Source organism: Pseudorca crassidens, chromosome 15 (genome assembly GCF_039906515.1).
Source record: "Pseudorca crassidens isolate mPseCra1 chromosome 15, mPseCra1.hap1, whole genome shotgun sequence".
NCBI classification, from domain to species: Eukaryota; Metazoa; Chordata; class Mammalia; order Artiodactyla; family Delphinidae; genus Pseudorca; species Pseudorca crassidens.
In genome coordinates, this window is record NC_090310.1 from 22292174 (window position 1) to 22435850 (window position 143677).

The following is a 143677-nucleotide window of genomic DNA, read 5'->3' on the forward strand; positions in this document are numbered from 1 at the left end:
CTCTAGGTCCATCCACCTCACTACAAATAACTCAATTTTGTTTCTTTTTATGGTGGAGTAATATTCCTTTGTATATATGTGCCACATCTTCTTTATCCATTCATCTGTCAATGGACACTTAGGTTGCTTCCATGTCTTGGCTATTGTAAATAGAGCTGCAATGAACATTGTGGTACATGACTCTTTCTGAATTATGGTTTTCTCAGGGTATATGCCCAGTAGTGGGATACCACTTACTGGGTCATATGGTAATTCTATTTTTCACTTTTTAAGGAACCTCCATACTGTTCTCCATAGTGGCTGTATCAATTTACATTTCCACCAACAGTGCAGGAGGGTTCCCTTTTCACCACACCCTCTCCAGCATTTATTGTTGCTAGATTTTTTGATAATGGCCATTCTGATCAGTGGGATACCTCACTGTAGTTTTGATTTACATTTCTCTAATAATTAGTGATGCTGAGCGTCTTTTCATGTGCCTCTTGGCCATCTGTATGTCTTCTTTAATTTTGAATTAATAGTCTAGGGTGAGAGGAGCATCAGTATTGCCTTAAAATCTCCCCAGAGAATTTTAATGTGAATCCAAGTTAAAGAAGTACTAATAAAGCACAAGTTCCTTATGAATCCTCACAACTACTCTGGGATACAGGACACTCACCCATCCTGCAGAGGGAGGTGCTGTGCTTTGATAGTGGACTTTGCAAATCTGAGCATCTGTGACCACTTCCAAAGTCCAGAATATGAGGTACGGGCATGAGGGCAGTGTGCTATTGTGCTTTAGACCTGAGGGTAGCAAACTTTTCCTGCAGAGGGCCAGATAATAAATATTTTTGGCTTTGCTGGCCACACAGGGTCTCTGTTGCAACTACTTCACCCAGCGGTTGCGGTAAATGCAGCCATAGACGATAGTGACGGAACGGGCGTGGCTGTGATCCTCTAACACTGTGTTTATAAGAAGAGGCAGCAGGCCATAGTTTGCGACCCCTGGTTTAGACCCATAGGCATGGGGCTCAGATACACCTGAGCTCAAGTCTCGCTCCTTCTTCTTGGATGGGTCCCCAACTTGTAAGGTGGGCATCAGAATTTGACCTACCTCACAGACGTGCTGTGAGGGTTAATGAGAGGATGAGTGTAAAGCTCAAATACCAGCTCACTACGTAGTGACTGATTTATTACTGTGGGCGGGCATGGGACTGGGGACTGGGTCTGCAGTGGTGCGCAAAAACAGACAGGGCTGGGGTTTCAGCACAGAGAAGGGACAGAAGGTAGGACCCCTTTCTCAGGACCCCAGAAGCATCAAAGCTCTTGCCACTCCTTCCCATTCTCCTCCCTCCTGTCAGGAAGGCACACTTTTATCTCCTTTGGGGAAGGTAACTGTTCCTTCTGTCAACATGTTCTTCCAAACCTAGAGTTTATAGCATAAACCTTTGAGTAGTCAAAAACCCTTTTCTTTCTGAAAAGCCCAGTTCTTGCAATTGGAGCTCTGGCTTGCAAGTGTCTTGTCCCTGCTGAGTTTCAAAGGCCTGTTTTGCAGCCCTAAACCAAAATCCGATTCTGTTCTCTCTTGCCAGCCTCGGTCCTCCCCTCTGAGACAGGATGTGATTGAATGGCGGATACCAGGGGTGGTGGTTGGGCGGAAGCCTCAGTTAGTGTCTCAAAACACTGTTCACTACATCAGTTTTGCAGGGGGACACTAGAGAGGCAGTACGTTATTGTGGTTAAGGGCATGGATTCTGTAGCTAGATTGCCTTGTTTAAAATCCTGACTCTGTCACTTATTAGCTGTGTGGCCTTGGGCAAGTCACTTAACCTCTATGTGCCTCATTTTATACTCACTAAATGGGGATTACAATATTACCATACTTACCTTGTAGAGTTGTCATAAGAGAGGTGATGACATGGAATGCATTAAAACAGCACCTGGTACATGACAAGTATGTTTAGCTACAGGTATTTATAAAATTTAGCACTTAAGAATTGATCACAATTCTTTATATATTAGACCAAAAATTACATTAGAAGATCTACTTTTAAAAAATCCTCAGATAGTGTGCCAAACATATTTCCCAGGGAAATGTCAAGTATCTATTCATTCATGTTCATTTTCCTATCATAAATGCCAGGTGCTAGGAATACAGCACTCAACGAAGGAATTCAGGTCCTTATACGTTTAATCTGAACTTGCTATATGTCTTCTTATTTAAAACACTTGGGTAGTCTGTATGCTACACAGGAAAATGGCTCTATGCTTGTGGAGAACATGCAAAGATCTGTGACAGTGATCCTATGCTTTAAATTATTAGGGAAAACCTATGTTATCAGGGAGAGTGGAACTTACAGAGAGGCAGCTGCTGACCCAAACCATTCTAACAGATAAGAATTGTAAAAAAAGATAAATAAATAAAAAGAAAAGAATGAGAAAAAAAGAGGAAAGGAAATCATGTTATAGATCTAATATGTACTCTTATCAGAAGGTGTCTGGGGTATATTTCATCTCATTGAGTAAGACAATCGGAACAATGAACAGTACACATACCTAATTCCACTTATGTTTACATATGTACATTCAAATATACATTCATACGGGCATTTTCAACATCAGTAAAGATTCATTCCAAACTGTTAAGAGTCACTTTCTCAGGGGTGGTGTTATGGGAGAAATTTTTATTTTTTACTTAACATTTTTTTATTATATTGCTTGGAATTTTTACAAGTGTGAATTATGGTGATTACTTTTTTTTTTTTTTTTTTTTGGTGGTACGCGGGCCTCTCATTGTTGTGGCCTCTCCCGTTGCGGAGCACAGGTTCCGGATGCACAGGCTCAGCGGCCATGGCTCACGGGCCCAGCCCCTCCGCGGCATGTGGGATCTTCCCGGACCGGGGCACGAACCCGCATCCCTTGCCTTGGCAGGCGGACTCTCAACCACTGCGCCACCAGGGAAGCCCCTATGGTGATTACTTTTAAAAGAAATATTTACACTTGAGAAAATTTGCTCAAAAATCCAATGGGGTACACTGTCAAGTAGTGAGCTGCCCATCAAAAGAGGTATTCAAGCAGGAGCTGGAGGAGCATGAAGCAGAGGCGGTGATAGGGATTGGACCAGTCATCTCTGAGACCCAGAGGCTCACCCTGGGATTCTGGACTGGGTTTCATATCAGAAAAATTCTCACCTAGTGTCCGGGGAGCCAGTGGGCTTGAGTGGCTGGCATGTGATTTGGCTTTCTGCTGCTGCAAGTGGGACCGTGCTCCTCTGAACTAACCCTGCGCCGTTTCCGTGGGCCCTGAGGTTAACCTAACGCTTTGCCTCTCCTTTGCCAGCTTGCTTTGCTGAGCTGTGGGCACTGCTAGGTGGGGCAGTGGGACATGCTCAGGCTATGTTCTCCACATCAGGACTGACCTGGCAGGGAAGGAGATGGGGAGAGAGTGATGACATGGGGCCCCACCACCTGTGTTGATAAGGGTTCTTGTTCTTGTTCCTGCCCCTGCAGGACAGCAATGGAGCTGCTCTGGATGTCTCTGCTGCTGGTGGCCTCTTGTGTCAGCACTGTCCAGGGCTCACCAGAGGTGGACGTCAAGGAAGCCAGCATCAACATGTCCCAGCCCTTGCACATTCTGGTGGAGAAAAACCTGATGGTGCTAACACCTGCCGGCCTGACCCAGATGCTGAATGAGACCCGCTTCTTGATGGTGCTCTTCCGTGAGTGTCCCTCACTCCTGGGCAGTGGGTGATGGGTGGGCTGAGACCTGCCCCCTTTCTCCTGGCAGCAAGAGGAGTTTTATTTATTTATTTATTTATTTTTGGCTGCACTAGGTCTTCGTTGCTGTGCGCGGACTTTAGTTGCGGCAAGCAGGGGTTACTCTTCGTTGTGGTGCGCGGGCTTCTCGTTGTGGTGGCTTCTCTTGTTGCAGAGCACGGGCTCTAGGCGCGTGGGCTTCAGTCATTGTGGCACGTGGACTCAGTAGTAGTGGCTCGGGGGCTCTAGAGCACAGTCTCAGTAGTTGTGGCTCATGGGCTTAGTTGCTCCATGGCAGGTGGGATCTTCCCGGACCAGGGCTTGATTCTGGACACGGGCACGTGTCCCGGACACGGGACACGGGCTTGATCTCGTGTCCCCTGCACTGGCAGGCAGATTCTTAACCACTGTGCCACCAGGGAAGTCCCCAGAGGAGTTTTAAATATTGCTAAACACATGAGAACACGTTTTAATAATAATTTTAAAGATAACATATATAATGTCATCCTCAATTTACAGATGAGAATACTGAGGTCCAGGGAAATTAAGCAATTTGCAAGATACTATGTTGCCACTCTTGTCTTGATTTGTATCTGGCTCCTCTGTCCCACTGAAGGCAAGAAGCCAGGATTTACCCTCAGGTGTCTTTACTATTCTGAACCTCAGTTTTCTCCTCTGTAAAATGGGCGTGAACATAAGGGCCACACTGGATGATTGTGAAGACTAAATAAGATCGCGTGTTAAGTTGCTGGGACACAGTTATGGGCACGCTCTTGAGAAAGACTTTTAGATCATCACCTCTACTGTCTGAAGTTTGCATGCCCACGCTTATTCTTTAGGCTTTGCATCAGCCCGCATTTTGATAGAGAGAGCAGACTTCTTTTTCCTGAGACATTGGCACAGACCTGTCTGTGCCTTGGGACAGGGTAGAAGGGGTTTTCCTAACAGTCACATAGTGAGCACTTACTGTGGGCCAGGCACTGTCCTTATAGCCCAGTAAATGTCATATACTCCTTACAATGACCCAGTGTGGCGCCACTATTTGTCTCCCTATTTTGGGACATTTCACAATTGAAATTGAATTTACATCTGCTCTTGAAAAAACAAAAGTTCTGGAAGCACTGGCTTACATTCCTGCAATGTGACAGTTGGCTGGAGCTGAATAACGATTTCCCGTTTTGATCAGAAAACATACTTGTCAGTTTACCACATCTTGGCTGGATAAGCCAATTCCACACAGTCACACCCCTGCCTCACTCCTCTGGTATCTGAGTTTGTGTCCCCTGCCTGAAATTCAGGCCTCTCAGCTCCTTCCTTAATCTTTGTCTCTTCTCATTTGATACATTCTCTCTGAGTGACGCCCCTTCAGTGGGGGAGTCGGGTAAGTGACAGTATCAGCAGCTCAGTTACCAGGGATCCCAGTGCTTCCTCAGCTGGCTTGTGCAACTACTTCATAGCAACATAGAACAAAAACATTCTTGTTGTGCCCTTAACCTTGGTAGTTCACAGAAGGGAAAATCTAATTGGGTCATTTTGCCTCCATCCAATGTGGAGCATGGCTGTTGTGTAAAGTTCCATCAAAATAGTTCCAAGCCTCTGACTTCCATCCAGCTCAGGCTGTTAATGGTTTGTTTCCTTCAAAGTGTCAGGATGCATGCCTAATTTTACTTCAAGCCCATGGAGCAAGACCTAGGAGAGATCCAGTTTGGGCCATTTTCTTTACATGAGCCTGTGAGCAGGACATGATTTCCACTTTGCTGAACTACTCCTCCAGCTGGTTCCCTGCATCCCTCATCCACACCAAGACTTGGGCCACTACTTGAACATTTGTTTTACGGTTGCTTTCTCAGAAGAATTGAGAACTCTGCAGCTGCTCTACCTGCTGTGGATTATGAGTTAATGGTTTGCACAGGTCAGACATCTAAGCCATCTTCTCTTTTTTGCTGCAGCCTTAAACCCTGAATCCTAGATCCTCAGACCCTCAGAAGGATTTAGAGCCACATACTTTGCACGACACAACACACATCGCGACACTCATTTACCCTTCCAGAATGGCACAGCAGGTCGCCAAGCCTGGATAACATATCCTGTCCGTGTGAGAATGCAAGCTTGCCCGTGACTACTCTGTTTATTTTTAATGAACTTATTTATTTGTTTTTATTTTTGGCTGTGTTGGGTTTTCATTGCTGCACGTGGGCTTTTTCTAGTTGCGGTGAGTGGGGGCTACTCTTCATTGCAGGGCGCGGGCTTCTCTTGTTGCGGAGCACGGGCTCTAGGTGAGGGGCTTCGGTAGTTGTGGCTCGCAGGCTCTAGAGCGCAGGCTCAGTAGCTGTGGCACATGGGCTTAGCTGTTCCGTGGCATGTGGGATCTTCCCGGACCAGGGATCGAACCCATGTCTGCTGCACTGGCAGGCAGATTCTTAACCACTGTGCCACCAGGGAAGTCCTGACTACCGTGTTTTAATCAGGGCAGCAGGGCAAGTTCATGGCTCTTTGGGGCGTTAACTGTTGTCTTGTAACTTAGGGATTGGATTGACATCGAACCTGGGGCTACAAAGAAGCTAATCCATTTTATATACTTTAATTGCACTTGATCACAACCAATTTGAATAGTTTAAATTTAAAGCCTTCCCACCAGCAGGTATTTCAAAGCGGTGAACACCAGCAGAGATGCTATCTAAAAGACACTCCAACTCATTTCATTTGAGTATTTGATGGCTTCAAACACACAGTTTAAATCAAAATGAATTCTCAAAAGCTGGCAGACCCTTTCAAGTCACCTCTGGAAAAACGAATGACTTGGGGCAAGCATTATAAAAGCTTTTTTTCCAGGAGTAAATGGCTTTTTACAAATAGGTCTTTCCAATATTGTCTCCAGGGAAATACTGCCCTGGTAACTCTCAAATCCTTAGCTGCTGCCCACTTTCTCATCTCTCCAAGGACCCCAGGCTCAAGAGCCAACACCCAGGCTGATCTTTGCTCTTGGATATCCCTCGCACATCTCAATGCCACGTGTGTCCAAAATAGACCTCAGCATCTTTGATTTGCTCCAACGACAAGCTTCTGCTCACGTCCTGTCTTGACTGACAGCACTGTTATCCACATGATGTCAAAGTCAGAAATCCAAGATCATTCTTAACTCCTTTCTACTCTCGTCTCTAATCGTCACCAAATCCTGTTGAAACCACTTCCTGAAGCCCTCTGCAATCACTATTTCTTCCCATCCCCCTGCCGTGGCCTTAGTTCTGGCCTCACCATTCCCCGCCACGAACCACTGCAACATCTTCTAGATGGTCTCCCTTCCCCCTCCAGTGCCGTCTCTACAGTGTACCCAGAGAAATTTTGTTTTCTAAAATGCAAATCTGATTGGGTCACTCCCTGATTAAAAACCCCCAAAGATTCTCTAAGTCCCCAAACTCCTTAACACGGCTAAAATGTCCTCTGCTTGACCTAACCAGGCCTCCTTCTCCACTCCACTTGAACTCTGTGCTCTGCACTCTGAGTGTGGCCACCAGGTAGGTCACACTGGCATTGGCCTCCTGGCCTTTACACTTGCAGTTCCCTCCACCTGTAGTGTTCTTCCTGAACTTCTTCACCTGGATTGTGAGGTTTAAGTTCATGGAATTGCTCTGTCAAGCGGCTGTGTCCACCTTACTCCCACCTAGGCCCTCCCACGCTCACTCAGCCCTCTGCACACTCCTTTTCATAGCATTTGCCACACTGTATTGAAAATGCTTTTTTTTTTTTTTGCGGTACGCAGGCCTCTCATTGCCGTGGCCTCTCCCGTTGTGGAGCACAGGCTCCGGGCACTCAGGCTCAGCGGCCATGGCTCACGGGCCCAGCCGCTTCGTGGCATGCAGGATCCTCCCAGACCGGGGCACGAACCCGTGTCCCCTGCATCGGCAGGCGGATTCTCAACCACTGCGCCACCAGGGAAGCCCTGAAAATGCTTTTAAACTTGTGAGCTCCACCAGGCACAGGGGTCAAATCTTATTCATCTCTTTTTTTTTTTTGCGGTACGCGGGCCTCTCACTGCTGTGGCCTCTCCCGTTGCGGAGCACAGGCTCCGGACGCGCAGGCTCAGCGGCCATGGCTCACAGGCCCAGCCGCTCCGCGGCATGCAGGATCCTCCCAGACCGGGGCACGAACCCGTGTCCCCTGCATCGGCAGGCGGACTCTCAACCACTGCGCCACCAGGGAAGCCCTTATTCATCTCTTGATTGCTAACATCTGGGATTGTGCTTCGAGCATGGCAGGCCTGAGGAGATGCTGAATGAATAAATGAGCTTTCCTTTGGCCCACAATGTTCCCCATGAATGAGACAGGAGAAAAGGGAAGGCTACGTTTAGCAGAGAGAGGTCAAAGTGAGACTTAACAAGAGCTGTTTCTGGGTTCATTAATTAGTAATTAGTAATCATCCCTAAAGCAGAGGTGGCAAGATTGTGCCCTGGGAGCAGGTTAGTTGATGATGTAGATGGTGAATGAGAATGATAATGAGGACCACAGTGGTGATGATGGGGACGACCATTTACTGAGACCTGTATTCCAGGCACAGGGCTTGGTCTCATTGTCCCTGTCTTACATTTCAGAGCAGGTCTAACACTCAATCCATCTTAAACTGTGCTGATAATTGAGACATTCATTCATTCACTCAACATTTATTGAATACTTATTACATACCAGATATATTCTAGGCACTGAGTGGTGAACAAAGCAGGCAGACATCCTTGCTTTATGGAACTTTTATCCCAGAGAGGGGAGACTCAAGATAAACTGGTAAAGAAGTAAAAAAGGTAGCATATCTTCAGGGTAAAAGTACTATGGAGAAAAAGCAGAACTCTTAGGGAGTGCAAGGAGTGGGTGGAGGTACGGCTGTTGTTGTGGCCAGGGTGGCCAGGGAAGGCTTTCCTGAGAAGGTGACAACTGAACAAAGACCTGAACGCAGTAAAGCAGCAACCTCCAGGAGAGCATTTCAGGCAGAGGGAGTAGCAAGTGCAAAGGCCCTGAGGTGGGAATCTGCAGGGTGGCTAAGCTGAGTTGTTGAAAAGTAGTGGGAAATAAGATCAGAAGAGTGAGGAGCAGAGTCTTTAGGGGCTTGTAGGTCACTGCAATGGTCAGAGAAATTTGTTGGCTGGCCATTGAGGAGCTAGAAGGGGTTGGAGACCACCCTGAAGTCCTTATCACTTGTGAGCACATCTGTACACTATAAATCACCCTATGGAATGGAGAGAGGGTTATTCTCAGAATCCTTTTCCATGCTTGATCTTGAACTTGTTCTAAAGTGGGGTTTCTCGTCCTCAGCACTATTGATATTTTGGCTGGCTAATGCCCCCCCTTTTTTTAAACATCTTTATTGATGTATAATTGCTTTACAATGTTGGGTTAGTTTCTGCTGTATAACAAAGTGAATCAGCTATACGTATACATATGTCCTCATATCCCCTGCCTCTTGCACCTCCCTCCCACCCTCCCTATCCCACCCCTCTAGGTGGTCACAAAACACCTATCTGATCTCCCTATGCTATGCAGCTGCTTCCCACTAGCTATCTGTTTTACATTTGGTAGTGCATATATGTCAATGCTACCCTCTCACTTCGACCCAGCTTACCCTTCCCCCTCCCTGTGTCCTCAAGTCCATTCTCTACATCTGTGTCTTTATTCCTTTCCTGCCCCTAGGTTCATCAGAACCATTTTTTTTTTTTTTAGATTCCATATGTATGTGTTAGCATACCGTATTTGTTTTTCTCTTTCTGACTTACTTCACTCAGTATGACGGACTCTAGGTCCATCCACCTCACTACAGGTAACTCACTTCCGTTTCTTTTTATGGCTGAGTAATATTCCATTGTATATATGTGCCACATCTCCTTTATCCATTCATCTGTTGATGGACACTTAGGTTGCTTCCAGGTCTACTGTAAATAGTGCTGCAATAAACATTGTGGTACATGTCTCTTTTTGACTTATGGTTTTCTCAGGGTATATGCCCAGTAGTGGATTGCTGGGTCGTATGGTAGTTCTATTTTTAGTTTTTTTAAGGAACCTCCATACTGTTCTCCATAGTGGCTGTATCAATTTACATTCCCATCAACAGTGCAAGAGGGTTCCCTTTTCTCCACACCCTCTCTAGCATTTATTGTTTGTAGATTTTTTGAAGATGGCTATTCTGACCAGGGTGAGGTGATACCTCATTGTGGTTTTGATTTGCATTTCTCTAATGATTAATGATGTTGAGCAGCCTTTCATGTGTTTGTTGGCAATCTGTATATCTTCTTTGGAGAAATGTCTATTTAGGTTGTCCGCCCATTTTTGGATTGGGTTTTTTTTTTTTTTTTTATATTGAGCTGCATGAGCTGCTTGTATATTTTAGAGATTAATCCTTTGTCAGTTGCTTCATTTGCAAATATTTTCTCCCACTGTGAGGGTTGTCTTTTCGTCTTGTTTATGGTTTCCTTTGCTGTGCAAAAGCTTTTAAGTTTTATTAGGTCCCATTTGTTTATTTTGGTTTTTATTTCCATTTCTCTAGGAGGTGGGTTAAAAAGGATCTTGCTGTGATTTATGTCATAGAGTGTTCTGCCTATGTTTTCCTCTAAGAGTTTTATAGTGTCTGGCCTTACATTTAGGCCTTTAATCCATTTTGAGTTTATTTCTGTGTATGGTGTTAGGGAGTGTTCTAATTTCATTCTTTTATATGTAGCTGTCCTGTTTTCCCAGCACCACTTATTGAAGAGGCTGTCTTTTCTCCGTTGTATATTCTTGCCTCCTGTCAAAGATAAGGTGACCATATGTGCGTGGGTTTATCTGTATAGGAATGCAAGAGATTTCTGAGTATTAATTTTGTATCCTGCTACTTTACCTAATTCATTGATTAGCTCTAGTAGTTTTCTGTAATCCTAAAGTGGCATCTTTAGGATTCTCTATGTATAGTATCATGTCATCTGCAAACAGTGACAGTTTTACTTCTTCTTTTCTGATTTGGATTCCTTTTACTTCTTTTTCTTCTCTGATTGCCGTGGCTAGAACTTCCAAAACTATGTTGAATAATAGTGGTGAGGGTGGGCAACCTTGTCTTGTTCCCCATCTTACAGGAAATGGTTTCAGTTTTTCACCATTGAGAACCGATGTTCGCTGTAGGTTTGTCATGTATGACCTTTATCATGTTGAGGTAGGTTCCCTCTGTGCCTACTTTCTGGAGAGTTTTTATCATAAATGGGTGTTGAATTTTGTTGAAAGCTTTTTTTGCATGTATTGAGATGATCATAGGTTTTTTTTTTTAATTTTTATTTATTTATTTTTATATTTATTTTAGGCTGTGTTGGGTCTTTGTTTCTGTGCGAGGGCTTTCTCTAGTTGCAGCAAGCGGGGGCCGCTCTTCATCGCGGTGCACGGGCCTCTCACTCTAGCGACCTCTCTTGTTGTGGAGCACAGGCTCCAGACGCGCAGGCTCAGTAGTTGTGGCTCACGGGCCTAGTTGCTCTGTGGAATGTGGGATCTTCCCAGACCAGGGCTCGAACCCGTGTCCCCTGCATTGGCAGGCGGATTCTTAACCACTCTGCCACCAGGGAAGCCCCTGATCATAGGTTTTTATCCTTCAGTTTGTTAATATGGTGTATCTCACTGATTGATTTGCATATATCGAAGAATTCTTGCATTCATCACAGTTTCACTTTCAGTGCTTGTGACTGGTCTGTTCATATATTCTATTTCTTCCTGGTTCAGTCTTGGAAGGTTGTACTCTTCTAAGAATTTGTCCATTTCTTCCAAGTTGTCCATTTTATTGGCATATAGTTGCTTGTTGTAATCTCTTATGATCCTTTGTATTTCTGCAGTGTCAGTTGTTACTTCTCCTTTTTCATTTCTAATTCTGTTGATCTGAGTCTTCTCCCTTTTTTTCTGGCTAATGGTTTATCAATTTTGTTTATCTTCTCAAAGAACCAGCTTTTAGTTTTATTGATCTCTACTATTATTTTCTTCATTTCTTTTTCATTTCTTTCTGATCTGATCTTTATGATTTCTGTCCTTCTGCTAACTTTGGGGATTTTTTGTTCTTCTTTCTCTAATTGCTTTAGGTGTAAGGTTAGGCTGTTTATTTGAGATTTTTCTTGTTTCTTGAGGTAGGATTTTATTGCTATAAACTTCCCTCTTAGAACTGCTTTTGCTACATCCCATAGGTTTTGGGATGTTGTGTTTTCATTGTCATTTATTTATAGGTATTCTAAAATTTCTTCTTTGATTTCTTCAGTGATCTCTTGGTTATTTACTAGCATATTGTTTAGCCTCTAAGTCTTTCTATCTTTTACAGTTTTTTCCCTGTAATTGATATCTAGTCTCACAGTGTTGTTGGAAAAGATACTTGATACGATTTAAATTTTCTTAAATTTACCGAGGCTTGATTTGTGACCCAAGATATGATCTATCCTGGAGAATGTTCCATGAGCACTTGAGAAGAAAGTGTATTCTGTTGTTTTTGGATGGAATGTCCTATAAATATCAATGAAGTCCATCTTGTTTAATGTATCATTTAAAGCTTGTGTTTCCTTATTTATTTTCATTTTGGATGATCTGTCCATTGGTGAAGGTGGGGTGTTAAAGACCCCTATGATTACTGTGTTACTGTCGATTTCCCCTTTTATGGCTCTTAGCATTTGCCTTATGTATTGAGGTGCTCCTATGTTGGGTGCATAAATATTTACAATTGTTATATCTTCTTCTTGGATTGATCCCTTGATCATTATGTAGTGTCCTTCTTTGTCTCTTGTAATAGTCTTTATTTTAAAGTCTATTTTGTCTGATATGAGTATCACTACTCCAGCTTTCTTTTGATTTCCATTTGCATGGAATATCTTTTTCCATCCCCTCACTTTCAGTCTGTATGTGTCCCTGGGTCTGAAGTGGGTCTCTTCCAGACAGCATGTATATGGGTCTTGTTTTTGTATCCATTCAGCTAGTCTGTGTCTTTTGGTTGGAGCATTTAATCCATTTACATTTAAGGTAATTATTGATATGTATGTTCCTTTCACCATTTTCTTAATTATTTTTGGGTTTTTTTTTGTAGGTCTTTTCTTTCTCTTGTGTTTCCTGCCTAGAGAAGTTTCTTTAGCATTTGTTGTAAAGCTGGTTTGGTGGTGCTGAATTCTCTTAACTTTTGATGTCTGTAAAGGTTTTAATTTCTCCGTTGAATCTGAATGAGATCCTTGCTGGGTAGAGTAATCTTGGTTGTAGGTCTTTCCCTTTCATCACTTTAAATATGTCCTGCCACTCCCTTTTGGCTTGAAGAGTTTCTGCTGAAAGATCAGCTGTTAACCTTATGGTGATTCCCTTGTATGTTATTTGTTACTTTTCCCTTGCTTCTTTTAATATTTTTTCTTTGTATTTAATTTTTGATAGTTTGATTATTATGTGTCTTTGTGTGTTTCTCCTTGGATTTATCCTGTATGGGACTCTCTGCTTCCTGGACTTGATTGACTATTTCCTTTCCCATGTTAGGGAATTTTTCAACTATAATGTCTTCAAATATTTTCTCAGACCCTTTCTTTTTCTCTTCTTCTTCTGGGACCCCTATTATATGAATGTTGGTGCGTTTAATGTTGTCCCAGATGTCCCTGAGACTGTCCTCAATTCTTTTCATTATTTTTTCTTTATTCTGCTCTGTGGTAGTTATTTCCACTATTTTATCTTCCAGATCACTTATCCATTCTTCTGCCTCAGTTTTTCTGCTATTGATTCCTTCTAGTGAATTTTAAATTTCATTTATTGTGTTGTTCATCATTGTTCGTTTGCTCTTTAGTTCTTCTAGGTCCTTGTTAAACGTTTCTTGTATTTTCTCCATTCTATTTCCAGGATTTTGGATCATCTTTACTATCATTATTCTGAATTCTTTTTCAGGTAGACTGTCTATTTCCTCTTCATTTGTCTGGTCTGGTGGGGTTTTACCTTGCTCCTTCATCTGCTGCATGTTTCTCTGTCTTCTCATTTTGTTTAACTTACTGTGTTTAGGGTCTCCTTTTCACAGGCTGCAGGTTCGTAGTTCCCATTGTTTTTGGTGTTGGTTCAGTGGCTTGTGTAGGCTTCCTGGTAGAGGGGACTTGTGCCTGTGTTCTGGTGGCTGGGGCTAGATCTTGTCCTTCTGGTGGGCAGGGCGACACCTGGGGCTGTGTTTTGGGGTGTCTGTGAACTTAGTATGACTTTAGGCAGCTCTCTGCTAATGGGTGGGGTTGTGTTCCTGTCTTGCTAGTTGTTTGTCATGGGGCGTCCAGCACTGGAGCTTGCTGGCCGTTGGGTGGAGCTGGGTCTTAGTGTTAAGACAGAGATCTCTGGCAGAGCTCTCGCCGATTGATATTACATGAGGCTGTGAGGTCTCTGGTGGCCCAATGTCCTGGACTCGGCTCTCCCACCTCAGAGGCTCAGGCTTGACACCCGGCCGGAGCACCAAGACCCTGCCTGGCTGGCTAATTCTTTGGGGTGTGTGTGTGTGTGTGTGTGTGTGTGTGTGATGTGAGGAGGGTGTCCCTGCAGTGTAGGGTATTTAGTAGCATCCCTTGCCTTTACTCACTAGATGCCAGTAGAATTCCAGATGTGACAACAAGTAATGTCTCCAGATATGGCCAAATGTGCCCTGTTGAGAACCACAGTCTAAAGACATGCAGACTCCAGCTCCCTGTGCTGGGAGCTAATCTCCAGTCCCTACACTCACAGCTCCCCCATCCATCAGTCCCTACCGTGACCCACATTGGCTGCTCAGAAAAGGGAGACTGGGGTTATCTACTAAAGACCCAGGCAAACATTGATCTAGGTCCATTAGCCATTAACACATTTACACACCAAGCAGACAGTCAGAGAGCCACTGACAACGCTAATGTGACCCTGGGTCCCATTTGTGTACCCGAAAACCCACGGGAGAGCCACACAATAGGCCTCAGCCTTGTGTTGGATGACTTGGTGCTGGTCACCATTGTCTTCCTTCCCCCAGAACCAGAAGATCTGCTGAAGATCCTGATATCTCCATAGGACTCTCCCTCCCCAGAGAGCATCTGGTCAGAGCAAGACCAAGGATCCCCCCCACGTCATCATAATAGTTAATGTTTACCGGGCACTTCTGTGCCAGAGCTTTGCTTACCCTGTCTTACTACGTAGGCTCATTCTAAGGTATGGGAGCTCTTACTACCCCCATTCTATAGATGAGGAAACTGAAGTGCAGAGATGTTTCAAAAGCACCTTGCCTGGACCACCGGTGCTGTAAGCCACCATAACTGTCTCTGTTTTATGAGACAACCTAAGGAATTCATGTTAATTGAGTACCCACTATATGCCAGAAGATGAACCTTAGGTGGAGTTAGAACCTGAGGAGAGCTATACCTATAGGAGCTCTCAGCCTCCCAGTGAAAGGCTCCCTGCCTGTCCACTGTCCACTGGGCACTGCTTTGCCCAGGTTCCAATGAATGTACAGCTGAATTGCGTCTCCATGCCTCATGAGACAGGCACCAAGACCTGAGGGGTGTATGCATCCATTTCACCTTTACACACTCAGGATTCAAGGCTCCAAAGCCCTAAAGGCAAATTTTATAAAGACAGAAACTAGTAAATAGGACTGTAAATTGTAAAGAGTGGATTTGGCTCTCCAGAGTCTATCTGCTTTGATGAGAACCACTCAGAGCAGGGGAGATGGGAAACCCACCCCTCCAGGAAAAAAGGAACATTTTTTCAGACCAGCTTACCTATGAGGTCAGTTAGAGCATGGATCTCGGAGTCAGTCAGCCATGGAGCTGCACTCAGCCTAATGCTTACTAGCTGTGAGACCTCTGGGCTTCCGTTTCCTTGTCTAACATTCCTCACCTGTAACAGCAGATGACTCATAGGGTTGTTCTGAGGATTCACCAAGATAATGCGTGTAACACTTAGCAAAGCACTTGGCATAGTAAGTTTCAATAAACGTTGTTATCTTGTTGTCATTACTACTATCATCATCACCATCATCATCCTTCTGGTTGCTCAGGTCAAAAGGTCAGAGTCATCCTTGATTTCTTTCATTTACACTCCACCTCCAATCCGTCAGTAAATCCTGTCAACTCTTCCAAGATCCCTCTAGGCTCTGACCATTTCTCACCGCTCGCCTGGTTCAAGCCATTACTATGTCTCACCTGGATTATTACAGTGGCTCCAGCTAGACTCCTTTTTTCTCTTTGGTCTAATCTCCATATAACATTCAGAACAATCCAGTAAAAGAGTAAGTCATCACATCTAACTCGGCTCCAGACCCTCCAGTAATTTCCACAACCCTTGGAGGAAAGGCCAAAGTTTATTTGGTGGTCTACACGGCCTGTGTCACCTGACCTCACCCCAGCTCACTCTGTTCCAGACCCAATGGATTTCTTGTCATCCCTCAAACATGTTGCACGTGCTCCCACCTCAGGGCCTTTGCACGTATGGCTCCTTTGTCTGGAACTCTCTCCCTCCTGTAAGCAAGCGCACAGCTTGCTCCCTTATCTTCTTCAGTCTTTATTAAAACGTTCCTTCTCAGTGAGGCCTCCTTTCGCCTCTCTACTTAAACTCCATTCCCCTGACACTCCCAACTTCCACCTCTGCTTCTTTTTTCTCCATAGCACTTAGCATCTAACATAGAATATAGTCTGCTTTTTTATTTTGTTTATTTTCTTCCTTCTCCAATGAGAGCAGTGATTTTTATCAATCTGTTTGTTGTTAAGTCCCCAATACCTAAAACATTTCCTGGCACATGGAAGATTCTAAAAAAGATTTGTCAGATGAATGAGTGAATGAATCCCATTACTGTGACTGTTAGGTCCCATCCATCCAGCTCTCAGATCCCAGCTGTCACAACTTCTATCTCTCACTTCCATTTTGGACACTGAAGACCACTGGGCTGTGTGTGGAACCTCAAAAACTCCACTGTTTAGACAAGTGTTTCCCTTGCCCCAAGCTCGTACCCTTAGAAACTCTGATTTGGATGCTATGCCCTGAGCCAGGCACTGCCGACTCCACGAGGGAGGCAGAGGAGAAGCCTGCAGGCCGGAGTGGCTGGCAACAGGCCAGCACCTGCTGGTGGTGATGGATGGGGGTATCAAAGGCGACGATGGTGACAAAGCAGGCAGTGGAAAGGCATGGATCTACAAGAGAGGCAAAAATTCCCACTTCCTGTCCATTGATTGGGAGTTTAATGAAAACGATCTTTCACTTTTGGGTTCCATCACTGGAGCAGGTGTGCTGACTGGCAGTAGGGCGTTTGCCAGCTGTCCCAGGCCTAGCCTTCTGGGTTTTGCTTTACAAAAGCCCTCTCTGTGGGACTTGGAACTTGCCCATAGCATTGGAAGTGATTTGCACTTTTTCCAAATGCTCCAGATGGACAAGGGAGTTTGAAAAAGATAAACTGTTCTGGCTTGAAAGGGAATTAATGACCCCCTGCCCTGGCTCGGCCCACCTGCTGCAGACACCAGTCGGTGAGGGACCAGCGAGGGGCCTGCAGTTTCACAATCCTCTCAGGAGGAAGGGAGGCAAAACTGCCTGCCTTTTAGCCCCCACCCCACCCCCCCATTTAGGCCAGGAAGACCTCTCCTGCTGCTGGGATCACATGTCAGGCCCCTGAGGCTCTTTCCAGAAAAGGGCTCCTCACTCCAAATGCTACCCCGCTGCCCAGCAATATGATAGTGTCAGGTCTCTTCAACACCCCAGACCAAGGGGATGGGCTGAGTGCGTAGGAGGTCATCATAACCTCCCTCCATCCTTACCCTTCCCACATCTGGCCTTCTTTCCACGAGAGAATCCCCTGCTGTATTACATGCAGATACAGGGCAACTGGAGGGGCCCAAACTGTCCTGTTAGGTCCAGGAATTTCCACTAGATGGCATTCTCTCTCTCTCTCTCTCTCTCTCTCTCTCTCTCTCTCTCCCCCTTCCTCCTTCCCTCCCTCCCCCTTCCTCCTTCCCTCCCTCCCTCTCCCTCCCTCCCTCTCTCTCCCTCTCCCCCTTCTCTCTCTCCCCTCTTCTCCCTCCCTCCCTCCCTCATTCCCTCCCTCTCTCTCTCTTTCTCTCCCCCTCACTATAAATTCTGATAGAAATTTTACAATAATAATGGTGCTAGTAAGAATGCATTATGTACTGACCAAGTTCTAGGCATTGTGCTAAGGGTTGGACATGCCCAGTGGAGGTTAGAGAGCAAGCACTCCGGAGCCAGAGCGAGTGGGTCCCATCCTGCTATACCTCCTGCTGCCATGGGCCCTTGGGCAAGTAGGTGTCATTTCAATTGTGCAACAGTTTCCTCATCTATAACACTGAGATAATAATAGCAGTACCTATCCCATAAGGTACTAGGAGGATTAAATGGCTTAATCCATGTAAAACTCTTAGAAAGTAATAAGCACAATACAACTGATTGTAAAATAAATCTTTTGACAACTTCACAAGGTAGTCACTATTTCCCCACTTTATCTATGAGGAAATTGGAGCTTCAATAGATTAAGTTGCCCAAGGTTGTATTGTTTCCAGTGTTACCGAACCCAAAGAAACCTGATGTGTGTCTCCCAAACTGACCAATTTCCTGAACTGTGTGTCTCACATCTTGTCACATTTCTGAATCTACCCACTAGCAGTGGGGCACCAGAAAAGCCCCGGAGCTAAGCAGGCCAGACAAAACCTCCTCCTTGGGAGACAGGGATGCAGGAAAAGCTCTAGTGAGTTCTGTCTTCATACTGCCTCTTTCAGACAACCCATCCTCAGAGCAATCCAGGGACTTAGCTGAGGAGCTGGGCAAAGCCGTGGAGATCATGGGCAAAGGCAAGAACGGGATTGGCTTTGGCAAAGTGGACATCACGGTTGAGAAGGAACTTTGGAAGGAGTTTGATGTCAAGAAGACCCCAGAGTTGAAGCTGTTTTTTGAGGGCAATAGATCGGAGCCCATCAGCTGCAAAGGTAATGGTACTTCCGTGTCAATCAAGGTAACGCTAACTATGGAAACACAAACATCTGCATTTCAGTGGCTTAGCAGAATTACAAGTTTATTTCTTGCTTGCACGGAGCCCAGTTAGCAGCCAGAGGGTGGAGATGAGGGAACTCTGTTCCCCACAGTCTTTCAAGGACCCAGCTCCCTTCCAGCCTGTGACGTTGTCCTCCGCTAGGACCCCCGAGCTTCCTGTCCTTCCCTCTGTATCTGGCCAGCTATTGGTGCCGAGAGGCAAAGGGGCGCCACCAGTGGTGTCCGTGGCCCAGGCCTGGAGATGGCGAATATCGCTCCACCCAACAGAAAGGCTGGGAAATACGGCCCTGCTCTATGTCTAAAGGAAGTAAAAGATTTCGGTGCACGTGTAGCCGCCTCCACCACAGCTTGCATCTCAGCTGGTGGGCTCTGGAGGCACCATGAGGTGGGATAGGGATGCACATGGCTTATAAACTATAGAGACCAGAGAGTGAGGTCCCCACTCACCTATCTCCCCACTCCCACCGCACTCTTCCACTTTAGAATGATTTTGACAGGGTCCCAGGCCGAGGAAGCACTGGTTCCTCGAAATGGAGACTGAGAGTTGCTAGAACAAGACGGGCTTGAGACAGGGTGACTACCAAACCCTTCCGCTCTGTCATCCTCCATTTAGTTAACTCATTCATCTACTTATTCCACACCCTTTTATTTAGAACCTACCGTGTGTCATATCCTGATGTTGTGGAAATTTGAAGAATTTTGTGCTTCCGTGTGACACATAGCAGGTCCTAAGTTTAAAGAGTGTTAAATATATGGTTGCATGAACGTATGCACAATGGATGGATAGATGGATGGAGAGAATAAAACTAATGAACACAGAAGTGCCCAGCACAGCCCTTACTATGTTAGTAGAATGTTCCCGTTGTGTATGTTGCATGATTGAATCTCAGAACACTGAGTTTGTATTTTTCAGGGCCTGGCGTTTAGCAGGTTTGCAATAAGCCTGTTGGAGAGTTGTTACAAGAACCAAAGGGACAGGGGGGAGAGGGCCACCATGTACAGGGGCTGCAGGATGCCTTGCAGTTCTCAGAATGGACACAAAGGGGGTGTGAGACACACAGGCCAGACTCGCTGAAGAGCCAGCCTCAGGGCAGGTTGCATAAAAGACTTGGAGCCTTGAGGCTCCCAGCTGGTTTGTATGAGGCTGGTGTGTGCAAGGGGAAGAGAAAGAGATGGGGAGAGAGGGCAGGAGTGAGAGAAGGGACAAAAACTGCTGCTTCCTATGCACCGAGTGACAACCCTCAATGGCCACCCACTGACCCTAAGCGAGGAGCCCTTTGTGATGTGTTGGTTTGGGGGAGGGCTGTGAAGAAACCAGAAGCCCCAAGTTACTTTGTCAAAGTCCATATCTCCTCATGGAGTGGCTCAGGCTCTGGGATGCCTTCGCCTCCTGAAGGACAGGTGAGGTCCAACTCCACTTAGAGGTAAGAAGGTGACAGCATAGCGACTTCCAGACTGTCTGAGCTCCCTTTGTGCTGGGAGCCAGGCCTGGAACCTCCTCTGCCATTCAGGAAGCTTCACTATCACCTCCTCCAGGAAGTCTCCCCTGACTGCCTGGGTCGGGGTGCCTGCACCGTTTCTGTGGTCCCACGGCACCTGTGCTTCCCCCTCAAAGATCTCATCTCACAGAATTGTATCTCTTCCTCACTGTCTACTCAACTGACAGCACAGGGCAGAGGCCAATCTCACCTCATTTCCTGGGGTCTCCTAAAAGGCTGCCAGAGCTGGTGGACACCTCAGCTTCAAATCCTCACTACATACCTGAGGAACAATCACTTCCTCCTGTTGAATTCTGATTTTTCTCATCTGTAAAGTAGGGATGGTAAAGGCATCTACCTCCAAGCGTTCCTAGGAAGAAAGAATAAGTCTGCACATGTCTGAAGCATTTACTGTGTTCCAGGCACTGTTCTAGTCCCTTCTCAGATGTCATAACACAGTACAGGAGGTGCTTTTACGGATGGGGAAACTGAGGTGCAGAGAGTGGAATAACTCTCAAGGCTCCCCAGCTAAGTAGCAGTGGGATCCACAAATATTTTCTCTAAAGGACCAGAAAGTAAATATTTTAGGCCTGACAAACCAATCTCTGTTGAAACTATTTAACTCTGCTGATGCCGTGAGAAAGGAGCCATACACAAACAAATGGGCGAGGCTGTGTCCCTATAAAACTTTATTTATAAAATCAGTTGGCAGATCAGGTTTGGTCCATGGGCTACAGTTGACTGATCCCTGCTGTACACTGTGCTGTCCTCTAAGTAAACGGCAGATGTGGTTATTATTATCCTCAAACTATTAGTTTCCTGACCCTAGTCTAGTGCCTGGAACACTTAGGTTTTTAATGCATATGTTGAGTTTGAATGGGGTGGAATTGCAAGGGCCCCACAATTAAGGAGCCAGCCCATATTTGTACTGGGCTTGACCATCCCCTTCTTCCTCAGTATTACCCCCAAGCATGGAAAGAGGCAGTGGGATGCCGGGACGGAGCCAGAGCCCAGAGTTTAGGACGAGCGCTAGCTGTGAGAGCTTGAAGCAGCCTCTATTTCTCACTTCCTAAAAAGAATGACTAATGCCAGTTCTGCCACTTGACAGGACTTCCTGAGCTAAGGGAGCGGCAGTACTTTACTGGCCTCTTGCACTGTGACTTTTATGAAAACTTCCCTCAGAGGCAGGTGGGGTTTAGTCGTTGTTGTTTCAAGTCCAGGTTCTCCTCTGGTCTCCAAGGACTGATGGTGGGAGACTTGACCTTGGCCATCTCCCTGGAGGGAGGGGGACTCAGGCTGCCTCCAGGCCTTCAATTAATGCTGCATTCACAGCTTGTGCCTGGAAATATGCAGCGGAGCTCTGGCCTCTGGCCCCAGTCAATCATTGACACGGCATTCATACCTCGGTTGTCGCTGTGTCCTCAGGCTCAGAGCCGAGCACCAGGAGAGGGACCTGCCTAGTGGGGACAGTGCCCGATTGGCAGGAACTCAGAAACAAGCTGTTTGCCAAGTTTAGAGCTATCTCGGTCCTATGGGGTCCAGAAGGGCAAACGGAGCTCATCCATCCCAGAGAAGAGGGTCCAAGATCAAGTCCCCTCAAACCGAGTTATCTAATGATTCATTCCCCTCATCCATTCATCCCATAACTATTTCCTGAGCACCTACTGTGAGCCAGACACTACAGGATGTAGGGGAGGAAAATGTTTCCTTTCTTCCCTTCTAGGTTCTTTGGCTGGTCTAATAATTAAATTGACATAAGAAAGAGTAAAAGAAGAAAAACAAATTTAATTTGATAACGTACAGGAGTCCCAAAGATACGAGGCTCAAAAAAGTGACCAAAACAGGCAACTTTTAGACAAAGAAACAATAAAGTTGTGAAGAATTGACAAGGCAAAGGTGTTTGGGCTTGGGGTAGCAAATTAGTGAGGAAGTAACAAGGTTTTTTTATACAACCTTCTTGACCTTAAATCCCTATGTCTGGTGATAAGGATGTAGTCTACCGTCCTGGTATAGGGAGGGTACCTCTACATGGGAGATTTATTTCCTGCTTTCGAAGGGACAATGGAGGGTCAGACATCCTTCTTGCACAGGCTATTTCTCAAGTAACTTTAATTCAAAATAATATGCCAAAGTAGTAGAATTTGAGGTGGCATATTCTGTTCCCCCTCAGGAGCTACTGAGAAAGTTAGGAAAAAAATCATAGCTTCAGAAACAGACTCAGTGAAGAAAATACAACAGGTCATAAAATAGAGAATGATTGAGGGGAGAGTAAGAAAAGACCAAACTGAGAATTAAATAAGCAGGGTGAGATGCCCTTGAGAGCTGAGAGGAAAGGACAGCCCGGGCAGAGGGACTGGTGGATACCAAGCCCAGTGTGCTGGATGAAAAGGATATGGCTGGAGTGCGGACAGAGGGAGAGAGTAGCACAAAGGGAAATCAGAGCAGTGGTTCTGAGGACCTGTAATTCAAACCCATTTGGAAGGGTTTTATTCACCTTTTTTTGGTATTTTCAGAATTTCTAAACCAATTCCTTTCAGGTCATTTAAGACATAACTTTTTCAGGCAAAGCCTTTAAGAGAAAGTTTGTTTTCATGATATGTGTCTCTTTCTTCCTAAAAGATGGCTTGGACGACTGTGAAAATAGAAACTCAGCCTTGGGGCTGGTGTCCAGGAGGAGGGAGTGACTGCAGTGGGTGGAGAGCCATGGTCTGAGGGTGGCATGAAGCCTCCCCCACCCCCTCTGTGCCTTGAGACCACCACATCATCCTCTTACCAACTTTTAGAGGCCTGATTCACTGTGGCTTTTTAAATGGTCTAGTCTGTATCTACTAAAGCTGGACACAGCGTCCCCATGACTAGAAATTCTTCTCCTGGGCATGTACCCAACAGAAGTGCATACAATGTGCCCCTAGAGACATGCACAAGAATTAATTCTTAATAGCCCCGAACTATAAACAAACCAAATGCCCATTAACAGGGAATGGATAAATAAGTTGTGGAATATTCACACAATGGAATGCTACACAGCAGGGGGAACGAATCTACAGGTGCAACATGGAGGAATCTCACACGTATAGTGAAGCCCGATCCTAAACACATACTGTATGACTCAATAGAAAGTTCAAGAGCAGGTTAGAAGTTAGGATAATGGTTTCCTCTAGGTGAGGGTTGGGTAGTGGCTGGGAGGGGGCACCATGGAGATTTCCGAGGGGCTGATAACGTTCAATTTCTTTATCTGGGTGATATTTATACATGTGTGTTCATTTTATGAAAATTCATCAAACTATACATTATAATTTGTATACCTTTATGCATGTAAACATACTGCATTATAAATTTTTAAAAGGCCTAATGTTCTTAGGAAAAGTAAGCAAACATACTGAAAATAGTGTCCTTTCCAGTCGATTTAGCAACTCAGTGTGCATTCCTCAAGCCCCAGGCAGCAATTTGTCCTGCCACAGGGCCTTTGCACAGGATGTTTTCTCTGCCTTTCCTTTTCCAGTTGCTTCCTGTTAACTCCTATGTATCCTTCAGTTTTCAGCTCATAAGTGATTTCCTCCAGGAAGCTCTCCTTGACTTCACAGTCTAGGTCGTGTATCTTTTATATAGGTTCATAGAACTTTGCTTTTGAATACTTACTTTGGGTGTGATTTTACCCTTGTTTGTGCAGTTATTGGATAGTTGTCCTCCTCAACAGAACGAGAGCTGCATAGTCTTGTCTCTGCTCACCATTTTATCCCCAGGACCAAGCACAGCATTCAGTAACGTAATAGGCACCCAATGCATATTTATCAAATGAATGAACGAGTGAAAGAGTGAAGAATAAAGGCCTTTGTATTGGCCTTTTTGGCCAACCCAATATGTTGTCCAAAGCTACTCACAACAAACATTGCTTTAGCTCATAAACTCATTTTAAACAATCCATTATATTCTATAGCAGGCCTTGACAGAAAATAATATTTTACATTACCTGCCACCATATGAAACTGATGATCCTAGCAAACACAAGTCCATTTGTAGCCTTGAGTACACTCTGGCACACCATTATGTCTCCCCAGATATGGTAGATGTGTCCCGATTTTAGATGCCTTTTGTGTGCTTGGCACTTCCCATATGATAGCTGAGAAATGGAAGTCAGGGTGTATGATCTCATGGACATCTAGGTCTCAGCTAAGGAACTGGAGACACAAGGAGATAATGGAATTCTCCCAAGGGTGCAGAGCTAGCTGGCCTTTTTAATTACATTTTAAAACTTTATGTTTTAAAAAAATAAATCCATCCTCCTGTCACTTTGAAGGGTGAATAAGAAAACACAGCTGGGCACGCTTCCTCCGGGTTTGATTCCCAGCTTCACTAGCGGAGTGGCCAATGGCAAAGTTGAACCTCAATTTCCTCATCTGCAAGATTGGGAGAATATGTATCCCATAGGGTTATTGTGGGGATGTAAGACATGCAAAATGCTCAGCCCAGTGCCCGGTCCTTGGTAAGTGCTCAGTCAAGTTTAGCTGCTGTTGTTAATGTTCACGTTTTGGGGCTCAGGTGGGGAGGAGAGGAGAAACTGACCTTGGACTTCAAGGGGTGGGAATCCAAGACAAGAGGTTTCTAGTCATTTAACTTGGGGAAGACAGGACTTGCTCCAGTTCGAGAGGAAACTTCTGTGGGATCCATTTAATTGTATGTCTCTCTCCAGGAGTGGTTGAATCTACTGCCTTGGTTGTTTGGTTGAGAAGACAAATTAGCCAGAAAGCATTTTTGTTCTCTGACACCAGTGAGATAGCAGACTTTGTGAATTCCAGGCCCTTGGTCATCATCGGCTTCTTCCAGGTACTGCATTCAAGAGGTGGGAGGTGGCTTCTCAACTGATGGGGAATCCTGTGTCTGAGAGGGTGGGTAGGGTGAGGAGAGGTCTCCCATTTAGGTTAATTCCATGCCCATTCTTCCTTTTTCAATGAACTGGTTTTCTGGGGGAACTGCAGGATAAAAAATAAAAAAGAAACGGAAGCTGAAATGGTAAGAGAAGCTAACTACAAAGGTGGACAGTAATGGGAAGAGAGGAGAGGAGATTGACATATATTGAAGTGGTTTTGATAGTATAACTGATCTTTTTGAGGGTTCATTTAGAATATCACTGAATGATAAATGATTTGCAAATTGCTCTTGCTTTTGGAGAATGAGTTTCTTATACATCTTAACTCATTTCCTGTAACTTTGATGACTCTTCCCCTTCTCTGAGTAGAAGTCAGAACTTTGGGATTATATTTATACAAGGGGAGAGTTTGTACCTTTTTCTCTCCCATCCTACATTTTGACATCGTTTTTGGCCCCAATTTTCTTTCAAGCTAAAGAAGAAGGCTGAAACTACAACCGTACCGTGATATCAAGTTCATATTTGGTACCACATGTGGCCAAATCAATGGCCTCTTCTGAAAGCAATTAAGGAATAAATGTTAAAAAGTCTTAACACCTGTGTTAGAACAGCCTTCACTCTAATACTTGGGAAAGGTCAAGTTTATCGATTCTCTCCATTCATCTCTGTGGATTTGCCTATTTTGGGCTTAGTCATAGCCATAGAAGTATTCTGGGTATGAAACATCCATGAAAGTGGATTTAGGTGGCCCAACAAAACCACAGAACTTGGAAAGGTGAAGAGATGAATTAGTCACTATTTTCACCCTGTCCTTAAAAAATCCAGGCATTTTGCTTCCCACCAAAGCCTCATCAGACATCTCTCCCCAAACAGGATTTAGAGGAAGAAGTAGCAGAGTTGTTCTATGATGTGATCAAAGACTTCCCAGAACTAACGTTTGGAGTGATTTTGATTAGAAATGCCATTGGGCGTTTCCACGTCACCCTTGACAGTGTTCTGGTGTTCAGAAAGGTAGGACTTTGGTCTTATTGCTAGTGAGGGGGCTCTAGTTCAAAATAATGAACTATGTGTGTATGTATGGGCTTTGGGTATAAATTCTGGTTCTGCACTTGTGAACTAAGGGGCATTGGACTAGTCAGTTTCTGGGAAATCAGAGTCTCCTGTTGTCTCTCTGGCCTTTCTAGCCATTTTCCATTGGGAGTTCCTCCTTTCCTTAACCAGTAAATGACATTAATTAGGGCTCAATCTTCTGCCTCGAGTTTTCCTCTGGTCCATCTCCCTTTCCTCATCACCCATGACGTACAAATCTCCGTCTCCAGCCAGACTTCTCTAATCTCCAGACCTTTATATCCATCACTAGATGTCTCAACATGGCCATGCCTAAAGTCATAATCTCCCCTCCAGATCCTCTTCTAGTGTTTTTTCTCTCTTAATGAATGGTGTCACCATCTCTCCCAGCTCCTCTGTAAGCAAAGCCAGAACACCTAGGCATCATTCTAACACCTCCCTCAAAACCAATCCATCAGCCCAATCCCATTGATTTCTAAATCCAAAATATCCTGTGAATCTATCCATTTCTTTCTACTGCTACCATCCTAGATCAAGTGACCATTCATATTCCATAGCCTAATACAACGCACATCCAACTGGTCTACCACATTTTATCTTGTCCTCTAAAGAAAAATCTTTCCGAAATTAAAATCTGATGGTCGCTTTCCTCCTTCCAACTGAAAGCCCTTTAACTGATTCCTATAATTTTTAGGATAAAGATAAGTCCCTGATGAGGCCCACGAAGCCTTCCACAGTCTAACCTCTATTACAAACCTTCCTCCTCTTTCCCTCTGGGATCTAGATCTGAGCTGTCCAATATGGCAGCCACTACTCACATGTGACTGTTTACATTAAAATTAAATTAAAATTTTAGTTCTTCAATCAAGCTAGCTATTACCGGGTGGATTGTGGCTACTGTATTCAATAGCATTTCCAGATTTACAGAGCATTTCCATCATCACAGAAAATTCTATTGAACGGTGTTACTCTAGACACTGTGGTCTGGTTCCTGGAACATGCATTACTCCCTCGCCACGCAAAGCTAAATCCTTACAATAACCACATTGCTTATAGACATGGCTCAGAGAGGTTAGGTTACTTGCCTAAGGCCACACAGGAAGTAGGTGGAGTGATATCCAGATGCTGGTTGACTCTCAGAGAGGTCTTCTCATAGAGAAGACTGTGAGCCATTGTGTTTTACTTAGGCCCATGGAAGTCATTGAAAGATTCTAAGTTGGAGAATAAAATAAGCTGATTTGTGCTTTGAATGAACATAGAGTCCAGAAATAGATCCAAATGCACATGGAAATTTAGTATATGATAAAGATGATATTTTAGACCAGTAGGGAAAATAGTATACAATATGCTAGTCATGTTATTCAATGACTAGCATTGGGTAGCCATTTAAAAGAAGAAAACTAAAGCTAAATCTATATATCACTCCTTCCACCATATTAAATTCCAGATTGATCCCTGATTTAAAAATATAACAATAAAACTGTGGAAAGACCAGAAGATGCCATGGGAGAGACTGCTTTCTAACCTTGGAGGGAGGGGGAAAGCCCCTTTATAAAGCATGACAGAAACCCCAGAAAGTATGAAAAGAAATACTGATAACTTTGGATCATACAAAAATTTTAAAATTCTGCAGAATAAACCCAATCACAAAATCAAAAACCAAATAGCAAACTTGGAAATGCATTTAGGAGAGATTTGGTCTCTGTTAATGGTCAAGAACATGGGCACTAGATTCAGATTGCCTAGCTTGGAATCTCGGCTTCACCTCTTACTACCTTAGCAACCCTGGGCAAGTCACTTCACTTCTCTGTGCCTCAATTTCCTCAACTGTAAAATGGGCAAAATAATAGTATATAGCACAATGAGATGTTATGAAGATTAAATGAGTTAATACATATAACATATTTAGAACTGTGGCTGGTATAACATGAGCTCTCCATAAGTCTAATTAGGATTATTAAACTCTTGTTACGGCCAGGAAAGAGTATAGGCTTTATCCAGGGGACAATAGGGCCTATGAAGTGTTTAAGCAAGAGTTGCATTTTAACAACATCACTCTGGCTGAAGTGTAGGAGATAGATGGAAGGGAAGCAGGGGGAGAAATTGGAAGACCATTAGGAGACGTTTGCAGGAGTCCGAGGATTAGGTTTGGACTAGAGGGTGGGATTGGCATAGATGAAGAGAAGGAGATGGAGGAGAGAGAAATAAGGAGATAGCTGCTGCTTTCTCCTTCCCCCACAGACTTTGATCCTGGGCTACAGAGAATTATGTCATTTCCTGTGCTAATCCAGGTCCTTCTGAGAAGCAGTCATCAGGCAGGATTAATCATGCAAAAGACTAGGGGAAAGGCCTTTGAAGGAAAATAGAGAGGGAGCTGGGGGAAACTTATCAGACCATGAGGTACCAATAGATCTGACCCTTTGGAAGGAAGGAAGGTGGGATGGAAGAGTCCTTGACTGCAGCGTACTTCTAAGAAAGTTCATCAAAGTCCCCTATAAGAGAAGCCCTGTATCTCCCAGAAATGGGCTTGCCTTAGTATCCCTGACAAATTCATTGGTTAGGAGCAGCGTGTGAGAAACTGCTCAGCAACAGCACAAATACGTTGATGGATTTCAGAGCAAGACCGCTGGTGCCGTCCGTCAAGTATCCTCCCTGTGTCTGTAGGCTGGAGGATTTCATGGCTTCCACATACCCGTATTCCACCCTCAGGCTAATCTGCCCAGCCATCCATATTTATTAAGTATCTAGATTATGTATTACACCTGTTACCATGGTGTTTTCCTTTTATCCAAGGGGAAGATTGTGCTATTACTTTTGTTAAGTACCTACATCATGGATGCTACTGCCCTCTAATGGTTTTCTTCGTTTGTCCAAGGGAAAAATCGTGAACCGCCAGGAGCTTATCGATGACAGTACCAACAAACATATCCTCAATCAACTTATAAAACAGCACCTCACAGATTTTGTTATTGAATACAACACTGAGGTCAGTGAGCAAAGGGTCCCGGGAGAAGGGTAGCTGGGGCAGCTGTGTGCAAGGAATGACCTGTTTTCCTTTTAATTTCAGAATAAGGATCTGATTTATGAATTGCACATCCTGAATCACATGTTGCTCTTCGTCTCCAAAAGCTCCAAGTCATTTCGTATGACAATGCAGCATTATAAATTGGCATCGAAGGAATTCCAAAACAAGGTTTGCGGAAGTTGCCACTGCTCCTTGGGGCTCTTTATTTAGGAATCCAAGACCTATAGACCCTAATGCGATCCATCTGCCTTACCGATTATAAATTAATCCAGGGAGGATTGGTGTATCCATTTGCATACCAATCTCCTGATTTGCATTCTTCTTCCTGCCCAGTGTCTCTTTCTTTCTCACCAAACCTTTGCTCCTTCTTCCCTCATCATTTTGAGAAGTCTACTATGGGAACATGACTGGTCTGGCTGCTTTTTCAATGGACCATGCTCCACTAAGAGTAGGTGACTGCAGTGTGGCTAGCATTTGGCTTGGAGGTGAGGGGAAGGAAAGACCACTCCTGCCTGAGGTCAAGGAGTGTGAAAAGCCTGAAGGTGTAAAGCAGCACAGACAAGCAGTTGCTGAAGTTCAGGTTTCAGCATCAACAGACCTGGGTTCAAATTCTCTTCCTCTTACAAGTGATTTTGTCTTAGGTGAGTTTAACCTCTCAGTTTCAGTCACCTCCCGTGTAAAATGGGGAGTTATAGCAAGAATTAGAAGTGCTATATGTAAAGCAATGAGCAAATGTACAATAAACAGTGCTTATTTTTTTGGTTATTATTATCATTAGAAACATTTCAGGGGACTTCCCTGGCGGTCCAGTGGTTAAGACTTCGCCTTCCAGTGCAGGGGGTGCGGGTTTGATCCCTGGTCGGGGAGCTAAGATCCCACATGCCTCTGGGCCAAAAAACCAAAACAGAAAACAGAAGCAATATTGTAACAAATTCAATAAAGACTTTAAAAATGGTCCACATCAAAAAAAAATCTTCAAAAAAAAGAAACACATCAGTTTTTCCTAAGTATTATACCTATATTTATAGAGTTAGCACCATCTGAACTCTGGGGGCTATTTACTTCACTTTTCTCTTTATTTTTATAAGAAGTAAGGTAATGGTAGGTTCTCTTTCTCTTGAAGAAAATTATTCTGAAATTTAAGCAAAACAATTAAAAACTGTGAAACCCCAAATAAATACAGAATAAAGCCACTAGGCACGAGCATATTTAACGTCTGCTACATCCCACCTCATTTTTCTCCAGGAAAGTTATTCTAATTACAGAAACACCTCTTGTAAATACGTTTCCTGGTTTATTCAATTTTAAACTTTAAGAATTTTGATGTAATTAAATTGATTACAATCTGATTGCTTCCACGCTATTTCTATTATAATAGTCAATGCTTAGCCATAATTCTTCTAGATTATTTTTTTAAATTTAACTCTTTAATCTAGATGGAACTTATTTTGGCATATATCATGGGTTTAGGTTGTAGATTGCCTTTACCCCAGTTAGCAAACTTCTAGAATGCCATTTATTGATCGTGCTCCATTTTCGTGCCAAAGATAAACAGTTGGATGAATATTATTCCAACAGGTCATACCCCCATATCTTATCTTGTTCACCTCTAACAAATGTTTATTGAAAGTATACATGGTTGGTTTTAATATGTCTGCTTTGTTTTTCACAATCTCCCTAGCACCTGGAAGAGTGTCTGGCACATAGTAGGGCTCTTAATATTTTGATAGATGAATGACCTGAGAATATCCAAATCCAGGGTCTGCAGGAGACTCTGACTCGTCTCCTTCCATGCTTGTTTCTTCTTTACAACCAGAGTGGTCTTTTAAAAATTATCACCATGTCACACTCTGGCTTTTATCCTCAGTGACCTCCCGTCTCATTCAGATTAATGCCTGGCTCCTTACTGGAGCTCTGAGCTCATCTCTCACTATCTTCCATGACTCTCTCTGGCACTGCAGCCACACTGGCCTTGTCTCTCTATTCTATAACGTTCTATGTGTCCCCCCTCCCCACACCCAGGCCTTTTCAGTGGCAGTTTCCACTGCCTAAATAAATGTTCCCCTGACTTGTTACTCATCACCCAGGTCCCAGCTCAAATGTCACCTCCTCAGATACTCCTCCTGGCCTTCCTACCTAATACTGAGCCTCTATCTCACCCCATCTGTACAGCCACTCAGTCACAGTGCCCTGTTCCATCATCTGGTTGGCACTCACTCATTGCTATCTGATTGACTAATTTCTTTACTCATTTCTTGCCTGTCTTCTCCACTAGAACATGAGTTCCATGAGGGCATGGATTTTGTCTGCCTTATATCCCCAGTGCTTAGCAAAATGCCTAGTAGCCACTCCACAAATAGGTGTTGAATGCATGATTGAATGAGGTCGTGGGTTTCCTAGATAGAAGAATAATTTAGAATAATAATGAGGTGAAACGTTCCGAGCATTTTATACCGCCCAGTCACTGAACTAAGCCTTTTATACACAGCGTCCTGTTTCATTCTCACAGCAACCCTATAATGTGGGTACTATTATAATCACCACTTTACAGAAAATGCAACTGAGGCACAGAGAGGGGAAGTTACTGTTTTGCCCAAGGAACTGGGATGAAAGCTCAGGACCTCCTGACTTCCTGCGGTTGTGTGAATGGTGTCCTGCACAAGGATGGTGAAACCAGGACGACAGCTGATGCCTGTCTGTGCAGCGAGACACAGGGCTGCACCTGCCTGATGAAAAGGAGCTTTTGTCCTGGCTTTCAGAAGTGCTCCATAGACTGTGTGCTATTTGCTTTCCATTAGTGCCCCCACCCCCGCAACAGATTCCCAACACTTTCTCTCCCTCGGTAAGGGGGTCGTTATCTTTTTCATGCCTCCGATCCAGAGAGACACAGGTTTCATTTGGTTTGGCAGATCCTTTTCATCCTTGTGGATGCAGACGAGCCCAGAAATGGACGTGTCTTGGAATACTTCCGGATCGCAGAGGCGGAAATCCCATGTGTCCAAATCCTAAACTTAAGCTCTGATGCAAGGTACAAAATGCCTTTCGAGGAAATAACCTATGAAAACCTCAAGAAATTCGGCCAGAGCTTCCTGAATAGGAAGGCCAAGGTAAGCTCACCCTCGGACAAGGTTTATCCAGAGCCTCAAAATAATTCTTTTTCTGTAGTTCTGATGGCTTTAGTCATCTGAATGGGGAGGCAGAAGAAAGGTCAACCTCATGGTTCTTGTGAGGAAATACCCCCATCTCCCCACCTCGAATCAATTTAACCTTTGATCTGTCCTGACCTTATAATTCCACCATTAATTCTTTATTCTTAAAGTAAAGGCATTTTCTTTGTAGGAATCTCCGAATGAAATACGGGCACTCCCAGGGCTGGCATCCTCTGAAAGTAGGTTCTTCTCCTTCTTTCAGACTCTAATGTGAAAGATTTACTTGGCCCCAGGGTAGATGCTTGCTTGGGGGAGAAGATGGGGTGGAAGACTGCTTCATGTATGAAGCAGTCAGGATTTAACCTCAAAGGCTTTAGGGACCAGGGAGGAGCGGCTGCAAAAGGATGGCTACATAACACTATGTAGCCCCATGACATAACCACCTGCTGTTTATTTAGCTCTTGCTATATCCTCAACCACCCTGCTGAGTTATGTCCTTCTGAGCTAGGTGACCATATTATTTATTTTCCAAATGGGGACACTTTTGAGAGTAATGGAAGCGATTTTAAAAAGTGTTCTGAAATGGCAGGAATAAATTGGGACTCTCCAGGCAAACCAGAATGTATGGTCACCTTACCTTGGAGGGCTCCCACTACCTTCTGTCCATCCCCCCACAGACACTGCTTCCCCTCAGCCTTCTCTGATGAAAGCTGGTTTTTGTCTAACGGACAACATTATCACAGGCCAGTTGGTAAGGTTGGTGTCCTCCATGCCACTTCCAAACCACTTCTCCTCCTCTGCCTTCAGAAAGTCCAGATTCTTTGGATTCCACGCCTTTGGACTTTCGGCCACCTGCTCCTGATTCCCGTTGCTGTTCTGATCACTTCCCTTTCGCTCTCTGAGGACTTAAGCTCCTCGTCCCAGACCTGCCCTCGACCCCTACTCTGCCCTCATTTACAGAGATGTCAATATCCAAAGCCCTGGTCTTTTCTCCGGTAATGGTGTGTCCATGCCCTCTCAGCCACCTGCTCTTATGGCCATACTCTAGAGGTGGCAGCCCCTCTGCAAGCCTGATTTCACACTTCCCGTCCTCTTAGTTCCTTTCTCTAGTAGCCACATTGCTACAATCCCTAACCCTTTTCATGGCCTCCAGTCTCCTGATCCTGTTTCACCATCCCTTTATTGCCCTCCTTCATGAACTTGGATTCCACGGTTCACCGCTCTGATGATGATTCCCTTAACTCTTCGATCCCTTCCACCTTCCACCTCCTCTACACCCTGTAGTATTTACCAGGCAAAATCACCACTCCTGTTGAACCCAAACTTAACTTCCCTACTGCTTCCAGACCAATCCTGGAGAAAAAGGACCTCACCACGAGGCAGCCTGGCTTCCTGGAATCACAAACCAAATATCCTGTTGGCTCTTAGAAATGCCCTGACATTTCTATATAAATTTCTCTTTGTTCATTCTCTTAATCTCGGAGTCTGTTTCTCCTCCAACCCCATTCCTACTTGCAGTCTGAACTGAGTACTGTAATCATATATCATTAAGAAAACAGAAGGCTTCAGACAGGAGCCCCTCATTTTCTATCACCACATCTACAAACCTCCCTGGAGCTCTGCCTGTCCTCTTTCTCTCCCTCTGGTTATATCTCAGGAGGTGTCTATCTTCCTCTCAAGGGCCAGCACATCCTCTTGTGTTCTTGGAATGAGGATGGGCATCCTTCGCATGACCTATAATATGTCACGTGCCTGATCTGGCCCATTTCTAATTCTCCATTCCCCGTCTCCCATATCCAGTCCCCGCACTTTTTACGCTCCCTCACAAAGAATTTTCAGGTCCTTTCCAGAGATTGGGGTGGGGATGAGGGAAGCTATGGTGGGAGACAAGGCTGGTGAGCTGGGCAAAGGCCAGACAGCAAGGACTTGTAAGCATATTAAGGATTTGGTAGCCTAAGAGCAGTGGGAAGCCAGATTTGTCTGGTGAAGGTAGAATCCGCTTGTAGGAGAATAAAGGTGTGGTGAGGGTTAGGAGGAAATGCAGAGAGAACAGCAGGAGGCTATCACAGTGACCTAGACGAGAGATGCAAGCTACCTGGCCAAGGGTAGCAGCAGTGCAGGCAGAGATGAGGGTGTGAATTCAAGAGATATTCAGAAAATAATGGTTGCAGAGAAATATATATGTTCTGAGATTTTCACCACTTTCTTCAAAGAGAAGCAAGAGCTGGGTTCATTCTTTCATTCGTTCACAGAACATTGACTGAGGTCTCATGATGTGCTGGTACTCAATTGTACTTAATGATGGGGGAGGAAAAAGTCCCTTGTGACTTTCCATTCATTGAGATAGTGATACATTAATCAAATAACCAGAAAAATAAATGTAAATGATAAATAAGTGATGCAGGAAAAGTACCAAGTATTATGAGAATTTATGAAAGCAGGGCCTGACCTTGTCTGGGGTAGAGTCAGGGAAGTCCTCCTCGGAGATCATTCTGCAAGATAAATCTGAGTTAGAGATAAATCTGATAGAGAAGGGAGTGTGGGTATGAGGAAGTGGGTGGAAGGCTAGCCCTTTGGGTGAACAAACCAGCATGGCTGAAGAAAGCAAGCAAGGGAAGAATGGCGATGAGCTTGGAGAAGGTGTCAAGAAACGAAGTGTGACAAATATTTTATAGGTCACATAAAATGATCTTAGTGTGATTCTTGGGGTAGCTGGGGGTGGCTATATTTTTGGGAGAAGGGACACAAACTAGTTTAGTTGTTAATGATGTGAAACGCACCCTCATCTAAGAATTCTAACAATCATGTATTTGAAATGCTAGAATCCACCCCGGTTTGGAGCCCTGCCGCCTCATCAGCCCTCTGATTCCAGTGCCCCGGACAATCTAGGCTGCACATCTAGCTCATGATCTATCTCAGCATTTCCAACTCTTTCCCAAGGCAGTTGTAAGAACAGGAGAAAGTCTTCCATTGTTTCCAGTCAGGGTGGGGAGCCCCAAATGCCAATCCCTTTCTGGAGACCGTTAAAATCTCTCAAATTTGCTTTCTAGAAACATCAAGCCAGTGAAGAAATTCCAAAATATTGGGACCAGGGGCCGGTTAAGCAGCTTGTTGGGAAGAACTTCAACGTCATTGTCTTTGACAAGGAAAGGGACGTATTTGTGATGTTCTGTAAGTATCTCTGCAGAGGCCATTGGAGGCAGTGGCTTCAACATTACTTTTCAGTGTAGCTCCTGAATTCTTGGGTACCAGAATCTCCAAAACCTATCAAAGCACCATGCCAAGAATGGTCTTCAGACATCCAAAGAGTTTGGATCAAGATGCTATCAGTGTCTTTATTCCTGTCCTGCCCCTAGGTTCTTCAGAACCATTTTTTTTTTTTTAAATTCCATGGGAAGCAGCTACGTAGCACAGGGAGATCAGCTCGGTGCTTTGGGTCCCCCTAGAGTGCTGGGATAGGGAGGGTGGGAGGGAGACCCAAGAGGGAGGAGATATGGGGATATATGTGTATGTATAGCTGATTCACTGTGTTATACAGCAGAAACTAACACACCATTGTAAAGCAATTATACTCCAATAGAGATGTTAAAAAAAAAAACGATGCTATCAGCTACAAAGCAACTCTCCCCCCAAATCAAATTCTTGGAATGTGTGGAATACCTTCTCAGAATCAGGCCTGCTACCATTTGTAACAACAGTAATGCTGATGGCTGATTGAATGCTAGATAAACCAGGCCTGTGCATCTCATTTAACCCTCACACCTTACTTTTGAAAGTGGCTGCTTTATTGCTCCCACCTTACAGATGAGTAAACAGAGTCCCAGGGAAGTAAAGAAACTTTACTAGAGTCAGGCAGCTAGTATGTGAACTTCATTAAGTAAGGGATTGGAACCTAGTCAGCCTGAATCCAGTGCCTACTCTAGTAACTGCTGTACCAGTGACCAGTGTAAGTTAAGTAACTTCTCAGATGGCCCACACTTAACATACCTGAGTTGGTGCAGCCAAACTGAAGACCCACATCATGCATGTAAAAGACTTGCAACAGTGTCTGGCATCTTGTATGCATTTGATAAAGGACAGGTATTATTGCTATTATTTTCCCTGTTGTTATAATTATTTCCAGTGCTCAGCCAGGAACTACTGCCCTTCCCTCACTGTTTCTGATCTGCATGTGAGAGCCAAAGCCAGGGACCTTCTCTTCCACCCTGAGACACAGAGAAGGGTGGCAATGCAGTGACTTCAGACATCTCTTTTACTGAACAGGAGGAGTTACTATCTATTGTGCACTTATGAGTTTGCAGTTTATACACCTGCTCTCATTTCCTCCTCTAAACAAGCCTCTTAGGAAGGTCCAGTGGATTTCCCCATGATACAGATCAGGGAACCAAGCCTCAGAGAAGTTAATTACCTTACCCCAGGTCACATAGCAAGTAAATGGCAAGGCAAAAAGTTCAAATCCGGCTCCGATGCCATCATTGCCTGGAGGGTGAAACAAGGGCTGGATTACATCACGCAGGCCTTTCAAAATCTCATTAAAATGGACGTTCATCCACAGAGCCAGGTGTTTAAAGTCTGCATGGCTGAATTACCATGACCTGCTGCCTTTAAGTGAGAGGCTAGGGAGGACTCTCTGTACTCACGGACACTGGGAGTCGTGAGAATGCCCACTTAGTTCTGGTAAAAAGCAAAAGCAGCTTCATTTTCTTGGAAGCAGGGCTGTCAGATTGGCTCCCTGGGACCGCCGCCATTAGGCCCCCTCGTGTTCCAACCTAGGGCCCATTGGGCTCCCAGGGAGATTCGGGGATTCAGCTGGGAGAGCAGATGGTCACAGAAGCCCTTGGTGTGTAAATGGGCTGAGCATCCAAATGTAATAACCGGGGCCTTTGACGCCACGCCTCCCACAGAGCCAGCAATTTTAATGGAACAGGCAGGCAAGGTTGTTTCCCTTCCACGTTGGAGCTGGTCCCAGATTTTTCTCCATAGGTCCCCGTGACTGGGCCACACACAAGAGCTCAAGGGGGAAGTCCAGTGTCCCCTTCCCGGGGGTAGTTGTACCTGTCACAACCTCATGTTCACTTCCTGGGTGCGTTCTCCTCCACGGGACTGAAAGGCAGTGTGATACCATGGTCACAGCTCAAAACAACCTGTCTGCAAACCCCACTTCCTCTGCTTAATTAACTAAGTGACCTTGAGCTGTGAGCTTAACCTCTGTTGGAAAACTCTCATGCTATCTCTCTCACACACACACACACACACACACACACACACACCCCTTCTGGCAGAACATGAGGAATCATCTATCATAAATGTTTTTCTTGGTTTTCCTCTTCAGCTGGAGTGGAAAGGAAAATTTTCAGAGAACAGTAGAAAACGTCCCAACATGTGAAAAGTTTTAGTGTCTGAATGGAAGGGGGCTAGGTTATTATGTTTTTCTAATTTAGTTCATGATGATCAGGTACTATGGTTGAAATGTAAAGTAACCTAACATACTATTAGAAGAGAGGGGGCTGCAATTTGCATGGCAACAGACCATTAGTGGAACGCAGTGACCGTGTCTACGTGGGAGTGTGGCTTTCAGGGTCTTTATTAGTGTGAGCCTGAGTGACGGCCCTTCTCTTCCAGATGCACCCTGGTCCCCAAAGTGCAGAGCGCTGTTCCCAGTGTTAGAAGAGCTGGGTAGAAAGTATCAAAACCACTCCACAGTCACCATCGCCAAGATCGACATCACAGCAAATGACGTTCAGCTGACGCACCTGGACCGGTACCCCATCTTCAGGCTCTTCCCCGCTGACTCTCAACAAGTGAGGGGCTCTTGGGAGTCACGTAACTGGAACTGTTACATTATTGTCATGGACTCAGTCTCTCCCTGTCTCCAGCTCTGCCTTTTACCAAATCAGCTTCATTCTCAGCTCCAGCCCTTACTATCTTCTCATATTCAAGTTAGAGAGTGTTTTCCATTAGCTTTCACAAAAGTCCCAAGACTCAGTCTGATTGGGTCCCCCCTGACCCAGTCATTGTAGTCAAGGTGATGTGGGTGTTTTGATGGTCAGGCCTAGGTCAAGTGGTTCCCTCTGGTATTAGGACTGAGCCTGATTCAGACTATATGGAATAAGGTCGGGGGAGTCACCGTGTGAGTATTGGGGGCGGAGTGCTATCAGAAGAAGAAAGAATGCGTAATAGAGACAATTAAGTATTTTACACTTTGGTGTTAGAGTCATCGAACATCACCAGTGTTCATGCGACACATTCTTCATGCCACTTTGGCATGTGGGGAAGAATGTCAATCAAAGAATCACAAGCCAAAGTCCCTGCTCCTAAGAAGAGTATGACTGAGTGTGGAGGAAAAGTCAGGATAGGGGCTCCTCTCCAAATGCAACTGGAATTGGATAGGGCACATACTGGAGGACAGATGTGGCTGGAAGTCTTCATGCAGCCATGAGACTTTGAAGAATGGTGGGGATTTAAATCAGAAGGGTGTGAAGTATAGGTAGGAAGTATAACATGAACAAGGGCATAGGCAGAAGGCCGGCCGCAGAAAGGTAAACGAGATGTCATCCTCCTGGTGCAAAAGATGCATGTGCCCAGATTGAAAGGGTGGACCTGGCACAGATCTTCAGTTATCTGAAAAGGAGTTTGGACAGCCAGAGGGCAGTAAGCAGTTTCCTAATCTTCTTAAAGACTGCAAGAGGAAAGGAAGCTAGTGATGGCTAAGCAAGAACAGAGGCCAGACACTTTGTAAAATAACTATTCTCATTCTTTAGTAATAATAATAATAGCAAATATATATAGTGCAGACTACGAGTCGGGCATTGTTTTAAGGGCTTTTCGTATAGTAACTCATTAAATCCTTATAACAGCACCATGAGGTAGGGACTGTTATTATCTTCATATTACAGTTAAGGAAACTGAGTCATAGAGAGGTGAAGCCACCAGACTACACGGCTAAGTGATGAAGCCAGGGGTTGAGCCCCAATAGCGTGGCTCCGAAATTCTTGCTCTGAACCACTGCATCGCAGCCCTGTGATGGAGGACGTTTCATTATGCTTATGTTAGAACCACGGTCATGGAGGCTCAGAGCAGTTAAGGAACTTGCTTACTGCACTTAGGTTGTTAGGAATTTGAGTCTGGATTTCCCTGTGCAGGAATCCCTGAGTATTTTGCAAGAAGGGGCTACCATTTCGATCCTTCTCCATTTTCTTCCTAGGCTGTACTATATAAGGGCGAACATACCCTGAAGGGCTTTTCTGACTTCCTGGAAAGTCAAATCGAGATCCAGACAGAGGACGAAGATGAGGTAAGGCGAAACAGCAGTACCCTAGATTATTGTGTCCCACACAGAACCATCAGGAACTCAATGGACTAGGAAAGAGGGTACCAAGATTTCCATAATCTTGTGCACTTTGGAGAGAATGGAGGATGAATCCAGTTTGGATGACTTTATTTCAAGGACACCTACTACCAGAAAGGTGGAGTTGAGAAACACTGAGAAGGGCAAACGCTCTGAAGTCTCACACAGCTCCTAAGGCTGCTTCCCTGGGTCCACTGTTCCCGACTGGGTAACCTCATGTCTTGATGGGGTCTTGCCCTCCGGCATCATTCTACAATCTCCATTCTCTCCTAATTCTGTTCATGCCTCAGTGAGGCCATCTGCTGGAAGGTGTCATCTGTATTAGTTAGGACCCTTTCAGTTGCAGATGTCAGAAACCACAGTACTCTTTGGCGTAAGCAGCAATGGGAATTTATCCCCTGTAACTGGGAGAACGTCAGATGTGGGTGGACCCTGAAGCTCAGAGTTGTTTTCTGTCTCCCCATCTCTGTTTTCCTCTGTGTTGGCTTCATTCCCAAGTAGGCATTTCCCCACAGAGCGGCAATGACTGCTCCTCAGTTCTCAGCTAACACCCTCTCAGCTTGGAAAGAAAGTACCTACTCTTTAGTCCTAGCAAACGTCCGGGAATGGATCTCAGTAGCCAGGCCTGGGACAGCCGCCACTGTGGGCACAGAGCAGAGAAAGGCAGCTTGGCAATTACAATAATTATCATATAATTCTTGCCTCTTGTTTCTTTTTCCACCTTCTTCCCTCTGTCCCTCCCACTCTTCTTTTCTTGAATAGCTACTGTCTGTTGAGCAAAGTGAAGTGACAGAAAAGGAGGTATTAGTTGAGGAAAAGGAGATACCTTTTACGAAGAAAGAGCTACCAGAACAGAAGTTGCCTGAGCTGGAGAACTTGACCAAGCGGGAAGGGCCAGCTGGGCAGAAAGAAATGGCTGAGGAGGAGGAAAAGGTAGCTGAGCCAGAGGGACCTCCAGGACAGGAGAAGAAGCCAAGAGTGAAGGAAGAACTGTAGCCTCCCCAAAACCAGGAGAGAGCGTGCCCATTTTCCAGGTCCGGGCATCAATTTCTGAGTGGATCTACTCCAAATAAAATTATATATAATTGTGGTGGGTGGGTGGAGGCTGGATAATAAAAAGCCCCTCAATGTCTTTGGCCCTGTTTTATTCATTACCTCTTTTTCCTGGCTGGTGCTGCCTTAGAAGAGTTGCTTGGCCTGGAGTTCACATAGGGCTGCAAGGGAAGCCATGAGAGCAACATTTAATGAGTGTTTACAACATGGTGGGCATTTGCTTAGTTCTCACAACCTCACTGGGAGCTAGGTTTCATCATCCCCATTTTACGGATGAGGAAACCGAGGCAAAGACACGTTAAGCAACCAGGCAGGATCACACAGCTAGTAAGCCCTTGAAATACGACCCTAGGCAATTTCACTCCACAGATGGTGCATTTAACCACTATGCACACACCACCACCATCAGCTGGGGTCCCCAGAGGGTGGCTGATGCTTTCAAAGAGGTGGACTGATGTTTTTACGTTTCATTTTAGCACAGTAAGAAAGAGATTCAACTCCAGATCTGTCCCCAGTCTTTCACATCTCAAAAATGACCCACTCACTTAAACAGTCATATCCTGGGCCAACCCTCAAGGTCCCTCTTTCCTTTTATTACCATAAAGGTAACTCTACCTAAACACATGACTCCTCCCACTGCCCTCCATCTCCACCCACCAGTCTCAGCCACAGAAGTCTTCTAATTGGTCCCTCAACTGCCACTCTGCACCTCCATGCCCCACACACGTTACACAAAATCCATATTCCCTAAAGATGCTAAAGTGATCTTTTAAAAAGCCATAGCCGTGAGGGCTCGCAGTACTGCCTTGTTTTTCTAGCTTCTAGTGGCTGCCTGCATTCATGATTCCTTCTTCAAAGAACTCTGACCTTTTGCTTCCATCCTCACGTCTCCTACTTCCTCCAATTCTTCTTGCATCTCTCTCATAAGTGCCACTGAGATAGCACTGGGCTTGCCCAGGTAACCTCATCTCAAGATACTGAACTTAATCATGCCCAAAAGTCCTTTTTGCCACGTAAGGTAACATTCACAGGTTCTGGGGATTAGGACGTAGACATGTTAGGAGGTCATTCAGACTCATGCCGCTGGTGTGTAACATTCATTTCAGTCAGGTGATAATAAACCTTCTCTTGGGAAAAGGAGGGCATAATATTTTAGGGACCAAGGTCTGCACACGCCATCTGGGCCTCTCCACGCTCTACCCGTCATGTAACACAAAGGCTGATTGTGCCTCCGGAGCCGGTGTCCCTGTCTCTCTTCCCCCAAACCCAGCCTGTCCACAACCAGACCAAGCAGGGAACAGCCTGGGGCCCTGGAACTCACCTGAACCAGTTGCCCCGACAGGGGCAGGTATTAGTATTCAGGACACGATGCGAGGCTCACCTGCTTCAGTCTTAAAGCCACGTGGCTGCCAGTGGCTTTAAGCAGGAGGGGTCCACGGGGGCTGCTCGAACTAAATTACATGGAACAGAGCCCCTGACTGGCCACAAGCCAGAAAACGGGTGTGCTACCTGCAGGCTCCCCAGATGCAACTGGGACCTTAGGAAGTAGGGGCTCAGATTGGGGTAAACAGTATGGGTAGGTGGCGCAGGTGATGACCCTCTGTTGGGAGGTCATCAGAGCATACAGGGAGAGAAAGGCCTTTTGCAGAAAGATATTGTCTCCATCATGACAGGAGAGGGGATGTGGGAGATGAGTCCAGAGGCAGGTAGATGGAGAAGATGTAGGAGGCATGGCTTAGTTACTCCAATGAAGTATGCCATGATGTCATTAAGTGTGTGGGACTGGGGAGAGGGTAGGAAGAAGAAAGAGTGGAAAAATAGCCAATTAGATAAAACTCACAAGATGATCCAGCTGTGTTGAGTGAGGATGATGCTTATTGTTTTAAAATGTAGGTTTGATTATCATTCAGGTGTGGCAAGGCCAACAGATGAGATAACTGTCATCGAAAAGACAGTTTATTATACTCACAGATCCCAAGAGTAGGGTACACACCACGCCATGGGTGGGGCACACAGGGAAGTACCGGCTTGGTCAGGAGGCAGAGAAAGCAAGGGGAAATTTTAGCTATAATTTGAAACTGTAGCCTTCATTGTGGTTTCCATAGGAAGGAACAGAAGAGGCAAGGTAAGCAGGTTTAGGATTGGCTAGTTTGAATAGTTTCAGCAGCCTCTGGGACTTGGGAGTTGTCCCTAGTTGTCTGGCACCTGGCCCTGGGATGATTAGGGCAGGGAAAATGTGGCCCTGAGTGTGAGCCTGATAGAGGAGGGGTTGGGGGATGGGCTCTGGACTGGCAGTTGTGCACAGGAAAGTCATGCTCTCAGGGATATGATATTCCTAGAGATGGCAAGGGTACACATCGTGAGATATTCCTTGCTATCTCTAGGCGTTAGTTTGCCTTCCGTGGGGTAGTCCCTCCAAAGTCAGCAAAGTCTCAAGGTGTAAAAGCATCAAATACAGAAACTAGAATTATGTGGTTATTAGACTTATGAATAGTCTCCAGCCCAAACTCCCCATGTTCCTGTCCAGGATCTCTGCTCAAACAACTCCAAGAGCCACCTGGAGCGCCATCTTTAATCCTTGAGAGACACCCAAACTCGGATTTTGACAGAGCCTCATGTGCACCAACCAGAAATGCTATTCACCATCCAGGATGGAGAAAAAGAATATTAAGAACTTTTATTTTCTTCTTAAGCTATAGAAAAGAGAGGGAAAAAAAGACATATTCTTATGGGGGAAAAAAAGGAAAAGGATACAAACAGCCAGTTCAGAAAAGAATAATAGTAAACAAATGAAAAGATAATAACGTCCCTTTTCATCGAAGAACTGCCAAAGTAAATAACAATGAGATATTTCTCACTTTTCGACAAAGATGAAAGTTAGTGCTCAGGGTGGGTGAGTACTGTGGTGGGATTGTAAACTCATTTTTAAAGATCTCTCTGGGGTGTTTTTTGGGAAGAGGTATCAAAATTCTTAAAACTGTGCCACCTCTTTGACCCAGTAATGTCACACCTATGAAATTCCCCTGAGGAGGTGAGTGTGACGCTGCCGGTGGTCGCCCAACCACTAAACCAGGCGGAAGAAGAAAGCCCTGAAAAAGTAAGTGCTGTGGGCCATTGTCATATTTCCTGCGCAGCCTGAGTTCACACACATCTGATTTTTCTCAGTATGGGATTTCCGTCGGCATGGAATTAGGTCAGGAGACACGGGGTTGGACCCAGCCAGGCTCTGTCATTTTCTAGCCCGTGTCTGTACGTCAGCAAAGCAGCATCGGCAGTGACTTCCACAGATGGTATCATTGCTACATGCCTTTACTTGCATCATCTCCTTTAATCACCGTAACAACTCTAGGAGATGGGTATTGTCATTTTATAGATGACGAAAATGACCTCAGGAAGGAAAGAAATGAGCCTACTGGCACATAGCAATGGCTGATGAGGATTCAGATGGACTGACTCCAAAGTTAGTTTGTTCAATCACAAAGTTATCCACCTCCCAAGGGACCTTCCTTTGTGGGAATTCAGATTTCTTCATTCATAAAGTGAGTCTGGTCCAACGATGTCTGAGTTATCTTCTGGCTCTGACCTTCAGCCATTCTCAGCTCCTTTCCTGCTCCCATCTGGACCCCCGGGGAGCTGGCTTAGCCCATGAGGATGCAGTGTGCTTTGGAACCGGAGTGACCACAGGTACGTGTCCCAGTATGGGCAACGAACACTCTTTTCTCCTGGAGCAGCCTGGCTTCAGATTCTGACCTCTGCTGGCTCCACCTCGTCCTTTTGAGTGACCAAGAACAAGCCCAGTAACCTGGCACTGTTTTCCCAGTTAATTGCTAACTAAGGAATCTCTTGATTCCAAAAGGTGCAAAACAGAGGGCTTGTAACTGTGGGCACAAGTGTGACCCCCAATGTCAATCATTTGGGGTCTCTACCAATTAGGAAAAAGAATAACAACCACCTCACAGCCTAGGAAAGGAAAACACTGTGCCAAAGGGAGAAAGTATTCCACCCCCCAGGAAAACAATCAAGAAATAGAACCAGAGAATAACTGGAGGAGAGAGTGCCAGTGGCGGGCAGACGTGTGTATATATATATATACATATATATATAGAAGGCACACACTTGTAAACGGATTAATTCTACCTTTCTGGCTTCAGGTAAGGCTATCTGCAGCTCTCACTTCTCCTAGCCACCTCTCCCCATCTGGTCTTCTGCTGATTTCCATTCTGTTTGAGGGACGGGGGAGCAGAAATGAGGAGATTGGACACTTGGGTCAGACCTAGGTTGAGTCCTCACTCTGCTGACCATTGGCTTCGTGAGCTTTGGTAAGTCAATCCCCCTCTCTTTCAGCCTGTGCTTCCCTAATAACAATTTTTTCATTCATTCAATTCCTATTAGTGAAGTGGCTACTATGTGCCAGGCAGTGGGGTATACAGCAGTGAACAAGAGTATCTGCTCTGAGCCTGCTTTGCACATCTCATCTCAGTTAATCCCTGGACCACAATAGGCAGGCGGTTATTAGCCAAACTATAGGTCACAACCTATTAGTGGATCATGAAACCATTTGTGGATTACATTCAGAATTTTATTTTAACTAAATACAATAGAATATGTCATCAAGGAATGCACACCGTAATGGTAAGAATTGTTTTATAAAACATTCGTTTCACATGTGCATGTGCGTGTGTGTGTGTGTGTGTGTGTGTGTGTGTACAAGCAGCTGTACAGGGTCATGGCATCAACTAATTTCCTTATAGCAGATCATTGTCTCAAAGGCTTGCAAAACACTTTTCTAGGTCACAGGTTCTTTGACGACAGGGGACTTCTTCACAGTGAGCCCGATGCAGTGTCGTCACTCAATTTGTGCAAGCACTGATCTCTATTTCATAGATGAGGAAACTAAGTCTTAGCGAATTGGAATACATCGCCCAGTGTTACACTATGAGTTTACCAATCATAGTGATTGGTAAAATAGGGATTTGAATCCTGGTTGCAGGCTCCAGATCCCACATATTTAACCACCATGCTACGCTATTTTGCGGCTGTAAAAATTGGGGTAATAGTAGATTATTTTGCCAGGTGGGTGAAATAATAAGTGAGCACTCTGGAAACATTAAAATACATTACGAAGGTTAATCACCTCTCAAGTTGCTTATCTCAAGCCACTTCTTTACAATATGTGAGCTGCATGAAGTCAGGGACTTTGTCTGTCACCTTGGTGCATAGTTCCCTGTTTGGCACATAGTAACTACTCAATAAATGTTTGTTGAATGAATAAACGTATCTGGGCAAGTTCAAAGTTTCCCATCAGGGGATCAGGAGTTGGCTGTTAAGACCCAAAGCTGCCTCCAGGAAGATGGTGAGTCCAGAACACTCCCCCGTCTTGCTGGTTCCTGCTCCAGATGAGAGATTTGGTTCTTCCAAATGCGCTGAAACTGGGGAAGCTGATGCTGGGATGTGAGTGGGAGTTAAGAGTAGAGCCACAGAGAGGAAAACCCCGCCAAAGCAAGGGCCACAGCAATACACACTTTTTGTGGTTCACATAAATGGCATCTCCTGGACTTACGCAGTGCACAACCAAAGTACTCCTCCCAACTGTGGGGCTGGAAGTTAAATCATGTGTTTATCCCATCCGTCTCTGTTCACAGGACTTCAGGTGTCAAGGACAAGTTGGAAACCCCAAGAGGCCAACCTTTCCTTGCCTTTGGGAAAGTCTCCCCAGACCAGAAGTAGCTGAGAAGAGCAGAAAAGATGAAGTGGCTCTTCTCTTCGACCTTAATGTGGATGGTAGTGGTGGTGACCTCTTGGGTCGTCATAGCTGCAGTCTCTGACACCTCGGCAGCGAGTAAGTGCTGTGTGCGTACAGTGAGCAGTGCCCATGTTAGCAGAGGCGGTTTCGATCCCTCTCCTATTATGCTTGGGATCTGCACAGTCTTTATTCTAAATTCATTTCTTACTCTATAATGTACATAGGACTCACCCAGGAATTTTACTAAAATGCAGATTCTGATTCAGTAAGTCCAGAGTGGGGCCTGAGACTCTGCATTCTAACAAGCTCCCAGATAATGCTGCTGCTGTGGTCCTTGGATCACATATTGAGAGACTAAAGTCTAGAACATCACTAAGGCCCCCGGCACTTCACTGGAAGGTCAAGAACATATTCAACCACACAGGAGATTTGAACACACCCAGGTGGCTCCCAAGTACCTCCCGTTTAACACTTAAGTGACCCTTCCATTGGGTTGCACATTGCTCCAGCTTTTCCTTGGAGAAGGGAGCTGGCCACCACCCCACAACCCCCAGCTGGGGTACTTTGGGACAGAGAGTAAATACCATCGTGTTGTCGTGGTTAAGAGCACACACCCTATGGTCCTGCCACCTCGGTTTGTGTCCTAACTCTGCTGCTCACCAGTGGAGCAAGTGGCTTAAAACTTCTGAATCTTGTTTCCTCACCTTTAAAATAAGGGCAAATACAAAAGTCATTCCCCAGGGCCATTGGAGAGGATTCAATGAGCTAATGAATAGAAAGTGCCTATCCCAGCGTCTGGCATATACTAGGTGCTTAATAAACAACAGCTCACTATCTTTACTGTTATCGCGTTGGCCAGAAGGTTCGTTTGGATTTCTCCATACGATCTTATTATTATTGTCACAGAGGAACAAAGTGTGACTGCCACCACCAGATAGAGAGAGGAAACAGGGAAGGAGATCTGAGCAAAAGGCATAGAGTGTACCAAGTCGGGGAAGGGGTGACAGGGTCACCTAAGTGCTACCAAAGGTCAAGAACTCTGCATTATTCCTCTGGAGGTGGAAAGGTGGACATTTGAAAAGAAGACACAGCTTGAAGGCAATGCTTAGACACCATCAGGGGAGTTTGGTTTGTTTCTTTCGAAGGTGGTCGGCTATGAGCTAAGTCTTAAAGAACGTGGGTACCCTAAGGGACACGGGAAGAGTCTCTGGGTGACCAGTGGCCTAGCGGCCTCCACTCTGAGTCTGGTTTCTTCTGTCCGCAGGAAGCTGCTCTGAATGTCACAGCAATGCCACCTGCTTGGAGGATGGGGCTGCCACTACGTGCTCCTGCCAGGCGGGCTTCACTGGCGATGGCCTCGAGTGCGAGGACCTGGACGAATGCGCCACTCCTGGGACACACAACTGCTCCGCCCCCAGCAGCTGCGTGAACACCCCAGGTTCCTACACGTGCGTCTGCCCCGAAGGCTTCCGCCTGAGCTCCGAGCTCGGCTGCACGGACGTGGATGAGTGTGCAGAGCCAGGGCTCAGCCACTGCCACACCCTGGCCTCCTGCGTCAACAGCGAGGGCAACTACTCGTGCGTGTGCCCCGCGGGCTACTGGGGGGACGGGAGGCACTGTGAGTGCTCCCCGGGCTCCTGCGGGCCTGGCCTGGACTGCGTGCACGAGGGCGACACGCTCGTGTGCGCCGACCCGTGCCAGGCCCACCGTATCCTGGACGAGTACTGGCGCAGCGCCCAGTACGGCGCGGGCTACGCCTGTGACTCCGACGTGGCCGGCTGGTACCGCTTCGTGGGCCAGGGCGGCGTGCGCCTGGCCGAGACCTGCGTGCCCGTCCTGCGCTGCAACACGGCCGCCCCCATGTGGCTCAATGGCACGCACCCGTCGAGCAGCGAGGGCATCGTGAGCCGCAGGGCCTGCGCGCACTGGAGCGGCCACTGCTGCCTGTGGGACACGCTCGTCCAGGTGAAGGCCTGTGCCGGCGGCTACTATGTCTACAACCTGACGGCGCCCCCCGAGTGCCATCTGGCTTACTGCACAGGTGAGTGGGTGACTCCCTGCCACCGCCACCGGGCCGCGTGGGCGCCCCGAGGGACTGGAGCGCATCTTTGTTGATTGTCTGTCTATAACCCTGCAGACCCCGCTTCCGTGGAGGGGACGTGTGAGGAGTGCAGTGTAGACGAGGACTGCAAATCGGATAATGGCAGATGGCACTGCCAGTGCAAACAGGACCTCAGCATCACTGGTGAGGCCAGCGGGGAGGAGGGGAGGTGCTGAGAAATGTCAGCGACCAGGGGAGGGACACATTCCTGTGTGGGAACTGGGGGCCTGTGGGGATGATCCAGGGAATGCTTATTACCCAATCTGAGTGGAAAGCCGGTCCGGTAACATCCATTTAATCCAGCAAGAAGCTCTCTGGGCTCCCAGAGCTTGGGCAACAACCTCACCCCCAGCCTTCTTTCTGAGGCCCCCTGCACCACAGTGGATACGCAGGTGGCTGCCACCGGTTGGCCCGAGGCTACCTGAACCATATTCCTGCAGCACAAGAATGCAGGCGTGGCCCGCAGTCTGCAGTTTCTTGGGCCCGGCCCTCCACTGACCAGCTGAGGACCCTGAGCTGGGCCCTGGCCATCTCTAAACCTGTTTCCCCATATGTATAATGACTGAAGCAGGCTAGTATTTCCCAAATTCCCGTCCTGATTTTAGTCACATCCTTCTTTTAAGTAAACTTGGGACATCGAAGTTCACTGCTGTGTCTGTCTGTGGGAAGTAACACTTACCCTACGTAGACAGTAACAGTAAAAATGAATACAATGAAAGAAAGTTATTCAATTTCAGCAGCTGTGTAAATACTTCAATTTAAAAAGTCCAACCGTATTTTGTTATGTGCTGCAAATACTTAGCCAGAGGTCTGTGCTCTGTTGTTTCAAAGGAAAATTACCAAGTGTAGGGCACTGAAAACATTAGCAGCTATTGAGGACTGTCTCCTTGATGTAGAAAGGATGGAAAGAAATTGCAGTTAACTTATCAGCTTTTTTTGTTTGCTTGTTGTGTTGTTTTGTTTTCTTTTCCTGGGATTCAATGTTATTTAATGCCTGGGCAGTGAACGACCCAAAGATAATACTGTTCTTTGTATACAACCTACTCTTAGGGTAACATGGTCTGGTGGTTGGTCGCGTGGATCCATCCAGTGAGCTGGGAATCCAGTCTCATGTCTCCATGTCTCTCAGAAGGGAGACCACAGCGGCAGACCGAAGCGAGTCTGAGTACCCCCAGCTGGTGGCCAACCTGGCTAGCTGGGACTGGGCCCTGGGGATGTGCCGTACCCTGAATTGTGGTCCCAGACCTCCCTCCAATCCTGCCTTCTCAATCATTTCAGATCTCTCCCTCCTGGAGCGCAGGCTGGAATGTGGGGTCAATGACATTAAGCTGTCCCTGGGCAAGTGCCAGGTCCAGAGCCTGGGCTTTGAGAAGGTCTTCATGTACCTGCGGGACAGCCAGTGCTTGGGCTTCCCTGAGAGGGGCGACCGGGACTGGATGTCCGTGGTGACCCCAGCCAGAGATGGGCCCTGTGGGACGGTGATGACGGTACGTTCTGGCCAACGTGGGACAGGGTCAGAGCACTGCCTGGTTCAAGCCTAGCCCTACCACTTGCTAGCTGTGTGAGTTTGGGTGACTTAGTTAACCTAGCTGTGCCTCAGCTTCCTCAGCTGTAACATGGAGTAATAATAGTACCTTCTGCATAGGGTTAAGAGGGTTAAAGGAGTTAATGTGTGTGAAATGATTAGGACGGTGACTGGCACATAATAAGTGCTCGGTAAATGTTAGCTGCAAATAAGAGGATGATCCATAGTGATAGTTCCCCATTTTACAGATGGGAAAGGTGAGGCCCAGACAGTGCAATGACTGTTCTAAGCCAGTAGGTATCAGCGCTGAGTTCAGAAGCAGATCTGTTTGTCTCTGGCCATCCTGGGAGGCAGGGTCTGCATCACTGATGTTTGTAGACCCAGGACCTCAGCTATAGAAGCCTCCTCCAAAGGGACCCAGAGGTAAACACTTGTGTGAGTGGGCTCTGCTTCCTCCCATCTCCCTCATCCCCCAAAAGAAAAAGAAAGAGGACAAAAGAAACAAGGAAAAAATTGTCATTTGCCAGATACGGTTTTTTGAAGTTCCACCATTAATGATGACTCGGTACGTGGTTTTCAGTCTTTGTAGTGTTTGCGAGAGGAAGCATGGGGTGATGGGAAGAGTCCAGGCTTGTTAGAGCCCCCGGACCAGGGGCAAGTCACGCAGTTCCCATGAACTTCTGTCTCCTTTCAAGAGGCAGGGAGGTGCTTGCCTTGCCTCTTAGGGTCATTGCATGGTCAGTGCAATGATGCAATATGAGAGTTTAGCTGGGGTGAGGGAAGGGGGCTAGCACATGAGTCGTGCTCACGGAAACTGGGAGGGCAGTTTCAACACCTTTGGCTTTGAATCTTACTCAGATTCTATGCCCCTTTTCCCACCCTCCCTCCCCCCGCCTCCCCACCCTAACACAGAGGAATGAAACTCATGCCACATACAGCAACACTCTCTACCTGGCAGATGAGCTCATCATCCGTGACCGCAACATCAAAATCAACTTTGCGTGCTCCTATCCCCTGGACATGAAAGTCAGCCTGAAGACCTCCCTGCAGCCAATGGTCAGGTGCGGCCAGAGAGGGTCCCCAACGTCCCTGGCCGGCTCCACCCCACAACCCCTTAGGCACCAGGCCCTTAGCTTCCCTGTCAACTGCCGCCCATAAGAAGCTGGGTGGAGGGAGGTGGCAGGGAGGTAGTGTTGGACTCCATAAGGAGCCCCTAAGGAGCCCAGCTAGGAAGTCTGGGGGCTGCTTTCAAATCCTGGCTCCATCCCACAGCTGGCTTTGGGAAGTTGATGGCCCACTCCGAGTGTCAGTCTTCTCATACGTGAAAGGGGTGTGGCAATGCTCGACTGTCTTTCTTAGAAGCACAAAAGTGCTCTGCAGAGGTGAAACCCATGTTAGGGTCCCTGGCTTATCAGAGGGGTAGGGTGGTGGGACCAGAGGAAAGGAGGGAGAGGTCTCAGTTCAGACCTGCTATGGGACTGGGCAAACTGTACCCCATATCTGGACCTCAGTTTCTTTCTCTGTAAATGGAAGGAGTTTGAATAAAGAGGGGTTTACAATTTATGCTTCTTGGAGTGTGAGGGTCTTTAACGAGGTGATTTAGGGGTGGGAACCAGAAAACTTCCACCCACGTTGAGGGCCACATGAGGTTTTATTTTTTTCCTATTTTTTAAATTGAAGTATAGTTGATTTACAATGTTGTGTCCATTATGGTTTATCACAGGATATTGAATACAGTTCCCTGTGCTCTACAGTAGGACCTTGTTGTTTATCCATTCTGTATATAAAGCTTACATCTGCTAACCCCAACCTCCCACTCCATCCCTCCCCAACCCCCTCACAAGTCTGTTCTCTATGTCCGTGAGTCTTGGCAACCACAAGTCTGTTCTCTATGTCCGTGAGTCTGTTTCTGTTTCATAGATAGGTTCATTTGTGTCATATTTTAGATTCCACATATAAGTGATATCATATGGTATTTGTCTTTCTCCTTCTGACTTACTTCACTTAGTATGATAATCTCTAGTTGCATCCATATTGCTGCAAATGGCATTATTTCATCCTTTTTTATAGCTGAGTAGTATTCCTTTGTATATATATGTACCACATCTTTATCAGTTTTATTATTTAAAAAAATAAAAGGATCCTGTTGCTGAATAAACTTGAAAATCTCTGAATAGGATGAATCACAAGCCAATGAAGCTGATACTGGAAAAAAATAATAGTTGTAATAATAACAAGTGTTTACTGAGAGCTGACCATATGTCAGGCATTGTGCTAAGTGCGCTCCATGGAACATCTCACTGAAAGCTTAGCGCACCCCAGGAGGTGTAAGTATTATTATTATTCCCATTATACAGATATGGAAATTGAAGGTCAAAGAAGGTTTAGTAAATTGTCCAAAGTTGTAGAGGCTAGTAAATGACAGAGCTGGGATTCAAACCCAGGCCGTCAGGCATAGAGTCCCCACTCTACCATGACCTTTTCTTTGAAGCTTGCCCACGGTCACATGTTCCCTGGGCCAACCAGACTTGGGGAAGGACACTGGGCACTGATGAGGGTGCTTGGCTGACTTGAAGGAAGACAGTTACTCATTGTCTGCCTTTGTGTGGAGTATCACCTGGCCAAGCAGTGCCCTGGAGCAACGTGGCCATGTCCCAGGCCTGGTAGGTTGCAGGGAACAACACATCTGTATGCAGATCTCTCTCTGGCTTGAGCTAGAAATCTCATTCCAGTCTAACCAAGTCCAAACCAATAACCCCATTCTCACCTCTGAAATGGACTTCCACATGACTATTCCTCATGTACCCCATTTCCTCGGGCATCAGTCTTTCAGTGTCCTTTGTAGGATAATCCCATGGAGTCTACGTCAGTGTGGCTGTTTTTAATGTGATTTAAAATAACCCATTTTACAACCCCCAATCTTCTGCTGTAGGTGGAGCCAGAACTCTGACTAAGGCCTGTAGGACTCATAGCCCATCTTTTTAAACTGTTCTGGATTAAGACCAAAAACGGAATCTCGGTGATTCCCTAGAGAAAGTGCTCGCGGCCCTTCTTGAACGCAGGGGCCACACCTGAGGGGGTGGACATGTTACAGAAAATACGGTCTATGGATCAGAAGCGGCAGCATCACCCGGGAGCTCGTTAGAAAAGCAGAACCCTGAGCCCCACCCCAAACCTACAGAACCAGAACCTGCATTTCACCAAGATCCCTAAGTGACCTGTGTGTAGTTTACAGAGCAATGGTTGGTGGGTTCCAGTCCTATTGCTGGATAAAAATGCAAGTAACTGGCAGGACCTGCTTAGGAATGCAGACCAGAAGGGATGACCTGTCTGTTGTTGTTCTCAGCTCTGGTTCTCTCACCAGCCCCTCTCCTCCCGCAGCGCCCTAAACATCAGCATGGGTGGGACCGGAACGTTCACCGTGTGGATGGCGCTCTTCCAGAGCCCTGCCTACGTGCAGCCCTACCAAGGCTCCTCCGTGACCCTGTCCACCGAGGCGTTTCTCTATGTGGGCACCATGCTGGATGGGGGCGACTTGTCCCGGTTTGCACTGCTGATGACCAACTGCTATGCCACACCCAGCAGCAATGCCACAGACCCCTTGAAGTACTTCATCATCCAGGACAGGTAAGGCCCATGGATGGAATTTGGGAGCAGGGAGGGTCTTTGGACTTGGATGGGTACAAAGTACATTTTTATATTCATTCACCTCTAGCTGAAGTTTAGCATTGCCATTCCTTATGATATAGGCAAGAAACCACAGAAATATTAGCAGGACATATGAAAACATTTGCACACATCATGCTTTTTAGTTACTATAGTATTAGAACTTCTACTAGAAATTATTTGATGTAATATCAAATCCATGCACTTGTAAATATATATACATTTATATAATAGATATGTAAATATATAATGCATGTATCAAAAGTTTTAATATTTTAAGAGCTATGTTTAATTGGTTTTCTTTATAATCTTATGTAATTTAGTTTATGCATTTAAGGCATTATTTTTGAGGAGGGAAGCATGGGCTTCACCAGATGGTGGAGGGGGTCCAGGACTCAGAAAAGGATGAGAAACCTGATGGAGAGGCAGGCCCCAGGCAGGAGCAGGCTGGCACTTGGCTGGGAGGAGTGCAGTGAAGGTACGGTTAGCCAAGGGCCAACTGAAACAGGCAGGACACAGATGGGCTGCTTTTGGCTCAAGTGCATTAGAGAACCATGAACCACACTGTGAGAAAGTAGCTCACAGTTTCATTCATAAATTGAACAGATGTTTTTGGAAGTTTACGTGTGCCAGGCTGTGTGAATAACAGTGAATACAAGGGACAAAAATCTCTGCCCCCATATAGCTGATATTCTAAGCAGGGAGACCAACAATTAAACAAAAGTGACATCCATGGCAGATTAATGATGAAGGGGCTATGGAAAAAAAAACCTAAGCAGGAAAAGGGGAGGGCATTTGCCATTTTAATAGAACAATCAGAGAGAGCACTCCCAGGAGACCCTGACCTATTTCTGTTTCAGTTCTCTTAGAATCTGCATGGTCAAATCAAGGGGGGAAGTCTCAGCCGGGTGCTCATCTGAGGCTCACACTTCTGTTATTTGCTAATCTCCCTTTGCAACGAAAAGAAAGGAGAGTAGAAGTCTGTTTGGGGCCTTTTCCAGTCAACAGTGTCTAAGTAAAATGTAATAGCACTGTTTTACTTTATATTATTAGTATGGTCACGTTTTATATATGGCAACGAATACTGGTTTGCTATTTGTGGTTGTGATCTTCTAAAAAATAGATGTATTTCAGTAAAACGGTGTGTAGATTTAAAGAAAAATAGTAATAATACTATAATAATGTAAAATAATAATACAGATATTGGGAAACAGGAAAGCATTCATGGAGACGGTTTCTGGATAAGGCAAAAAAAGAACTGAAATTTGGAAAATGCTGGCATGACCTCGATTGGGGCATCATGGACACTTGGGGTTCATATCTTGATTTTGCTATTTCTTAGTTTGAGACACAAGTCAGCTCATCTCTCTGGATATTCATGTTCTCATATGTGAAATAGGCATAAATAAAACCTACCATGCAGGGATTTTTTAAGCTTTTTTTTTTTTGTCTGAGTATAAAGGTAGAGCATGTACATTGTGGGAAGCTTGGAAAGTTTTGAAAAAGAAGCATGAAGAAATGCTGGCTGTGGCCCTGTGTTTCTGCCGTGGCATGGGTGGGAGCTGGGCTGAGGACCGCCAGTCTGTGAGAGGCTCAGAATATCACGGGGTGTGTAAAGAGGAGACAAGTTGGGGAGACCATGGGCAGCTAGAGGAGACACGTAGGTGCCTTGCTTGGGTTGGGTGCCTGGGGCTGTCGAGGGCAGTGCTGGGTGCCACTCTCTCTGCCTTTCATGAGGTGGGTCCCCTTAACCTCAGGGCTTTTATTTTGCCAAGCGAAGTCGGATCTGAATTGTAGGGGACACAGAGCAGAGTGAACACCACCCCCAGAAGTTCCTTTCTCGCTTCTCCTATGCAATCATCCTTCAGCCCCTTTTCTAAATCCATTTTGAGCAGATCATGTGAAAGGGCAGACAGGGTACCTGATCTGCCTGCCGAGAGTACTGCTCCAGCCCAGCACCCGTGGGAGTCTCCGAACGTGCGGTTTTGAGTTTCTATCCATGTGTTCGGGTGCGTTGTGTATGTGTGTAGATGAGCACACACACTCCCATTTGGTCAGTGGCTCTCAGTGCTCAGACGTTTCCACTGTTAAAATTAACACCAGGCACCAGTGAACAGCCAATAAATGGTAGGTAATGATTCCTGCATGCCATTTCCTGGGAAATCAGGAAGTGCTGACTTTAGGATGGTTGCAGCTCTGTACCGATGACATTTTTACTTTAGAATCATATATATGTATCACCTATTGTACGTCACATGCTGTAATAAGTACTTTGTAATTTTAACTCGTTTAATCCTTGCAACTGTCTTATGGTGTGGGCTACAATTATTATTCCTCCTACGTAGATAGGGAAACAAGCTCAGAAAGGTTAAGTAAATGGCCCACGGTCACACAGCTAATAAGTGGTGGAGTGAGATTTAAATCCAGGAAGTCTGGCCCCAGAGTGTTTGCTTAACCAACCATGACGTAAACTTCCCAGATGTCCACTCACGGAGGACTCAACCATCCAAGTGGAGGAGAATGGGGAGTCCCCTCAGGGGCGCTTTTCTGTCCAGATGTTCCGTTTTGCTGGAAACTATGACCTGGTCTACCTGCACTGTGAAGTGTACCTCTGCGACACCGTGAATGAAAAGTGCAAACCTGTGAGTCACCTCCCCTCCCTCAGCCTGCTCGCCACGCCCTCCGCCACGCCCAGCTCCCATAACCGAAGACATTTGGCCACAGGTTCAAAGAAAACATATAGACATGTTTCTGTTTTAGTACAGGGGTAGACAGAGCAATAAGATGAGGCTGCTGTAGCCGGGCAGGAGACCTAGGCTGTGGGGAAGTCAGGTGGGGTCAGGGCAGTGCAACAGGACCTCTGGCTTACCTGCAAGCTTGTGTTCTAATAACAGAAACTGACATTTTTAAGCACTGAGTGCGACTTATGTGTGTAAACTTTTTAATACTTCACAGCGGCTCTGGGAAGGAGGTATTTTACCAGTCCCTTTTTCTATATGGGGAGAGAGGCGCAGAGGCTCAGTGACTTTCCTAAGATCATACATCTAACATATGGGAGAGCTGGGACATGAGCCCACGTATACCGATCTCCTAACAACCCCTGCCTCTACCATCCTCAAGTCCCGGCCTGAGGCAGGAGGTTGCTCCTGTGAAGGGTGTGGCCCACTCCCCCTGGCAGGGCCACATGCAGTCTCCCTTGTGGAAAGGTTTCTTTGTCACCCTCTCCCTGCAGACCTGCTCCGAGACCAGATTCCGCAGGGGGGGCTTCATAGACCAAACCCGTGTCCTAAACTTGGGTCCCATCACACGGAAAGGTAAGAGGGCCCCTCCCTTCCCCACATTCCTGGCAAGAAATGTTCTCTGGAGGTGAGGAGGGGTGACAGAACCTGGCACTTGGGGTCTTACTGGGGTCTGAAGAACTGGAGCAAGTAAATCCTGCGAGGCGAGGTAGACTATAAGCTGCCTTCCTCTTGCCGGTTCTCATTCATTCATTCATTGCACAGCTGGCTTCTCATGCCTGCCTTGTGCCAGGCCTTGTGCTAGTGGCTAGGGTCTCAGGATGAGCAGCAACAGGTACGAGGCTGGCTCATGTGGCACTTACGGACCAGGAGGGGAGACATCATTCAAATAATCATGTATCTCTGCAGTTGCGATAAGTGCAGTCACGAAAATGGATCAGGAACTCTGAGCTCTTACGGCAGGGGGAGCAGACCTAGTGAGGAGGGTTGGGGAAGAATGGAGCTGAGGTTTGGAAATTGAGAAGGGATTAACTAAGAGGGGTCAGGAGAAGCAGAGGAGAGGGAGGAATCCCAGGGAGAGAGTAGAGCATGGGCAAAGGGCCTGTGGCAGGAGGGAGCCTACCGTGCTAGAGTAACTGGGATAAAGCCAGGCAGGCTGGAAGGAGGAGGGTGAGCTGATACAGGTTGGGGACCAAACCATGTGAGTCCTTAAAGTACTTCTTCTCTTTCTTCTCCTCCTCCTTCCCCTCCCCTCCCCCTCCCCCTCCCCTCCCCTCCCCCCTCCTCCCCCTCCCCTCCCCCTCCCCCTCCTTTTAATTGAAATATAATAGACATGTGGTTCTTGCTAAGGTTTTGGGCCTTTCTCTTGAAAGTAGCTGGCAGCCCCTGAGGGGTCCAAAGCAGGGGAGTGACATGATCAGATTGGGGTTTCAAAAAGACCACTCTAGCTGGAAGGAAGAGCAGATGGAAGGGACTTTACCCAGGCTTCCCCATGCACTGATCCTTCTGTTTCCTCCCACAGGGAGCCAGGCCACAGTCTCAAGGGCTGCTCCCAGTAGCTCGGGTAAGTTCAGGTCCTCTTTGCACAGGGACTTGCACCAGAACCTTCCTCTGGGGCTTTTATCTGTGGGCCCAGGGTATGCTGGAGTACCTGGCCTGCTCGAGCTGAGCTCTGAAGAGGTGAGGGCACTTACGGAAAGTCTTGGACCTGGGGCTGCACACATAGCGATGCTGTCCCACAACAGTGTGCATGGACGCAGGCACGCACAGACAGGTGCCCAAGAACAGAAGTCACCCAGACGTTCACACACACACGAGGTCACGTGCACATATTCACATTCACACACAGAGGTGCGTGACAGCTGTAGCTGCATGTGTGCATATCTGTGTATACAGACACATACTCGCTTGTTACACACCTGTACACAGTGAACAAGCACACACTCTAGATCTGAACCTTGGGCACTTCCTGAAGCTTCAAGGCTCATCTCTGACACCTTTTTCAGGATGCTTAGTGCCGGGATGAACACAGCAGAAAAACAAGAAACGCTGTTTTTCTGCTTCTCTGCTCCTCTGACCACAAAGGCCGGGGACCGGTAGCATTTTCACGGCCCTTGATTTTTATGGCCACTGAATTGACTGAAAATCTGGACGAAAAGTGAATCCGTGTAACTCGTGTCCTGCTTGGCTCCTGGAACCTAGATCCGAGCAGGTTGTTACACCAACCTAGTATTTGACTTGAGCTAGTTCATCCCAGTATCAGTGAGCTCAGAGCTGGAGAGTCAAGGTATCCCCAAGAGGCTTACCCTTTGCGAATATCCCTCAAGGGCACCAAGGTTGAGTAAGTGCCCTTTTGAGGGGATACCAAGGCTAGTGCCTGCGGAAAGCCTGCCCTTTTCAGATTGGCCCACCTGGGAGGGCACCTTTTTCTAATTGGTTTTCAGGACAGATAAAGAGAAAGCTTCCTTTTTCTAACTGATCAGCCCAGAGAGGGTGTCCTTTCCTATTGGTCAGTTTAGAGGAAGCAGTTCATGTTAGTTTTGCACATAAACTGTGCACATCAGTGCTAGCAGCAGCCCTGTAATTACTTTCCTTTCAGGGCTCCTGAAGGTCTGGTTGCCTCTGCTTCTGTCGGCCACCTTGACCCAGATGTCTCAGTGATCCGTGGCTGGAAACCCTGTGCTCTGTGGCTACCAACTCGCTTCCTACTGACTGGTGAGGCGATGCAGGGTAGCACTCTACTCACAGAGAAAGGAGGCCACATTTCAGTCACTCTGCTCCTGTTTTCTCCCCTTTAATCCTTGCTACCAAAAAACAGCTTGTGTCTTTAAATGCTGCCTTCTCTCAAAATGGGACTTGTGATATGTCTGCACATGAGGCCCCTATCTCCTTAAATAGTGTTACAAAATAATAATTTTGAAAAGTTCAGTCTGTGAGTCATTTATTCACTCAATAAGTATTTATTGGGCACCTGCTCTATGTAGGCACTGTCCGTGGTGCTACGGATCCTATGATGAGAAAAACCAGACTCCATCCCTGCCGTCATGGACTTCATGGTCTGGTCACTGAGACTGGGTCCAACTCTAGTTCTGTGAGCTTAAATAAAGTACACAATGTCTCTGAGCTTCATCCATCTATCTATCCATTCAGTCAGTCAGTCAAGAAATATTTGCTGATCACTTACTATGCGCCAGGCACTGTGCTAGCTGCTGGGGATACAGCAGAGAACAAGCCCTGCCCTCCTGGAGCTTAAGGTTTGGCAGGGGAAAAAGAACTTGAACAAGGAATGATAAGTGTGTCAGGCACTGCAGAAATGGAGGGTGTAACAGGGGGCTGCTGCTTCTGCATAATGGGGATAATAGTGATACCCTCACAGGGTTCATTCAGTTTTCCAGAAAAATTTCTTTGAGCACCTAATATATGCCAGGCACTGTGCTAGGTGCTGGGGAAAGACAGACGTGAATAAGATAGACACAGCCCCTGCCTTCTGGAGTCTCACAATCCTTATAGGTGACGTACCTGGCACGTCGTCGGGACCCCTCCATCCTTTGCACTTCTCCCTCCCAATGTAGAAGATGTAGACCTGTTTACAGGGACTAGGCAGCAGAAGCAGAAGGCGGACCACTAACCCCATTGAGGGGGGATGCTTTGCAAGGGGGGCCTTCAGGAGGCTCCTTGCACACACAGCCAGAGGCTGCCCAGGAGACCTGGATATCCCAAGGGGCTCTGGACTTCTTTGACTAGTGGACCAAAGGAAGCTGATGCCGATGGGAAACGTCCACCTTGATGCCAGCTGCTTCCCTGGATGGACCCCAGCCATGGCATTCAGGAGAGACCAAGGCCCTGACCCATTATTAGAACCTCTGATCCCAGGGAAAACCACACGTGTGTATCAGCAAACTGGGGACTGTGGGGACAGCATATCTCAAGTTAAGGAACCTCTTATCACACGCAGACACGCACTGAATCCCCATGCCTGCTGCCTTTATGTAAGAGCTTTACGTGGGAGGACGTCCATGGTCAGATGGGCCTGGCTAGACATGTGCAGAATCATCTATACTTTGATTCAGGTACAAGAGAACATAAAGAAAAACAAAAACAAGGGCCAAAGGCAAGAGCCAGGAGGAAAAAGCACATCAGAATCTATCCTTTTGTCCCTCTGTTCCTTTCCTTTTCCTTTCCTTTATTTTTCTTTCTTTTTTTTTGCGGTACGCGAGCCTCTCACTGTTGTGGCCTCTCCCGTTGCGGAGCACAGGCTCCGGACGCGCAGGCTCAGCGGCCACGGCTGATGGGCCCAGCCGCTCCACGGCATCTGAGATCTTCCCGGACCGGGGCACGAACCCGTGTCCCCTGCATCGGCAGGCGGACTCTCAACCACTGTGCCACCAGGGAAGCCCTTTCTTTCCTTTTTTGCTTGCTATCAGATAGTTATTCAACTCAATATTCAACAGAGATTTTGAGCATAAATTCAAGGCCGGACGCTTTTATAGGCAGCAGGGAAACTGACAGTGATCAAAACAGAGCCCTTGCTGGTAAGGAGCTTATGTTTAAAAGGGGGATACATGTAAACAATAGCTGTGTGATATGTCAGGTGGTAACAAGCACTCAGAAGGGAGGGGGTGGGAAACGAGGGTAATAAGGCAATGAGGGTGTTATTTTACATAGGATGCTTGGGGAAGGTCTCTCTGATAAGCCGAAACTGAGAGAAGTAAGAAAATGAACCAGGGAGATATCTGAGGAAGAACATTACAGGCAGTGGGCCAGCAAGTGCAGAGGCCCTGAGGCGGGAACTTGTGTCTTTCCACCAAGCTCTCAGTAAGACTTGGGCACCATAAGTTTGAGGCATTACACACAGGAAAGGGTCTTGAGCATACATACCGTGATTTCTGTCCATTTGTTTACCCAACAAGTACTTACTAGGTGCTGATTAGAACTGCCAAGACAGGATCCAAGTCCACAAAGATCTTAGGGCCTTCAGAGGGAGACAGATACGTTAGTGGGTAATTGAGTGTGACCGTAATCAGCCCAGAGAGGCCTAGTAGCACAGAAGAGTAGCACAAGCCAGTCTGGGGAATTTAGGGAGGACTTCCTGGAAGAGGCAAACCTGAATGCTAAGCAGTAGGAGGCTGGGCACAGAGTAATCCAGGCAGAGGGAATAGCGCATGGAAAGGTGTGGAGGGGGAAGAGTTCAGAGAACCACAAATAGGCTGGAGCATAGAGCATGTGGGGAAAATCTGTACATGAGATGGGAGCTGTGAACAGGGGTCAGATCCCAGGAAGCCTAGTGTGTGTGGGATAGGGCATATTGCTGAGAGGTGACACTGTGGCCTCTGGCTGCAGGGAGATAACAGAATCAAAGGGGACAAGAACGAAAGCAGGGAGACCCATTAGGCAGCTGTTAAAATCACCCTCCTAAGAGATGATGGTGGCCTGAATTAAGGCTGATGACGTGGGGATGAGGAGGAAGGACAGGTTCAGGAATATTTGAAAGATTGATGATTATTGGAAACGTGAGGCTGAGGGAGACAGGAAGGAGCCAGATTTCCAGCTCGGGTGACCAGGTGAGCAGTGGTACCATTGGTTAAGATAGGTTATACAACGAGTAGGGTGAGATCTCTGGGAATTGATGAGTTAGGATTTGGACCTGCTAAGGTTCACGGTGCCTCGAGCATCTCAGTCCAAGTGGAGAAGTCCAGCAAGCATCTGGGTAGGTGGATCTGAAGTTCAAGGGAGTGGTCAGGGAGGGAGATAGAGATTTGGAACTCACCAGCCTGTGGATGGTACTTGAAACCATGAGATAACTTGACACCTCCCAGGGAAAGTCCGTGGAGTGACAAGAAAAATGGGACCTACCAGCATTTTCAAGGACAGCTGGAGGAAGAGAATAATTATGATGACAATGATAATGATAATGATAGAGCACGAGTAACCAGAGAGGTAGAGGAGAATCAAGAAAACAATGGCACAGGGGAGTCAAGGAAATACAGAGCGCCTGAAGAAAGCAGCGAAAAATCCATTGACAAGGGGCCAGAAAAAATGCCCAGTGGACTTGCTTAAGAGGTGACCTTAGCAGGGCAACCTTAGCCATATGCCTCAGATTGAAATGGAGAAGTCAGAGAGGGATGGAGGAACTGACTTTGAAAAGAAGAAAGATCACCTTATCAGAAGTTGGGGAGGGACTGGAAAATGGGGGTAGATATTTATATGTTTCTAGGGGAAGGAAACACAAAGTTGAGTGAGGTCAAGTGTGATGACTTAAATTTTCTTGAGGTAGAACGCAAGACACCTGCTGAGAATGGAGGAAGTGGGGAGAGTAGGTGGGTAGTGATGGCTGCAAAGACTGTTTAAAAGGATGGAGAAGGTTGAGAATGGCCATAGGGGAGACTAGGGTGGGTACCTGGCCAAAATGAGTGGATCAGCGGGCTATTTTGTGGGCTCAGATGAATTTCTGAATCCAGCATTTGTAGTTGTTATAAGTTTCACATTTAGGGGATTCTTCTCCAAATGCACTAGGAGTAGAGAAGGTGGCTTGTACCATCTCTTCCTTGTCCATGTTGAGGTTTTCCTGAAAGGTGTTACCAACGCCAAGACCCCCATGCTCCCCGACCCTGTAGCCTTGCCTCCTTAAAGAGGCCCAGAGTAACAGAAAAGGCAATGGCTATTTATTCTGCTAAAGCTGTGACTCTTTTGTTAATTCTGTAATATCTACCTTGCCACAAAAGCCAGGTCCAAGCCTGGAATTTAAAAGTCCAAGGTCTTCAGCTTCCTCTCAGTTTTCTACCTTCCAATCTCTAGGGTAACCCACATACCAAAAGGTTCTTCTGATGCTTATTTTGTCCGAGGGCATGGGCTATCCTTTGCTAGCCCGCGATTCACACATCTCCAGATTGGCCCTTCCCAGACTCCTCAGCATTGAGCATCTGAAGTTGGGTAGATTCTATGGGCCAAAAATCAGAAACACCCATCCCCCCCTTCCTTACTTACTCCCTTGCTCTAACTGACTTCAAGCTGAGTGGCATCCAGACAAAAGCAGAAGTGTTTTAAGGTGATTAGCTAGGAACACAAGGTACAATTGAAAATCCCTTGAGCAAACAAGTGTGTGTTTGATTTCTCTCCACTTCCCTTTGGATGTTAATCCTTTAATATCCAAATCCTTCCTTTTGATTAGCATTTGGTTTCTGGTGATAAATATGGTACCAGCTTCATTGGTTTATCGTGAGGATTAAATGTGAGAAGTAATGGGTGCAAGGCACTCGGCGGTGCCCAGTGTGTTCAGCCTTCAGTACGTGCTGCTCCTGTTTATAGAGAAGCATTTGCATGAAGGAGGGACTGCTGGGGGGATGGGGGGAGAACAAAGGAGCCTTCCTTCACCATCCTTTGTGGTAAATTGTTTATCTTACCTGCACCCAACCAGCCCAGTGTATGCCTGGTAGGCTAACTCCAGTCACACCTCTGTACCAATCGTGGAGAGCCACATGGGTGGGAAACTGCAATAAAAGGAAGGTCCACAGCAGGCTTGCGTTCCCATGGCCAGAGAAGGAGGAGGAACTCTCTGTGTTCTCACTTCCAGGTAAGTCCTTCTTCAAGCCCCAGCAGTCTTTCTCCTGATCCTGGGGGCCTCCCCCAACCCTTGACTCCCTGGAATTGCTAGGGCTGTTTGTTTCTGGAAGCTTTCAGAACCCAGCAAGGAGTTTGCACCCTGGCCCTTGTCAAGGGCTCCAGATATCACTCTATGTCCAGTTCAGCCATGACTCCAGGCACCTGCTGGCTGCTCCAGGGCTAAAGGTGCCCCTCACCCTTGTCCCTGGACACCCCACCGAGAAGACAGGCCTCTACTTGGGATTTTTTTTTTTTAATATTTATTTATTTGGTTGCACTGGGTCTTAGTTGCAGCAGGTGGGCTCCTTAGTTGCGTCTCATGGGCTCCTTTGTTGTGGCATGCGAACTCTTAGTTGCAGCATGCATGTGGGATCTAGTTCCCTGACGAGGGATCGAACCCAGGCCCTCTGCATTGGGGGCGTGGAGTCTCATCCACTGTACCACCTGGGAAGTCCCTCTACTTGGGATTTTATCTCTAAGAATTACCAGTCCCGGGCTCTCTCTCATAACAGATTCACGCTATCCCTTCCAGAAACAGACCTCTATCTTCAACTGAAGTCTTACAGAGGCTGTATGAAGTTATCCAAAGATTTTTCCATTTGAGGAGAGTTTCCCAGAAGAGGAAGTGTTATTTATTTGAGTGCTGACAGGCTCTTCACAGCTCTTTGTTTCTATCCACTCCCTCCCCATTTATTATTCATTCATCCCTCAAACCCCTATCGAGCAACTCTTGTGCGTCAGACAGTGTGCAAGGAGCGAGACTGGGCTCAGTCTGACATGGTCTCACAGACATCTACACACACAGAGGACACTTTGGGCTCTCTTAGCACAGTGCCTGATGCACAGAACTGAGAAAGGGAAGCCGTTACTTTTGTCGGTAGGTATTCATAGCACCGTCACCCACCCCCCTCCATCCAGTCTCCAAGAGCCACTACCTTGACCTGAGTAGGAACTACCCTGAGACCTTCTAGGACATTCTGCAGTCCTGGCTGGCTCTAAGCTTGCCTTTTGTTCTCTTGCTGTCAATCTCACCCACTTGGCAAGTCTCCTGTTCCTGTTATACTACCTCCTTTCTTCAAGTCATACCTGCTTTAAAGCAATACAGCCCTTCATGAAGGAAGCCATCGGTCCATTTCTAAGAATATGGGCCTGAGCAAGCTATTTCACTTCCAGCACAGTGCTTACACACAGGAGGGGCTCAATAAGTATTTCTGGGATTAACTTACTCTGAGTCTCAGCTTCTTCATCTGTAAAATGGGAGGAATAATAATACTTTCCCTGGAGGGTGGTTCGGTGCCTTAAATGAGCTAAGGTATGCAAGGGGCTTAGTACACGTGCTAACTGATGTGAGTTCCCTTCTTACCCTTGCATGCACCCAAGGGAACAACCTCTGTCTCCTTGATCGTATCTGGGTCTCTCCCTCCCGCAACGCCCCCCGCTGCATGGATAATCTGCGGGCCACTGAGTGACCGCATGTCTCAGTTCATGGGAAGGATGGCTCCTGTCCTGTGGCTGGCCCTGGCCTCCTGCATTCTGACCCTGGCATCTACAGAACAGCAAGGTGAGTGCTCTGCTCACCTGGCATCTCAGACGCCCTGCAATACCTGGAGAGTGAGCAGGGAAGTGCAGAGAAGGTGCTTCGGGGTCACTGAGGAGACAGGGGCATGACTAAAGCAAAGGTTCAGAAGCCGAAAGTCGAGGGAAACAAGATGAGAGAAGCTGGAATCAGTCACGGTCTCTCAGAGAGCCAAATCAGAAACTCTCCCTCAAGGACAGTGGAAGCCAGTTAACATAACTTCCCGTGCCCGGATATGGGGGCGATCAGAGAGCCCGGGGTTCACGAGGACACGAATCACCCAGGCACTCTGTGCCTTGTTTTGGCAAGTGCCTCTCCTTCGTCTGAGTCAGTTTGCTCATCTGTAAAATGAAAGGACTAGGCTTAGTGATCTCTCTGTGGTCCTTCCAAAGACCCATGGATTGGGCATCTTAGAAGCTTGTAGGAAGGGTTCTCAGGCTCAACACAAGGGTGAAAATTTCTGCCCGTGTCACCTGTGGAGGGGGCTAGAGGGACTCAGCTCATGGCCTCCCTTGGGAAAATACAGTGTGTGCAGGAAAGAATCCAAGAATAACAAGTGCAGTGACTCCTTTCCTTAAAACAAGCATGTGCATAAGCAAGGCTTGAAAATGTCTTTTCTAAAAATTCCCTCTAATATGATCCCAGCTTTGTGGGGATGGACAGAGCCTTAGCAATCAGCGCATCGGTGCTGGGCACACAGTCACCCATTAAGTAGCTTGTGCATCAGGGAAAAAAAAAAGGGATGTGATGTGACCCTGGTAGGATATACTTAATTCATCATTAAGGCACTCACACTGTTCAACATATCAGAACTAGAGGAGAGAATTAGCTTAAACTACTAGGCCCCAGGTGCTGTGCGTGGCATTTCGCACCTACTATCTCATTTAACCAGCCAACAATCCTTTAAAGCTTTATTTTCCCAAATGGGGCATGCCTATCCCGAAATGACTGTGAGGGTGCAGAACTTCTTAAAGAATTTTTGGGGACTTCCCTGGTGATCCAGTAATTAAAATTCTGAGCTTCCACTGCAGGGGCCACGGGTTGGATCCCCGGTCAGGGAACTAAGATCCTGCATGTCGAGGGGCACAGCCAAAAAAAAATTTTTTTGATAGCTATATATACTTTTCTTCATGGGTATTAAACAAAATAACTAGTACATCATACCTATGGTATCACAGCTATTATTCCTTAGGATGAAACGAATTTATAAAGAGAGTCATTGAAAGAAACACATGAAATAAGTAATAGGACAGGTGGACACACGTGTGGCAAACGTCATGACCTGAGGCATGGGAATGGATGAAGTTTGGGCACCATTAGCTCACAGGTGTTGTTTTGCAGAAGGGTCTCAGGGGAGTTAAACCATCTGCCAAGGTCACCCAGTCAGCAGGCACAGAGCTGGGTTTAAACCCAGACTGAGCAGCCTGTTGGCTTCCTCCGCCCCCCACCCCACCCCTGCTTTACTTGTCTGCCTCTTCATGCATCACAGTCCCTGAATCTGTTAAAAGCCATGAGATCAGCAATCAGAAATGGTCCTGTTAGACCAGTGGGGGGTAATTTTGCTTCTCAGGGGACAATTGACAATGTCTGGAGACAGCTTTGGGGAGGAGTACTCCTGGCATCTAGTAAGAAAAGCTCAGGGACGCTGCTAAACATCCTACAGTGCCCAGGACAGCCCCCAGCACAGAATTATCCAGCCCAAGCATCCACAGTGCTGAGGTTAAGAAACCTTGTGTTAGATCTTCCTCTACTGATAATGGACAAATGTCGATGATACATTAAGTAAAAAATGCAAGTGGAAATGGACATATATACACTACCAAATGTAAAACAGATAGCTAGTGGGAAGCAGCCGCATAGCACAGGGAGATCAGCTCGATGCTTTGTGACCACCTAGAGGGGTGGGATAGGGAGGGTGGGAGGGAGACGCAAGAGGGAGGAGATATGGGAACATATGTACATGTATAGCTGATTCACTTTGTTATACAGCAGAAACTAACACACCATTGTAAAGCAATTATACTCCAATAAAAATGTTGAAAGAAAGAAAGAAAGAAAGAAAGAAAGAAAGAAAGAAAGAAAGAAAGAAAGAAAGAAAGAAAGAGATGCAAGTGGAAAAAAATAAGCTCTACAACATTAAACCCATTTTTATTTAAAAAGAACTGTATTTTAAACATATGCATAGAAGGGGTCTAAAGACTGTACAACAAATTTGTGGTTACTTCTGGGAATGCAATGGACTCTGACAAGTTTCATTTCTACTTTATTCATTTTAATGACCCCGATGTTCTTAATGCCTGTAATGTACCACACAAAGGCCTCAGGATTATTCTGACCCCAAGGTGATGAGGGCTGGTGGTCAATGAATGGATCATGTTCTGCTTGTCCTCATTGGGGCCCCCAGCATTTCCAAAACAAAGTGTGTCGGGGATAAAAACGCTGTAGGCTCTGGGGTTTCTCTGTAAACCTAAGCATACTGTTACTCTCCAGGTTACAGAAACCCCACCAGTGCCAGTTCCTACGAGCAGGGCTTGGAGTGTGGAGCCCCTGGCACCCCAGAGGCGCAGCTCTGTTTTGACCCCTGCCAGAATTACACCCTACTGGATGAACCCTCCCGAAGCACAGAGAACACGGGAGAAGACGAGAAATGTGACAGTGACAAGCACGGCTGGTACCGATTTGTGGGAGACGGAGGAGTGAGGATGCCGGAGGACTGCGTCCCCGTGCACCACTGCCAGACGGCTGCTCCCGTGTGGCTGAATGGTACCCACCCCACCGTCGGGGAGGGCATCGTCCACCGTATCGCCTGTGCCCATTGGAGTGGCAACTGCTGCCTCTGGAAGATGGAGGTGCTGGTGAAGGCCTGCCCGGGCCAGTACCACGTGTACCGGTTGGAGGGCACCCCGCGGTGTACTCTGAGATATTGCACAGGTGAGGGGAGCAGGGCTACCCGGTGAAGTGCCCAGGGTCAGTAGAGAGAGTGGAGCGGGTCAGGAGGACCAGAACAGCAGAGCAGCCTCGACTCAGTGCCTGTCAGTTATTGCCCAATGGGAACGTTGCCCAAGGGCTGCCAGACCTTCCAGCGTTTCAAGTAAAGCCAGAAATTCGGATCCGAAGGGGAAATCTCCCGGTGCGTCTATCCACGTGTGTGGCATAATGTTAAGAACTCAGACTCATTGAGGTTTAGATTTCACTTGGGCAGTTTAATTTAACTCTCTGAGTTTGGGTTTTCTGATCTGAAAAAAACGGACAATGGCAAAAATAACAGCAACACAGCATGCATTACAGTGCCTCTGCTCCTGTTCCAAACACTTGAAACCATTCATTCCTTTAGTCCTCTCCTCAGCTTCATGAGACATGCACTATATAGTTAGTTCAGATGAGGGGTCTGGGGCACAGAGAGGTTCAGCAGTTCTCCCAACATCACAGAGCTGGAGTTGTGGCAGAGCCAGGTTTGAGCCTAGCACCCCAGCTGCACGATCCAAATGCTTAACTGCTGTGCTACCCCCACCCCCATGTGGTCACCGCGTGAAATGAACGAGCTAATGCGTGGAAAGTACTGGGAACAGCGTCTGCCTTGTAGTAAGAGCGCTAGGCTGCACCTCCGAGGTTCTCACCTCACTGGATCAGGAGTCAGGAAATTCGAGTTTGTGGCTTGACCCTTCCACCAAGCGTGGCACAAGTCTTCCGTGCCCTGTAGAATGACAAGGTTGGCCTTGGTGGCCTCAGGTCCACCCTGCTCTGCATCTTATCCTCTTCCTCTGCACCTTACCCCAGACCCCGCCACCACGCAGCACAACTGTGAGAGGACCTGCCGCTCCAAGGAGGAGTGTCGCTTCGTCAGCGGCACCTGGGACTGCTTCTGCAGACAGGACCTCAATATCTCTGGTGAGCGCTGGGATTGGGCTGGCCTAGTGGGCAGGGCAGGAGGGAGGGAACTTCAGAGGGTCTGGACAAGGTGTGGACCAGAGTCAGTAGGGATGGAACTGAGGTCAGGGGATGAGAGTGCATGAAGCCAGTGAGTTTGCAAGGATTGGGGGCAGGGATGGAGCACGTTTCCAGGTCAGCCACTGGACCGTGGCCTCAGGAATGAGTGGGCTTGACCCATGAGGGACAAAGGATGAGAACTCTGCAGGTGTGGAAGTTGTGTCCAAGTATCTGCAGAGTCTATACATGAGGAACAGGGGCAGACTCCTGTGCCAGGCCTGGATTGGCCAGGTGGGGCCTGGGGCCTGGGACAAGCCACCTACACTCTCTGAGCCTTAATGTCCTCATCTGTAAAATGGGGATGAGATAATAATAAAAAATACCCACAATGCAGGGATTTTATGAGACTTCAGTCAGAGCAGTCCAAATGGGCAGGCTCTGGAGGTGATGTTTTGTTCATCCCAGTAGGTAAGCAAACACAGTCAGGTGACCCACGGGTAGACATGCCACAGATGAGCCCTAAGCCCTGGGTGGGGATTGGATGAGCTTCCCGCTGAGATGATCTCCTTCCCTCCGAGACTCTAACAAGGGCCTCCGACGCTTGCTTTGGGCACAGGTCTGCTTTCCTGTGAGCACACTCCCAGTCGCTGCAGACGAGAGAGTGTTCTAAGCAGAGGGGCAAGAAGGAGCCCGAGTTCCTCATCTCTGGCGACAGGGGTGTCCTTCTACTCCAGATGCAGGGAGGGCACCTTTCACAGGGGAGACTTAGTTCCTGCCTTCAGGGAGACAGAGAGGAGGGTCACAGTGTCCCTCTTGCATCAGCTGTACCTTAAGTAACTTTAATTCAAAATAATCAATGTACCATTAAGCATATTTTGGGGCGACCTGCTCTGGGGCTCAACAGGAACCAGACACGAGAACCTTCATCAAGCCTGCACACAAAATGCTTGGAAAGCTTGGACCAGGGGCATCTCTGCCAACTTCGCCTACCACAAGCCTGGGTGTGAATCCCACGTGGGTCCCAGGCCCCCTCCAGTCTCCCCAGCCTCCCGTGGGCAAGGTGGCTTTGTCAAAGGGCAGAAAGTGTGAGCTCTGCCCGCTACTTCCAGGCTTCTGTCCACTCTACCTCCCTCCCTCTCCCAACTTTCCAGATGTGCACAGTTTGCAGCCCCAGCTGGACTGTCAGGCCAAGGAGATCAAAGTGTCCCTGGACAAGTGTCTGCTGGGAGGCCTGGGTTTCGGGGACGAGGTCCATGCCTACCTTCAGGACCAGAACTGGAACTGCAGCAGCATGATGCAAAGAGAGGAGAACAACTGGATATCGGTGACCAGCCCTGCCCAGGCTGGTGCCTGCGGAAACATTCTGGAGGTGAGTGGTGTTTATCCCACTGCTGCCAGAGTGCGGGAGCTGGGCTGGTGGGGCCTGTCTCAGTAACTGGGAGCCCTTGGACAAGTCACTTAGCCTCCATGGGCCTCTAGAGGTATGTGAGCTTACACATGTTTGTCCAGGAGAGAGCTGAGAATAGGTTTGATCTTAAGCTCAGCAAATGTAAGTTATGATTATGATTATTTCACTTAGGGATGAGGTGGGAAAGGTTCACAGAGGACCAGGCATGGTGGTTCCTGACTGTTCCCAAGGGTCAGCAATTTATTGTTGTAGTTTTTGATCTGGGGTCCTCAGTCCCCTTCCCGTAAAGTGTCAGTGCCACAGCGGGAGGAGGCCCATTGCCTCCTTGAGGTCAGAGGGCAGGGTGTCAGCTTGACTGACAGCATCAACTCTGGAGTCACACAGACCTGAATCCCAGATACACTTGTACCCTCATCCACATAAACATACGTGTGGTCTTGTTTTTATGCCAAAGAGAAACCAAACCCATGCCATCTACAAAAACACCCTCTTCTTGGTCAACGATTTCATCATCAGAGACACCATCCTCAGCATCAACTTCCAGTGTGCCTACCCGCTGGACATGAAAGTCAGCCTCCAAACTGCCCTGAAGCCTATCGTAAGGTATGGCACTGACCCTTACTTACCCTTTGACCCGTAACCCTGACTGACTTCACGACATCTTAGGACGTCCACAGGATGCGCCCGCCTCCTCCAGGAGCTTCCGTTCATTCGCTCGTCCACTCCACAAATATTTGTTGATTATGTATGGGGATGTTCGGCATGAACAAGGCAGGCATCGAATATTTTGTGGATATTAAAGATTATTACTATGAAACAATACAACAACATGAAACAGTGTTAATTAAATACGCTAAGGAAGGGCTTCCCTGGTGGCGCAGTGGTTGAGAGTCCGCCTGCCGATGCGGGGCACACGGGTTCGTGCCCCGGTCCGGGAAGATCCCACATGCCGCGGAGCGGCTGGGCCCGTGAGCCATGGCCGCTGAGCCTGCGCGTCCGGAGCCTGTGCTCCGCAACGGGAGACGCCACAACAGCAAGAGGCCCGCGTACCGCAAAAAAAAAAAAAAAACAAAAAAAAAACGCTAAGGAACAAAAATGCACAGCAATTTCATTTATCTTGAGGAAGAAAGGCATTAACAACTAACTATATCAAAAATTATTTACAAGTGAGATGCACGCAGTGTGGGGTAGGCTCGGAGTGCTGTGGGATCAGGGAGCAAGGGTCCCTGACCTAATCTTGGTTGGGGAGCACAGTTGGGGGCAGGAAGGCTTCCCTGCAAATGTGGGATTTAAGCCAGATCAGCTTTGATTGGATAAACAGCGCCTGTAACTCACCAGAAATAGAACCAAATAGCAATTTGGATGGAATTCAATTTGGGCAGGGGCTTTTGTCTTTTGTTTACTGCTGTATGGCTGTGCCTGGACTGGGCCCTGTTGAAGGAATTCCTCAGCATTCCTAGACTTGCTGGGGGTCCTTCTGGGGGTATCAGAAACCCAAGGTGCCCTTCCCATTCCCTTATTGCCTCCTGGGCTCACAGAATGGCAGGGTTAGGATTAGAAATCTTCTGGTTCAATTTCTAGATTTCAGTCTGTAATGTGTTGGGGCCCAAGGTTCATAAAAAATAAACATTAAAACCATTTTATTTATCTTGTTAAAATTGGTGTTTCATTGAAGATTATGGGGTGCAGGGAAGAGGTCTGCTGCTAGAAACTGTGAGCCCACAGAACTGGTTCCAAGCCCTATTCTACAGGTTAGAAGACGGAGGTGTTCTTTGAGTGAAGGAAGTATGTCTGCTCTCTGTTGCAGGGAGAATTTGTAGGAATCCTGGAGCCAGACTCATGTGTTTGTCAAGTTTAGAAGGTAGTAAATGCTTGATTTAAATAACTGATTGAATAGTTCATTTAGGAATCAAAGATGTGCCTCTGCCTTCATAACCCAACACAAGTGTGGGACTTGATTGATTTTGTTCTCACTGGTCAAAACCTGAAGTTTCCATTCTTGTGGTTTCTCTGTTTTCAGTTCCCTGAACATCAGTGTGGACGGGGAGGGAGAGTTCACTGTCAGGATGGCCCTCTTCCAAGACCAGAACTACACATCTCCTTATGAAGGGTCTGCAGTCGTGCTGTCTGTTGAATCCATGCTCTATGTGGGCGCCATCTTGGAGAGAGGGGACACGTCCCGATTTAACCTGGTGTTGAGGAACTGCTATGCCACGCCCACTGGAGACATGAATGACCCTGTGAGATATTTCATCATCAGAAACAGGTACCGCACAATCTGGGGTTATCTTTTGGCCTAAATGAGGTTTGGGGTGGAGAAGAATGATCACCTCATCCCTGTCTGGCAGTTGGGTAACTTGGCTTGCCTCTTTTGGAAAATAATTTGGTATTACATATGATGACCATACCCTGTGACCCAGAAATATCACTCCTGAGATTGTAGCCTTAAAGGATTAATACAAAATAGGTGGGCAGGGTAAAGAAATGCCAATTATTTTTCATTTCAGTACCTTTTATAACGTTGGCGATAGGTTCATAATTCAAAAACAGGGGACTTTTATACAGATGTTAACGCTAACTGAACAACATGAAAATAGTGTAACTGTTATGGGACAAAATATTATTGAATATTGTTAACTAGCAAAAACAAAGGGAAATGCATATCTATAGATCATGATTCAAACCGTGGTAATAATACTAGTTAACATTTACCATAGAGTTTAGCTGTATGCCAAGCACTGTACTAGGCAGAATATAAGGATTATCTCATTAAATGCTCACATCAACCCTAGGAAGTGCATATTCCTGTCCCTACTTTACAGATAAGAAAAGTGAGGTTCAGTAAAGTAATCGGCTCACGATCGCTTAACTAGAAAGTGGGTTGGGTTGGAATTTGAAATCAGTCTGTCTCGTTCCAGGGACTGTGCCCCCCCCCCCAACTTAAACCGTGTGGGCTTATGGGTAACATTGTGGAGGAAACCTGGAGGAATAAAAGTCTGTGTTGGAGAAAACACTTGGCGGGAGGTGGGGAGGCTCTTTAATTCTCTCTGATGCTATTTTTATACTGGGTACAAATTAAAGATGCAGCCAAGGGCCTCAGGCCCCCTGAGTTGCTCTAGAAGTTAAATCCCTGTGCCTGTCACCCTCCCAGCTGCCCAAATAAACGTGATTCCACTATCTACGTGGAAGAGAATGGGGTGTCATCGGAAAGCCGGTTCTCAGTTCAGATGTTCATGTTTGCTGGAAATTATGACCTAGTTTTCCTGCATTGTGAGATTTCTCTCTGCAATTCCCTTAAAGAGCAGTGCCAGCCGGTGAGTATCGCTTTGGACTGAACAGCTATTCAGTGCCTGACATGGGGCCTGGTACCTCCATATATATTTATTGGAATTATGGATGGATTGAAAGACGGGAGGGAGGAAAGGAGAGAGGAAGGGAGAAAGGGAAAGGAAGTTAGATGGATGAAGAGATGGAAAGATGGATGGATGGGTGGATGGATGGAAGGGAGGGAAGGAGAAAAAGAGGAAGAGAGGGACAAAAGAAGGATGAATGGATGTACTTTAAGCCTCCAAAAGCCCACAGGTAAGCAATCCTTGTGTCCCCAGGAAGTATATCAGATGAAAGAGCCTGTCCTCTAGGTTTCCTTGGCCCAGGACATTTTAAATGATTTTAATAATAGTTGACTTCTTTTAGTGCTTACTCTGTGTCAAGCACTGTACTAAAACTTTTATATGCCTTATCTAATTTAATTCTCACAGCAACCCTTTAAGTAGATTCTTTTAGCAACCCCATTGTACATATGAGGAAACTGAGCTCAGAGAGGTCCCTTGCCCAAGGGCCACACAGCTAGAAAGTATCAGAGCTGGGGTATGCCCTGGCTGAGGTGTAACTACAGTGCCCATGCTCTTAACCCAGATTTAGCACTGCCTGCTAAGAGGTGGCATTTCTTGAGTGCTTGCTATGTGCCTGTGTGCTGCAGACATACTTCCTTTTAACCTTCACAACCAGGAAGATATTATTTAATAATAGTAGACAGGTATAGTCATCTGTCCCAAATGAAACAGCTAAAAGAGGAGAAGAGATTCAAACCCAGGTTCATTTGACATGACAGTGAGAATTCTCTAGAGAAAACCAGACATCAGAATTAGGATCATAGAGGGGGTGGGGCTCCATGCTTGGGCCAGAGCTGCCCATTGCAGAAGCAGCCTGGAGAGGAACGTGCCTTTACATTTTGACATAATGAGAATTCTCCATCCCCACAGTCTTGCTCGAGAAATCAACTCCGCAGTGAAGGAGTGGCTATTGACCCAGCCCGTGTTTTAGATCTGGGACCCATCACTCGCAGAGGTAAGAAGGGGCCACGTCCTAGTGATAACACCAGCTGGCCAGGTGCTGACAGTTAACTGCAGATGCCTGGGGTCACCAACCTAACACCCCAGGGCTTTTTCTGCTTCCTCAGTGCCCCCCACTGGTGAATACATCTTTCCAGGAGATGCTTTGGGTAATGATAATCGCTTTTGCCACATGTGCTGTGCGCTAGAGATCAGGCTAAGCTCTCAGCATGCACTGACTCACTTAATCCTCCCCAGATGCTTCCATTTTACAGGTGAGAAACTGAAGCTCAGAGAGATTAAGTGACTCACCCAAGATCACCCACTCACGAGCAGCTGGAGTTAGCGCTGAACCCAGCTCGGTCTGATTCCAAAGCGTGTGTCCTTTGCCTTTTCCCTCCTGCCAGGTCCCCATAACTCAGTCTAAGTCCTAGACCAACTTTGTTTTCTGAGGAATGACTGTGTTTCTCAAAATCCAGTTACAGTGTTCTGGGGCATGACATAGGAGAAGCTTTCCAAGTGCTCCTCAAATTTTCATCCCTCCATCCCGTGGGTTAGCAGTACCTGTGGTAGTTAGTCATGTTTTTTATTCACACTGGAATGGCAGAATCAAGAAATCCAAGAAAGTGAAAACATTTCTTTTTGTCCTAGAGAAATTAGGATGCAGTAACATTAATAACAGTAATAATAGTAACGGTAATAATAATACTTTGTGCCTGGCACCATACCAAACACATTTATATGCCTTGTCACATGAGATGTTCACAACAGTCTAAGGACGTAAGCGCTATTACCACTTCCATTCTCCAGATGAGTAAACAGGCTGTCTCCTGAAGAAGGCTCTGCCTGGAATTGTCCTGTCCTTTTATTGCCTCATGTGTTGTCACAGGGTAGCTAGGGGAGGGGGGAGGAGGTGCTAGGAACTTCCACTTTGCAACCAGACAGACTGGGGTTCAAATCCAAGCTCTTCCGCTTACTGGCAGACATTGCTGAGCCTCAGTCTTCTCATCTGTCAAATGGGGATGAGAACAGTTTCCTCACAAATCTGTCAGGAGGATTAAGTTTCATATGCATGATAATAGATGCTTCCACAATGTGGATTGTCCGTGACTGTGATGGCCAGGTCCAGGAGGTCTTGGAGCAACTATGGCTACAGTGCCACAGTCAGTCAGTGGAGCATGACTATGGAAACCCTCACCTTCTGCTCTTGTCTCCAGGTGCCCAGTCTCTTGGTGTCATGAGTGGAACCACCAGCACTGCAGGTACATCATTTTCTCCTGCCTTTCCCACAGCCCTCCCTCCCAACTCTCCCTCTTTTTAATTCAGTGAATATTTAGTTATAGCCTCTTCTACGTGCCAGGCCCTGTGCCGAGAACTGTGGACCGTGATATAAATCAGACCCTAGACTGGCTCTAGAGATGAGCTCTCACAGTGCAGCAGGAGAGCCAGTCATTAGACAGGAACTGTTTGTTGAGCACCTACTGTGTGCTAGGCTTTGCTCTAGGCAGTGAAGTTATAATGGTGAATGATACAGGCCAGACGCCTGTCCTCATGGAGATTGTGTTCCAGTTGAGAAATAGATAACAGAAAGTTAACAATGTAGTTTAGAAATAGAGGAGAGTGATGTGATAGAAAATTACCAGCATGGGTTAGGGTTAAATGACCACCTTAGATAACACAGAAGTTCATTTCTCTCACACATAAATGAAGTCCACAAGGCAAGCAATCCAGGGCTAGCAGGGCAGCACCATGAGGTCGTCAAGAATCCAGACTCACTTCGTATGGATGAGGGAAGGCTAGCTCCTAATAAAGAGAGGTAGGCTCTGAGGGCACTGGCTCCGGGCTACCAGAAGAATCACAGTCCTTAGGAGCCTCTATCCAGATGATCTCATCCCATGTTCCTCAGTCCCCAGGTTTTTCCAGCCAGAGCTCTGACGTCATAGCAAAGCTGCCTAGACAGACCATTCAACCATCATTTAAGCTTGGCAACTATATTGAGTCCAAATTTGCTCTTCAGCTGTATCCACTCTCCTATTGGCTGTAGATAAGGGCTTCTTACAAGCTAACTAACTACCAAAGAGACCCTCTGGCTCCCTCACTTGGCCCTAACAATGAAAACTCCTCAGTTACTCATCCTTCTGCAGTAGGGCATTACTATAAAGCAGTAATAATTAACCAATGCCAGTTCCCCTGTACTTAAAGGCCTGAATCATTGTACTGGCCAGAGAATTCCCCCCTCAACAGGGACTTTCTCTTGAGTCACTAATTGGTGAACATTTTAGCAATTATTTTGCTACCTTATGATGGGAACTACTCATGCCACACACATTAGTTGGGATTGGGTTCTAAAAAAAAAAAAAAGAATCCAGCCTCCTTCCATCTCACCCCTCTACCATCTTTAGGGTGTGGCCATCACCTTCATGGTCCAAGATGGCAGCCAGAGCACCAATCTTTATATCTAGGCCAGGATTGAGGGAACTTGGAAGAAGTCAATGACTTGTAAGGAACAATCCTGGAAGCTGACACCTTATACCTCCACTTACATCTCATTGGCCAGTGCTTAGTCACATGGCCACACCTAGCTGCAAAGGAAGTTGGGAAATGTAGTCTTTATCCTGGGTGGCCAGGTGCCCAACCAATGTGTGATGGTTCTATTACCAAGATAGGAAGGAAAATGAATATCAGAATGGATAAATGGTCAGAAAATTTTTCAGAGGAGGTGATATTTGAACTAAATGAGAAAAAGGAGACAGGTGTGCAAATATTAGCAGAATAAGCCCTGTAGGCCAAATGAACGCCAGTTGCAAAAATGAGATAGGCATATAAGCAGATAAATCACAAGCAAGTAGGTAGTGCAGAAGGGGCACACAGAAGGGTAATTAACTGTATTGGATAAGGTCAGGAGAGAATTTCTGCATGTGTTAACATCGGAAAGGGCTTTTGATGGATGAATTGGAGCTCAATAGGAAGACAAATCTAAGAAATGTATTTTGGCCCAAAGGGAAAGCAATGCTATTAAGATTTCACTATCCCCCAAAATGGGCTATGCTGGTGAACCCAGACATGAAAAAGTTCTACCCATCCTCAAATCTCCAACTAGATAACAGTCTAAAAGTTTCCAGATAATCTCAAGTTGTCCTCTCCATGCTCAGTGCTAACATTCAGACAACACTCAGAAAAGCAGTGCTCATTGGAGAGGGGGGTTAGAGCTCAGAGCAAAAGCAGCTGGAGAGCAGGGACCTCAACCTCGTTCATTTCTTCCAGTCCTTCAGGTTAGCACAGTGCCGGGAGCAGCCTGGCTTCCCAGTAGCCTTTGCCAAATTGACTAATTTCTCGGTGGGTAGTGGATTCTGGAGCCTTCTGAAAATGGAGGGAGTTACTGTGACCTGGTAGCAGAGTACCACAAGAGGGCACCTATGGTTTCATTGCTTGCTATCTCCCACAAGCATTTTTGATGTTTTAGAATTCATTAAACATCAACCTATGTTTCATAATTATAAGCTGATTGTCATATACTAATATGTTTCTGAAAATTATGATATTCTTCTCCCCCTCCCTCCTAAGGACATCAGCAAGTTACTCTGAAATTTAGGGGACAGAGAGCCGTTATAATCTGGTATTGGGTGGAGGGGGCGGTGCATACCTCTCCCAGGTCCTCCAACATGAGGCAGCTATGATCCAGGATCCAAGCCCTTCTTTAACCCTGAGTATACAGTAATGTTTAGAAGAGATATGAATCCAACCTCCCAGATCTTAGAGTCTGATTTTCAAAATCAACACTTACATGGTGTTTACCATGTGCCCGGCACCGTTCTAAATGCTTGCTATGAGTTCACTCACTTGCCTTACAAAAATCTCACGCAGTAATAGCTGCTAGTAATGTTTCTATTTTGCATACAGGGAAATTCAGGTTTGGAGAGCTTCAATAACTTGCCTGGGTCTGCACAGCTAGTTGCAGAGCTAGGATTCTAAGCTAAGTAGTCAAGCAACAGAAGTAGTGCTTTTTAACCTCCCTGTCCTTCTGCCTCTTCAGTATTAGTCACAGTAAGTAATGCTAGCTGCTGTAACAAACAATCTCCATCTTTCTGTGCTTTTATACAACAGTTTATTTCCCATTAAATCACTGGAGGATGCAGTTCAGTGCCTTTGCAGTCATTAGGAACTCAGGTTCTTACCTTCTGGTAACTTCTGGCAACTCTACTGTCCCCCACAAGTCCTCTCCTGGATCCTCTGCTTCTGGTCCCTAGATGATGGATGAGGGAGCAGGGAGAATTATGTAGGAGGTTTTAAGGACCGGGCCTAGAAGCAGCTTCTACCCACATTCCACTGGCTAGATTCAGTCATATGGTCCCACCTACCTGCAAAGGAGGTGGGGAAAAGTGCCTTCCAGCATGCTCAGAGGAAAATGAAGTTTGTTTGGTGGTGGTGAGACAGCTTTGCCTCTACCACACGGCCCTGTGCCACCTCCCAGGGGCTATAACCCAAAATAAATATTAAGGATACTCTGTCTTTGTCATCCTTGTAAGACAGAAGATAGGGATGCCACCTCATTTTGGCTGCTGAATTCCAAAGCCCACCTGACAGTCCTCTCTTGCGTTTCAGTGTTCCTGGTGGCCTGGCCCATGCTTCTCCTGCCTGTCCTCCTGGCTGGGCTGTTCTGAGAGCTCAGCTGGCATCTGGCCTTGAAGCTCGTGTTCTTCCCTCTGGCGATGGCTTCCAGTCACCCTTCAGCTCTGCTGATTCTCTCACCAAATCACATAGACAGTCTCCAGGCCTGACTACGTTTTGAGAAAAAGAAGAGTTTCGCTTGTTTAACACTCGCAGTGCCTTTGTATTCCTTTTTTTCTCAGGTGGGTGCCCTGCCACCTGGCCTGGCCTGACTTCCTCATTCATTAGCAGGATCCTGAAAGCAAATTTGCGATGTGCTTCTGTGGCTACAAGTATAGCACACGTTCATAACTTCAGGGAAGAGGGGCTATGTCAATGGGGGGAAGGGGCGAGGGAATTGCTTGTAAAAAGATGCCTCCCACAGACTTCCCAGACACCCCCTGTTCTGACTGCCAGTAAATTGAACAGACCAATGTTTGCTTTCACCCCACTTCCTCTGGTGTACTTCCATCCCGGTTTCAACAATATGCATGGGAACATGTTGTAAAGGGGCCACTTTTGGAGACCTTGTTCTGGGGAAGACTGGTGCCCATTGCTCCCCTGTCCCCCACCACACTGCAGACATGCTTTGACATGCCTAAAACTACACAAACCCCTACCCCTGGGACCTGGATGCTAGAGGAAATGCTCAGTTTGGGTGCAGAGATGCTGTCACCCCAGAGCACACCTCTAGCTGTAAATAGTGATGCCCTTGCTCTGAAGGGTTAAGCAGGGAGTCCCAGTATAAAATGATGCATCAGTTCTGCCATGGGGATGTAGCAGCAGAGCCTGGGGGATGGGTGAAGTCCCTTTCTGGAAACCTTGAATGAACCCTCACAAAGACTCCATGAAGATGCCACAGATAGAGAATGCCATGCATGAGGGCTCTCCAAGCCAGCCTCAGGGAAAGTGACAGGATCAGGGCTAGGCGACCAGAGGCAGAGCCTATTCATCTGCCAGGAGGAGACTTTCCAAAGTGCCACGTTGTTCAGAGATGGTATGGTTGCAAGAAAGAGAAACCCACTCCAATGGACTCAGGCCAAAGGGGAATTAATTATAAGGATATAGGAGCACCAAGTCCAAGGACAGAAGATACAGCCGACTGCACAAGGAGAAGCACGAGAAACTGAAGTTTGTCTGTCTTTCCACCTGTCACTCTTCCTAGAACCTTGCAGCCCTTACATCTGCTTATCTTTGTGTGTTCCCTTCATTTCCCCCCTCTCTCTGTGAAACTAGCTTTACCCGTTCATTCATCATCCTTGATTAAATATGGACATTGCAGCTTCGTATCACTTCTTAATTCAGAGACCACAGAGACCAACTGGCATCTTGGTATTCCACATCCAAATTGCACCCGGGGAATCTGATTTCCCTGTGGGTATGAATGCTTCCCCTGGTCCAATCATCGAGGGCAGGCGAGCGGGCTCATCTAGCACAGAGCCAGTGGGGACGACCTGAGGGGGCAGGTCTCAGATAAATGGCGGTGTTCCTTGGACAGATATCCCAAAAGACCACTATGATAGTGGCTTCTTTGAAAGGGGGTTTCCCAGGAGGAATTGCTTTCTGTTTCCCGGTAAGTTAGAGGATTCACAACTACTGTATTCCAAGGGAGGTGTCATGCTAGGAGTGGACCTGAAAGGAGGTCAGAGGTCCTAATCTTTCCCCTCTCTGAGGCTCATCTTCTCCCTTCTGTAGAAAAAGGGGGCTTGGCTAGAGCCAGATTCACAACATTTATAGTGGAGCTATTTCTTTAAGTACAAGTCTACATGAACATCCAATATCTAGAGATTAAAAGCAAATAGACTCTTGTTGATGTCAGGTAGGGGGTTACCTCTTCCGTTCTGTGCTGCCCTCCTCAAACCCCCAAAGAAACTCCATGATAACCCACAGGGTTACCAAGGGCAAAATTTTGGAATTCCCTGGAACATACAACCTCTAATATCTCTTCCGGTGTGAAGCACATGGGATTCCACTTAACTAGACTGACGCCCTTTGTCTGTCTGTCTGTCTAACATCTATTTATATATCATCTATCTATCTAGCTAGCTATCCATCTAGCTCCTAGTCTCTCTTTCCCTCTCCATCTGTCTGCTATCATCAAGGTAGTTACAGCTTTTTGTCTTCTATGAATGGGCATCCCTCCAAGCAACAGCCACCGAATAGTCAGTCTACTTCGTTCATTCGATCAACACTAATCTGCGGAGCAGTTGTTACGTCCCCGGTCCAAGGGCCTGGGTAAAATAATGAAGGAAACACAGTCCCTGCCCCTAAGACGCTGACAATCTGGTGGAACACACACATGCACAGAGGCGTGCACGGGCAGATCACATCCACACACACTTTCCCACGGACCCTCAGGCCCAGAACTCACACCCATACCAACATACACTTGCAACAGATATACGTGTCAACTTCACGTGCTCAGAGATACATGTCACACACAGAGCTCCTCACCTGGGCCCTCAAGCTCAGTCACCTACATGTTTATTGCCATGAATAACTTAGTAACAGCTAACATTTTAACATGTCCTGTGCATCACTCTAGATGCACTGTGGACACTGTATCATTCCACCCTCACGTTAGGTACTGAAGATATGTACTTTTATGGCCCCCAGTTTAGAGATGAGTCAACCAAGGCTTAAAGAACTACTCGCCCAAGAGCTTATAGCTTTCAAATTCTGTATTCAGGGTTTAAACCCAGGTAGCCTGAACTTGGGGCATTTGCTCTTGATTGGACACTCTATGCTGCCTCTCTTTATATACAAAGCGCACACACACACACACACACACACACACAGAGGTACTCATATATTCACACATGTACCACTATATATACATGCATCCACTCGTGTGCATACAGGCACATGGGAACGTGTGGACACATTTGCCTACACAGAGACCCTCACACATACACAGACATGAACGTTAATGGACACACAGATGCTAATGCGCACACTGACTTGTGCGTGGTCATGTAGATGCAGACACACACACCTTAGTACAGAAAAAAATAAAACAAGAAACATATCCTATGCTATACACACACACAAGCACACATAGATACATGTGCATACAGGACCCGGATCCAACTCCCCAGGAGCCAGGACTCCAACCATGTCTCCTCTCTCATTAGTTTTCCTCTCCTCCATCCCCAGTCCTGCCCAGCTGGGCACTGAGACAAGAAGTCCAACCTGGGTCACAGTGAAAATAGGCTCTAGACTCAGCATCTGGAGTAGAAAGATGATGGAGACAGTGAGAAGGAACCTGACCCGTATCAGGAACACTGATGTCTCTGTCCTGGCGGGGCGTGGGGTACCTCCTCGTGGCAGTGGTGGAGGATGCAGAGAAGAACTGGGCAGCCCTGCCCTCTAGGACCTTAGAGTCGACTTGGGAAAGCAGGGCATACAGACTCCATGCAGCCAAAGCCAGGCAGTGGAAGACTGACACAGACACTGCTGCAAGATGGGGAGAAAGGAGAGCTCAACTCAGCCTGGGAGAAGAAGGAAGTATCCCAGCCCAGAGAGTTTAGTCCCTTCATTTTCCAGTTGGAAACTGAGGTTCCCAAAAGAGAAGTCACATGTCCATTCTTAACTCTATAAGGGACACTAGAAGACGTGTTGTGACCAGCTGGGCATGAGGGGCAGGGGGAAAGTGGTCCCCTGAAGGAAATTGGAATGAGGACCCTAAAGGATAAATTCCACCCAACCTAAGTCATTTCATAATCTCTCCAAACCCCCTCCTTCTTCTTCCACATCTTTCTCTTACAAAGGGCTGGAAATCACCCTCTTCTTTCCCTTCCTCATCACAGTAGATTCTCCCTTCTAAGGAGAGAATCTTAGAAGGCTCTGTGATCTTCTGTGACTTTTCTTCAATTCCATTGACGCTGATCTCTTCTAAGTCACCGTCCTCTCATACCTCTATAATAGCTTCCCAACTGGTCTGTCTCTAGCCTCACCCCTCCCAATCCACTCTCTACACTGCAGCTAGTCAGCATATAAAGCCATTCACTTCTCTCTTGAAACCCCTTCAGCAGCTCTTTACCTTCTATGGAATGAGGTCAGCGTCCTAGCTGGCAGACAAAGTCCCCACCGCCTGAGCCCTGGCGGTCTCTTCAGTCTCAGATCTTATACGTATCCCCTATATACCCCTGTTCTGGCTTCTCTGAATTTTCCACCTGTTCCATTTCACCTGTGCTGCTTTTTTCATGTGCTGGTCTTGCTGCCTGGAAGGCCCCTCCCATGCTGGGGATGTGGCCCTAATTAACTTCAGGGTCATTTCTCCTGGAAAGCCTTCCTGTCCCTGCTCCCCAGTCTAGAGCTGATGACACTCCGTTCTGTGAGCCCTTCTCTCCAGAACCTCATTCTCCTGTGCATAATCTGAATCTGAAGTGATCTGTTTATACTCATCCCACATCCTCCACCCTAGACTGTTGGTTCCTCAAGGACAGGGGTTTTGCCATAGTCACACATTACTGGCTATAAATGAAGACACAGGCTGCATCATGCTGTCATCTTCCAGGAGAGGAAGAAAGAGCTTAATATCAAAAATAAAGAAGAATTTCTCACTGGGATAATTATGAAAGCGCCAACTCAGAATGGGAACAGGAATTCTGGGCTCGACCCCAAACGTGTACTGCATCCCAGTGTCAGTCAATCCTAGCAAGGATTGCTTTTCTTTCCCTTTAGTTCCCATCTTCTGTGACTTCAGGGGAGGTTGCTTGGAAATCTGAGTATTTTTTTTTCTTTTTTTTCTCATTGAGGAGGGCTCTTAGGAAACTGATAGAGCGGTTATTAGTGGAGAACAAATTGAGAGAGCTGAAGAGTGATTATAACTTAACAGCAGGGGGGAAAAACACACACAAGAAAAACCCCATAAAAACCAAGCACGTAAGAGATTGGGAGACTAAGTCCAGAACTGAACACACATAGCAGCTGTAAGGGTGGAAAAATAATTTTCCCTCTATTCTTATAGGTAGAGGCTGAGACACCCCCCCACCCCCCGCACCAGATACACACACACACCCCATAATAAAAGATTAACAGGAGAAAAACAAACATAAGTTTGATAACATGTCTACCTCCTGTATACATGGGAGATGCCCAGGAAAACCGACGCGCAGAGTGCACCGGGCCAGGAATCAAGAAATTCAGATTTCAGACTGACTTCTGCTGATGTGAGTTCAAGGATGCCACTTAACTTCCCTTGGGCCATCTGTAAATTAAGAAAATAATACCTCTTCCACTGCACTTAATGATCTATGACTCTGCTTTCGACAGGCTGTGGCTGTCGCATGTTCTGGCCCCAGCATAGCCCTCTCTATCCAACCTGGGGCTGTCTCAAGACACATTCCCAGTGGTAAACTTGGCCTCAGAACCCTCTGGTTGGCTTGGAACCTGGGAGAGCACCTCTCTGGTCCTGAAATGCAAGGGGGGGAGGCAGTTCAGAACTCGGAGATTACGTGCGAGAAAATGCTCCCCCCCTTGATTCCTTCAAGTTCTTTCTGAAGAGACCAGTGGGCCAGCTCCTGTGCTGGTCTTTCTTCGCTCTCTGGGGACTCACTGGAACTGGTTTACCTTGTCAAGTGTCCCCTCCAGTTGGAACTTCTCAGGTGGAAAAGTGGCACATAGGGCCGCCTCAAAATACTCGTGGCTGTGTTGCATTGTGTGTGACAGTAATGCAGCTGTAATGAAAAGGTGATGTCACTTTATCGCCACAGAATGCTTTCACTATATTTTATTGGTGTATAATACACGTATCACGCACATTTCTCACTTATACACCTTGATAAATGTTAACAAAATGAGCCCTCCAATGTAAGTAGTACCCAGCTCAAGAAATAGTAGCCCCCTTCCTGCCCCTCCAGTTATTGCATCTCCCAAATGCAACACCTGTCCCAGCTTCCAGCACCACAGAGTAACTCTGTCTGAGTTTGAACTTTATCTAAGAGGAGTCACACAACGTCTATCTTTTGAGCCTGGCTTCTTCTGACCAGCACTGTCTTTGTGAACTTGATCCATGTTGTGTTTAATTATAGTTGGATCATCCTGCTTGCCGACGTGATTCTGTAGGAAGAATACAACCTAAATCATCCATCACTTCTACTATTGAGGACATGTGGATTGTTTCCAGGTATCGGCTGTTGCGAAGGGTGCTACTTTCTTGTCCCTGGCTTTGGGTGAGCACAGGTACCCGTCTCTGGTGAAGTGTGCATATTCAGCGATAGTAGCTACTACCAAGCACTTTTCCAAGGTGATTGCACTTATACCTGACATGCTTTTTGTTAACATCCCAAGATTCTTTATCTTCCAGTATCTAGTGACTATTGACTATTGACTCCACTTCCTTGAGCACCCCAAGACCTTTGCCTCCCTCAGGGCCTTTGCACATGCTATTCTCTTGGCCTGTTAGTCTTTCCAGGTGAAGGATGGACAAGTGCTCATCCTATACGCCCCTTTCAAGCAGGCTTGTGCCTGTTATGCTCACCACTTCATGCATAGCATCTAGCCCAGCCTGGTAAATAGCGAGCCCTAAACAAATGTTAGTTCATATTGCTGTTGTTGCAGTAAATAGTCTCCTTCCAAAAAGAAAAAACAACCACCACAAAAAGAGTTTCTCTTTCCCAAATTCTATGATTCCGGGAAGTCAGATTTCCTGGCTCATTCTGCTGTGTGCTGATCCGTATGTTACCCCCAAGGGGTCTAAATCTCCCCACAGGAGAGGGGCCGTTAGCAGGTGTGTGTGTGGGGGTCTCCCCAGGCCCCCAGGGGAGCAGCGATCTCCCTGGGGCTGCGCAGTCCCTGCTCTCTACAGAATGGCCAATAGAGGGCACTGTGGGAACATAACCAAAAGAAGGAGGGAGGCGGCGGTCAGAATGAGAAAGAGCCGGAAGGGACCTTCATTTTGCAGACCCAAACCTTCATTTTACAGATGAGCAAACAGATGCCCAGACAGGAGACGTGACTCGCCCAAGGTCACACTGGTACTGCTCGGCGAGCGAAGATGACTCTTCACCCCTTGGCGTCCTCCGCTCTGCGTGGGAGCTGCCAGCCCCGAAGGAGCCGGTTGCCCGCGGGCGCTGCAGCCTTGAGCCGCCAAGGCCGCCGTTTGCCAAGCCCCTCACTGCCCCGAGTTTTCTCCTTCTTTGCTCCTGTTCCATCGGAGAAAGGATCTAGATTTTGGAGGTAGGACAAAGCACACAATGCCCCTTTGATTCCACAATGATCTCTGAGGAAGTATTCTACTTTTCTTAATAACAGCTACCAATTATTGGGAACTTCCTGGTGCCAAATATCATGCATTACCAGACTTAATCCTCAAACCAGGAATGCTTTGAGGGTTCAATTTTTCCCTCCCTTCTGGGAGTCCTTTCCTGATGATCACCCGATTGAAAGAGACCTTCCCCCCCACCCATTGCCTCTCTATCACGGCACCTGGTTTATTCCTTCACATCTCTTATAATTATAACAATTTTGGTTATCTACCTGTCTGCGTACTTATCGCCTGCATCAACTCCTCTCCTCCTCCCAGTAGACTCTGAACTCAGTGAAAGAAAAATTCTGGAGCTAGACAGACCTGAGTTCAAGTCTCAGCTCATCCATTTACTAGCGTTATGACAACCTCGTGTTAGTCACTAAAACTGTCTGAGGCTGCATTTCCCTTTGTAAAAATAGGGATTCATGCTTGTATTTTACAGGTATATGGATGGCTGTGCCAGTCACTTGTTGATTAGATCTCCTCTCCAGTATCATCATTGTGGTCATCCACCCTATATTTGATTACCCTCCGTGATGGAGAACTCACTATAAGGCGGCCCAGATAAGGCAGCATATCTGGGCATTCCAAGGTCAGTCATAAGATATATGACTTTGGAAAACTCAGAAATCTTTTCTGAGCCTCAATTTCTTATTCTGTAAAGCGGGGATGGTGATGATAAAACCCATTTCCCAGGGATGCTATGAGGATGCAATGAGATTGTGTGTTGTGTATAAGGGTCTGGCATATGGTAGGTGCTTTACCGAATGTTAGTTTCCTCACCTCGTTTCTTAGAAAGGGGGAAATGACTCTAAAAAGCACATTTTATGATATCTGAAGTTGTTATAATTGATGGCGTGACATAGTTTGTAGGCACCATTCTTTTATTCTTGGTGATACATATAATGATGTGTTTTATAATCAAAGTCATCTTAGATTCAATGAGATGTGACAGTAGGTTCCAGGGACAATATTCAAGTTCAGGTTTGCCTGACTCCCAAGGCCCATTTCTGGGGAGGAGAGTCAGGTAACGGTGGACACAGTTGAGAAGAGAACAGACAGTAGAAGTGTGTTCCAACTAAGACTTATCTGAGCCTGGCTGTCCAGAACGCCACCACTGCTCAGCTGGTAATTGAATTTGGAAATGTTTTACCATGTAGGTCTGTCTGAATAAGACTCTTCATAACCACTGGTGAACTGGCTCCCCTGCAACTCCAGCCCCATCCCCAGCCAAGCCAAACAAAACTTAAAAACTGCTAGGGGGGGCTTCCCTGGTGGCGCAGTGGTTGAGAGTCCGCCTGTCGATGCAAGGGACGTGGGTTCGTGCCCCAGTCCGGGAAGATCCCACATGCCGCGGAGCGGCCAGGCCAACGAGTCATGGCCGCTGAGCCTGTGCATCCGGAGCCTGTGCTCTGCAACGGGAGAGGCCACAACAGTGAGAGGCCCACGTATTGCAAAAAACAAACAAACAAAGAAAACTGCTAAGGGTCATATTAATATGCTGCGCTTATGTGTGTGGGGCAAGGAGAATCTGGGGCAGAATTAAACAAAGATGTCCATCACCTGCTACTGTCAATGGATAAGTCTGGAGATCGTACCTGTGGCTGTTTGAAAGGACACAACATTTGCTGAGTTTCTACTGATTTCAAGACCTTGGGCTAGGCATTTTGACAAAGGCAAACAAATTAGCTCCTCACTACAACCTCATGAGGCAGGTATTATTTGTGTAGCTCATCTGCATACAAGGAAAATATAGACAAGGTTAAGAAACTTGTCCAAGATCAGGCAGCTAGAAAGAGGCAGAGCAGGGACTGGAATCCAGGTTACTTGGGCACAGAACGGCAAGGAAATTGTTGAAATTGCTAGTTATAAACCTTGAATGAGCCAGCTCTCATCCTGTTTCTTGGTTCACAGGGATCCCAAAATTCTGACTTTGTTATCTTTGCAACATGTACTCTGTATTCAAGAAAAATCAGACAAAGGGATGTGAACTCCAATATATAAGCATTCATCTACCTTGCACCCTTCCAAGAGTGGTCTCTTTGTTGGGTGGACTTTGTAGCAGAATGCACCGGCGTGGCCCAAGTTCCTTATTCCTTTGGGCCCCAGTTACCACATCTAAGGGAGGATGATAACCCTTCCTCTGTTGGAGACAAGAGCCTGATAAGATGCTCTGAAGGGCCAGGAGCAATGGTCAAAGGAGAACCGGTCGGCATTGCCCCAGCCGGGGAGCCAAAATTTGGGGCACGTGGATTTCCAGACTCAAATGGAACAGAAAAGAAGAGAAAATTGGAATATTTGAAGCCAAGGAGGTAATATTCCAGGGTCCACACTGTCAGTCATTACGTCATTTGCCTTTCTGACCCTCATTGCTTCTGTTCCCTCAGTTTCTCTGCTCCACTAACGATGGGCCAGTCACTGAACTTGGACTTCAACTACTTTATTCCAGCCTTTCTCAAGCTCAGCACTCTTTACCATTTTGAAGTTAAACCAACTGGGGTTCAGAGAGGTTAAATTACTTGCACAGAGCTGAGCAGTTTGAAACAAGTCTGACTCCCAAACCCAAGTTTTTCTACTACAGTATACTTTTCTATCCACTGGAGCATGGGGCAGGCAGATGGACGTCATGGGCATGAGTGACAAGCTGTTAGGAACAAGAAGTAAGGTCATTGGGACAACCGTTTCAAAGAGCCTTGGTTAATGGAACAAAGATTTCCCCCAGACACAACGCCTGATATCAGCACATTCCGTGGTTACTTCCTGGTGTGCAGTTCCCAGGTCTCAGCCCCTGGGAGGCAGAGGGCACATGGTCTAACCCTGAACTGAACAGAAGAACTAAGACAGGGACAATCCTGTTAACAACAGACACATAGTGTTTATCATGTTGCAGGCACCGCCCTAAGCACCATAGCATATTAAGTCTTTTAATCCTAGCGAGGAAAGTACAATTGCATTCTCCTGTAAGATGGGAAACCGAGTCACAGAGACGTTAAACAACTGCCGAGTCACACGGTTAGCAGACAGCAGAAGTAGGATTTGAATCCAGGCATTTGGGCGGTAGAGCCTGCATCATTTGACCATCGTGTGTGTCTGAGCCCATCTGCTTTTGGCCCCATGGCTTCTCTGCTCCCAGAGCCTCGGCTTCCTGGTTTGAAGCGTTTGTTTTGTGCCTGGAGCAGAGACAGCCAGTTCTGCTCTCACTGATAGCCACTGGAGTCCAGCCGATAGACTACCAGTGGGCTGTCAACAGGGAGGCTTTAAACTCATGCAGAAAAACCCTACAGGATAGATTCATGGGATGGCTCCCTACATTCTGGGTGGGTCTACTTCCTAGTAGCCTCTGGGATTTTTGTCTATCCCCCAAACTTCCCCTTGTCTTGCTGTTACCCTCAAATGTGTTTATTTCACTGTGACCTAGAAAAGTCCTCACCCTCTGCAGCCAGTGTGGTGAATCATATTGTGGCTTTTCGCCTCCCGTTGGCACTAGACAGACAGATCACCACTGATAAGAGCCTCTTCCTACACCTCTTGGAACTCACTACTATTATGGCCTGTTCCGAACTATGATGATTTATGTGTCTCTCTCTACTTCTCTAACTTGTGAACTTCTAGAGAGAATGAACCATCTTATTCGCCCGACGCACCTAGTGTAGACCCTGGCACTTAAAGATACTTTATAAACAGTTGTTGAAAGCATAGGTGGGTGGATGGGTGGTTGGATGGATGGATGGATAGATAGAGGGATGAATATACAAGGGAACTCTCAGTGAGACCACTTTTCATCACCACCCCCATCAGTTCCTATTCAGACAGATGTAATAGCTTCCTAAAGGGCTCTTCACCTCCACTTTGGCCCCCCTAAAATCTGTTATTCATACTGCAGCCAAAGGAATGCTGTAAAGATGCAGATGTGATCAGCCTTGACTCACCTCTGTCTAAAATAGGCCAATGACTTCCCACTGCCCTTAGAATAAAATCCAAATTCCTTCCCAGGGCCTGTGTCGACCAACAAGCTGTGGTGTCTGCTGACCACTCCATCCTCGTCCCGTGTCAGCCCCCTCCTCGCTGATGATGTTTGGACACTCAGCCATCTTTCATTTCCTAGAATGAGCCCAGCTCTTTCTTGCCTCAGGGCCTGTGTCTGAACTTGCTGTTCTCTGTGTCTGGAATGCACTTCCTCTGACTTTTTGCATAACTGGCCCCTTTTCTTTAAGGTCTCAGCTTCAAAATAAATTCTTGGGGAAATTTTCTCTGCCTCCCTCATCTAAGTTACACCCGCTATATCTTCTTTATGGCACTCATGTGGTATATCCACTTTCATTATAGTACTTTGTTGAACATTTTCAGCATTATTTATTAATGTCTATCTTCTTAGCTAAACTGTAAGCTCTAAGAGGGCAAGGAGAGCAGGGACCACACCTGTCTTATTCACTACTCTACCCTTAGTACTTAGCAGATTGTAGGTACCCAAAAAATATATATATATATATATTTTTTTCCTCAGTACGCGGGCCTCTCACTGCTGTGGCCTCTCCCGTTGCGGAGCACAGGCTCCAGACGCGCAGGCTCAGCGGCCATGGCTCCGTGGCATGTGGGATCTTCCCGGACAAGGGCACGAACCCGCGTCCCCCGCATCGGCAGGCGGACTCTCAACCACTGCGCCACCAGGGAAGCCCCCAAAATATTTTTAATAGGTGTTGTGGGTGAATGGATAGACAGGCACAGGATATGTTCTGACATTTCATCAGACTGAGGACACTTGGAGGACTGAATGAGGGTAACAACCAGGCCTCTTTCCTTTTTCCTGGACATAACTGATAAGCAAGTTTAGGTTCAGAATCATGAAATCTGATAACCTTGGAGCTGAATGGGACCTCTTCGATCATTGAGAATCAACAAGCTGATAAATGGAAAATCAACTTCATTTTAAATTTGCAGAGATGGAGCCCCAAAGTGAAAGTCACCTGCCGGAGGTTACTGTAGTTGGGTGGGACCGCTAGTTACCTGAGCAATAGCATTCTTTCTTCATCCTTATAAGCAGAACCCAGATTTTGTTGTTGGCGGTGATAAGCCCAGCTTAAAAATTAATAAATAAATAAAGAATAGATACTACATCTATCAGCCTCATTTTCAGGGAGGGATGGTCGTGTAACTGTTCTGGCCAATGATGTAAGCAGACATTGTTAGATGCGGTTTCTAGAAAATCTTCTTAAAAGAGGGCTTGACTTAGCAGGCATACCCTTTGCCTTCCCCCCCTTCCTTCTTCTGGAACACAAGCACGAAGGCCGGCGCTGAGGGGACTATTCTGTGCCCAGGAGGCAATCTCAATGACAGAAGCCACAAGTTAGAGGGAGTAGAACAGAAAGTTAGGAGTCTGGGATATTGATGACATCCAGAACCTACCACATTAGCCCCGGATCACTGACCTCTGTGTGTTTTATGTCACGAGACAAAAATAGACCCCTATTTTGTATGAGCCATTGTTATCTGGATTTTCCATTATATGCAGCCAACCTAATCCATAACTGATATGGTCACTGATAGAGCTAGTGGCACGGCCAGGATTTGAAACCAGGGATCCTGACTCCACGCCAAACGCCACTTACATAAGGATAGTAGGTAATCCAGTGCATCTAACCACATGGGCATGATAAGAAAATGCTGTCCTAGAGATACTGCTGTAATGCAGCCATTCTCAAACTGTGGCCCCTAGGCCAGCAGCATCACCTGGGAACTTGATTGAAATGCAAATTCTCAGGCCCCACCCCAGACCTACTGAATCAGAAACTCTGGGATGAGGCCCAGTGAGCTGCATTTTCACAAGCCTTCCAAATGCATTCTAATGCATGCTAAAGTTTGGGAACCACTACTGAGCTAATACTGTGTGTTACCTATGGGAAGCATGAATAAAGCAAGTCATTTGGTGCAGAGGTCACTCCTAGAGCAGAAAGAAGGGAGCTGTCTCCAAGTTCAGGGATACGTGGGCTCTCACAGATAGAGTAGGCAGTTATTCTTGTGTTTTTATCCACTTGCTACTCAGGGTGTGGTCTACAGATCAACAGCGCTAGCTTCTCCTGGGAGTTTGTTGGAACTGCAGAATCTCAGGCTCCACCAGACCGACTGAATCAAAATTTGCACTTTAATAAGATCCCACCTGTGGTGGAGCATACAGAGGTTACAATTTGAGTGCCCAACTCGCTCAGCGAGGTCTGGGGCTGGGGATGAGGTGGCCCAGGCCCTGACCCCTAGAAGCACATGCAGATGTTTGTGGGGAGATGGCAGCCACGCCTGGTGCCAAAGGAGATGGGGACACAACGCTGACAATCAGTGTAGCTGCCACACGGCGCCTATTGCCCACCCACCCACCTACCATCCTCTCTATCTTGCTATCTCTGCTTTCCCCTAACATTCCCCCAACATCTTCCTCTCCATCCCCAGCCTAATGCTTAAGAGAGTCCTAGAGTCAGATCTGCCTTGATTCAACTTTACAACTTTGAGCTGTTTAATCTCTCTGAGTTTTGGTACCAACTTCATGGAGCTGTCAGGGAGATTAAACGAGTTAATACTTCTAAAACACCTAGACCAGAGCTTCACAATCCTGGATCACCTGAGGAGCTTTAAAAACATGCTGACGATGGGCTTCCCTGGTGGCACAGTGGTTGAGAGTCCGCCTGCCGATGCAGGGGATGCGGGTTCGTGCCCCGGTCCGGGAAGATCCCACATGCCGCGGAGCGGCTGGGCCCGGGAGCCATGGCCGCTGAGCCTGCGCGTCCAGAGCCTGTGCTCCGCAGCGGGAGAGGCCACAGCAGTGAGAGGCCCGCATACCGCAAAATAAACAAAACAAAACAAATGAAAACATGCTGATGGCTGGGCACCCTAGACCAAGTCACTAAGAATCTTCAGGGAAAAGGGCCCATCATTCATATTAAAACAGATGAAGAACAAGCCTCTGCAGGTTTTTCTAACGTGCGGCCAGGAGGGAGAACCACTGACCTACAGCAGCACCAGGCCCACAGCAAATACTCCAGAAATGCCGCTGTTGCTATTCACACCCACCCCCAGACTGTCTTCACCCCAAGGTTTAATCCTTTGCCTCAAATGACCTGCCCCTCCTGGACTGCCTGACACACAGTGTTCCTTCAAGATGCTCCCAGCGTCTCACCACCTTCAGGAAGCCTTTCCTGATTCCTCCAAAGGGTACGGACCCCCTTCTCCCCCGGGCTGCAGTGTAAGCAAGTTGATAATAAAAATACTGACTTAACGCTTTTATAGGGTATTAATTTATCCTGGGCATTGTGCTGGGTCGTGTGTACATTCTCTTTGTCATTGCTCACAACTCTAGGAAGGTTCTGTTGAAAGCCCCAGTATGTGGACGAGGAGGCAAGGATCCAGAAGGGTACAGTCACGAGCCTAGGAGCGCCTGCTGGTACCTTGGGCAGGCGGTATTTGCACTCGGGTGTGGGCTCAAACCCCTGCACCGCACTGCCCGTGTCTGCCTGTGTCTCCTGTTACAGCCTCTTAAACTTTTCAAGGACAAGGATTGTGTGCAATTTATCATTGTATTTCTAACACCTGGGATATGTTAGGCACATAATAAATGATTTAATTAATGAACTGTCAGGGTAGGGTGTGATATATATCTGCCCCCTGCATGCTGCTTCACCAACATTGGGGACGAGAAAGTATAGAGCTTGAACCCAACAACCCTGGCTGTGGTCTCACTGGGATCAAAGACCGCCTACAGCTCTCCACCGTGATGGTGACCTTGGTGAGTCACCTCATCTCTCTAAGCACTAGCTCCTCGTCTGTTGCTGGAGACAGCGAATGTGGCCTCTTCACGTGACTGGGTTACACACGTGAGGCGCCTAGCACGATGCCTGGTATCCAGGGCTCAGTCGGTGTGAGCAGCTATTGGCGTCTCCTTTTATCCTCACAACAACTGGTTTAGGAGGATAGTGTTACCACTTCTTTAGCTGAGGAGGCTGCGTCTCAGAGAAGTTGCCACTTGCCAGGAGTTGCAAAGAAAGTGGCAGAGCAGGGGCTAGAGCCCAGATGGGCCTGACAGTACGTCTGAGCTCCTGTCTAGGCTCGCTCAGGCAGACAAAATGGCCTAGTGGCCTTGAGCTCTCCCCTGGAGGAGGCTGCAGGCTGGGAGCAGCAGGGAGAAGAGCTTGCACGAGCAAGAGGCTGCCTCAAGCATCGTGGCTCCGAGGTTTCATGCTCTCCTGTCCCTGCACCTCTGTATGTGCCCAGAAGAGAGGTGGCCCCAAGGCCTGCCGGGGTGACGGCTGGTGGGCAGAGAGCAGGGAGCGGCCAGTGGGGGTTGGGCCAAGTGCAGGGAGAGGACAGATGGCGAGGACAGGACGAGAGGAGGGGGAAGGGTGGGGGAGCACGGTGGAGGGGAGAGGGACGGTGGCAGCACAGGACGATTGTCAAGAGCAGATGGAAAGGTGACTAGGACAGTGTGGGGGGCGGGGAGCCATGGGGGCTGAGGAGAGGGAGGGGTGGCCTGGGAAGAAGAGGGGAGGAGGCTAAAGAAGGTCTCCTTGTGCTGGTGAGCTGATCTCTCCTGAGTGGAAGAACCGTTGCCATGACAACGCTGAGAGCCAGATCGATGCTCGGCGCTGGATGGAGCTCTCAGTCACTGCCAGCTCCCTCCCCCTCTTTCACCCCTGAAGTGGGGAGTGTGGGGAGAGGGTGGAGGATCATTCCTCACTCCCCAGAGCTTCCTGGAGTGATGACAGGGGTCCTCAGAGCCCCACAGCTGAGTACTGCACATCCTGCCCCAGAGATTGGGCCAAGGGCGGGATAGGAGGGGCTCCTTCTGCTTCCCTCCCAGCTCCTTTGATGATGGGGTGAGAAGGGAGCACAGGGTTCCCTGAGAGCTGGGGGAGCCTCCTGGCTGCTGTCATTAGGGATCAAGGGTACAGAAGCCAAGTGTCACCTCCTCCCCTCAATCTTGCCAAGGAACCTGCAGAGGGAATCCCGAGGCATGGGTTCAAATCCCTTTCCAGGACTCCTCTTCAAAATGTGGCAAATGGCAGCAGAGACTAGATTTTCTCTGAGGCTCCTTCCAGCTCTAAAAGCCAGGACTTTTTTCTTGTTGGCTTTCTGGGGTGGGGTCACCTTCTGGTATGACTGAAAAACCCCATGGGATCCCCTCCTGCCTCTCAATACAGGCCTTTCCACTGAGCAGGCAAGAAGGTCTGAAAGGCCATTAGAGGGTCCACTCCTTCGAACTGTTACAAAAATGCAAGTTCTCCGGGCAGGGCCATGTGCTAGCTTCTTACCAGGCTCAGGCCTGGAGCGCCCAGACCTCAGGTGAAACGCTCAGTCCCCACTCACTGGCTCTTTGAACCTGGCAAGTTACACAACTTCTCTGCGACTGTTTCCTCCTCCAAAAAGCACTGTTCGGGGAAATAATAATACAAGGGGGTATGGTGAGTATGGGTAAAGTGAGATGATAGAAATTAAAGTATATTTAAAAGTAGAAATCATTATGTAAGTATTTTAAATTATCATCAGTCATACCTGAGTGAGGCAGCCTGACAGAAAGAGGTTTTGGTGAGTGTGGTGACCTGGGAACAGCCTTGAGCAGTGCCAGGCCCTCTGCTATCCCATGTGATCTCAACAACTATGCTGGTCATGTTATTCCCATTTTTCAGTTAAAGAAACTGAGTCTCAGAGAGGTTAAGTATATTGCCAAGGTCACACCAAACGTCAAGGACCATTCTGGGATTTGAATTCAGGACTCTCTGACTCCAGAGTCCTCAGTGGAAGTACAGTTGTTGAGCTGAGTCTCCTGTCCAAGAAGGGCCAGGCTCGGGAGCTACCTTGGCGTAAAGACATAAGAGGTTTTGGCAAGAAAGGCAATGAAGCTGGTGAGAGACTGAAGATCGCTTCTACCCACGCCCCCTGTGGGGTCCTGGAAGGAGAATTCCTGAATGAGTACAAGTTCAGGGGGATGCGTCAGGGGTGAGCAGGTTGTCATTGATTTCAGCCAGGAAGGAAGATAGAAACCAAGGAGGGAAGGAGGGGGAAAGGAAGGGAACGAAGAAGGGAGGGAAGGAATGGTGAGCAAGAAATCCTGGCTCCAAAGTAATGAAGTTCTCCTTTCTCTAGTCCAGGGGTGACAGGATTTCACCAAAGGTCCCACGTGGACAGTCCAGAGAAGCCCCGCCCAGGCACTTCCAACTTCACCAAAGTCTGGCTTCCTGGGAGTGCAGGGGGCAGGGAGGGGGAACATTTTCGAGCAAAGCAAGAAGCTGACACAGAGCGCAGCTTTCCAGGAGAGAGGGACAGGGGAGGATGACATGAGCACAGGTGCCCTGCGCAGCTAGGAGATTTCAAGAAACTCCCAGACACCAGATGCCAGTGTGGCTCCCCAGCATCAGGACCAGAACCAGGGGCTGGGAGGCCGTGGGTGGGAGCCAGGCCTGCAGGGAGGGACGAGGGGCGTCAGGGAGAGGGCAGCAACTGAGGAGAAGGCGGCAAGCTCTGCTAACTAGCAACAGCCTACGGAGGCCAGCCTTCTGCTATCTGTTTTGGTTTGGAAACTGCTTTTTTTTGTTTGTTTGTTTTTTGCGGTACGCGTGCCTCTCACTGTTGTGGCCTCTCCCGTTGTGGAGCACAGGCTCCAGACGCGCAGGCTCAGTGGCCATGGCTCACGGGCCCAGCCACTCTGTGGCACGTGGGATCTTCCCAGACCGGGGCACGAACCCGCGTCCCCTGCATCGGCAGGTGGACTCTCAACCACTGCGCCACCAGAGAAGCCCTGCTTTTTTTAAAGGAGTAAGTTTTGCTTTTACTTGGAAAATGAGCAGATTTGTCTGCACACAGCAGTCAGTTGGTCATTTTGCCTCTTAACTGCATGGTCTCTGCTGTCAGGTTATCCTGGCTTCTGTTCCTGTCCAGCTCCCTGTGAGCTGTGCAACCTCCAAGTATCAGTGTCTTTTTCTGAAAACGGGGATGGGGATGACTAGCCCGGAGGGTGGCTGTAGAGATTAAATGAGATGATGTGTGAATGGGAGGTTAAAGGACTCCTGTCTTCTAATTCCCGATGTGCAAAGGGGCTAAGTGGGATTTCTCCTAGGAACTCAGGGTCCGGGGCAGGGAATGGAATGGGGTCTGGGGGCCTGAAGAGGACACATCACCGAGGGTGTGAGGAAGCGAGTGTGTGAGGCCACAGGGCCAACATGGGGTCCCGCAGGAGCAGAACATTTCGTTTCCACTGGGTGAGACACCATTAAACCCATTTTACAGATGAGGGGCGGAGGCTTACAGAGGGGTTGATACGTATCCAAGTTCACTTGGTCACTGAGTTCCACAAGTGGTAGAAACAGAAGGTAAGTCCAGGTGTTTCTTTCTGCTTTCAAAGCTCAGGCCTTTGTTATACTGTCCCCTGAGAGGGTAGCATCGAAGGCAGGCAGCCCTGGGGCCAGCTTCACCTTTGCTGCCGTAGGCAGGGGTCTTTGCCTCAGCTTCCTCATCTGTAAAGTGAGGGTTATCTGTGCTGATGTATTAAGAGAGCCCAGCAATTTCAGTACATGATGATGTGTTGGGAAGACTGTTCTGAGAGCCAGGAGTCCTGGGCTCTAGTCTTGCCTCTGCCTCACCTTGCTGTGTGACCTTGGGCAAATCCCAGCCTCTCTGGGCTTTAGAGCATTAGAATTCCCAGGGAAACTTTAAGCACACAAGCAACTCAGCCTCTCCTCTAGAGGTTCTGATTCAGTTCATCTGGTGGCCTACACAGCCAGAGCTGTGGCTATGCACCCAGGGTTAAGATGACAACAGTGGTTCTCAAATGTAGTCCCTGAACCAGCAACATCACTGGGGAAGTGCAAAATCTGGGCCCATGGGGACCGACTGAATCAGAGACTTCGGAGGTGGAGCCCAGCGATCTGTTTTTTGGGGTTTGTTTTTAACATCTTTATTGGGGTATAACTGCTTTCCCTTGGTGTGTTAGTTTCTGCTGTATATGAAAGTGAATATATGTATACATATATCCCCATATCCCCTCCCTCTTGAGCCTCCCTCCCACCCTCCCTATCCCACCCCTCTAGGTGGTCACAGAGCACCGAGCTGATCTCCCTGTGCCATGCGGCTGCTTCCCACTAGCTATCTGTTTTACGTTTGGGAGTGTATATATGTCCATGCCACTCTCTCACTTCATCCCAGCTTACCCTTCCCCCTCCCCTCGTCCTCAAGTCCATTCTCTACATCTATGTCTTTATTCCTGTCCTACCCCTAGGTTCTTACAAAGCCCTCAAGGTGATTCTGATGTGCTTTCAAGTTTGAGAACCTCGGGGCTATAGGATCCAGCCCTAAGATCCTCTTCTTTTTAGGTTGTGTGCATCAGAGGAACAAGATGAAGGAACTGGGTAAGAGCAGGAGAAAGCGTGGGTACGATAGGGGGGAAAAATGGAGGGATGGGAGAAGAGACCCAGAGAATCAAGAGGCGACCTCAGCCTCGTCCCTGGGTCTGTTGGCATCGCAGCCATGAAATCTGCTGAAAAATTTAAAAGCTCCAAGGACGTGCTTCTCAGAACAGAGTGTGCCGTGTGGGTGATAGAAGCCACAGGAGGAAGATGCTTGTCTTCCCGGAAAGTCAATTTACCGGAAGATGTTTTAGGGGGAAAAAAGTTAAATTATTTCATCAATGAGTAACTGAAAACATGGCTATTAGATTTAAGCAAACAGATATATTATGGTACAGAATACACTTCTAAGATAAAAGAAAAGCTCAAAAACATTTTGCGTTTGGGAGCTTCAGACCCCAGTCTCAGACCCTAGGAGGTCAGTTCTCCTTTCCTTGCCCTTTGGACAACTGCGGTAGAAAACAGCCATTAATGAATGAATTCATGGATTGACTGATTAGAAAAATGATTGAGTCCCTACCTTGTCCCAAGCACTCTACTAGGCACCAGGGGTGTCCCAGTAACAAAAATAGGCAGAGTTTCTCTCCTGGAAAAGCTTATGTGTAATGAGGGTGGGAGAGGTGGACAGACTCCAACAATAATCCAATTATCACACAAATAGATACATAATTACAAACTGTGATAAATGTTTTGAGCAAAATAAAAAAGAGGCAAAGGCAAAGGGAGCGTGTGACAAGGGAGCAAAGCTACAGGAAAGGCTTCTCCCAGGAAGTAACACTGGACCAGGGCCCTGGAACCAAGAGTGGGAAAGGAAACACCAAGAGGTGTTTCCAGGAGGTCTGGAAACAGCACACCAAGTCTTTGGCTTCTCCACCTGGAACTTTCTCCCTCATCTATTTAACCCCTAGATCAAGCCCGGCCCCCTCCAGGAAACATTTCCTGACCCTGACCAACTCTGACCACTCCGGCCATGCTCTGAATTTCTACGCCCCATTCTTCCAGCACCGACTGTGATCTTATTTCCTGTCATTCAGATCCCACTTTCATGACCTTCTCTATACCCAGGTAATACCCATCTAGAGTTGCCTTAAATAAAAGGTAAATAAAAGTAATCGCTATGACTCTTCCTTTGTGATAAAGGGAGACTGGCCAGTTTCAGAAGGATGTTAAAGACATATCAGCACTAACTGAGACATCCTTCCTGGCACATCAGAAAGACCAACGAAGACATGTGAGGGGAAATATGGTCACTCTGTGATTCACTAGTTGTCCACGTAGCTCCCGAGACAACTTGCTGTCCCATTAACGGTACAAACATTGCATATATGTTTTGTTTGTACTTTTCATGTTTTGTTTTCAGAAGGATATTAGGGATCTCTAACAAAACTGTGAAATCCTCAAGGATAAGGTCTCTCTTACATATCCAAAGCATCTGCAGTAAGTGTTCAAATGCTTCTTGATTCAGAGGAAACTTTTTTGACTTGCCATGACCCAAAAGGGCTGAGATTTGTCGTGTCCTTAATGTCCTCCGTGAACTGTGCAAAATGCTTTACATCTCTTGCCTCTTTTTATTCTCACAGTAACCCTGGGACAGAGGTCGTGCTGTCATCTCAGTTTTACAGAAGAAACTGAGGTTCAAGAGATGGAAGGAAATGACTTGATTGGCCTCATCCACGAAGAGGCAGAGCTCAGTCTGGACCCAGGTCTGGCCTGAAGTGCTCCGGGCCACGCCAGTCAGCTAGACCATGTGCACACAACAGGGTCGTTCAGGCCTGAATCACAGACACATGTTCTGATTAACAGTCTCACTTTTGCAGAGGGCCCCCTTCCCATAGGATTCTTATGAAAATACAATGAGAACACAGATGTGTAAAAGGGTGAAAGGAAAGACATGGTGCCAAGACTGCAGACAGCTGGTTAACATAGGAGATCCACGTGAAACTCTCCTTAGCTGCCTTGCTCTTCCCTGCTTCCCCATTGCCTGCACGCAGGTCTCAGACTCACGCCTTTCATGTACTGCCATGACAATCTTCATCATATAGATGACCTGCACTCATTAATATTAAATAATTGAACTTCACTTAGAATGCATTTATGTGGTTCATGCAGAAGTTATAAAAGGGTATACAGCAAAAACTCTCCCAACCACCCTGTCAATCAGGTCCCTTTCCCAGAGATGGCCACCATTGCTACAGTCTGTATGTTTGTGTCCTCCTAAAATTCATATGTTGGAATCCTAACCCCCATGTCATGGGTTAAAAGGGGGGGCCTTCAGGAGGTAATTAGGTCGTGAGGGCGGAGCCCCCATGGATGGGATTAGTGCCCTTATAAAACAGACCCCAGAGAGTTCTGTTTCCCCCTCCATCATATGAAGACACATGGAAAAGGCTTCAGCTGTGAACCATGAAGAGGGTTTTCTCCAGAATGTGGCCATGCCGGTACTTTGATCTTGGACTTCTCAACCTCCAGAACTGTGAGAAATAAATTTCTGTTGTTTGTAATCCATCCAGTCTATGGTATTTTGTTACAGCAGCCTGAGCAGACTAAGACAACCATTATTAGCTGCTTGTGTCCTTCCAGAGAAAGTGTACTCATATATAAGCAAATACACACACACACACACACACACACCCTTTTAAACACAAAGAAAACATATCAGACATAACGTTGTGCCACTTGCCTTTATAACTTAACAATACACCTTAGAGCTCGTTCTATATCAGAATATAAAATCTTCTTCATTTTTAAAGTCTGCTTTGTATTCACTTGCCCCATTCTTCAACCAATTGATGGACGTTTAGGTGGTTCCTATTCTTTTTATATTGCAAACAATACAGCATGAATAATCCTCCAGTTATGCTATTAGTGAAATAACATCTTTCTCTCAATCAACTGTTTCTTAAAACTTTGCTTCTGTACTAAGCGATATCTATGAAATCACAGGTTTGATGGACTAAATGTATATTTTTCAAATTGACATTAATATAAATAGATAAGTAATCCATAACTGTTGAAATGAAAATGCTTGCCTGTGTATCACCTATATTCATTTTGCTTAGCCCTTGTACCATGCATCTGCTATTTAGGGAAACACCGGCTTCCAGACATTCCAAACTTCTTGGCCAGGATGTACCTTCTGCCTCCCTCTCCACGTTCATTTCTCCGATATCCTACGCTCCAGGCTTTTGGACTCTTGTGCTCTTTTAGGCTTGTGCCTAGGTTGATCATGCCGCAGTGACTGTACGTGCTCCCCAGTACATGTACCGCTGCCTGGAATAATATCTGCACCCTGCCCCTGGAGAACTCCCATTCTTCCTTCAAGTCACAGTCCAAGTCTTCCCCCTCCAGGAAGCTCTCTCTGCCTTCTTCATCCAAAACTTGCATCCACACGTCTTGTGCATGCTTCTACTCTAGCACTCAGTGCACATAGCTAGCATGGCAGAGTGATTGAGGAAGTAGGGCCTGAATTGTGTAGCTCTGGGTTCAAATCCCAGCTCTACCACTTATTATCTCTTGGGGGGGGCTCAATTTTCCCATCTGCGAAATGGTGATAATCATAACATCTACCTCCTTGTTATAGTGAAGATTAAAAGATGTGTTTAGCGGGTTAGGTGTTCACTATAGCTCTTGCCTTTACAGCTGTTTCCCCCACTACATTACTAGCTCCATTGAGCTTCTGAGCTCTCTATTTGCAATCCTGTCAGGCTTAACCTTCAAAACAGATCTCATTTCCGAGCGCACTGCAACTCATCCACAGTGCCAGCTGAGCAACCATCCTCTCGCACCTGGGCATTAGCCTCCTGCCGGCCTCCGTGTTCTGTGCCCAATTCCTTCAGTTTGTGCTTTACAGCCGCCAGAGGGATCCTTCAAGACAGAAGTCAGATCGGCTCTTATCCTGCTCTCAACCGTCTAGTGGTTTCCAATCACTGTTAATGTAAAATCCACAGTACTTTACTAGGGCAAAAGTGGCCCACGTGAACTGGCCATGCCTTCCTCTTCCTCTCGCCCCCTTCTCTGGCCACACTGGCCTCCTTGCTCCTCTGGTTCACGGACCAAGAGCTTTGCACTGGCCAGTTGGGCCTGCGGTCTGCTCTTCCTGCAGGGAGCCGCATGGCTGGCTCCTTCCTGTCATTCAGGCTGCTGCCTTCCCGGCCCCCATCCAAAATGACCATCACCATCCCTCTCTAGTCCTCTGTTCAAAGCATCACGGCTTCCTAATGTGATGTCTAAATTTGTCAGTCTGTCTGTCCCACTGAATGCATGTTCTGTAAGGTCAGGGGATTGATTTTATTCACTGCTCTCTCCACAGTCCCCACGCCAGTGCCTGGCACATAGTAGACGCTCAATAAATATCTGCAGAATGAGTGGATGAATGAAGGACTGCAGTGCCTAGTACTGGGCCAGGGACATTTTTGAGCCAATGTTTAGGGAGGAACAGAGAGAGGGAGAGAGAGAAGAAAGCAAGGAATGAAGGAAGGACAGAAAGAAGTCCAGAGCATTCTTTTTAGTTGCCGTGTCTCTTTAGTGAGGTATAATTTACATCCCATAAAATTTACCCATTGCAAGTGTACAGTTCAGTGAGTTTTAGTAAATTTCCACAGTTAGGAAACCATCCCCACAATCCAGTTTTAGAATTCTTTTATCACTCTCCTTGCCCATTTGCTGCCAGGCCCTACTCACAGCTCCAGTCCCAAGCGACCACTGAACAGCTTCCTCACTCTCTAATTTTGCCTTTTCTAGAAATTTCATATAAATGGAATCATACATTATGTAGTCTTTTCTGTCTGGCTTTTTCCACAATGTTTCGTAATTATTTTTAGGTTCACCCATGTCAGGCACGCGTCAGTAGTTTTTTCCTTCTCATTCTGGAGTAGCATTCTAGTGCACGTTTGTGCCACATTTTATGTATCCATTTGCCAGTTGATGGACGTTTGTAGGGTTTCCAGTTTTAGGCTGTTTTGAAGAATGTGGTCATGATTTTCATGCGCAGGTTTTGGTGTGGACGTCTATTTCCAAATGTCTGGGGTAGACACCTAAAAGTGAAATTGCTGAGCCATACGATAAGCCTGTGAGTCCAAAGACACGGCTTCCTTTTGGAGTCTCCACCTAGGCTTGTAAGAAAATGCCCCAAACATGGTAGAGAAAAATGCATATAAAACTCAGTTTGAGCTGCAAGCTCAGCTCCAAGTCCTAAGTGCATGGCCAATTCATTGCGCCTGTGCTTGAGTCCCATTTGTAGCTGCCTTTGATGTATTGTCTGTGGGGAGATGGTGAAATGTGCCAGCCTTCAGACTAACAACTGAGCCTCATTTTTCACCCGGTGATTCTAAAGAGTTCTCTTCTTGGCAGAGGCTTGAGAGAAGAACAGTTGATGAAATTGATTGGGGCAGAATCATGTGGGAAGGAGTCACACTTTCTTTACCACTGAGAGGTCCAAGCAAGAGGTGAAGTGATCACAGACAACCACAGCTGTGCAGACGTATCTCTGGTCCCTGTGAGATTTTGGCCCCTTCCAAGTGTCCTGGACACCCTGTCACCATTCCCAGCTGTGGAGGCCTTGAAACCTGGGCTCCAGCACCGAGATCTCAGGTCCTGCCAGGTGCATCCTGCCACATCCTTGCTTCAGGTTTTAAACTTCATAACTACGATGACGAGGCTGCAGGTGGAATTTACAGAAAGCTTTGAGGCTTTCACCTCCTGCCTTGCCACCTGACGCTGTGCTTTGCTCTGCTGTGCTTCAGTTTCAAAGACTTCACCCAGTGAGGGAGTCAACCTTCAGGTGGAAACCTCACGGGCTGGACCATGTCAGCTTCCATCCCACCCATGAGAAAATGAAAAGCTCCCGGCTCCTCTCCTTAGAGATCTTTTGTAGCATGAAATCAGAGTTCATCCTAGGATACAATTTTGGCTTCAAAAGTTAATTTCTGATGTTCCTGATTGAACAATGCCCATTCAAAAGAAGAAGAAGAAAGAAAAGCAGACCAAAAGCAGAGGTTCACAAAGCTTTGGATAAGCAAATATCCTTTCTGATGGGTTCCAGTCTCCCTGCAAAGAGAGGACACTGAGAAAAATGATAAGTCAGGGGAGTCAAGATTTCATAGGAATTTTTGTTGTTTGTTTGTTTGATGTAACAGGTTCTGTCTGAGAAAAAGGGAATTCAGGCTATCTTGCAGGGCAGATAGGTTGAGAGGTCAGCAACCCCAAGGCAATCCACGTGCAGGAGTTGATTAACGTGGGAGAAAGATGTGGGGATCTCACGGGCCTCAAGGCTGGGGTCTGAGCCCTGAGGAGAGAGATGCCAAAGGAGCATCTCTGAGGCTCAAGCGGCCCTGACATGACAGCTTTGGAGACCAGGGGACAAAGTGGGGCACGTGCAGGGGGAGGGCAGCATTTGACTCATGTCAGCACAGCACACAGTGTGGCTTCTGCTCAGGCAAGACTGGGAATGTGGCCCCTCACGTGGGGCAGACTGCAGGCCCTGGGCTGGCCACCTGGGTTCACACCCTGGCTCTGTTTCTTTCTAACAAACTTTGGGCAAGTTGCTTCTCCTGTGTGAGCCTTGTTTTTCTCATCTGTAAAATGGGTATATTAATCATGAAAACCTCCTAAGTCTGCCATGAGAAATAAGTAAGTTCTCACATGCAGAATGCTTATCTGGGTATACAGAGAGGGTTTGCTCAATGCTGGCTGGTTTTTTGATGTTGCTGTTGTTAAAGAATTCCAGCTTTCAGGAGCACTTGGCGACACCACCCTAACATATACATCAATGGTGTCAAGGTGGTTCCAGCAGGAGCTGGCGAGAGGTGGCCACTAGAGAGGGGCCGGGGCAAACACACCCTGAGCAAATCATTTCAGAGCTCACGTGAAACCCCTTTGGGACTCGTAGCAAAACCTGGGTGAGACCTCACCTGGGACGGCAGAGCCCAAAGGCCTTTATTACACAGATGGGGTAACAGCCAGTGAAATAGATATCACCACTGTCAGTAACGACCTCGTTAAATCCTCAGCTTTGGGGACCTCTCCGGGTTACCCAAAGAAGAGACTGGCAGAAACATAGAGGAAATAGCTGCTGAGTAGCTAACAACTGAGAGCACAGCCATCCACGCTCCCTGGGTTCCAATTCTAGATCTGCCACTTCCTATCTATGTGTTTTCAGCAAGTAATTTCTCTGTGCCTCAGTTTTCTCAACTGCCAAGTGGGAATAAAAATAATAGTCCATATTTCATAAGGTGTTTGTTGGGCTTTAAAGAGATCATTAAAATAAAGCACTTAACATGGTATGGTGCCCAGTAAACATTAGTGAGCCAAGCTAGCAGATGAGAAGGAAGAGGGTCCCATGCGCAAAAGCCCAGAGGTGCAGAGAGAACAGAGCCGCAGGAGACAAGGTCTGAGCCTGTCCTAGGCTCACAGGGCTTCCCTTCACAAGGGAAGTGACGATGAGTAGGAGAAGAATTTGGGGGGCATCGGTCAATGACCTTGTTTGTGTCTGCTCACCATCTAAACTAAGCCCTTTGAGGGCAGGGACCTTGTTTCCTCATCTTTGTTCCCGCAGCACCTACCACCGCACCGAGCAGGCAGTGAGTGCTAAGCTGGCATTCTCAAGATGTTGAAAGCCCTGGAGAAAAGCTCCAGGCCGGGATTCTGGTCCCACGTCGGCCTTTACTGATTTTCACTGGGACTGTGGCCAGGTCATACCATTGATGTCTAGGTTTTGCTGGACAAACAGAGATCATGGAAGGGATTTTATTTTTAAAAAATTTTTATCATCCAAAACTAGTTTATTATTCACTTTATCAACTCTTCCTGCCAAATAAAGGACCCCCAAAGCATTAAGTGTTAACTGCAAAGAAGTTAGGTGAGGCTCATCTTCTCTCCTGGAAGGGATTTTAGAGATGAGGAAACGAAGGCCCAGAGGACATGAAGAACACAGTTAATGTCGAACACTGAGCAGTAGAGCCAGGTCTGGAAACCATTCCCTCTGCTAAGTCCAGTGCCCATTCCCACCTGATTTCTCACAGGGCAGATCAATGACAGATTTTGCTGTGCAGCTGAACTTCATATCTTCTATCGAGCTTGCATATTTATTTTCGCTGAGCTGATCAGTTCATCCTGAGACTATTCTTCCAAGCCAAGCTGGAGGTTAATAATAAGCACTTACAACCGTGATGTGAATAAGATTTGAATCCTATGTTACAAGTGAAGACAGCCTCCAAAAAGCTGAATTTACTTGTCTAGGTTCTCACACCTGGTAGGGAATTTGCAGAGTACAAATTCATCTCAGGTCTCCCTGAATCCAAAACCCATACACTAATCTACCGAGAGGGAATTCCGGGTGTAGTTAAGGAGCTTTGCCTGGGTTCAAGGATTCTACTGGAAGTCTGGGGTTCTGCCCACGCCACCAAGAAAGACCTCTAGGACAGAAGGCGATAGTATGGGGTGATGGCTCAGCCATTCAGGAGGTTCAATGCCATCCTGGTGTGCTTGACTATGTGGGTAAATCAGTGAAAATCTCAAATCCCTACCGAATCCTCTCCCTGTCTCCTTCCCTGAGGGTCATTGAGCCTATAAGAAAAGTCTTAGCTCTCACCATGACTATTTCCCAGACTGATAAACAGAGGTCAGACAGAAACGTAGAAAGCAGGGCATGCTCTGGGCTGTGGTGTCAGATGCAGCACAAAGGATGCTGATCACCTTCAAGTTAAACAGCCTCCCGAGACTCCACAATTTCCTCCCTCCCAGCCCCAATCCCCTGCAAGAGAATCAATGCTTTCACTTTGTTTTAGCTGAAATTCACATTTAAATCCCCATTACCTCATAAAATATGTCTCATGCATTCACACAGATTTACCAAATGTATTACTGTCTTTTGCATTTTTTTTTCTGTAAAGATCTATCTTAATCCAATATTGCTCCATCACCATTAAGGTACCTCATTTAAAGGTTATCCCCATAAGAACATTCCTAAGTGCCTGCAATTTCATCCCCACTGTCAGCTGGAGAACTCTAAAAATAAATGAGAGCTACAATTTAGTGAGCACCTACTATGTGCCATACATCTCACACAATGATAAATTATATAATTAAGTTATAAGCTTGGTTGCTAAAACAGAGTTCCCCATTTCTCTCTCATTTAACGGTCGAGGAGTAGGCTGTCCAGGGTTGGGATGGGAGCTCCAGGATGTCAGAATTCCCAGGTTCCTTCTATCTTGTTGCTCTGCCATCTTTAGGTGTTGCCCTCATTCACCTCGTCCAAGATGGTGCATTGCTACATTCCAGCCAGCTAGGAAGAGGACTAGAGAAAAAGAATGCCCCTTTCCTTTAAGGACATGAACTTATAGACGGCATAGCTGCACATTTCCCATTAGCCAGAACTTAGCCAATGACTACACCCAACTGCAAGGGAGGCTGGAAACTGTAATCTTTAATCCAGGTGGGATAGACCCAGTGAGAAATCAGAGGTTCTAATTCTATCACAGAAGATAACGAATGGTGGTACTGGGTACCACCAGTAATATGTGTCATATCAGGTGATTCTAAATGAAACCAGGCCCCAAGATTTTTGAACCTATGATAAGAAAAGGCTGAAAATGAAGTGCTCTGAGAGAGGTGCAGCCTCACCTGGACTGGGATGTGCATGCGTCATTTCCAACTTTGCTTAATATAAAATAACCCAAAGGACGGGATGTAGGATAGTCCCACATGTGTGGCAGGGACAGGTCACAGCCCTGGGGGTGGGGAGGCGCTGTGGAGCTTCCCCTGAAAAGAAGGGGTGCTCCTGCAGTCAGCCCTCCTGGAGGGCGGCCAGCCCTGGAGCAGGAAATGAGGATTCTGAAAACAGACCTTAAATGAGCTGGATGGAAAGTGGTCTCTCCTCTGTGAACTGGGGGTCAGCTGGGTCTGGACCCCACCATGTAGAGATGCCAGGAGTATTTCTGGTGAGGGAAGGGGGGGACTTGGGCCCAGTCATGGTGAAGCCATACTGAGAGGGACACCCAAAGCCAGGCAGTCCAGAGAAGCGGAGGACACATCTGGACCTGTTCGGTCCTAATTATTCTCTATTTTCTTTCTTCTCAACTAGCCCCAAGCTGTCATAAAAGCTTGTGAATAGCTAATCCTGGTCCCTCTTCTATTGGGGAAATGAAGGCAAAGTACCTGCTCCACACTTAGGAAGTAGACGTGTCACTCTGGCCTTCCTTCAGACCCTGACAAATATGCCACGTTCCTTGCTGCCCCAGACCTTTGCACACACCTTCTCTCAGCCTGGAATGCCTGCCTCTGCCCCCTTTGCCTGTACACTCGTGCTCACTCTGACCTATCATCTAGAATATCACTTCCTCAAGAAAACCCTCCCAGGCTCTCCTAACCCTCACCCCCCAGACCCAGTAGATTCTTCCTATGCTCTCTCATAATCCCTGAATTATCATATGCATGGTTTGTAATTACATATTTATTCATGGGATTGTTTGATCAGAATCTTTCTCCCCTACTAGACAATAAATACCACAAGGGCAGGAACCACGTTCAATTTTTCTCACTCTTCAATTTCGAGCATCTAGGACAGTACCTGGAACGTAGTAGGTGCTCGATAAATATGTGTTGAATGAATGAACGAGAATGGTGTCCCATCGCTGAGGCCAGAGTACACAGGGCTCAGCAGCAGAGGACAGTTTTGGCCACCAGAGTATTGACCCTTAAGGGGCTTTGGCATGGCAACATGAAGGGGAGACAGGAGAAACCCTGCAGGTTCAGAGGGTCCCCTAAGAACTTCTCACAAATATCTGAGGAGACAAATTTGGGACATAAGGGGCTTAACCTGGTTCAGAAATGTTTGAAAACCACTCAAGGACATACAGTAAGTAAATGCAGTCTGGATTCAAACTCACGTCTGGGCATCTCCAAAGATCACCCTCATTCTACAAGTCCAGTTTGTTACCCAGAGAAACAAAAGCAAATGGGAAAAAAAATACAAAGCCAACTCATGAAATGACTCCATGACAAATGTTTTCAGCTCATGGCTGCTCCAGGAGGCCTTTTCTTCTGCAGGAACGTCTCTGTGGCTGAGTACTCCCAGCCTAGTCTCCCAGACCCTCTACCGTTTAAGCTTGACACTGACTACTTTTCATAAAGTGTGGTTTCCGTTATGCCCTTAACATGGCAAGCATACTCTGGGATCCTGTTCTCTGAACACACAGTAGTTTACACCTATGCCCCTTAAGGGTAGCATCCCAAACAGAACATGCTGAAATAGACCCAGCCTTTCCAAAGGGCAGTTTGGGTTTGTGTATGCAAAGCTTCTGAAACGTGCATCTATTTCATCCAGCATTTCTGCTTCAGGGGGTTTATCTCAAGCACTAAATCAGACAGATGTGTAAAGCTGTCATGTCAAGGATTTTTTATTGGCAGAGATATTTGCAATAGCAAAAATATGGAAACAACCCAATATCCAATAATAGGGATTGGTAAAATGATTGGAGATACAGCTATACAATGATATACAATGTAGTCATTAAAAATGGCAATGGGGCTTCCCTGGTGGCTCAGTGGTTGAGAGTCCGCCTGCCGATGCAGGGGACGCGGGTTCGTGCCCTGGTCCAGGAAGATCCCACGTGCCGCGGAGCGGCTGGGCCCGTGAGCCATGGCCGCTGAGCCTGCGCGTCCGGAGCCTGTGCTCCGCAACGGGAGAGGCCACAGCAGTGAGAGGCCCGCGTAACGCAAAAAAAAAAAAAAAAAAAAAAGACAATGAAGATTTTTATTGATGATAAAAAACATTCACAATGAGAAAAAGTATGTTCAGAAGCAATTCGTATAGTACGATTTCATTTCTGTTAAAATATGGTTTTATTTGTTCATTCAACAAAATGTATTGATTGGTTGCTATGAGCTGGGGATATAGCAGTGAACAAAATAAAGACTCTCTATCAGGAAACCACCAATCCATTGACCATTCTCTGCTGGTGATCACTGAAGTCAAACTCTGAGCCTCCATTTCCTCATCTATCAAGAAAGAATAATAACAGTTATCCACAGAGATGTGGGAAGGTTAAACATGTGTGAATATAAGGGCTCAATAAATATAAGATAGTGTATTTATCACGCCAAAATCTACTCCTCCCTACTACTCCCCTTTACCAGGGATTATTGTGATCTTATGTAAAACCCTGGGGCTGCATCTCAAGTTCTAGTCTCAACACAACTATCAAATATCTGTACAGCCCAGGATAAATTGCTACACTCAATCATTTCAGCCATTTGGTTAGTCTGTCATTCAGCAAACACTTATTGAGCACCTACTATGTGTCTTCCTATAGCCTATAAGTTTATACACCCTCTGGTTCCACACCCACCCCTCTGCCCTCTGCTCCCACGACTGGCCTCCCAACACTGGCCTTCTTGAAGTTCTTCAAACATGCCAAGTTTGTTCCCATTTCAGGGCCTGCCATTTCCTCTGCCTGGAATGTTCTTCCTTCTATATGTCAGGACTGACTCCTTCTATCTTCCCAGTCTCAGTTTGAATAGCTCCTCTCAGAAGAGTCCTCAGCCCCCTAGGGCATCCTAGACCCCCTGCTCACTACTCGACTCTATTGTCTTCATAGCATTTACCACTATCTTAGGATCAAATTTATTTTCTTGTTTATTATCTGTCTTCCTCAATACCATGTAAGCTCCAGGAAAGCAGACACCTACTTTGTCTAGTTCATTGCTATACTCCAGCTCTTAAAACTGTGCCTGTCACATAGTAGATGTTTAATAAATTATGTCAGAGGCAAAAATGAAAGGATGGGCCTGGCCCCTTGTAAGGCAGAGGACACAACAGTGAACAAGGCACATGTAATCTCTTATAGTTATCACCTTGTGATGCCTAGTTTCTCAGTCCTCCAAAAGGCAACTCTTTTTGCCCCTTTCTTTCCTGAGAATCCTTCATAGTTATGAAACCAGCATTCACTTTAATATGCACAACCCCCATCAGATTCTTTCTCCAAGACTATCCTCTGCCAAAGTGCTGAGTAATTATCCGTTAGGAGCTACAATGGCTCCAAATTTTGATTAAGCATTTTCCTGGCTTTTAAAATTCCAGGCCAGACTATTAGGCTGTGTTCTGCTACGGCATTGCCCAGTGCAGGGATCGACTGAGACAGACTTTGTCCCCCTCTTACTTTGCAGTTATTTCCTTGAGTATTTTGATCTGGATGAGAAGTATGACATTATTGATTTGCTCTGCTCCACACACCGACTGCCTCTTCTGCAAGAGTAGGAATCTTTATGGCTTCAATAATTTCCCGGAGTGCAGAGAACGAGAACCCTTTATATTTTTGCTTGGCACTCTGCAATTCTGTAAATTTTTTATAGACTCTGAGGTTAAGTTTTGTCCTTTGCTCTCGGGCTCATTGGGATGTCTGCTTGTGCTCTGTGAAAGAACCTGACCCTTTTGTACCCAGTCATGTCACACCCCATCCTTATCATCAGAGAGGGAAGGACAGAAGAAGAGAGAAAGAGAAATAGAATAGAATTCTAGAGCTCTTTAAGTTCTATACTTCTTTTTACTTAAAAAAAAAAAAAAGCAGCTCAGAAAGGTTTAGTGACTTACCTAAAATAACCCTTATTAGTAGGAAATAATAAGTGGGAAGCACTCTTCTGCTTTTGGGGCCATCTGTGGTGCTCTTCACCAGTATTTTGTTTCTCTTCCCCCTGAGCACAAAATAGCGTTCTGCTTCTCTGTCTCCATAAGGCTCTTTGACGTGCAGAGGCCAATACAATGCGCGTGGAAGTGAGCTGTGCCACTTCAGGTGGACGCCGTCCAGAGCTTCAAGAGCCATGACCCGCTGTGGCTTCCCCACCTCCAGATGCTGGAGGCTGCATCTACCTGCAACCCTACACGAGCTCAAGCTCATCAAACAAGGAAAAGTCCAGTTCATTAGGAAAATACTTAGATCTCTTCACAACTTGACCCTAAGCTTCCTTTCCAGCCTCAAATCTCCAAACCCCTTCCTGAGACACTCTTCTTCCTCGTCACTAACCTCTTTCCCTGCACACGTTTATTAATTCTTTGTTTGCACAGTCATGCATTCAACAAATGCTTATCGGGTTTCTGGAATGTTCAAAACATGCTGCGGACTTCAGTGTATCAAACTATTGCATGTACTTCTTTATTCTTGTTTCAAGATCCAGGTCGAAATCCTTTCCACTAGGAAGGCTCGTCTGACACCACTTTTTTCCAAAGCTATTTCGCTTCATCTTTCTCTGGGTGTTGATGACATGTTGTAGGTCTTTCTTTTACCTACTGTGCGTGTGGTACTACAATTACTGGTTCACATATTTATCTCCTGCACTAGACTGTGAACTCTTTGAGGGCAGGGATCACACCACAGTCATCTCTGGAGTTCTAATGCCTGGCTTATCGTCTATGCTCAATAAATATCTAATGAGAGGAGGGATGGATGGTGATTCGATCTCACTATTCTGCTTCTGCTTCCGACATCCCAGCATCTTAGCTCTCCAAGGGGGAAAATGGCACCCAGAGTCCCAGAAATCTGGTTTAGCTGGAAATTGGGGTGAATGTCTGATTTATAAACACACTGGGTGGGTTGGTGAGGATGGAGAGCTGTTTAACATCTCTGCACCTACCTGGATGAGAAGCAGCAGAGAGAGACCCCAAGGATGTGCTAATATGTCTGCATGGTAGAGGGCCACCCAAGACTGGCTTGTTTCGGGGAGCAAATGCCACTTAATGAGCAGGAATCACTCTCTTAGGGGCCCCAGAACATAATTATGCCAGTGGGGATGTCCTCCTTTTCTGCTTGTATTTCAAACAAAATAAATCATAAACTACCCCCCTGAGCCCAAAGCTTGGATCCCAATGGTGGAGCATAAGAAGACGCAGGCTGTACAGCAAGGCTTGTCATTTCTGCAACATCAGCACCATTGATCTTTGGAAGTAACCCCAAGTCAGCGGAGCCTTCAGACAGCCAACGCCCCTCACTTACCCTCCTCCCCATGCTTGTGTCTGCACAGATCCTGGGCTTTCTGTGCTGGTTTCCTCAACCACATTTGACATAATCCATATTTTCCACTTTAAATATTTATAGCAAACTTGGAGGGAAAACATTCTCTTTTCAACAGGCCTTCTAATTTAATTCAACAGTGAAGGTCAGAGCAATGAATGCTCTGCAGAGGAATTTCTCTCCTGATTTTCAATCTACGGCAAGCAGAATGGAGAGCAGGAAACAGAATTCTTTTACCCAGTTTCACCCTCCATGCTCTCCACTACCAACCATCTGAAGGCTCCTGTTAAGCGGAAAAACAGCTGAGAAATCACCTTTTCATAGATTTATAGTGTTTTTCAGATTATAAAAATGCATATCCCTTGCAATAATTTCAGGATATAGAAAAAGTATATAGAAGAAAATAAAGGCCACCTTTAATCCACCACACAGAAATAATCATTATTAACAATTTGATGTCAAATCTTTTAGATCTTCTTCCAAAAAAAGGATTATACTACTTCTTACTAAAATGGGATTGTATTATGCAAACTATTTTGCAAACTTCTTTTTTCTAATTATAATTATAGTGCGGAGATCTTTCTTGTGTGGGAGTGTGTGTATGTGTTTGTCTAATGCACATAATTTTTAATGGCTGTATAATATTCCATTGTAAAAAAGTACCAGAAATAAGTAATTAAGCAATCCCCTATCACTGGGCACTTAGGTTGTTTCCACTTATTCATTATTATTTAAAAAAATAATTTAAAGATGTGGTGATTATCCCTCCACAGAAAGATGAGTGTTCTCTTACTATTTCTTTCATATAAATTTCTTGATGTGAAACTGTTGTTTCAGGGGATATGGGTCTTTTAAAGACTTCGACTCACATTACCAAAAAAAAAAAAAAGAAAAGAAAGGACCAATTTGCTTTCACAAGCAGTGCATGACCCTGCCTATTTCCTTACAAACTTATCAGTTTTGTGTATGAGCCATCTTTATGTTTTTGACAATCTGATGGCAGAAAAAAATGGTGATCACATTACTGTCATTTTTAATACATTTCATTTATATTAAGTTTAAATGTTCATTAAACACATTTTTTATGAATTTGTATATTAGGTATCTTGCTCATTTTTTCCCATTGGAGTAACTTGATATACTGCCATTTTAAATCTTAAAGATTGTATGCTGTAAGTACTCTTCTTAATGTGCCTTTTGTCCTTTAACTTTGTTCTCCTTTGCTGTGCAGAGTTTAACTTGTGTGTAACAAAGTCCATCAGCGTTTTTTTTTTGTTGTTTTTGCGGTACGCTGGCCTCTCACTGTTGTGGCCTCTCCCGTTGAGGAGCACAGGCTCCGGACGCGCAGGCTCAGTGGCCATGGCTCACGGGCCCAGCCGCTCGGCGGCATGTGGGATCTTCCCAGACCGGGGCACGAACCCATGTTCCCTGCATCGGCAGGCGGACTCTCAACCACTGTGCCACCAGGGAAGCCCTTTTCTTTTTTTTTTTTAATTTATTTTTTTCAAATATAGTTGATTCACCTCTTCTGCTGTACAGCAAAGTGATTCAGTTACACATACATATACATTCTTTTTCATATTCTTTTCCATTATAGTTTATCACAAGATATTAAATATAGTTCCCTGTGCTATACAGTAGGACCTTGTTGTTTATCCATTCTACATATAATACTATGCATCTGCTAATCCCAAACCCCCACTCCATCCTTCTCCCACTCCTCTTCCCTCCTGGCAACCACAAGTTTGTTCTCTGCGTCTGTGAGTCTGTTTCATAGATAAGTTCATTTGTGTAATATTTTAGATTCCACAAATAAGTGATATCATATGGTATTTGTCTTTTCTTTCTGACTTACTTCACTTAGTATGATAATCTCTAGTTGCATCCACATTACGCAAATGGCATTATTTCATTCTTTTTTATGGCTGAGTAGTAGTCCATTGTATATATGCACCACATCGTCTTTATCCATTCATCTGCTGATGGACATATCAGTGGTTTTTTCTTGCTGGCTTCTGGTGTTGATTTCAAAGTTTAAAAGGCCTTCCCCGCTCCTGAGACAATAGAGCTTTCACCTATCTATTTCTATGGAAATTTTGTGGTTATTTGCTTATTTTTATATAAGTATTTAAACAATGTGAAATTTATTTTGGTATAAGGTATGAGGTAAGGATCTAACTTATTTTTTCCCATAAAGTTAATTCATTTTATAATTAACTCTTCCCTCTGATTTGAAATACATTTATAATATATAAACTACTTACATATTTGTGTTAGGTAGACACACTTTGTTAGAAGAAATCCTTTCACTGCTCCTCTTTTTTCAGAAAATCCTTGAATTGTTTTCAGTTATTTATTCTTCCAGATGAGCTTATTATTTTGTCAAATAATAATAAAAATTCTGCTAATATTTTAATTAATATCACATAATGTTTATATAATTTGGGCTAAATTGGCATGTATCTAATACTGAAAACATAGATTCCATTTATGTATCTCTTATACCCTTCAATAAAGATTTGCAGTTTCACACAACATAGAATAGCACATTTCTTATTAAATTTATATCTAGATATTTTATGTTTGTACTCAGAATTTTATTATAATTTTATTATTAATTTTTACTGATCTATAGAAAAGCTACTGGGAATTTTAGAGTATATTTTATACCTGTAATTGTTTTTGAAGGTGGTTATTTGGTGGTTAAAACCATGTCATTGTACTTCATAGTTGCAATTGTATTACAAATAGACATAAATCATGCCAACTCTTCTGGAAGCCCCACTAGTATAAGGATGGTTGTGTGGCTTGGGAAGTTCACCAAGGATACTTGTATTAATCATGGTTTTTATTTTCTGTATTTTATTATGCTTTGACATTTAGAGGGCTTGTTGACTTGGGAAAGACTGCCCCTCCCGGAGCTAGCTGATTCCTGGAGACAGCAAGCTGCTTTCCTGGGAGCACTTCTCATATGCAAACTACCCACCCTCCAACCGCCTCCTCTATTGCATTCTTATACTTATGCCCATATTCTCCTGTCTTAATCACCCCACAGCCAGGTACTAGACAACTCAGGCCATGCTTTCCTCCTGCTCCACTGCCTCCTGACTGACCCTGGTACTACCCCACGTGGCCCTGCATAGGGTGGCAGACCCCCTGCTCCCGGAGACTGTGAGTAACAAACTGTCTTTTCAATCTGTTCAATATGTTTCAATCTGTTCAATCTCCTGATCTGTTGGCCTTGTCATACTTGAATAGTGAAAGATTTTACTGAATAGTCTGATCCTGGAGCAAGATGCTAGGTTTTAGAGTCACACAGTCCTAGGGCTGAATTAAACTTCCTGGCTTGCTAGTGGGGTGACCTTAGACGAGTATCTCACTCCTCCAATACTCCAACTCTCTCCACAAGATGGAGGTTCTTGGAAACGGGATGACTCACTGAAGTTCACCCAGGCAGTTGGTGGCTGAACAGGGACTCAAACCCACTTGAGCTGGAATCCAGACCCATGCCCCTGTCACTAGGTTACATTGTACTTCATCTCACTGTGACGTGTGCCGGTCTTGCAGGGCTCAGCCACCTTTCTGAGCCCTTGATACCATCATCCGTATCTAAGACAAGAGTCTAAGATGCAGAAGAGAAGGAGAAAATGCAGGGGCATCTTTCCACTAGCTGAAGCCTACCATGCCCATTAATAGAAGGCCCTGGTAAGTTGTAGTCTTACTGATTGAGTGGGGCTACTCTGAGGTCAAGACATGCTTTACACGCCCAACACATCATGAGACACACCGGCAGCACCTTGAACAAGCAGGGAGGCAACAGCAAGAGAGGTAGCCTGGATTAAAACGTTCACTCTGTGGTAAAGGAGCACCTCCAAGGACACACAGCCTCGCCTCAGCTCTTGTGAAATGTACACAAAAGGAAGAACTGTGCAGGTTCTTCTTCTTTTTATACACTTACTACTTATTCAGAGCTTACTTTCTGCTGAGACAATGCTAAGGAATTCATAATCACAAATTCATATAAACCTCACAACAGTCCTGTGAGGAAGAAACGGTCATCATCTCCATTTTACCGATTAGGAAACTAGGATTCAGAGAAGAGAGTCTAACTCGAGTCATATATCTCAGAAGTGGCAGAGTCAGGATTTGAACCGACGCTTGCCTGGTTTTTAAACACTTTGCTCCACTGTCTTTCTTCTGATGTTCTGGGTTCCCATTCACATCCTGGCACTGATATGTCAGCATGTGAATTGGCTATTCGTTGGTGATCTTATTGCTCCAATGATGAGTCGCTGATGAACATTCGTAACAGCGCAGGTGGCGTGATCAGAAGTTTTACAGAGACTTCACGTTGCACGCATTTTAGACTTTAACTGTTACTGTCAGTTGCCTTCCTGCTTGTCAGGGTGGCTGCTGAGATCTTGTGGTGTGTCCCATGATGCCCTGGGTGGGTAAAGCATGCCTTGACCTCCGAGCTGCCCCACTCCAATACATAAGAGCTGATGTCGCTTTTAAGGAGACATCTAACAACGTCCAATGAGTTCTGCAGATGAAATCCTCCCACACCCACACATCCCCTATAAAATAACTGACAGAGGACACACACTGGATGTTGGCCAGTGAGGGAAAGACATGTTTGGGCAGAAACAGGTTGGCAAACGATCTACAACTGAGTGTTCCTCTTTGGTATTTAGGCAGCAGGTGTTCACTGGGGTTCAGCTGGGGCCTTTCACTAGAGGAGCAACTCTCATCGGCCAGCTCAGTGCTGCCTCAGTTTACCCACTCACAGCCATTATCTGTGGGAGGCGCTGAGGTCAGAAGAGCCGTCATGGGTTCAGATATTCCCAGCCCTAGGAAGCTCCACTTCCCAAGCACTGAGTCGGCTGCCCCGACACGTCTAGAGCACATGGTCCACCCAGGGAGGCTGCAGGAGTGGTACCTGGGACTACGCAGGAACAGAAAATCCCTCTTCTGAAATGTTATGCATTAATGTGAGAACGACATCTGGCCTGGAAGCCGAGGACCCAAAGCCTTTGGTTGGTGTGTGACCTCAGGGAGCCCAGGGCTGCTTGGGGTGGGTGAGGCTTACTCATCATAGACATGGCCACAAAAGGACATTGTTCTCTGCTACGAACACCAGGTCACGGAATCTGCAGAGCATATGGTGAAACAGATTAAGAGGGCAGGAAAGATTTTCTGTGCCAAGACATCAGCCTAATTTACATGGGTTAGCACCTATGAATGAAGTCATTTCCTCTCAGTCAAAGGCTGAGGAGCTTGAAGACCAGAGCAGGAACCAGGGCAAGATATCAGGAGAAGGGGCGAGTTACATCTCCCAGTGGGAGATCCCCTCCCCTGGGCTTGAGCCTTCTCTTCTCCGCAGCCCTGAATTTCTGCCTAGTGATTGAAGTTTCCCTTAATCTTTCCCACACTTTTGTCTTTCCCAGCTAAGACTTGAGCAGCCTAATAGAGTGTGACTGGGTCTTTCCCCTCTTTTTTTTTATACCAGGAAGAGGTTTATAGAACTAGCTGGAGGAGACCTGATGAGAGTTTGGGGATTCACCTGCGGGGTCACTGAGCACCTGCTACGTGCTAGCATAACTTAAGGCATTTTGCATATATTTGCTCACTTCATTCTCACAGCAAACCTGTGAAGGAGGTGCCATCCCCGTTCTCTAGCTCCAGGTCCTTTCAACTATGCTGAAGATGAGGATGCCAACTGGCACTGACCCCTGACGCTACGGCGGACGCTATTGTAAAAGTTCTTCCTACTTTAACTCATTTAATCCTCACAACAACCTCATGAGTGTTAAAATTATGATGATTATTATGAGGTATCACTAGTGTCACTTTACCGATGAGGAAACCGAGGCACAGATGGGTTAAATACGGTCACACAGCTGGTAACTGGAAAAGGCGAGTCAAGCTCAGGGGATTTACTTCAGGGATGTGCTAATTATTGCATACCTGCTGGCCACCCGTTTTTATAAATAAAGTTTACTGGGACACAGCCACGCCCATTTGTTAGTTACTGTCTGTGGTTACTTTCCTGCTATAACAGCAGAGTTGAGTAGTTGAAACAGAGATCATATGCCCTGCAAAACCTAAATCCTTATCACCTGGCCCTTTACAGAAAGTTTGCTGGCCCCTGGTCTAGCACCAGAAGGAGATGGCACCTGGCACTCCCTGAGCGAGCCGAATGCCACCTCCATCAGCGTGTCTTTCCAAAGCCCAGGTGGGGTGGCGGAAAACCTTCAGGCCTTGGTATCAAATACATCTGCGCTGAAATCCCCACTCTGATGTATCGTCTCGCAGCACCTTCAGTTCATCTGTAAACTTAAGGATGACCATTTCTTTCCTGGGGTTGGGGGGTGTCCCTGTGTGTGGAGGCCATTATACAAAATACCATAAAACAGTAGGTACACAACAAGTGCCCAGAAATCATGAATGGCGCAGGTGAAGTGGGAGCCTCGCTTCACCTCCTCTGCATCCCAGCAGAAGTGTCAGCTCCATCCTCCGCCATCCATGGAGGAATAACCCCTGTTATGCCGTTGACGCGCAAAACACTTCCTATCTATTTCACATTTGCAAGCAATCATCGATATGCTGCCTCAGCTTGGCAGATGCAAAGAGAATGCTCAGATCTCCAGCTCGGCCAGCTGCTCCCTGGTGGGCAAGGAGGAGGGGGGATAAGGAGAGTGAGGAGGAGGGGGAGGGGAAGGGGAGGGGAGGGGGAGGCAGAGGAGGAAGAGTGAGGAAAGGAAATGGAGCCAGGGCCCAGGGCCTCTGTCACCCCACTGACCTCCTCAGTGTCCTAGTGGCCCCACTTCCAACTTGAACAAAGAGCCTTTTAGAACATGGAGGTGGAGTTCCAAGACTCCCAGAGCTGATTGCTTCCAGAGAATGCTTTAATAATGGAAGCTCTGTACAGGAGAAGAAGACTGGAACCTGCCTTCCGCAACCTCTCTCTGGAACTGTTGGCGTGAGAGACAACTGGGGGCGCCTTATCAGACTGACTTCCCTGAACAACTTCCCAAGGGCGCCCCCAGGAGCCCAGCACCACCAAACAGTAGTAGCCACCATGCATTGGGCACTTACCATTTAATACCACAATAGCTCCATGACGAAGGTACTGCCATCTCCGCTTTACAAATGAGGATGCTGAGGCAAGAAACATAGAAGATCCAGCACTGGGAGAGAATACAGTCCCGTTGTTTCAAGTCCCCCAGTCTGACAATTTGTTATAGCAGCCACAGAAAACTAACACAAGGGCTTCACACATGGTCTGGCACGTGGTAGGCAAGGCCATTAAATCTCACCACACCCAACCAACTCAGATCGATTGGTAATGCCTGAAAGTACTGAGTCTGGACTCCTCAGGAAGGAAGAGTACAATTGATTAGTGATGTCTGCCATAGGTAAGGAAACAAGGACTGTTGGCATGAATACTACGTATTTCTATTTCCTATAAGAATGCACAATAGGGCTTCCCTGGTGGCGCAGTGGTTGAGAGTCCGCCTGCCGATGCAGGGGACACGGGTTCGTGCCCTGGTCCGGGAAGATCCCACATGCCGCGGAGCGGCTGGGCCCGTGAGCCATGGCCGTTGAGCCTGCGCGACCGCAGCCTGTGCTCCGCAGCGGGAGAGGCCACAACGGTGAGAGGCCCACGTACCGCAAAAAAAAATAAATAAATAAGTTGAGAGCTATATTTTGTTCCGCGGGAATTTTTAGGACTTCAAGCCTGGGAGGCAGGGTTTCAGAAAACTCTGAGAAACTGCTCTGAGGAGGTGAGGGGGGAGCCAGGTTATATAGACGTTTTGCAGCAAAGGGCAGGTAGTCGAGAACATCAAAAGATTATTGTTAATTAAAGAAAACCAGATATCCCAAGTTAAGGAATTTAACACTTTCCTATCAGTGGGAAGATGTAAGAGTCTGGGCTCACTGAAATCATGCCTTTGATATGCATCTCAGCTATCTGGGGTCAGTATCCTGTATGTTCACATCCTGAGTTTCTTTTATTTTTATAAATTTATTTATTTATTTTTGGCTGTGTTGGGTCTTTGTTGCTGCTTGTGGACTTTCTCTAGTTGCGGTGAGCGGGGGCTACTCTTTGTTGTGGTGTGCGGGCTTCTCATTGCAGTGGCTTCTCTTGTTGCAGAGCACAGGCTCTAGGCGTGCGGGCTTCAGTAGTTGTGGCTCACGAGCTCTAGAGTGCAGGCTCAGTAATAGTGGCACATGGGCTTAGTTGCTCCGTGGCACGTGGGATCTTCCCAGACCAGGGCTCGAACCCGTGTCCCCTGCATTGGTAGGCGGATTCTTAACCACTGCGCCACCAGGGAAGCCCACATCCTGAGTTTCTTCAGGGCTCACCATAGGGAGTGGCTGCCGTCTGATGGCTGCTAGATGGCAGGTATTCTTTCCTTCCTGAGTTCCCTCAGGACTCACCAGCTCACACTGGAGGGCTGCAGTTGCTGATGACTGTGACATCCTTTGTTTACTGATATGGCAGGAAATATTCCCTTTCTCAAATATAATGTTTTGTGTCCAGACTTAGTCCGCTTCTTCTGGTATTTGTTCTCAGAATACTCATTCTTTCGTCACATTGATCACAAATGTAATTATAACGCTTTTCGTATAATCAACTGATTGACATTACATCCCCTTGCTAAATTGTAACCATCATGAAGGCAGGGACAAGGTTTATTTCCTCCTTCGCTGTATCCTCCAGAATCCAGCATGCAGATGTTCAATAAATAGTGGAATTATTTAGGACTCTTGGGGTTGCAAGCAACAGAAACTCACTATATTATTTAGAATATAACTTCAGCTGCTGTACCAGAGAGCCAGAGTACCAGACCCTCAATAAAACAAAAATTTCTTTCTCTGACATGTAATAGTCTTGGTGTAAGCATTCCTGGGCTGACGTGGCAGCTCCATGATGTTACATACCCAGGCTCTTTTGGTCTTGTTGCTCTACCATCCCTTGAGTGCTGCCCTCATCTTTATGATGCAAGGGAGCTTATGGGCACATCAACATTCCTGTAAGCAGGAAGGGAGAAAAGTAAAATGGGCAGGTGAAGATTTATCCCTTTTGTTCAGGGATACAACCCAGAAGTTGTATTCTGCTTGCATCCATTGGCCAGAGCGTTGTCATGTCATCACCCAGTTGTAAGGAGGCAGGCAGAAATATGGTCTTTAATTTGGGCGGCCACATGGACAGCCAAAAATCAGGGGTCATAAAGAGTAAAGCCAGAATGAATATTAGGAGAAAATTATCACTACCTTGAACAAGGGTGGGCAATTTATTGCTTCACATAATCCCTAAAACATGGTTAATAATCAAACCTCATGAAAGGCAAGGACACTCCGGGCCTCAGAACAAGGAGAACTAGGACAGATTCTCCCTCCATCTTCAATTCAGCTCTCTTTGCCCGTCACCTCTTTCTCGATGTGATAGCCCCTGAATTATACATTTTACAATGCTCACAGTTGGAAAGAGACTGGTTCTCTATCACAGCTCCTGGGGAAGTCCAATGCCCACTTTGAATTAAGCAATTGTGGTCAAGGAGACAGGGTGCTGTAAGAACATTCTACTAAAACTAAGTGGGTAAACATAGATGCCTCCTACATGACGTAAAGACAGATAAAGTAAATGAATAAGTGACTTTGCACGTCCTTACCTATCATCTTGCATTTCTGGCTAATAATCACGTGTCAATATCTTGAAGGCTAAAGCCTCCATGTGATCCCATTCCTATTTCCCCAGATGCTGAAATCATTCCGTGAACATTTGTCGAAGCAGAGTCAAAGAATCAACACTTGACATTAATGTCAGACAATACCGTAAAAATGATCAGGGGACTAAATACATAGTGAGGCACAAGAGTGGGAAAACTTAGCACCTGTGCAATGGAAAAGGTAACAGTGCACTTGGAAAAGCCCCAAGGCTGTGGTTGCTGAGTTTGTTCTTTGTGTCCAGCTGATAGGAGGTCCTCGACGTGCTAATTGAGGCCAGAAATCGTGCTCATCACCAGAATGTTTCTGTTATCCTTTAAATCTAAATGAGACCCAGTGGGGTAAGTTTGGAACATGATTATCAGGGATTTTGCAAGGTGGCTTATTAACATAATTCCCCTAATTAGGAACCAAAGAAGCTCTTGTTGAAAATTTTCCACTAAATATTACAGGGCCATAATTCCTGCATCACTAGGTGCCTAGCTCTGAATTCTAATCGTAAACCTTCCCCTATGATCTGTGAAGGGCTCAGTTCTAGAGGGATTTCTTTCATTTAATAAACAGTTCTTGAGCTCCTACATGTTTAGTACTGGGTTAGGTGTTGAACATACAGAGACAAGAGATAGTCCCTGACCTCAGGAAGCTCACAAGGTGGGACAGAGAAATAGACAGGTAATTGCAATTCAAAGGATATATGGTGTGTGTGCATGTAAGGGGATGGGGGTAGAGACAGAGGGAGGGAGGGAGGGAAAGAGAGAGAGAGAATATGAATATGAAAAAGATGCTTTGGAAAAACCTAACAGCTTCTCAGCTTGGTGGAGGGAACTGAGGTGGGGAACAAGGGTAGGGAAAGCTTTCTGAACTAGGCAATCCATTAGCTATTTTGACGATCATTATGTGCAAATAAGAAGAAAGGTATTTCTGGTTGGGGAACAACACATACAAAGGCTTAGAGACATGAAGGACAATGTCAGGTCCAGGGATTTGCAGGTAGGCAGTTCAGCAAGTCCAGAGCGTAGAGCAAAACAAGAAGTGGTGACAGACATGTCTGTATTGGTGGGTGAGGGTCAGATCACTACGCACCTTGGAAACCATGGTAAGGAAATGTTTTCAAGGGCTAAGAGGGAGAGGGAGAGGTGGAAGAGAATGGTCAAAAACACTTTATGTATGATGCCTAGAGGGTTATATCCTCCCAGCAAAGCCCCTTCCTCTCACTCTAAAAACCTGTCAATCCTCCCTCCCATCCCCGCCATCTTAACATGGCCGTAGTCTACAGCGCTGGTTGCAATTTGGCCTCACAGCTGATTGGTCTGGAGGAAGATCACGTGATTCGAGCCAGACCAATCCGGCATCAGGAATGTTCTCAAGTTGGGTGTACAATGCTGTATACATTTTAGGGGAACCAAGCAGTCCTTAACTTTTCTCAGGTTATCAGAGGATTCCTCAAACCTCTCATTTACTGAGGCCCAAACTAGGAGTTGGGGGTGGGAGTAGGGGTGAGGAACCACACAACAAGGCACCCAGGCCCACCATTCTGCAACTTGCTTGAGCAAAAAGGAGAACGGTTTTATAAAGCTTAAACTACTCCCGTGCCCTCTGCTCCAAATTTTTCTTCTGGCCTTTTCATTATTTCAGACCCAAGCCCACCTCACTTATTTCTGTCTGACATGATACAGTGCCTATCTTGTGAGACATGGTGAAATGGACTATAATAAATACATTGCTTAAGCAAGGAAAGTTGACAGGAATATAAATACAGGGCATGATACCTAAAGCCCCACACATCCCAATGGCCTCATTTATTAAAATATTGCCATGCTAAATTTACAAAGAGTGCTCGTCTCTACATGGGTTCTCATAAAATACCACTTACTCTATTGCTTACGCCCAAACCCTCCCCAGTTTCACTATGGGGGGGATCTTTCTCTATGTAAACCTCAAGGTCTCGCTAGAATCCACCAGGGACTCAGCATTAGATGTTCAGGGTAGGCTTTAGATTTGGATTAAAGTGACGATACGAAGCTCTGGCCAAGGTGAGAAGGAAAGTTAAGTGGGAATTTCTGGAGGAATCGTGGTCTCTGGGTCATTCCCATCACTAGCCACTCATCTAATCAGTCCTGAGTCAGACCCCAAATCAACAACGTTCACTTATCTAATTAATACTTAATGAACATCTGCTATGTTCTGAGCATGGCAGGACAGAATGAATTGGCCACAGCCCTTGCCTTTCAAGAACTCACACTAGAATGAGGGAACTGAATACACAAATATATAGTTTTGACACGTTGTGATAAGTGGTGTAAGTGATTGGAAAGGCAAATAACCATAACATTTGAGAGTCTATGATGAGCCAGGCACGGTGCTGTCTTTATGCCACCGTCTTGTATTTACATATGTATCTCCACTTTACAATTATGGAAAATGAAGCTCACAGAGGGGAAGGGACTTGCCTGAGTCAAACAGTGAGAGGTTTTTTTAATTGAAGTATAGTTGATTTACAATGTGTTAATTTCTGCTGTACAGCAACATGATTCAGTTTTATGTGTGTCTATATATATTCTTTTTCATATTCTTTTCCATTATGGTTTATCACAGTATATTGAGTATAGTTCTCTGCTACACAGTAGGACCTTATTGTTTATCCATTCTATATGTAATAGTTTACATCTGCTAACCCCAAACTCCCAATCCATCCCTCCCCCCACTGCCCCTCCCCCTTGGCAACAATAAGTTTGTTCTCTATATCTCTGAGTTTGTTTCTGTTTCATAGATAGTTTCACTTGTGTCATATTTTAGATTCCACATATGTAATATCACATATTTGTCTTTCTCTTTCTGACTTACTTCACTTAGTATGATAATCTCTAGTTCCATCCATGTTGCTGCAAATGGCATGATTTCATTCTTTTTTATGGCTGAGTAATATTCCATTGTATACATGTACCACATTTCCTTTACCCATTCATCTGTCGAAGGACATTTAGGTTGTTTCTATGTCTTGGCTATTGTAAATAGTGCTGCTGTGAACATAGAGGTGCATGTATCATTTTGAATTATAGTTTTGTCTGGATATATGCCCAGGAGTGGGATTGCTGGATCATATGGTAATTCTATTTTTAGTCTTTTGAGGAACCTCCATCGTGTTCTCCATAGTGGCTGCACCAACTTACATTCCCACCAACAGTGTAGGAGGGTTCCTTTTTCTCCACACCCTCTCCAACATTTGTTATTTGTAGACTTTTTAATGATGGCCATTCTGGCTGGTGTGAGGTGATACCTCATTGTAGTTTGTTTTTTTTGTTTTGTTTTTTTTCTTTTTGCGGTACGCGGGCCTCTCACTGTTGTGGCCTCTCCCGTTGCGGAGCACAGGCTCCGGACGCGCAGGCTCAGTGGCCATGGCTCACGGGCCCAGCCGTTCCGCGGCATGTGGGATCCTCCCGGACCGGGGCACGAACCCGTGTCCCCTGCATCGGCAGGCGGACTCTCAACCACTGCGCCACCAGGGAAGCCCCCTCACTGTAGTTTTGATTTGCACTTCTCTAATAATTAGCAATGTTGAGCGTCTTTCCATGTGCCTATTGGCCATCAAACAGTGAGAGATCTGAATCCAGGTCTGTCTGAATCTAAAGACTGTGCTTTATTCTCTGGTTCCTGTTTTACTGTGGCCTTCAAGATGGGCATGGGCTTCCATGCAGGGTCGGCACTGGGAAGCTGATACACTTCAAGATCCCCCTACTTACCTGCTTCAACTCCTTATTCCTACTCTTCCCCTTCCCTAGACACACACTTGAAGAAATGCTTGCGTTGCCCTCGGTCCATGCTGCTGGAACTCTTTTGGTCATTGCCTGCCTACCACCCATTCCCTTTTCTTCTTTTAGTGGAACCCTGGTATCCCTTTCCCTCTTTCCATCCGCATGCTCAGATGGAGCTGATCCCACTCCCGTGACCCAACCCTAGGCAAGCACAGCCACAGTGACTGATTCAGGGATGGGCATGTGGTCCAACCCAGCCCAACTGGAATGAATGTGGGGCCTTCTGCTGGAATTGCCGGGCAACAGCTGCTCTCTGTTGGCTGGGGTTGCTAAGGAGGAGAAGTGTAAGCCTGAAGCTGTCCTTGGCCATTTCTGCCTCTCTTTGGGGGGAACTTGGCGTAGAACAAAGTCAACAAAGAGAAAACTGAGCCAAGAAATGGAAAGAACCTGGTTCTGACACCCTTTTCAGTTCATTTTCAGTACTGGATACAGCCATGAACCAAACCTGCACTACCGCAGACTGTCAATACAGGAGGCAGTAAATGCCCTTTTTAGCTTAAGCTAACTTGAATTCGGTTTCTGTTATTTCAGTCAAAAGAGTCCTAATTAGTACATCCACCAGTCTTATCCCTGAGCTCCTAGAGGCTGGAGCTGAGACTTGGGTAAGCCTAAAATCCCCTCCAGCTCGCCAGCTCTCCATTCAGGCAGCAAAGCAAAGAATTCACTTGGTCTCAGCCCCAGAATCCTCTCTGTCAATTCACTCCATCATCTTCCTCAGTGAAACTCAAAGAAAAAGTTGAGAGACGTGTCTCCTTGTATGACTTGAAGAAAAGACTACCTCACAAAACTGGGTATTTTGTGAGCTATTCTCCAATATGAGTTCTTAGGAGAAAGGTGTATTGTGGACAGCTAAGTACCTGACCTTGTAATAAATAAAACTCCCTCTCATTATAGTGCTAAATAAATAAAAGTGGATATGAAATTATATGTGAAGTATGATTAAACCATGAGAAGATACATAAGGGGAAAATGGCTTAAAACGTACTGCTGGGCTTCCCTGGTGGCGCAGTGGTTGAGAGTCCGCCTGCCGATGCAGGGGACGCGGGTTCGTGCCCCGGTCCGGGAGGATCCCACATGCCGCGGAGCGGCTGGGCCCGTGAGCCATGGCCGCTGAGCCTGCGTGTCCGGAGTCTGTGCTCCACAACGGGAGAGGCCACAACAGTGAGAGGCCCGCGTACAGCAAAAACAAAAAACAAAAAAAAATGTAATGTTAACTAAAAAAAAAAAAAAAAAAGAAAACTGATGAAGATTTATCACAGGCCACCATTTAAGTATATTAAAATCACATACACATAGAAAACAACCCTGAACATTTTACAGGTAAACATGCATTAGAGACATATATCAAAAACATCAGAGCAGGTGCCTGTGAGGGAGGGGGTGGGAAGAGGGACTGGGAAAGAACAGGGTGGAGGCGATAAGTAAAATGAGAGGGGCATTGCATAGACCAATGATGACCCCAGAAGTAGGAGTAACTCAGGTCTTTGCATCTGAGATTATACACACTAGAAAGAAGGCAAAGAAGGAAAGAAGGAAGGAAGGAAACTAGGAGGAAACACTAGAAAATATTAACAATCATTGTATAGTCAGGGAGCATTTGGCTACCAGGAAGAGAAACTCACTCAAGGAAACTAAACTAAAAGAGGGCTGGTCTTATGGACACAACTGTAGACAACTCAGGCTGCCCTCAAAGAGCTGTAATCTTGGCGACTCTCTCCGCTAGCTCTTTATCAGAACTACATGCTCCCTCAAATCTGCCTCACTCCCTGCAGAACAGCTCTTTGTGCTTTCATCTCCTTCCACAAGATCCATCGTGGAGGCCCCAATGGTCCAGGTACCTCGGCTGTTCTGCAACCCTCCTTTTCCCAGCTAACAGTCTCTGTGACTCTATTCTAAATTTGCGATGGACAGATGTGAATGGCCTAGCTTGAGTCACCTATTTACCCCTGGTTTAAACACTGCTGGTGATAGTGAAAGGGAGTGAGGTGGATGAAAGGGAAATGAAAATGGGGCTGGAGGCTAAGACAGTTGGGGGAGAAGAACAGTATAGCTTGTACAGACTGTTCCTCAGTGCTGGGATTATGAACAGTTACTTTCTTTATAACGTTAGCATGGTCCAATTTTCCTAAAATGCTTGAGTTGGAGATAGAATGACTAGTGTTTAAAGGTACAAGCTCGGAAGTCAGACAAAACTGGCTTCAAATCCTTGCTTTTCCACCTCCTAGCCATGTGACACGAGCAACTGCCTTCAACTCTCTGAGCCCCTCTTTCCTCCTCTGGAATGCAGGTGGGGTGGTAGCTTTCTCATAAGCTCTTATAAGCAGTAAACGAAACAACGTAACTAAAGCATTGAGCACAGTGTCTCATTCATAGTAATCACTCAAGAAATGTTATTCTACATTATTTTTAGCATACGTGATTTTTAGAATTAAAAATTCTTTTTTTTTTTTTGCGGTATGCGGGCCTCTCACTGTTGTGGCCTCTCCCGTTGCAGAGCACAGGCTCCGGACGCGCAGGCTCAGCGGCCATGGCTCACGGGCCCAGCCGCTCCGCAGCACATGGGATCTTCCCGGACCGGGGCACGAACCCGCGTCCCCTGCATCGGCAGGTGGACTCTCAACCACTGCGCCACCAGGAAAGCCCTAGAATTAAAAATTCTTAACCAAAACAAACAAAAACCCTCATGTCATATGTCAGTTATCATTGAACTCTGTTGCTACTCTTGTTCTCTCATTCTCTTGCTGCTTGGAATACGGGATTTACCTGTGCCGGAAATGGCTGTTGGAAATCTTCACTGTATACCATGTCCCCCTCCCCCCATGCACATAATCAATGAATTAAGTTCCCTCTTCCTAGCAGCCCTCATTTACTCACCCTAATTGATCATTAAAAGGCATGCTCCGGGGGTCCCTGGGCTCATATGTTCATTGACTGCACACCCACTTCATGGGGAAGTCCCCAGTTCCCCAAGTGCGAGCAGACTCTGCTCCCTCCTGTGCCCACAGTGCATTCTGGGAGCCTTCAGAGGAGAGAAGGTTGGCAGGTGGTGCATCTGATCAGTTAATTAGGAGCATATTGAGAGGTTTGACTCCAAGCCTAGCTAATCGCATAATTAAATCTCCACCCATCCTCCATCCCAGTTCCCAATTCAAAAGGCTCTCCCGGCCTGCCATCCTGCTTGTTGCTGGGGAGATATGAGCCCTGCTCTGGTCTGTCCTCGGCCGGGGCAGCCCCTCCCCCTCCGCCTGCTGCTCGTTTCTGAGGCTGAAAAAACGGACTAGGAAAATGTTTTTGAGCACCTGGGAATGAAAGTGGACCAACTTCCTCAAAAGGTTGTGTGAGGATTGCAGAAAATAATAGTGAAAAGGAGCTTTTGCAAGGGGAAAAACCTCAACCTGGTTCGATAAGCAAAGCCTGTTGATCTAGTCCTCAGAGGTCGTTGTGCCACACATGGCTTGTTCTCCCTCTCCTGCCCATATCTGTTCTCCTCCACTTTACATAGAAACCCTGCTTTTGTTCATGGCATCCACGCGTGCAACCCAAATAAAATGTCTTTCCCAGGCTCTCCTGAGTGAGGAGCGGCCCCAGGACAGTGAGATGTTGGGAGTAGGCATCAGAGAGAGTCACCCTGTACAGATAATAAGGGGAGCCACAGAGGAGGGAGCTTTTGCCTCGGGTCCGTAATCTCCTTTTTGCTCTCTTGATGATAGATGCCATGCCTGGCAGTGGGGCGACCATTCTGCAGCCGTGAAGGAAAAACGCCGACCTCTGAGGACGACTGAGATGAAAAACGGAGGGAGTCTGCGTCTCTAATGGCGCTGTAAACAGCCGTAACAGCTGGGGCTGCCTCTCAGGATTTGTTGCTATGTGAGACGATAAAGTTCTATTTGGTAAAAACCACTGTGGGCAGCTATTACCTGCATCTGAACAAACTCCTGACTGATACAGATGCCGACATGAGCCTAATGTATAGTCGTAACAGGAGCGAGAATGACAAAATACAATGAGCATATGCTATAGACAGGATTGTCAGGAGGACTGAATGAGATAAAGTGGTTAAAGCTCTTAGTACAATGACAGGCACATGACAGACATTCATGTACTTTGGTTTTTTATTAGAATTTGAGGTTGGGAGGGTTTATAAGACTTATCAAGAAGTCTTTGATAAGACTTACCAAGAAGTTGGAAGAGAAATCAATACCAAGATTTGGGAACCACAAAAGAAGTGATTACACTGATCTCATGCTCGGGAACTTTCCCCATTAGCCAGTGTCCTGGACCTGCCTCTGACAAGATGTGTGAGCTCAGGCAAATTACTTAAGCTCTTGGAATCTCAGTTTCCTCTTCTGCAAAATGGGGAAATTATGAGGATTAAATAAGATATGCCCATTGGTTAGCACTTGGGGTTAATTTCACTTGGAGGTGGGCAGGAATCTCAAAGGAAGAGAATCTCTCAGGCCATTGAGAAAGGTAGCAAGACAACCTCCCAGTCTTCAGCAAAGGTGTTTTCCAGCAGACCCCACGAAAAGCAAGAGGAAGCACTCAACATGTTCCTCGCTTTGATAAATATCTCTCAGAGAGGCAGTAAATTACCAAATCCTTGTTTCAGCTAAATCAAACATACTGCAGATTCCATTGACATTTAATACCGATATTATAGCCCCCAGGAATAACAAGTGAAAGTAATTAAGTTTAATGATTGCAACGAACCCAATACGCTTGACTGCAGTGTGTACACCTAATTATCTTCCTTCTTTTGTTGTGTGTGCGTGGTATAACTAAGGCCTATTTGTTAAAAAAGGGCACTAATTTTAACATGCAATAGGAAAAGTTGCATCTGCAGCACCTTTCTGAAGGGCTCGCTCGAAACCCTAAGTGAGGAGAAAGTAGCTTGGCTTGTCAAAGTGGCAAAGGAGGGATGATGTAATGCTCAGGTCTCTAAACTGCAGGACAAAACCCACTTTCCCAGCAGCAGAGGAGGAAGCCAAGGAGGCCCAAGCCTCTAGGGGCCCCCATCTTCTCCTCACCAAGGTAAAGGAAAAACAGAGGGGTGTAGAGGCTAGAGGCATACCCTGGGGGAGGAAATGGTAAGGTCTGACTATGGTCCTCAGGCACTGAGTCTGCTCTGCTCACCTGGAGAGATGCTCCAGTGGTAGATGAATCATCGGCCTCAATGCCCCAACACCTCGCTGTATCCAGGCTCTTTGCCGTATGACTTTCACTTCTTTCCATTAAAAAGACGGAATATATTTCCCTACCCCTTGACTTTGAGTCCGAACACGTGACTTGCTTTGGCTAACAGAATAATGTGGAAGTGACGGGCTGCCAGCTACAAGCCTAGGGCTTAAGAGACCTTAAACATTTCTATTTACCATCTTGTGTTTCTGCCATTGCCATGTGACCATGCTTGGACGAGCCTGCTGGTCCCAGGTGGAGAAGGAGAGACACATGGCAGACGCACTGAGTCAAGCCCAGCCTAGATCAGCTGGACCCCAGCCAAGCCACAAATATGAAAGCTAAATAAATGCTTAGTGCTGATTTATTTATTAAGTGCCACTGGGATTTTGGGTTTTTTTTTAATGGAGTATAAGGGCTTTGGTATAACAATGAAAACCTTGAAATGCTTTGAGAATTTGGGGACAATAAGCAATTTTCTGGGAAACAGTTTCCCAGGTTTCAGGGGATTTTGAAAACTGTGTCCGATTCAAGGGAAATTAGAAACCACCTGCAACAGTTAACCGCACCTCCCTGCACACAACCACAAGCTGAAAACTCCCAAGGCCTTCCTGGCTCTTCTCTCCTACAGCCACTGTCTTCTCCCAGCTCCACATTCGGTGACATCACATTAGTAACTTCAAATTGGCCATGGTGGGAGTATTTATACCATATACATTGGTGAAAGCTACCAACCAGGGCTTTTCCCCCCAGAGAGCCAGCTTAGCATACCCGTGCCTCAGGCAATCTGTTGATCAAGTCATCTTGCCGCTTGGGCAGCAGCAGTGTCTCTTGGAAGTAGCCCCTTCCTCCTAATCCTTGATTCCACTGTCCTTGCACCGGGGGCAGCCTGGAGCTGAGGAGCATATGTCAGAGTCAAATGACCTGTGTTCAAATCCCAGCTCTGCTACTTAGCAGTTGTCTGATCCTAGTTAGTTCCTGAAACATTTAATCCTCATTCTCCACATATGTAAAATGGAAATAATCAAACAGTATTTAACTCTTAGGGTTACTAGGAGAGTTCAGTGAGGTAATTCAGGCAAAGCAGGCAGCACTGCTTACGACACCTCCTAACCACATAAGAAGTGACAGCGATCGTTACTTGGTTCACGCTCACACCATCTTTTGCCGTGTTTATTTGCAACGTCTTCCAGGTGACTTCTCACTTGTTGGTCTTGCCCTCTTTCACTCCATTCTCCCCAAAGCAGACAGAGCAAACTTTCCAAAACACAAATATGATTGTGTCACTCCTTGCTCAAAATCTTCCAGTCACTCCCCTCTGCTTTCAGGAGACAGCCCCAATCAACAAACACGGAATGTGGAGCTCGGAGAGGTTAAGAAATCTGTTCAAGGTCATACAAGCAGTAAATAACATAAGATTGGAGTCCAGGCTCTGGATCTCCACGTTCTGGCCTCTTAACCACTATGCTATACCGAGGGTGAAAGGATAGGTGGTTAGGAGGGATAGTTGGATGAACAGATGGAATAACAAAAGGAGAGAAAGATTGGGGGATGGATGGAAGTCTAGAAAGGATGGCAGATTCTGGAATGAAAGGAATGGATGGATGGATGGATGGAAGAGTAGAAGATAGAAGGATAAAAATGGAAGGATGAATGGACTGAAGGATGGAAGAATGTAGGGATTCTCCTAAGTTGCTTTCTCCTCTTCCCTCTGGCCTGGCCTTTCCTAGCAAGGCCTTCTCTCCATGGACACCTACCTGGGACATCTACTGAGAATGTAGCAAGTCCTTTGAACGCTTCCACTTCCTGGCTCCGAGTTCTCTTTTCCTCCTGCCAGCTCAATTCATCCCTAAACAAGTCTGCCTTGGTGATCAGTTTCCAGTGAACTAACCACTTCTGCCTTCTTTTTTTTTTTTTTTTGCGGTACGCGGGCCTCTCACTGCCGTGGCCTCTCCCGTTGTGGAGCACAGGCTCCGGACGCGCAGGCTCAGTGGCCATGGCTCACGGGCCCAGCTGCTCCGCGGCATGTGGGATCTTCCCGGACCGGGGCACGAACCCGTGTCCCCTGCGTCGGCAGGCGGACTCTCAACCACTGTGCCACCAGGGAAGCCCAATTCTGTCTTCTTCCAGAAGCTCAGGCTGTCCCATGACCAGGGACCAAATTTATCTTAATAGTTAATATACACTAGGCACTTACTGTATGCTAGATATATAACTATCTCATTTAATCTTCACGATTCCCTTACAAGGTAAGTACTGTTATTTTCTCCATTCCATGAAGATTAAGAAGCAGAGTCACAGAGACCTTAAATAATTTGCCTAAAGTGGCACCACTACAAAGTGGTGGATCCAGGATTAAACTCAGGCAGTTAGACCCCAGGGCCCATAATCATAATGACCGCACTGTGCTGCTATGTCTCCTTAGCTACCTCAGCTGTTAGCTCCATTCTCCACATTTGGATGGACAAGCTCTTATCAGTCCATGAGGGCGAGATTCACATTGTCTCTTGTGACCTTACCTAAGGCATTTCTCAGACATCTGCCAATTTACACAGTCATAAACAGCTATAGAGTACAGGTTACAGAATATACCACCATTACCAAACCAGAGCAATGTGGGCCAAAGACACCTCCCACATGGGATGAAAGGGCCTCTGACATCTTGCCTGAGAAAAACACTCCTGTAGGAGGCATGGCCTAGTTGGGACAAAAGACCCACAGTGGTTTCAGAATCTGACAAGCCTGGATTCTAGCCCCTACCCGCCGTTCAGTTAAGCTGTGTGACCTTGGGCAGCTTACATTTCCGTGTGTTCATTTTCTTATCTGCAAAACAGGGAGAATACTAGCAGCTAGTATGAATAGTTGTAAGAATTAAATAAGATAATGTGTACAAAAGGCTCGACATGATAAAAAATACACAAATGACAGCTCTCGTGCTGGAGGTTGTCATATTCTGACTGCAACTTCTCTCTGCGCAGATAATCTGCCTGGAACTTTTCTAAACTGTGGTAGATTGTAGAATAATACCTCTCTACCACGAAGACACGTGATACGGTATAAACACTACCTGCGAAGAAAGGCTTTGTTTCTTCAAAGTGTGTTTTTTAAACAAAGTGAAACAGCTCAATCAACTTTGACCAAGGGCCCAAGGCCCTCACCTCCCTGCTTGTTTTCTCGTCCCCAAAGGCCTCACCTCTTGGCAGAGAATCTGTTGGATGAGCTCCTCTTCCGGTTTGATTATCTTTCCCTGGTTCACTGACAGGGCTCAATGCAATTTAATTTCATTGGGAGGAAGTGGTTCAGAAATCAAGGTCATTTAATTTCTGAAATGCAAGTAAAGTGTTGCCTTTCCTAGGTGATCTTTCTGCCATTTTTTCCCCTTAAAACGAAAAGTACAGTGGTTAATACAATGGCTTCAAGGTCATGTTAGAGCACCTTTGCAAATAAGGGAAGAATTCTTCCTACAGGATTTTAATTAGGTCGAGTACAACTAATTCTTCCTTTGCTACTTATTCCATTTCCTTTCCTTTCTGTAATTACTGCCAGTGTAACGCTGCTCACACACACACATGGAGCTGAGGAAAGCCGTGCGATTATCCTTTATTTCTCCTTCATGCAAGAAGGGTGGGTTTTATCCACTGCCTTCAGTCTTTGTAAATCTGAGGACTATGGTCCTAACAGCCTTACACACGTGGGTGTCAGCATCATTATAAGAAGTGAGGGGGTTTCAAATGTGACGCTAACACCGGGACACACAGGTCTCCCCTTCACCTGGTCTACAGAAAATGATTAGGCATCAGCACAAAGAAAATCAACGTGTGTGCACGTTGGCAATCCATAAACATGTGTCACCTGCCTGTCAAGGGCTTAGAGGGGTGTTAGGTACATGGGAGTCAGGGTTGCAAAGGACACGAAGGAGCTTAGGTTTGGTGAGACTGACGATTAGCAGGTACAATAAATCAGCAATACACTGCTTGGCTCTAGAATGGCAAAGGCACTGTGCAGCGGTGGTGATGGGGTGCAGGGAAGCAACCAGAAGGCTCCACAGAGGAGGTGAGGCTTGAGTTGACGGCACAAGTAGGATTCAGATCATTCACTCACTTCAATATTTCCTCAGTGCCTAATATATGCCAGGCATTGTGTAAGTACTGTCCTCACTTCAGTCCTGAGGGGCAGGTGCTGTCCTTACACCCACTTCACAGATAAGGAAACTAAGGCTCAGGTTCATTAAGCAAAGTGCTCAGAGACGCATTAGAGTGGCAGAACTGGGATTCAAACCCAAGTTTCTCTGACTCCAGACTCCAAGACAAAAAGGGAGAGAAGAATGAAACTCATGGGGAAGAGAGAGATCATACAGGTTGTCTGGACAGGGAAGAGAGCTGGAACGGAACCTTTAAGCGCCCATAAGCCAGGTTCTGTGGTAAGTGTGTCACCTCAGACACCTGTAACACCATTTTATGTTTAGCATAGCACTTTTCAGTACCTGTTGTTTTCTTGCTTTGTTTGTTTTTTATCAGGCTCCTCCTCTCTCTAGAACGTGAACTTCAAGACAGGAAGGCCATATCTCGCTTGATTACTGCAGACTACTCGGTACCTAGTTCCCTGACTGGCACATAGTAGGTGACCAACGAGTATGTGTGGAATGACAGATTGAATCTCATTTCCCAGGAGCCAAGGGGAGGAGGTGCTACACTGCAAACTCCAACAAGGTACTCTGCATTCCTGTCTGGTGCCCCACTGTGTCACCAGCACCTAGGACAGCACCCACGGCAGAAGGCAGCTACTCAAGGACTGTTGAATGAAGGAGAGACGGAGAGAGGGAGAGAGAGAAGGAGAGGAAGAAGAAAAAGAAGGAGGAGGAGGGAGAGAGGGAGGGAGGAAGGATCAGCTAGAGCAAGACACATACATTTAGTAGAACGCAGACTCAAGTTCAGCTAAATTGTTACTCCCCCTCACTGACGGACAAAGCCACCTTGCTAGAGACTGAGTCAAAGAAAACTCACTGCTCTGAATCCATTCTCAGAAAGACCCAGACACCTGGCTGGTCCACATCCCTGAGCACTAGCCTCTGTGCCTACCATCCTCACCTGAACCAAAAGGGAAAGTGCTCTCTAGACCTTGCAGATCTCACCACCAACTTGGATTCTCTTTTCATTAATTTGTGTTTTCCTAAGGAATATTTATTCATGTAGTTTCTGTTTAGGCAGTTATTGAAATTATGTCTAATTATGTAATGATGGTAAATAATAATAACCACCTAGTTGCAACATGCTCTGCTTCTATTATGGGTAAGGATTTTATGCAATTTACTAAGAAATTTTCTAAGGTAGGAAGGCTGATTAGGAAGAAGAGATGGTCATTTTGAATATTTGTTGAGTTATCACTATCCCTACCTAACTGTTATGCAGGAAAGGTCCTATATCTTTTTTTATCCAGCCCTAGGGCTGTACTCTTCGAATATTAATACCACAATTACTATTAATAATAGCTACTCTTAATTCAGCAGTTACAATGTGTCAGATCGACTTTAAATACAAATTAAAATTCAATGCAAACTTATGTGCCTTCAAAGACCAAGAAAGTACGGTAAATGACTGAAGCAAGTTGAGTTGGGGATCAACAGGGAGCAGTGGGGTCTGCTGTGAACTGCAGCTCGCTTGCCCTAAAGGAGACAGCCAACACTCAGCTTCAGCTGGGTATTGCCGTTTGGAGATGTGGGAGTGGTGATGCCAATTCTTCTGACCTTTCAGGAGAAGGCAGAAATATGGATTTTCATGTGAAATCCCTAGATTTTTCCACTACTGTGTGTGCCAACAGTCTGTGTGCTGCCCATTAATAATCCCTCAACCTCAGGCATTTTCCATCCGAAGCTTCTGGAAGCAGGGGCTGTGTCGACTTCGTTGACTGTGGCATGGGAGAAGGGAAGGAAAAACTGCATTGAGCTAACGTGGAGGCTGTAAGAGGCCATTTCTCATTTTTATTTAAAATCTCATGGAGGTAATTTCAGAGAACAATGAAATATCAGAAGTCTGGTCAGAGAGGAGAGGCGGGTAAAAGGGGTGGATATAATTACTGGCAGTACTGATAAGGAGAGCCAGAAACAGACAAGCCAGAGGCATGAAGTCCTTCTCCAAGGTCTGCACATGCCCCTGGGGCTGGCCAAGGCAGGGATCTGCACAGAAGGGGTGCCAGGCTGCCCAAGTCAGAGCCCCCCAGGACCAATAGGGACAAAAAGAGGCTGATCCTGGCTCTTAAGTAACAGGGGGGAACAGGGCATCCATGGTCTTCCCACCTCTGTTTAACTGTCATAACTCAGGGAAGTCTTACGTTCATGTTCCAGTGGCTCGATATTCCCTCCCCATAATATCCTTAGACTTCCCCTTTGTGACATTCATTATGCATGTGGTTATCTGTTTATATCAGATCCACTTTCCCTCATGAATATGAGAGTAGGGATTTTATCTGTCCTGTTTATCACTATATCTTTAGGACCCACAGAGCTTGACACATAGTAGGGGATCAACAAATAATGACTTAAAAATAAACAAGTGAATGAATAGTCGTTTGACCTTAGGCATGGGTTACTTAATTGCACGGGTTTGTCAATAACGTGAAACAGGGAGAAGAATAGTGCCTCTTAGAATCACTGTCTTCTTTGTGCCAGTACCCACAGAAAATGTATACACTGTGTGTTTCATCTGCTTTCCACAACAGGCATATTAGATCAGCAGGCTTTTTATCCCAAATTCGTACTAAGGAAACCCAGGCTTAGAGCAGCTAAATGACTTGCCCAAAGTCACACAGCTAGGAAGTGACACTATGGAGATTCCAGTCTGAGTTGTTCTGACTCTTTATCTGCTTCCCTACAGGAATTTAGAAAGTGAGAATGTCATTTTAGCAAACTGGTGAGAGCCAAAGCAAACCTCATAAAGGGATGCATTTGTTCTGGTCTTGAAGGGTGAATGAGGATCTAAAACGCAGAGGAAACAGGGAAAGCATTCGAGGTGGAAGGAATGACTTGGGCAAGAGCCTAAAAATACCAGATCCATTCAAGGAATGGTGGGTGATCACTTTAGATAAAGGGGAGTCCTGAGTGAGGCTGAAACCACATTGTGAAAACTCTGAATTCACTCATCCTCTCCACAATGATTTAGTGAGTGCCTGACTCGGTGCAGCTCCGTGCCGGGTGACGCAGGGAAGGAGCCACGCACCCTGGCTTCCTGTCCCCACGGAGCTCACAGTCTGGCGCTCGGCTACACTGACTCCATAGCGCCATGGCAAGGACCAGATGAAGAAGTAGGCAAGAAATTACTTTGAAGAGCTAAGCTTTGCTATTTAAATTCTCTCCTCTGTTCTGCTATGTCAGTTAGATGCTTCGTTGCGATTAAGTGAAAACTCCAGTTGAAACTGGCTTTCACAGAAAGAGACTTCATTGACTCTGGTAAGAGGAAAGTTGGAGAGTAATATGGCCCTGCTGGTTTCAGGGGCTTTATCAAGAAAGCAGAACAAGTTCACCACGACTCTCTGCTCACCTCTCCTCTGTGTGAGGGCTTCATTCTCAGCCAGCCTGGCTCCTCTCAACAGCTCAAGACCTCATACCTCACTTTCACATCCCACTGAATTGAAGCTTCTCTTTCCCAGTAGCTGAACCTGAGTTCAACTCTCATTGGCCAGAAAGTGATCACGTGCTCATCTTAGAACCAATCACTATACCCATAGGGACGGGATATGCTAATTGGTTTACACTAATTGAGACCTCCTTCTTCTCCACCAACCAAGCGAAAAACATAGGCTAAGAGTTAAAGAAAAGTGGTTTTACAAAGAAAATCCTGGGCATAATTTTACCAGAAGAATGGTAAATTCTGGGAATCAAAAGCATAGCAGTGCATTATTACCAGCGTGGGGGTTGTGATCTTAAGAAACCTCACATTATCAAAAATCACATTATAAATACACCATTACACTTGCCAAGCCAAAGTTGTTGGGGGCTTTTGGCAGAAATTTCAATAACAAGGTTTTCTTTTTTAAGATAGATCTGTTATTTTGTCACTGCAAGCTATAAAACTGACGAGACATGGCTGAGTACATCCTTAGCAGCACTTGAGATCAGACCCGAATCAGTGAGCTTCCAGGGTGGTCGTTCTGAAACCACGGGAGTGGTGGCTGCACGTTAAATCACCAGGAGAGCTTTTAAAAATGCTGCTGCCCAAGCCTCACCCACAGTGAGTCTCATTTAATTTGTCTTCAGTGTGGTCTGCCAGTGGATATTATTAAAAATAGTAGTTCTCAATTGTGGTCACAATTAGAGCCACCTGGAGAGTTTAAGTCCCAAAGTCTAAGCTAAAACCCAGACCAATTACGTCGAAATTCATGAAGGTGAGACCTAGACATCAGTATACATTGACGCTCCCACGAGCATCATTGTTGGTAGCGACCAAAAGAAGCGTAAAGAACACGTTCCCAGCAAGCGGACAACAGCTCCATAAAGAAGCTGGGCATTCCTTTGCAACGTATAAGATGATTTTTCTTCTTAAGTCCATGCTTCTGATTCCCAATTTTGTTCCCATTATGTGCAATAGAGGTCTGAGTTAGGCAAGCCATGTCCATTAACTTAATTGATGACATCAGATCCATTTCCTGCTATAAAAGCTTGTGTGGTGGGGGCTTCCCTGGTGGCGCAGTGGTTGAGAGTCCGCCTGCCGATGCCGGGGACGCGGGTTCGTACTCCGGTCCGGGAAAGATCCCACATGCCGCGGAGCGGCTGGGCCCGTGAGCCATGGCCGCTGAGCCTGCGCGTCCGGAGCCTGTTCTCCGCAACGGGAGAGGCCACAACAGTGAGAGGCCCGCGTACAGCAAAGAAAAAAAAAAAAAGACTTGTGTGGTGGAAGTGGCCAGGATCAGAGCTATTTTCATGGCTTACACATGAGAATCACAAGAATCTGAGTTAAGGATCTGAGTTAAGGATTTGCATTGAGCTAATATTTAATAAGGGCTTAGTTTGTGCCAGGCACTGTTTTAAGCAGTTAACATAGACATGACTTATTTAATCTTCAGAAAACCCTGTGCTATCATTATCCCAGTTTTACAGACGAGGAAATCCAGACACAGAGAGGTTCAGTGGCTGGCGCAAGATCCCATGGCTACCAAGTGGTTGGGCCAATATTTGAATCTTAGCAGCCTGGATCCAAGGTCTATACTCTTGACCTCTATGTTACAGGAAGGCTGGCTGGAACTTAAAAGGAATGTTCCATACCTCTTACTGTATTGCCACCCTAGTGAGCACATGCGCAGCTTGAAGGGACTCTCCCCTGTGTTCTCATTAGAGACAGTGGCTGGTGGCCTCTGGACTGCTGGCCTTTCAGATCAGGTCCGCAGGGTTCCTTCTTTTATCCACTGGCTCAAATGATTTGATGAAGGTTAAAAGATGCTGCAGGGGAAGGAGGCAGGAGACAGGTGATGGGAGTTCACCACTCTCATCCTCAATGTCTTCGCTCAAGGAGAATGTTCTCTCCGCACCTCTTTCCCTAGTTAGTTCTAACTTGGCCTTCAGGACTCAGGTCAGGATTAGTATCCCCTCTGAGAAATTTCTCCCGATCAACTCCTTCTCACTCCCAGGTTTTCCTTCTCTCTCAAAGGAAGTGTGGAGAAAACAATTCTCAGATTAAGAGTTGAGATTCGGGGAGAGGTCTGCCTTTGTTTAGCAAAACCACCTTGATGAACAATCTTGGTTGTGGAAGGATGGCTCTTAGACTCTGGAAGGATTAAGACATCCATGAAAAACTGAACGTCTCTGTATAACAATGCAAGAGGAATTTGGAAGCTGCTGGGCAAGATGAGTAGTGAGGATGTGAGGAGATTCTTGGAGGTGAAAGACAATATCATGCCTGCAGGACAGGAAACTTGAAGAATGACATTGGCCCGTGAGAATTCCCCTCACGCTCTGGCAGGTCTGGCAAAGGGACCTTACAATAAGGATGTCCTCTTAAGCCATTGGCTGTGTTATAATTGAACCCTTCTTACTGCCTCTCTCTACCCACTCACCCACATCCCAAAATACATTAAGTGAATCTTGACTATCCCTTGGTCGACTGACATTTTGGAGTGGTCAGGGAAAGTAGATTTGTCGAATATTTGGGCTGATGTGGAGAAGAGCACAGTCACAGAAAGCAAAAGACAAATGCACCTAACAGTAAGGGAGGATAGAGCTGGAGACAGGAGCATAAGCCATAAAGTTTAGGACAATCTTGGGGAAGACTAATCCAATAGCATGAGATGCAGTCAGGGATATGAGCCAATATTATTTAATTCTCAAAAGATAAGGCAACCTCTGCTATTATTTTAGGGACGCAAGGTTTCTCTTAA

At 46.4% G+C, this 143677-nt stretch overlaps 3 protein-coding genes across 4 annotated transcripts; all 3 read left to right on the plus strand.

Moving 5' to 3' along the window:
* The first annotated feature begins 3495 nt into the window (after nucleotides 1–3495).
* On the plus strand, nucleotides 3496–40647 carry PDILT (protein disulfide isomerase like, testis expressed). Its single transcript, XM_067705112.1, has 11 exons — nucleotides 3496–3697; nucleotides 18446–18652; nucleotides 24885–25018; nucleotides 25935–26072; nucleotides 29005–29115; nucleotides 29197–29322; nucleotides 32064–32261; nucleotides 35354–35474; nucleotides 37926–38104; nucleotides 39508–39597; nucleotides 40414–40647. Exons 1-11 carry the CDS (start codon nucleotides 3496–3498, stop codon nucleotides 40645–40647), a joined length of 1740 nt encoding a protein of 579 aa, XP_067561213.1.
* Nucleotides 40648–46449: 5802 nt separating this feature from the next.
* Nucleotides 46450–59367, plus strand: UMOD (uromodulin). Its single transcript, XM_067705113.1, has 10 exons — nucleotides 46450–46543; nucleotides 47712–48488; nucleotides 48585–48692; nucleotides 49827–50035; nucleotides 50986–51134; nucleotides 53455–53700; nucleotides 56219–56381; nucleotides 56972–57053; nucleotides 58000–58041; nucleotides 59077–59367. The coding sequence occupies exons 1-10, from the start codon at nucleotides 46450–46452 to the stop codon at nucleotides 59136–59138; spliced, it is 1932 nt and encodes a 643-aa protein (XP_067561214.1). The 3' UTR covers nucleotides 59139–59367.
* Nucleotides 59368–65549: 6182 nt separating this feature from the next.
* GP2 (glycoprotein 2) lies at nucleotides 65550–79979 on the plus strand. 2 transcript variants are annotated; one of them, XM_067705114.1, is made up of 10 exons: nucleotides 65550–65637; nucleotides 68143–68583; nucleotides 69430–69540; nucleotides 70731–70948; nucleotides 71442–71590; nucleotides 73008–73253; nucleotides 74139–74301; nucleotides 75250–75334; nucleotides 76536–76580; nucleotides 79921–79979. In XM_067705114.1, the coding sequence occupies exons 1-10, from the start codon at nucleotides 65550–65552 to the stop codon at nucleotides 79977–79979; spliced, it is 1605 nt and encodes a 534-aa protein (XP_067561215.1). The 2 variants fall into 2 exon arrangements, with proteins under 2 accessions (XP_067561215.1, XP_067561217.1); XM_067705116.1 differs by lacking the exon at nucleotides 68143–68583 and having other exon boundaries at nucleotides 65562–65637.
* Nucleotides 79980–143677: the final 63698 nt, after the last annotated feature.

Excerpts from the sequence above, each read along its gene's own strand:
- PDILT (XM_067705112.1), top strand. The coding sequence starts at position 3,496 with ATGGAGCTGCTCTGGATGTCTCTGCTGCTGGTGGCCTCTTGTGTCAGC. Across the intron at positions 18,653-24,884 it reads GGAGCCCATCAGCTGCAAAG|GAGTGGTTGAATCTACTGCC; the intron begins GTAATGGTACTT and ends GTCTCTCTCCAG. Across the intron at positions 32,262-35,353 it reads TCCTGAATAGGAAGGCCAAG|AAACATCAAGCCAGTGAAGA; the intron begins GTAAGCTCACCC and ends TTTGCTTTCTAG.
- UMOD (XM_067705113.1), top strand. The coding sequence starts at position 46,450 with ATGAAGTGGCTCTTCTCTTCGACCTTAATGTGGATGGTAGTGGTGGTG. Across the intron at positions 56,382-56,971 it reads TGAATGAAAAGTGCAAACCT|ACCTGCTCCGAGACCAGATT; the intron begins GTGAGTCACCTC and ends CTCTCCCTGCAG. Across the intron at positions 58,042-59,076 it reads GGCTGCTCCCAGTAGCTCGG|GGCTCCTGAAGGTCTGGTTG; the intron begins GTAAGTTCAGGT and ends CTTTCCTTTCAG.
- GP2 (XM_067705114.1), top strand. The coding sequence starts at position 65,550 with ATGTCTCAGTTCATGGGAAGGATGGCTCCTGTCCTGTGGCTGGCCCTG. Across the intron at positions 65,638-68,142 it reads GGCATCTACAGAACAGCAAG|GTTACAGAAACCCCACCAGT; the intron begins GTGAGTGCTCTG and ends GTTACTCTCCAG. Across the intron at positions 69,541-70,730 it reads ACAGGACCTCAATATCTCTG|ATGTGCACAGTTTGCAGCCC; the intron begins GTGAGCGCTGGG and ends CCAACTTTCCAG.